This window comes from Monodelphis domestica, chromosome 6 (assembly GCF_027887165.1).
Source record: "Monodelphis domestica isolate mMonDom1 chromosome 6, mMonDom1.pri, whole genome shotgun sequence".
NCBI lineage: Eukaryota > Metazoa > Chordata > Mammalia > Didelphimorphia > Didelphidae > Monodelphis > Monodelphis domestica.
The window spans coordinates 217,243,714-217,387,892 of NC_077232.1; the positions used below are offsets into that span (position 1 = coordinate 217,243,714).

Below are 144,179 nucleotides of genomic sequence, written 5' to 3' on the forward strand. Positions count from 1 at the left end.
ACCCAAATTTTACAATAAAATACTGTAAACACCCTATAAAAGAAAAAAATCAGACTTCTCTGGTATGAAGGGAGAGCCAAAAATTTTTATGTGGATTTTCCAGATCTCTGGGTTATTGTACCCCTAACATCTGAGATGTGGAAGGGATATCTGTATTTGCATTGCAGTGATTCCTTGAAGTCTTCTGACTTAAAATATAAGCCAACTATTTTAGAAGAGTCCCTGACTTGATGCATCTTTTTTTTTTTGAAAGATCCATATTGTCCTTTGTCTTACCCCTCTCACTTCAACCGTTACCACTTAAGTTTGTTTGTCTGACTTGACTTGACTAGCCATTACATCTGATCTCCTAACCAGCAAGAGCAAAAACCAATATTTCAAGGCATTGTCAACTTCTTCTTCCTCTTCTTTTTCTTTCTCCCATGATACCTAAATAGAAAGTTGTAAATCTTGCCCCTGGTCTGTGACTTGAAATGCGTTTTCTTATAACAAACAGAGAAATCCCACTCTTGTTCCAGACAGCTGTTCTGTGTTGAAATGATTTAGGTTTGGAAGGTGTTCATCCTTCTGGACACTTCTGGAAACAAATATGTTAGCCTGATTTATGGTGCTGAAAAAAAATGATTGTTATTTTATGGAGTCAACATATTTCTATTGGAAAAGTGGCGTTTGGAAGACATCCTCCAATCATCTGGTGGTCATTCACCAAGTTGAATTATTTCCATTTAATTAAACTTTAGGGTACTTTGCGTCAATGGATATTAGATAGTGTTTCTCAAGGCCCTTCAAGGTGAAAAGTGCAATTCTAAAAAGAGCACATTTTACTGATTCGATGCCATTAGTCCAAGTGTTTTGAAGTGATTTATAAGTAAATTCTGTATAGCCTTGATGCTTTTATGTAGATCTAGTCACGGTTTCTAGGCATAATCTGGAAAGTGCGTTCTAGTTATATCATCCTGAGGTCATGAAATCCTATTGTGAATTATTGGGGGAGGGGGGAGGAAGGAGAAAAGCTGTTGCTTTCTGGTTCAGTTATCCCATCCCACTCTCAGTGAGATTTGCTCCTCAGTTGCTGGATAAGGAGGCAACTTTGTCAGAGAGGACAGTCACATCCCTTGGTCCTTGTACATTTTCTTAGAGCCTCCTCTTTTCTTATTGGTTAGTGGTAGTGGAATGGAGGAGTTAGATTGTGGGTAAATACCAAAGAGTACCTCTAAGTCCATTTTGATTCAGTTTAAGGGAAACATTCTTGTGGAATTTTATTTGATTAGTTTGTTGTTTCAAGGCTTATTGTGAGTCTCCCAAGACTATGACAGTGGAGTCAGAACTCTGAAAGGTGTTACCAAATTAGAAAGACTTTTCTTATCTATTGTTCCAAGGCCAGGGAAGTTCATCATCAGATTGGCTGAAGATTGATGAATTTGACGGCTGCGAAACTATTCAAGGACTATATATTAAGGTATCTCCAGCTTAGAGAGGCCACAATCTGCATGGCTAGAGGGAATACCTACCTTGAGGAATCATAGATCACTGAATGATTTCAGAATGCTTGAGAGGAGAAAAACATGGTAGGTTAGATTCTAGTGTGGAAAAGTTTCCCTAGGTATAAATTAGGCTTTTAATGAACTTCACTAACTTTTTCAGGTTACTGTTTTATCAGTCAAGAAGTGTGATGGTTTGATGTTAGTGTTTTTGTTCTCTCTCAGTACCTAAAATTGTGTGCTATAGGATTTAAGGTGGGGTCAGGACAGAAAGAGAGGTATTTGGCATAGCAGAGAAAAAGCTGGACTTTGAGTCCCTAAGAGCTGATTTCACGTTTTACCTCTGATACAGAGTGATTTTGTGATCCTGGGGAAATCACTGAACCTCTTGGTCTTCATAATGGACACTCTAGGACTGTAAGTTGCAGAGCAGGCACTGGCATGCATTGATAGATAGAATTTCCCTATCCAGAAATTTCCTATAATGATGACATACAAGTCTAGTTCCTTCCCCTATCTTCGACCACAGTAATTTTGTGGCAATAAAAGGCTGTCAAGTTGAAGGCCTTTTCTTTGCCTGCTTTAATTCCCACATAACACAGTAGTTGGAAGGGTTAAAAGACCAACTCACTTGCCATAAGTGGCAATTTGGAAAGATTAATTCCTCTCTCCAAGTGCTCTGTTTGCAGCTACACAATAAATTATTTGCCTGGATTACCACAGTACTGGGGGACTTGTGAATTGTTCCAATAATGATGCAAAACCATTTGGCATTACAAAAAGTTGTTAAACTACTTATTTTGTTTGACTCAGCATGGATACTACTGAACATATACCTTAAGGATGTCAGTGACAGAGAGGTAACATATGTGACAAAAATATTCATAGTAGCAGTTGTGGTAGCAAGAATTGGAAACAAAGTAGATGTCAATCAATTGGGGAACTGCTCAAACAAATTATGACACATTAATTTAATAGAAAATTGTACCATAAAATATGATGACTCATTTGGTCTATGTGATGCTAGGCAAGTCTCTCCATGCTCTAGGTAACTTTCTAATACTCTAAATTGCAGAAAAGATGCTGACCTTTGAAGAGAATTTCTTCACCCAGAAAGTTCTGTATACCAAGGAAATCATAGTTCAAGTTCTCATCCCCAACTCAAAGAAATGGAGAATACGAAGAATTCTGAGGAACTTAGGAAGAATTATATTAACTGATATAGAGCAAAATAAACAGAACCAAGAGAAAAGTACAAAATGTGATCACATTAGAAAGGAAAACAAAACAACAGAAAAAAATGTCAGGAGAACTTAGTTACAATGACTATTTTTGATCTTTAGAGAACTGAGAGTGAAACAAAATTTCTAATGTTTCATTAATATTTAAACTCTTTGAGAGTGGGTATTTTTTTTTATTCTTTGAAATTGTATCCTTAGCACTTACTCAGCTCTGTGCTTAGCACAAAGTAGGCACTGAATAAGTGCTAATTGATTGATTACTTTAATTTTAATTTCTCTTATTAATAGGGAAGCTAGGGGGCGAAGTGGATGGAGCATGAGGTTTGGAGTCAGGACGACCCGAGTTCTAATCTGGATCCAGATGTCGGGGTGGTCTTGGGCAAGTCACTTAACCCTGTTTGCTTCATTTTTCTCATATGTAAAATGAGCTGGGGAAGGAAATGGCAAATCTTTCTATAGTATCTTTGCCAGGAAAGTCCCAAATGAGGTCACAGACTCAGACATGACAGAAACTACTGAACAACAATAAAAGCAATGTTTAATAATTTGGAACATTTATCATATGATTATTAATAGCTAGACTTATTCCTTTAAAATATGTTAATATTTGATTGACCTACAGTAGAATGGCTCTTGTTTTTATATGTTGAATCAGCACCTTATACACCTTTGACATCAAACCTTTAACAGAAAACTTATTGCAAATAATTTTCAAGTTAGTTACTTTTTCTTCTAATCACAACTGTATTAATTTTGTTGTGTAAAAATGTTTAAATTTTATATAACCCAAATTGTCCATATTATTTTCTGGGATCCTTTCTATTTCTTCTGTATTTGAACTTTTTTCCAAACCATGTTGTTAAGGGTATTTCCTTGTTTTTCTTTTAATTTGTTAATGATGTGACCTTTTATATCTAAATTACATATTCATTTGGAGCTCATTTTAATATATGATGTGAGATCTAAATATGATATGATGTTGATCCTAACCTAATTTTTGACAAGTGCTTTCTGTTTTCCCCAGCAATTTTTATAAAACAGTGAGTCCTTATTGCAAATTTTAGGTCTTTGGGTTAATGGAACACTCTGCTACTATATTCAACCAATTTTATTATGTTGTATGCCTAATCTGTTCTGCTGATTGACTTTAAAATTTTTGTTAAACAGGATAAAATAGTGTTACTTTTCCAGAATGTAGTTGTATATCTGATAATTCTTAGACTCTTTCCTTCTTTATTTTTTATTATTTCACTTGAAGTTCTTGATTTTTTGTTCCTTTAGATGAATTTCATTATTTTTTTCCATCATCAAAAAAGTAATTTTTTGATACTTGGATTGAAATGATATTAAATATGTAAATTTGTTTAACTAGTAATGTCATTTTAATCATATTGGCATGTTCAAATTTTGAACAATTAATATTGTCCCAAACATTAAGACCTATCTTTATTTCTGTAAAAAATGTCTTAAATTTTTTTCATATAGTTCCTATGTATGTCTTGGTATTATATATATATATTCCATAATCATTTGGAATGGAATTTTTCTGTCTCCTCCTGCTGTTTTTAGTGGTAATACACAAAGAATTTGGTGATTTCTGTATGTTTGTTTTATATCCTGCAACTTTGCTGAAGTTATTGTTTCACTCAGTTTTTTAGTTTTAGGGATCTCTAAATAGATCATCACATCACTTGAAAAATGGCATGGTTTTGTTTCTTCTTTGTCTGTACTCATTCCTTCAAGTTCTTTTTCTTTTTTTGTTATGGCTAGTATTTCTAGCACCAGAGTGGACAACTTTGTTTTGTAACAGATCTTTTTGGAAAGGCCCCTAGCCTTTCTATATTATGTATGATATTAGTTCTTGATAGACACTATTTTTCATACTAAAAGAAAGTTCACTTATTCCTATTCTTTTCAGCATTTAAAAATAGAAATAGATGTAAATGGTCAAAGTCTATTTAGGGTTATTGACAAAATATAATGTTTTATATATTATTTTTGTTGTTAATATGTTTGATTATATATGGTTTTTCTAATACTAAACCATCCTGAGTTCTGGGTTTAAGTCCAAGTTTCTCAATCACATGTAATCCTTTTAATATGTTATAACCTATTTGCTGACATTTTATTTAATATATTTTTGTTAATATGCATTAGAGATGCCTTACTTGGCCTTACTCTTACTCTATGTTGTCCCTACTGTAGTAGTCCCTACTACAAATATCAAGACCATATTTGCAACTTAGTAGGAATTTTATAGGGTACCTTCTTTTTTTATTTTTTAAATAGTTTACATAATAGTGGAATTAACTGTCCTTTGAGTAATTGATAAAATTTACTTATAAATCCTTCTCAGCCTAATAGTTGTTTTTTCCCCTTTGAGGATTCACTTATGGTTTGCTCAATTTCTCTTGCTGAAATTGAGCTATTTAAAGGTTTTTTTTCTTGTATTAACCTGAATATATATCTTTGTAAATTACTCATCCATTTAATGTCATTTTTATCGGCATATAAATGGTCAAAGTACCTTCTGATAGTTTCCTTTACTTCATCTTTAACTCTTCCTTTTTCTGTTGTGATAGATTGGTTTCCCCCTTTCTTTTAAAAAATCAGATTAGCTAATTGTTGCTCTGTTTTGTAGATTAAAAAACAACTAGTTTTATTTGTCAATTTGCTGGGGTTTTTTTGGCTTTCAACTTTGATTTTTAGAATTTTTAATTTGATGTTTAGTTTCTAATTTTTTTAGTTGCCTACTCAATCAATCTGTTCTTTAACTTTAATTGAGAAAACTATTTAGAGATATACATTTCTGTCCTTAAGGACTATTTTAGTTGCACCCTCAAAGTTTGGTATGATCCTTTCACTTTGTCATTTCTTTGATGAAATTTTCTATTATTTCTATGATTTGTTCTTCAACCTATCACTTTTTAGGATTCAATTGTTTAGTTTCTTTTAAAAAATCAAATTTTTTATATGTTGATACAATTTTAAATAATCATTTTCTGACATCTTGTGATTCATATCCTTTTTCTCCCTTCTCCCCTCCCCAAGAGGGCAGGTAACATGATATATGTCCTACATGTGTCATCATATAATACACATAATACACAATATCACAGAATACATAATTACAACATACACAATTAATATATTATCATATAATACATGTTCATCATGCGAAAGACATATATGACTTAGAGAAAAATTCATGGAGGGAATAAAGTGAATAGTGGTATACGTCGATCTGCGTTTAGACTCCATCAATTCCTTCTATGGTGGTGAGTAATTGCCTTGCTGGAAATAGATAATTCATTCATGGTTGATCACTGTCCATTATGGCTGGTACTATATATAACATTCTCCTGATTCTGCTCACTTCATTTTACATCATTTCATGCATATGTCTTTATAGTTTTTTTGTGATTATCTTGTTTGCAATTTTTTATGGCACAGTATTATTCCATTATAATCATATATACCACAACTTATTCACCCATTCCCCAGTTGATGGACTTTCAGTTTCCATTCCTTGGCCACCACAAGAGCCATTATAAATATTTTTTTAATAAGGAGGTCCTTTTCCAGAATCTTTGATCTTTTTTAATTATTTAGATTCTAATTAATTTTTAATCCTTTCTTTAAAGGTTGCTAATTTATATTGCACCGTAGTCAGTAAGAACAATTTCTGCTTTTCTGAATTTGTGAGATTTTTATACTTTAACACATGGTTAATTTTTGTAAAATCAGTCAATAAACATTTAGTAAACACCTACTGTGTGTCAACTAGTTAGTAAACATTTAAATCCCTATTATATGCTAGAACTGGGGATGCAAAGAAAGGCAAAAGCCAGCTACTTTTGAAGTCTAATGAGGGAGATAATATGAAAACAAACGCTATCTCAGACACACTGGAAAGAATCACCTGAGTGAAGGCATTAGGTTAAGGGACATTGTGAAAGGCTTTTTATAGAAGGTGGGATTTTATTTGGGGTTTGAAGGAAGCTGGGAAACATAGGAGGTGGAGAAGAGTATTCCAGTCATTGGATATGGATAGTGAAAATATCCAGAGTCAAGATGGTCAAGATGGAGTGTCTCATTCAAGGAACAGCAAGGATGAGGCTAGTGCCACTACATCAAAGAGCGAGGGAGGAAGGAACAAAGTGTAACAAGACTAGAAATGTGTGTGTGAGGTCTCAAGTTATGAATGCCAAATAGAGGATTTTATATTTGGTTCTTAAGGTGATAGGGAGCCAATGGAGTTTATGGAGTAAAGGCATGATACGCACTTTAGAGAGTTTTAAATACCATCACAAGTGTGAAATATGTATTCTTTATTTTATTGCTTCTTGATTGATTTCTCTAATTTCCTGGTAGAGGTATTAGACTATAACTGAAGTGTGTACTATTAGTTATCATTAATGGGTTAGTTTGTTGAACTTAACTGTGTTTCTTTGTTACAAGGGAGATTTTTGGTCTTTTTAGGTGGGAAAGGCATGCTATTGGGAGATGATAGCAAGGTTCAAAAGCATAAAAAACCAAACCTGCCTGACTGATACAGCACATTGATTCATAGTTTAGTAATAAGAACAATTCCAGGGAAGTTGTTGGGAATTGGAAAAATGGATTAGTAAGCATAAAATAGCCACTCTTATTCCTTGCACACTGTTAGTTTATTTGCACATCCACACCTTTATTACCATACCTTAGAATGTCTTGCTTCCTCTTTTTTGCTTTCCTAAATAATTCAGCTCAAGTACAACTCCTTCCTTTCCCTTTTGTTGCTACCCGGGAATTCTCCTTCACATTCATTTCTCCCTCCTCTTACCTCTTATATCAGTGGTGGCAAACCTATAGCATGGGTGCCAAATATAGCACGTAGCTCACTCTCTGTGGGCACTCTGGCCACCCTCCTCCCTCTTCCCCCCAGTTTGTTACTAGAAAGGCAGAGCTACTCCCCTCCCCCTCTCCACCATGCCTGATGACATTTTTTCACATCCCTACCCCTCTGCCCAGCAGCCCAAGGGGAGCTCACAGGGGGTAAGGTGGGCAGCTCATAGGCAGCAGAGCTGGAGGGGAGCAGAGCTCTCAGGCCACTCCTCTTCCCCTCTTTACACTCACTTCTCATCACTTTCCCCTTTGCCCAGCAGTCCAATGGGAGCATTTTCTTGTCTGGGGTAAGGATGGGGTGGGGAAAGGCACTCAGTCTCTGGGGGCAGGGCTGGTATGGTACTTGGTTTAGGGGGTAAGAGTGGGGCCTAGCACTCTACCTTTAAAAGGTCTGCCATTACTATCCTATATTCTCTCATATCTCTGTTGATTCTAGCTTAGGGTATTATTAGCTCTCTGTTCTCTGTCATCTTGTTCTCACATTGTTTCCTGTGTGCATTTCTTGTTCCCCAATAAGACTGCAAGGTCCTTGAGGGCAGGGATCATGTTTTATACTAATTTTGTATCCATTGCAGTGCTAAATACCTAGTAGCTATTCAATAAATACTTGTTAATTGATTGAGCTGTCAGAATGTGAGAGAGAGCAAGGCAGCATGAAGGAATGTGACCAGTTAAGTACCACAACAGTGATATAACTGGCAGCTGTTTCTAGCTTGTCAAATTCCATCCAATGGAGGAGCAGAATTCTTGGGCAAAGAATGTGAATGAGTTTTTTTATGATCTCATATCTTAAAGTGCCAGGATTCCTCAGATAACTCCAGTTTCTCTGGACTAATATTACTGTGGATTTATTCATCCTTTTCTTGGCTCAATCATGGCCTTGCAATTAAAGAATACTTACTTATACAGGCAAATGAAATGAGAGATGGATGTGTATGTTTGTGTGGATTAGGTGGCAGGGATACTGAAGGCAAAATCCTGAGGTGCTGTGAGATAAAGGACTATTTCTTGCCTTCCTTTGAAATGTTTACTGATTGACAGTGAATATTAGCCAAGTATAGATATGTTACTCATAGATTGATAAAAAATGACTAAATACTTACTATGTTCCTACACTATGCTTGGCTCTGGGGATATAAATATATTTTTAGTTGTTGATTGAAGAAATGAATAAATTTTGTCCATTTGGGTCAGTTGTTTTCTTATTCTATTTTCTCATTGAACAGAGCTGTATATAAGCAAAAAAAAAAACCCTTTGATACCCAAATAAAGTTGACCTAAAAGCATTTATATTTAATTCAAATCAGTTTATGAGCATTTACTTAAGACCTAGTGTGTTCAAGGTACTTTTCTAGATATCAAAGATAAAGAGAAAATAAGAGATGTAGTTTCTTTTTTCAAGGAGTATGATGGGAAACTAGGGGAAAGGGATCTAGAATACAACATGTACACAGATAAAGAAATATACAGCAATTTCAGGAGTGTGAAAATACCAACTGACAGAATCCAGAAAAGTTTCTTGTAAGAACTAGGCCTCAGCTAAGGCTTGATAAAAGCTAGAAATTCTAAAAGGTGAGAATAAGGAGGGAATGCATTTCAGATAGAAGGGTCCTAGGGTTCTCAGACATGGGGACTGGAGATAAAATATTGAGTATAGGTTGGTTTGACTTGAATGCAGAGAAAGAAAAGAGGAGTAATATGAAATGTGTCTGGAAAAGTAGGTGGGAACCAGGGAGTGGAGAGCCTTTAATACTAGGCTGAGGAGTTTATATTTGATGCTAGAGACAATGGAGATCCAGTGGTAATTTTTGATCAGGGGAGTGGCACTGTCAGAACTATATTTAAAAATATAGGAGAATAGTCAATGGAGAAGGACTGGAAGCAGGGAAACCACTTAGGAGATTATTGTAAGAGTCTAAGTAAGAGGCAATAAGAGTTTTAACTAGGGCAGTCTCCACAAGAATAGCTAGCTAGCTGGTTGGTGAAGTAGATATAATGCTGGATCTGGAGCCAAGAAAATGAATCTTCCTGAGTTCAAATCTAGCCTCATACACTTATTAGCTCTGTAGTAGTAGTAGTCTCTTGGTAACCGGGGATGAGAATTGTCTTTGTGCATTTTTGTGCACAAAGACACTTGTGCATGAAGATTTAAGTGGAAGAGTCAATGCACAGAGACAGTCCCACTCTCTCGGCGTTGGAAGCCTGGGTCCAGTGGCACGAAAAGTCGTTACACCTGGAGACTTCCTCAGCTGCATTGGATGGCCATGTTGTCCTTTGTGCTCCAACACGCCTTGAGCACTCCACAGTGCCTTGCTGCATCGCCCTCTCAGCCGTTGAACCTTCTTGTTGGTTTCTTCCGCCTGTTCCGCCGAAACAGTCTTCACATGCTGGGTGAACAAAGCCCTAGATCACCAGTCACACTTGGAATACCACTTAGCCCTGTTTGCCTCAATTTTGTCATCTCTAAGACGATCTGGAGAAGGAAATGGCAAATAACTCTAGTATCTTTGCCAAGAAAATCTCAAATGGGCTCATGAAGAATTAGACTGAAAAATGATGACACAAAAATCACAAAGGGAGAGACAGAGAGACAGAGAGAGAGAGAGACAGAGAGACAGAGAGAGAGCTGGGGGGGGGAAGGACATGGAATTAACAAAATTTATATCTGATTGATTATGAGGAGAAATGTAGAGGGAATAGGTAAGTATGAATCTGAGAGTGTGAACTGATATGCTCAATAGAGAGGAACATTTGCAGAATGATTGCTTGTGTACAGGCAGATCTTGTATCTTTGTTTTATTTTGTTGATTTGCTATCTGTAAAATTTTTTACCTTTATGTACTACTTTGGTTAAAAAAATGGAAATCATATCACTTTATCTTTTATAGATATGTTTTAAAATAATTTATTTTTCTATAGCTACTGCTTAATTAGGAAAGATCACTTCAGGAATTTAAATAATACCTCATTTAATTTTGAAATTAGTCAATTCAAATTAAATTTGAAATTAGAAGTCAAATAAAAGTCATACTCACTAAACTTAAATTTGGGTGTTATATTTGAGTGAAATGTTAAAAAATGCCAATCAGTCAATCAAAAAGCATTTATTACACACCCAATTAACATTTTTCTTCTTCCCTTTTTGAAGAAAGTTGTATCGTTGCATTTTGTTTTTACATTGTAAACATTAACAGACTACCCTCACTCTGTAAAAGGTCTCCCAAAACAAGGTAAAACAACTGATCTCATGTGAAAGTACACGCACCTTGCCATATCAGTAGCACTCTTTCAACTTCTCTCAAAAACAAAAAAGATTTTTTGGAGGGCAGCTGGGTAGCTCAGTGGATTGAGAACCAGGCCTAGAGATGGGAGGTCCTAGGTTCAAATCTGGCCTCAGCCACTTCCTAGCTGTGTGACCCTGGGCAAGTCACTTGACCCCCATTGCTTAGCCCTTACCACTCTTTTGCCTTTGAGCCAATAAACAGTATTGACTTCAAGATGGAAGGTAAGGGTTAAAAAAAAAAAAAGACTTTTAATGAACTTTTAATGAATAGATTCTTTCTTTCTCCTACCTCTACTCTATTGAAATGAAGAGAAAAACACATTTCTTCTAACAAATATGCAGTCAAGCAAAACAAATTCCCTCATTGGCTGTGTACCCACACATACACATGCATAATTATCTGTCCCATTCTGTATCCTTGATATGTCCCTTTCTATGAGGAGATGGAGATAGTATGTTTCACCTCAAGAATCGTGGATGGTCATTGTACAGTCGTCATAGTTTTTCCAGTTTTCAAAGTGGTTTGCCCTTCCAGTGTTGTTGCTGTATAAATCTTTCTCCTGGTTGTGCTCCCTTCATTCTTCATCAGTTTTTAAAAGCCTTCTAAATTGTTTTTATAATATTGACATTGGAGTACAAACCCCTCAGGTTCTGTTTACTTTGCTTAATATCAATTCATAGAAGTAATTCCATGTCTCTATTTTTTCTTCTTTTCTTTTTCTCTTCCTCTTCTATTTTTACTTCCACCAGAAACAATTTGATTGAATTTAATATCAAGTTTTATTCAAGCCATTTCTACATAGGAGAGTGAGAGAGGCATTCAAACTGGCATAGTTCCCCATGCTTCATCCCATTTCCTCATGTTTTACAGCACACACAGCACAATAGTAATCTATCCTCACCTTATTCAGCTAGTTTTCAATTTGATGGACATCCCTTTAATTTCAATTTTTTTTTACAACTGAAAAATAATTATTAGAAATAATTTTTGTAGGGGAAAATAGGGTAGCATAGTAGATAGACCATCAGGCCTGGAGTCAGGAGGTCGTGGGTTCAAATTTGGCCTTAAACACTTTATAGCTTTGTGTGACCCTGGTTAAATCACTTACTGCTTTTCTGCCATAAGACAGAAGGTAAGGGTTTTTTTTTTTACAAGAAAAAATTTTTTTTTATACATGGAGGACTTTTTCTTCTCTCTTTGATTTCTTTAGGGTGTAGGTCTAACTGTGGTATATCCAGGTAAAATGCCACTCACTATTTAGTGCATAGTTCCAAATAACTTTCCAGAATGAATGCACCCATTCACAGGTCAGCTAAAAATGGATCAATATGCCTGTTTTCCCACAACTCCTCTATTGTTGTCAATCTGATGGATACGAAGTAGAATCTTAAAATTGCTTTAATTTGTACATCTCTAATTAGTAGTGATTTGAGTTTTTAAAAATATGACTATAGCTAGCTTGGGTTTCTTTTCTTGAGAACTGCTTGTTCATTTTATTTAAATAGATTCTTTGTTAATTGGGAAAGGATCTTATTGTAATAACTTAAATGAGCTCCTTGTATTTCTTAGAAACGAGACCTTTTTCAGAGAAACTTGTTGCAAATAATTTTACCAGCTGACCATTTCCTTTCTAATTTTATCTGTATTGCTTTTGTTTGTGCAAACCCCTACATTTTACATAATCAAATCATTCCTAGTAAGTGTCAATTTTCAGTTATTGAATATGTGCTTGCATCTATGTATTAGTTTGAAAAACAACCACTTTTAGTCAAATATAAACTGATAATTTTGAAAGTGACTAGAGAGTAGTCACTATTTTTTCCTACTAAAAAATAATGCCTTCCACAGTGCCCTGTGCTGAGAACGTTGCCAGGCACATGGCAGATTCTTTACAAATGTTTTTTTGAATGAAATTGAATTGAAATTGATTGTGCTGCATCAGTATAGCCTCAAAGACAGGTAATAGTTTGGACTAAAATTTTCAGAATCTTCAGTTTAACTCAAATTGTAGATAATCTTTTAAATTCTTATGTCCATGTTTTTATTAGGTTAGAGACAAACAGTGGGTTTCTGCCTGGAAATAGTAAGCTGTAATTAAAGACAATTAAAAAGACTCCCACAGTGCAGGCTCTCCAAGGTACCAAAAGGTAGGGAAGATTCTTGGAGATGGAGGCAACCTTTCCTATGAGCTGGGGCACTCACCATGGGAGTGGGAGACATGACTTCTCTAGACTGGCCTGGGCTGATTAGGAATGGACTAGAGAAAGCAGTTCAATTTTACATCACTTCTCAAGCCCCTGAGGAAAAATAAACTATTTTCTAAACTTCTTATTCTTTGTAAGCTTTCCAAAGAAAAGGCAGATGACTGCCATAATACTTTATAAAATACACTAATGGCTGAACTTGAGTTTCCTGCTAACTCATCATATTTTTGCTTACCTTTAAGATATCTCCATCATCAAGTATGAAAAATGAAATTATAAATTCAAAGACTAACAGTTTCTTTGTCAAGTCATGGGAAGGTGATTGGTTGTTTTTCCAAGGAGGCCTGATGGGGGTAAGTTACATTTATGTGATCTAAATCCACCCGTGAGATGCAAGGGGATTAACATCTGTTAAAGGAATTGTATTTGGCATGCAGGTGTTTCAATATTTGCATTTAGTATGTGTTTCAGAAACAGTCTCTGAGAAAAACATTTATGTAACAATCTGGTGGTTTTATTGTTTAAATCTGTCAGGACAGTCATTTTGTTACTCAAACTTTGTGACCCCCTTGCAAGCTGTAAACTATTTAACGAAGTGAGTATATTGAGAAAGATGACAGACTTTCCAACTGTGAGGGGGAGAGTATTATATGAGAGGCATCAGTGTTTTCTCCCGAGACAGAGCCTAATATGTGAACAGCAAAAATAATTGCACTAGTGACTTCAGGAAGTCCAATAAATTCCATTGTACAGCTTAACTTCTGAAATATTACCTCACTCAGCACAAGCTTAGGCTCAAATGTGGGCTGAAATGAACCAATCATGAATTCATTATTAATACAACCTCGGAGAATGATCATAGTCATAGATGCCAGAGGTGAGGTTCTGTTTTCATCTCTTCTTTGGCATGCTACCTGATGGTATGTCAAGTTATGGTGGATTTCAGCTAGTTTAATAATAATAATAATAACCAATAATCAGGTGGCCCTCATGATCTGCAAAATGATGAATATATATTGCCTCATTTGAGATTCATGATAACCTAATGAAATAAAACCTATAGGTATTATTATCATATTCATTTATAGGGACAAGAAGTAGAGATCCAATAAGTATAGTGACCTGCCCAGGGTGATGCAGGTAGGGTCATACAGGCTTTAAATGTCAGTGATGGAATTTTTGAACTCCTATTTTCTTTCTTTCTTTTTAAAAAGATAAACAAATTTATTTATTTATTTAATTTAGAATATTTTTCCATGGTTATATGATTGGTGTTCTTTCCCTCCCTTCCTCCCTCTCCCCTCCCAAAGGCAATGAACATTTACACTGAGTTTTACAACCATTATTCAAAACCCATTTCTGAATTATTACTATTTGTAATCGATTGATCATTTAAAGTCAACATCCCCAATTATATCCCCATTGAACCATGTGATCGAGCAATTGTTTTTCTTCTGTGTTTCCATTCCCACAGTTATTTCTCTGGATATGTATAGTGTTCTTTCTCATAAGTCCCTCAGAATTGTCCTGGATCATTGCATTGCTACTAGTACAGAAGTTCATTACATTCTATTGTACCACAGTGTATCAGTCTCTGTGTATAATGTCCTCCTGGTTCTGCTTGTTTTGGTCTGCATCACTTCCTGGAGGTCATTCCAGTTCACATGGAATTCCTCCAGTTCATTATTCCTTTGAGCACAATAGTATTCTATCACCAACATATACCACAATTTGTTCAGCCATTCCCTAATTGATGGACACCCCCCCATTTTCCAATTTTTTGCCACCACAAAGAGTGAAGCTATAATATTTTTGTATAAGTATTTTTCCTTATTATCTCGTTGGGGTATAAACCCAGCAGTGCTATGACTGGATCAAAGGGCCAGCAGTCTTTTAAAGCCCTTTGTGCATAGTTCCAAATTGTTTTCCAGAATGGTTGGATCAATTCATAACTCCACCAGCAGAATATTAGTCTCCCAACTTTGTCACACCCCCTCCAACATTTATTACTTTCCTTTGCTGTCATATTTGCCAATCTGTTAGGTGTGAAGTGGTACCTCAGACTTATTTTGATTTGCATTCCTCTAATTATGAGAGATTTTGAACACTTTTTCATGTGCTTATTGATAGTTTTGATTTCTTTATCTGAAAACTGCCTATTTATGACCCTTGACTTTTTGTACAATTGATTTAGCTCCTTATAGATTTGAGAAATTTGACTTTTGTCAAAAGTTTTTGTAATAAAGATTTTTTCCTAATTTGTTGCTTCCCTTCTAATTTTAGTTGCATTGGTTTTGTTTGTACAAAACCTTTTAAATTTAATGTAATCAAAATAATTCATTTTGTACATTGTAATATTCTCTATCTTTTGCTTGGTCTTAAATTCTATCCTTTCCCATAGATCTGACAGGTATACTATTCTATGTTCACCTAATTTACTTATAGTTTCCTTCTTTATATTTAAGTCATTTATCCATTCTGAATTTGTCTTAGTATAGGATGTGAGGTGTGGATCTAAACCTAATTTCTCCCATACTGTTTTCCAATTTTCCCAGCAGATTTTGTCAAATAGTGGGGTTTTGTCTCTAAAGCTGGGATCTTTGGGCTTGTAATAGATTGTCTTACTGAGGTCACTTACCCCAAGTCTATTCCACTGATCCTCCTTTCTGTCTCTTATCTAGTGCCAAATTGTTTTGTTGACCACTGCTTTATAGTATAGTTTGAGATCTGGTACTGCAAGGCCCCCTTCCTTGGCATTTTTTTCATTATTTCCCTGGATATCCTTGATATTTTGTTCTTCCAAATGAACTTTATTATAATTTTTAAAAAATCTGGAACACTTCACGAATTTGCATGTCATCTTTGGGACACTAATGCATTGCTGGTGGAGTTGTCAACTGATCCAGCCATTCTGGATGGCAATTTGGAAATATGCAGAAAGGGCTATAAAAGAATGCATACTCTGATCCAGTAATACCACTACTAGGTCTGTATTAGGTTAAAAAGAGATTAAAAATGGGAAAGGACATGCTTGTATAAAATATTTATAGCTGTTCTCTTTGTGATGACAAAGAACTGGAGACTTTTAAAGGGGTGTCCCTCAATTGGGGAATGACAACAAATTGTGTTATGTGATAGTGATTAAATGCTATTGTGCTATAAGAAATGATGAACAGGATGATTTCAGAAAGAGCTGGAAAGACTTACATGAAAGCATGCAGAAAGAAGCAGAATCAGGAAAACACAGTGCTATGGAATAAAACACAGTATTATGGAATGATCAATGTTACTACTAGTAAAATAATGATCCAGAACAATCCTGAGGGACTCGTGAAAAAGAATGTTATCTACCTCCAGAGAAAGAACTATTTGAGCAGAAATGCAGATGAAAATATATGATTCATCACTTGTTTATTTGGATATATTATTAAGGGTTTTGGTTTCACAAGAGTATTCCTTTTTATTATAAAATTATTATACCTTTTGCTTATTATAACAAAAATATGAAACATGTTTTGCATGATAATATATGTATAACCCAGATTGAATTGCTTGACAGTTCTGGGAGAGGGAGGGAAGAAGTGAGGGAGACAATTTGGATTTATATAACTTTGGATATCTCATGTGGAAATTTATTATTAAAACAAAAAATTAAATTGAAATAAACAATTGAAATGAAATTGAAATAAAACTGAAACAAAAAATTTTAAAAATATAGAATGCCATTAAAAGATAAACCAAAGAGGTTTGGAAGAGGAGCAGATACAGAATAAAAGGACCTTAGCTATTAGCTACCATGTATTAAGATGCATAAGCAGAATAAGTACTTGGAACAACTTGGAATATATTGTCAGAAATGTTAAGGTATATATGAAAATATACATCTTTAGTTGTCTTTTAAAAGAAGCTTTCATCTTCAACATTCAATCACTAATTTCAATATTGCAATCACCAATAAACTAATTGTTCTCTTTAAGTCATGACCTTTTCTTTCTGGAGAGCCTTAGAGAGCCAACTGAGAGCACTAAGGACTTAAGTGACTTGGCCATGCTGACATAACAATAGCTAACATTTCTAAATTTCCTACTATGTCCCGGGTACTGTGCCATGTGCTTCATAATTTTTATCTCATTTGATCCTCATAATAACCCTGGGATAAAGGTACTGTTATCATTTCCACTCTACAGATGAGGAAACTGAGGTAAACAAAAAGTTAAGTGACTTTTCCAGGGTCACACAGCTAGTAGGTATCTGAGGCTGGGTTTGAACTTACCCCAGTGCTCTATCTATTGTATCATCTAGCTCCTACTACATAGGTAGGATCAGAGAACCTTTCTGTCCATTATTATCTCTCTCAATCAACTATATTTAAGAAAATGAAAACCATATGAAGTATCTCAAGCAGTCAAGTTAATCTGCATCAATGTCACATGTAGTTATGATACAATGGGAGAACTAATTTTCCTTGAATCATTTTTAAATGCTTATTCTATTTATCTAGGATAATTATAATTATAATTTAGTCAAAGGTGAGGTTTGTATCATTTTTTGAATGCATTTTGATGTGACATTAAATCTTTTTTAAACCCTTACCTTCTGTCTTAGAATCAATACTGTGTAAGTGGTAAGGACTAGGCAGTGGGGGTTAAGTGACTTGTCTAGGATCACACAGCTAGGAAGTGTCTGAGGCTAGATTTAAATACAGGACCTTCTGTCTCCATGGTCTGACTCTCATCTACTGAGCCACCTAGTTTCCCCCAACATTAAATTTTGATATCAATATATATTGTTATATGATACTTCTAAACTTCAAAAAAAATCTGACTTCATCAATTGTGAGTATTCCTTCTATATATACAGATATATTCTATCTGTATACAGATACTTCTACTCCTAGGAGATGCTTTCCTTGTGTTGATATGGCAACACAATTATTCATTCAATGGGCAACTTTTTACTTTCTGGATTTAGTAAGGCTGGCCTTCTGATGGCAAACACACCCAGGCATAGTTGGAGTCAATTTGTTCTAGCTTGCCAGAGCCAATTATTAAATTTTCAGTATGAAAATTTACACCTTGGAAGCCAGAAAAAGCCAAAAAGTTTGATTTGTTGTTTTGTTGATTTTTGAGACAAGAAAGTGATGGAGAAAATTTTAATAATACAAATTAAATTATAAGTATGTTGGAACATTAATTCTTTCCTTAAAGAGCTGGTTGTTAGTCATTTACCAAAGGAAATACTGCCTATCATTTGCTGAATCACACTTGTAGCATTTCCAATTTTGTAAAATTGGGATTACTCTTTCTTGAGGAACCCAACATTAGGATGAAGCATTGGAGTCTTATTTCAGTGGGAGGAGGGGGTTGGCACAATTTGGTCATTTAGGTTTCTTTGCTCTCCAAAGTATCCCAGATCACTTTTATCTTGAATAACTCTGGAAACCTACCCAGAAGATACAGCATTTGCAAAATTCAGTAAACCTGTGCTTAAGGGCAAGAGCTACTTGAATTATAGCGTAGCCATGTTGGCATTGTCAGAGAAGGACATCTAAGCCTTTCATATCAAGTGAGATAATCTTTGTAAAAGACATTTAGCACAGTGCCTGTCATACAGTAGGCTCCATATAAATGCTTATTTCCTTCTCTCCCACCCTCCTTCATATTCCAATATTTAAATAGATCCCTGATCCTATAGACGTAAGCATTCCTTCTAATGGAACTGATTGCAATCCACTCTTTTTGTTGATAGTATGAGAGGATAGTCCAAATCTGCCCATAAATTCATTCCTGGAGGTCTATCCAATTTTCTCAAGGCTTTCCCTGCATTCTCCTGATGGCCTTACAGATGCCAGTGGAGCACGGGGGTTCTGGTCCATTGGTTTTTCCTCCACTTTGTATAAGACTGGACCTTCCCTCTCTTTCAGATAGACAATGCTTTGGTGATATCCTTGATTCTACCTACCCTATGTAATTTTGGTTTGTAGTGTGTTGCAGTCTGCTCATATCCATTACATTCCCTTGTGGTTAAATGATCCCAAGTTTTGTTCTGCAGAGACAGTTGTGTCTATGACTCAGTCATGTTGGTTTTATAGTGAATATAATAGAAATGTATATAATTACATATTATAAAATATAATATTATATTACTATCACTGCTAGGAAGACCTATTGGGGTAACAAAAACTATTTTGATGTTTTTCAGAGAGGGCAGTAGCTGTCTTCTGAGATTTTCCTTATTCTGTTCTTTTTTTTCCTAAGATCAGTACAAAGGCTATCATTAATATGCATAATTCCCATTCCATGGAAAATTCAACACTTAAGTATTCTTCCATTTGGTAATTTGGATAAGTTGATGGATAGAGAAGGCTTGACACTTCCTGTGCCCCAAAGTACTAGTCTTTTTAATTAATTGCTTCAGTGGATAATATAAGCTTGCCATTTTAGACTAGAGAACCTTACATTGTTTGGGTCCCAAATATCTAGTTATAGGACCTTCTTTCCCTTTTGACAAACCAAAGCAGCAACTATCAGATATTTTGCACCTTTATTACAAACAAGAACTGTTTCAAGAAGGTGCTGAATTTAAATTCCAATTCTCTGGCTTTTGATCCATATGCCATACAACAATCATTAATCTGATCTGATATTAAAGATATTTAAATTATAACTAATGTATATAACAAAAGGGAAGCAAATATTAGATTCATTCTCTTCTCTATTTGCAGATAGATGCCATATCCTTTACCTTACAATGTGTTGATGGATGGAGAAGAAATCTCTTGGGGGAAAACTTACAAAGAAATGAGGAAAATTTCCCTTAGCATTTGGGCAGATGGAGTGAGGAAACTTTTAGTTATTCTCTCTCACCAAGAGGCCAGCATGGAAAGCTACTACTTAGTCCATTGGATCTGGATTTGTTTGGGCTCTGATTCTTGGCTTTGAGCATTCCATGGCACAAAACTCATCCACAGGGTTCCTGTCCTCTGAGAATAGCTTTAGTGACTGCTTTTTTATTCATTCATGCAGTATACCACATCCTGCAACATCTGTTTGCTAGAGTTTAGTCCTCTGTTCAGTAATAACACCCCAGGACACTTCCTTCTATGTACCTGCTCTTTCTTTTCTAAGTCCACTTTGCAGAGAAAAATCCCGTGGGCTTTTGTCCCTTTGGAGTTTGCCTCACCATTATGGACAATTGAAACCAAGCAGAAGAGCTACCTTGGATGGAATTGCTGCTATTACAATTACTTTTAAATGACCAAAATTGCTACTTTTAATGCTAGAAAATTCTGCTGATCTTGGAATATAGAAACTTTTTACTGTAGGATAAGCTAAGATAATGAATTAGAGGCTAAAAATACACTCAGAGAAATATATGATAGGAAGAATATACAGACTCATCACATGGCAGAGGGAAAGAATAATGCAATGTGTTCCATTGGAATACTTTAGGATAAAGTATGAAGGACCTATAGCTTCTTAGATGGTCATGGAAAAGGGTCACACAGGATGGGTGGGTATGGATGGGTTGTGATCAGCATTGTTGGAAAGACCATCCAAATCAGTGAGACCATTGAGCCCTTCAAGTACTGTCAAGATAAAGTACATGAGAAGACTCAGATCTTCTAAATACAGTAAGAGTAGCACTTGTTACAATTTTCAAATTTTACCTAGGACCAGATGATTTGCTATGGTTGTCTCCAGATGTGGAGTGAGCACACCATGGTGATGCCCTTGGTTATCTTTTGTCTCTTACAAGGTACTTATAAGAATCTGGCAATTGAAAAGGAAAATTTTGGATCTTATAGTGGGATTCTTGGGATGACACCAAATTCAAGCCTGGTTAGATGCTGGCCAAATTATGCAAGTTCAAGTAGAAGCTCATTCTTTCTAGGACAAGTGCAGGCAAAGTCGTTGTCATTATCTCCTTCCTTGTCCTCATCCTCCTCCTTTCTTTTCCTTCTCTTTCTTCCTCCTTCAAAGATATGTATAGTAAAGCAAAACAAACCCCCACATTTTACTATTGTTTCTTAACTTCTGTAACAGTTAAAATTTAGGGGAGACTGAGGCAGGTAGAAATTAGTTTCTCTCTGCAAGGAGTATTCTATTTTATGAGGTTTATTAAAGATTAAAGAAAATACAGAATAAGAAAAAACACATGCCTAGGCCAGAGGCCTAGACAAGATAACCTCACATCATGGAAGAGATGCGTTTGCTCCAAAACGGAAGTCCAAAAGAGAGCCCAAAGCCTTTGCAATCAGCTTAAATCCCTTCTCGATCTCGGCCCAGGTGAGATTACAAAGCATTCTGGGGAAGTGGAGCAAAGGCTTGTGGGAGTTGAAGTCCAGAGTTCAAGTCCAATTTTACACTTCATATGTAAAAGTACAAGAGGTATAGGTTAGCCCAGTAAAGTTTGTAACAGTTCTGGAATTATAAGACCTAGATTGTAGTCCTGCCCCTTAATATCAGTGCAAACTTGGGAAGGGTGATTCACCTCTCTGAGCTTCATATTTCTCATCTATAAAATGATTGACAATACTTGTACTATCTCCCCCACAGGATTGTTTGAGGACAAGTGAGTTGATGCTGGTTAAATTATTTTACAAGCATAAGGTATTATTATATATGGTTTTTATTAGAGAAGAGTTGGATTACATGGTACTAGAGTACCAGCAAGGACATTCTGCGGTTTTACAATGTTAATATATCTTCCCAAACAAAATTTCTAACTCACTACCACTTGGTGAGACAGGTTCTGGAAAGAAGAGAATATGGTATTAAGACGTTGCCTTTATATGAACTCTCAAGCTTCACTTGACATAGACCCTCCTTCCTGTAATGATTTGACTAAATCAGAATGAAACTAGATGTAATTCTTCTATCAACTGTGAATTCTATGACAGATGAGACAGTGCTTGCCATATTGTAGTACAGGATCAATACAAATCTCCTGAGCGTTGGTCACTCAACAAATGTTTATTTCTTGTACACATCTCTTTTTTCTGCTTACCTAACTCTTCTGTCTTTTACCCAGAACACTTTTTTTCTTTCCTTTTTTCAAAAAGTGGTCAATTTCAGTTTCTCCCTCAAATCTCTTTGCTTCAAAGGCATATGATTCAGACAAATCACTTGGGTTGTTGAACACTGACTGACACATAGACTTGACATAGTTGCACTTCTGAGAAAGGGCTGCAGACTTTTTTCTTTTTTTGTTATTTGACTCTTAACTTCACTGTGTTTCAAAAGCATATAACAAGCATAATTGGAGTGCTGAAAAAGTACTTATCTAGTAACAAGTTGGACTGTCAACAAAGTATAACCCGTTTTCTTAGAGCATTTCTAAAAATATCCAGCAGGCAGTTTGAGTTATAAATGCTCACTGCTATTAGTCTAGCATCCTAAGTATATATTGACTTTAGCCCTGACTATCCCTAAGACATTCTGCTTATGTTACTTTTTATGCATATGGTTTAACAAGAAATAATACTTTATTCACCCGGTGCCCAGTTCATTTCCTGTGTGTGTTGCTCTAGTGGTCTGAGTTAATACTCTTTCCCTCTCTCCCTCATGTGCTAATTTATATAATTAGGGAGTGATAGATGCCAGAATATTGAGACTCATGAAAGGGGAGGGAGAAAACTGCTTATGGCTATCCACCAAACTAGATACCTTAGCTACAATGTAGAGAGAAGCAAAGCAGAAGAAGGTCCCAGAAATCCTCAGGAAGCAAAATCCAAAAAAGGAGTTATGGCTATTTGGTTTTGGTTCAGACCTGTGTGTTCCAGTGGTATAGGGAGCCCACGTGAGGAAATTCCCCCTACTATCAAATATCAGCAACCGTTTTGTAGTTATGAAAAGAGCTGGGAGGTTAAATGAGTTGTCTTGAGCCACACAGCTGGTATGTGTCAAAGGTGTCTTGAACCCAGGTCTTCCTGTCTCTAAGGTAAGTCTATTATACTATACTGCTTCTCATGGCTTCATGATACTTGCTATTCTAAGTAAATTATTTTCAGTATTATTAATCAGATGAAGTTCAAGTGATTTATTATTGTGGTTGAATTTAAGAGGAAATGGGGAATGTCTAGTGGAATAGGGGAAACAAGCTAATGAGAATACCTAGAGTTTGGGAGTCAGAGAAAGCAAATCTCCCCAGTAAGGATTACAAATGACTTCCCATTATCCTATAAATAAGTTCAAGGTGTCAAAGAAATCTAAGGACAGCAGAGAAAAGAGATGTGTGTGTGTGTGTGTGTGTGTGTGTGTGTGTGTGTGTGTGTGTGTGTGTGTGTGTGTATTTTAAAATAACTTAGAGGGAGAGGGGATAATTAAAGAATAAGATTACTATTTGGAATGATTGGGATGATGATAACAAAGTTGAGAGAAGTCGGAGCTGTTCAGCTCTTATTTCTGTTTTTATTTAATGCTTTATTGATTTTCTTTTTTTTAAAATTACTGTTCACTTCTCAATATTCCTGCTCCACAAAAGAACCCATTTTTTGGGGTATCAAGTAAGTAAAATCAGTTAAGACATATTAATACATTGGCCATGTCTAAAAATGTATGACTTGTTCCTAACCTGGTATGTGCTGCCTTACCATTTCCCTCCCTCCCCCCGCCCCCCCTCTCTGTCTGTCTCTCTTTCTCTCTGTCTCATAACAGCCCATCTTATTTAGGTTCCTTCCTTCTTTCCATGTATACCCTTTTATTGTTATAATAGTGATAAAGTTCTTAAGAACTTGAGGTATCTGGCATACTTTAAGTTCCTTAAGTATTTAATATATCATAAACATCTTAATTATTTCAATCATCACATTCCCAAGTATGAAAGTATTCAATTTAACCTTATCAGAACCATATATTTTAACTTTATCTTTTTATACTTCTCTTGAGTGTCGAATTTACTCATCAAATTTTCTTTTCAGCTCTGGTTTTTTGGTCATAGAAGTCTGAAATTCATCTATTTCATTAAACATAATCCCCCTCTCCTGCAGAGGATTATGCTCAGTTTTGGTGGCCATGTAATTTTTGGTTGTAGTCCTAAATCTTTTGTCTTTTGGAATAACATATTCTGTGCCTTCCAGTACTTTAATGTAGAAGCTTCTAGGTTCTCTGTTATCCTAACTGTAGTTCCATGATATTTGTATTGTTTTCCTTCTTGATGCTTAAAATACTTTTTCCTTGGCCTGGGAGCTCTGGAATTTGGCAATAATAGTCCTGGTGTATTTTTGGAGTCTCTTTCACGAGGTGATTGGCACATTCTCTCTTTTTCTATTTTTCTGTCTTGTTCAACAATATCAGGTTAGTTTCCCCCTTATGATTTCTTGTCATATGGTGTCCAGGTTCTTTTTAAAGTCATGGCTTTCAAGTTTTCTGATGATTCTTAGATTATCTATCCTGGATCTATTTTCCAGGTAGTTTATTTTTCCAGGGTAGTATTTCAGATCTTCTTACATCTTTTTCTTTAAATTTTATTTTCTCATTGTTTCTTGATGTCTTATGGATTATTTTATTTGTCCAATTCTAATTTTAGGATAGTTATTTTCTTTCTTGAGTTTTTATGTTTCCTTTTTGAGCTGGTAAATCTTAATCTTTAAAGAGTTTTCTTCAGTATCCACCCCTCCCCCTACATTTGATCTATTCTATTCTTTAGGGAGTTGTTTTTTTCCAATGTATTTTTGTGCCTCCATTTTATTTTGTCCTATTCCAGTTTTTAAGGAATTGATTTCTTCAGTGAATTTCCCCCCCAGCTGTCAAGTTTTTCTGCCAATTCTCTTATTTGGTTTTTTAACTTCTTTTCAAGTTCTTCTAAGAGTCTCTTTGAGGCTTCACATGTTTCCCTTTTGTCATTTTTGTCCTCTTCTGTGTTTGTATTTTGGTCTTCCCTGTCTCTAAAGTAGCTTTCTAAGATTAGGTGTTTTTCCCCCTGGCTGTTTTGTCTTTTACTCATTTTTCTAATTATTTCCCCCCGTTACTTTATTTATCTGTTGAGGTTCTTTTCTGTTCCTGGTATAGAGGGATCACTGTTTCCACATTTGTAGAGGACCTTTCTCTGGTACTTGGTGCAGGCACAGCTCCCCCCCCCCCACCCCATGGTGTATTTAGGGCATGTCCTTGCTGACTTACTCTAGTCTAGTGGGTTCATGTAACTATTTTGTCCAGCTAGATTCAGCACCCCATGTTATAAGTTATTCTGCTATTTCATGGGCTGGTCTGATTCTTGCTCTGTTGCTTCCCTGCCCTTGCCAAGTGGCTTGAGCTGGACAGATCCCTGCTCTGGGCTTTGCTGCCTCAGGCACTCTGGGAGTGAGGAGATTCCTTCAGTTCACCTATCCCCCATTTTGCTCCCTTCCTGCCTCAGATGCTTTGTTGCCACAAGAGAATTTGTAGGTTTTATACCCTCTCTAACATTATTGCCCATGCTGAATGGTTTAGGCTGGGCAAGTCCCTTATTCTATCCTCTCTGCCTTCTATACCTGAGTTGAGTGGTTGGAGCTGGGTTCATTATTGTTCTGCAGGTTTCTTGCCTCTGGCCAAGTTGAAACATATCAGGCTGCTCAGAGTTCTTCCTGTTCTCATAGATACTATGCTACCTGGGTTACTCTCTCTTCTTATCCCAGTGAGAGTATTCCTTCTCCTTTTCTTTCTTTTGAGGCAATTCCTTTTCTTTTGTGTTTGTGTGTGTGTGTGCATGCATGTGCATGTAGGGATGAAAGGAGCAAAGCATTCTTTATATCAGTGTCTTAGCATCTACCCTTTATCTTTTGAAAGGTAAACACAGGGTAGAGCCAAGATGGTGGAGAAAGTACACAGACCTACCTAATCTCTATCAAATATCCCTCCAAAAACTAAGGCACAATTTCTCAAAACTAATTCTGGAATAGCATAACCTACAAAAAGAGATGATGAAATAATTTTTCAGCCCAAAACAATTTAGAAGGCTGGCCCAAAAAAATGTAGTGCATTAGGGGAAATTGCAGTACAAAACACCACACTAAGTAAGGCCCTATCATGGTAACAGTTCTGGAGGGCAACTAAATAAGCCACAAAGGCTTCTGGAGCTCTCAGGCACAGATTGTAAGAGTAGGGTCAGACAACTGCTCAGAAGGAGATTATAGGAGTCCTTTTGCTGGTTCTGGGTGCAAGACTCTTGGCACATTACCATATGCAGAACTAGGTTGTATTCTGAGTATATAATCTTAGGGTAAAGAGGAGTACTAGCTTTCACCAATACTTGGAGCCACAGGGGAACAGGAAACTCTGGTTATGGTTCCAAGGCAGAAAACAGTGCTTGTGATTACTCATCAACCAGAGCAAAGGCCTGGAGAGTATTAAAAACACCTGTCCTTAAATAATACCACCTTGGAAGAATTGAAAACTTATATATACCCAGAGCTAGATCTGAAGGGAAATGGCATAAAGAACCTGAAACTTAAAATAATGTTGCCTTTACCATAGGTACAGAGTCCAGCATTAACAGTTTTTATTATAACAAAACCAGAAAATGAGCAAACAAAAGAAAAGAAACTCAACATAGAAAATTATTTCAGTGACAGGGAAGAGGAAATATCAAATTCAGAGGAAGATAAGGAAGTCAGTATTGTTATAGTCAAAGCCACCATGAAAAATATGAATTGCCCTGAAGGCCAAAAAAAATTAGTGGAGGAGCTCAAAAATGGATTTAAAAATCAAATAAAATAGGTAGAAGAAAAATTAGAAAAAGAAATGAAAGTGATACAAGAAAATAATAAAAAAAGAACCAACTGCTTGATAAAGGAGGTAAAAAATATTGAAGAAATTAACTTAAAAACAGAGTTCAGTGGTTAAAAGAGGGACAAAGATCTAATTAAGGGAACTCCATAAAAGCAGAATTGGTCAAATGGAAAAAGATATATAAAAAAATTCATTAAAGAGAAGAATTTCTTAAGTCAGAAATGCCCATATGGAAGAAGAGGTACAAAAATTCACTGAGGAAAAAACTTTTACAAAGTAGAATTGACCAAAAATGGAAAAGGTGATACAAAAGCCCAATCAAGAAAAGTGGGCAAATGAAAGGTAAAGACTCCAGGAGACATCAAGAAATGATCAAAGTCAAAAGAATGGGAAAATATGAAATGTCACATTAGAAAAACAAATGATGTGGAAAATAAATCCAGGAGAGGTAGACTAAGAATTATTGGACTACCTGAAAGCCATGATTAAAAAAAAGAACTTAGATATCATCTTTCAAGAAATTATTGAGGAAAACTGCCCTAATATTTTAGAACCAGAAGGTAAAATAGAAATAGGAAGAGTTTATTGATGACCTCCTGAAAGAAATCCCAAAAGGATACCCCCCCTAGGAATATTATAGCCAAATTATAGAACTCCCAAGTTAAGGAGAAGCTATTGCAAACAGCCAAAAATAAACCATTCAAATATCATGGATCCACAGTCAGGATTACACACAATTTAGCAGCTTCAACCAAGAATCATTTATCCAGAAAAACTCCCTTCAGGGGAAAAATGGTTATTCAATGAAATAGAGAGTTTCAAATATTCCTGATGAAAAGACCAGAGGTGAATATAAAATTTGATTCTTAAATGCAAGATTCAAGAGAATCACAAAAAGGAGGAATACACATAGATGGAGGACAAGGGTGTGAGTTGAATATGATGGGTCAATATTAAAAAAATAAAATTAAGGCATAAAAAGAGGAATGTATTGGCAGGAGAAGGAAGGGAAGAATAGAATGGGGTAAGTTATCACACATAAAAGAGGCATGAAATAACTTTTCTGGTGGAGGGGAAGATGGGAGAGTGGGGAAGGAAGCGCATGAAGTTTATTCTCTTTGGAATTGGCTCAGTGAGATAAGACCATATGCAATCATTTGAAAATCAACATTAGTTTTACTCCTAGAAAGTAGAAGGGGGGGAGCTAGGTGGCTCAGTGGATTGAGAGCCAGGCCTAGAGATGGGAGGTCCTAGGTTCAAATCTGGCCTCAGACACTTCATAGCTGTGTGACCCTAGGCAAGTCACTTGACTCCCCATTGCCTAGCCCTCACCACTCTTCTGCCTTGGAACTAATACTCAGTATTGATTCCAAGATTGAAGGTAAGGATTTAAAAATTAAACAAATAAAAAGAAAGTAGGAGGGGAAGGGAATAAGAGTGGAGGAGTGGGACTGATAGAAAAGAGGGAAAATTGGAGGAGATGGTAGTTGGAAACTAAACTAAATAGCATGGAGAATAACACACAATAATAATGGTGCAAACATATTTACCAGAGTCTCAAATAAAGGCCTTATTTCCTAATTATTTCCTCATTAAGATATGAGTTGAATATATAAGAACACTAGTCATTCCAAAATTGGTTCATGGTCAAAGGATATGAATAGACAGTTTTCAGAGGAATAAAACCCTATAGTCATATTAAAATGCTTTAAATCACTATTAATTAGAGAAATGAAGATTAGAATAACTCAGAGGTACCACTTCATGCCTATCAGATTAACTATTATGACAGAAAAGGAAAATGGCAAAACTTGGAGGGTATTTGGGAAAATTGAGAAATTAATGCACTGTTTGGAGGGTTGTGAACTGATTCAACCATTCTGGAGAGCAATTTGGACCCATGCCCAAAGGACTGTAAAACAGTACATACCTTTTGACTCAGTAATACCATTACTATTTGTATACCAAAGAGATGAAAAAAAATCATAAAGAGGAAGGACCTATTTAAAGCAGCTCTTTTTGTTTGGGTGGGAGGGGGCAAAGAATTAGAAAGTGAGGGGATGCCATTCATTGAGGAGTAGCTGAGTAAGTTATATTATAGGATTGTAATGAAATGCCATGAAATGATGAGAAGAAGGAAGTCAGAAAAACCTGGAAAAACTTTCATGAACTGAAGCAGATGAAATAAGTAGAACCAAGAAAACTGTATAATGAACAACTATGAAGGACTTAGCTATTCTCAGCAATACAATGTTTCAAAACAATCCCAAAGGACTCATGATAAAAGATGCTATCTGCTTTCAGAGAAGGAACTGATTATGTCTGAATTTAGACCAAAGCAAACTTTTTTTTTTTACTTTCTTAATTTTTTTTTCTTCAAGCTTCTTCCCCAAAAGGATTAATATGGAAAAATGTTTAACAATATTTCATATGTAAAATCTATATGTGAGACTGCCTACTGCCTTGATGGGTTGGGGGAGGGAAGAAATAATTTGAGCCTTGAAATTATTTTTAAAATGTTGGAAATGGTTTTTACATGCAATTGGGGAAAAATAAAAAAAAATAAAAATAAAAATAAAAGGTAAGCACACCAGTTGGGGCTTATGAACTATAGGATTAGCAGTGAAGATCCACAAAGTACCATGAATTTTGGGCAGTTGTTCTCTGGAAGACCAAACTCATTCGCACAAGTATATGTGTGAACACAATATGGGTATTTGGAGTGGATGGGAACTGGGAATGGAAGTTACCGGAGAGTTATATACTAAGATATAGTCGGGTTGTGTGGCAAAGTTCTATAAAGGCACAAAGGAGAAAGTGAATATTTGGTGACTAGAACACATTGAAGAATTGGCTTCTGGGGTGCAATTTGAAGGACCAGGTGGATTCCAGTAACGGAAATTTTTAAATAGAGAAAAGTAGCGTGTAAATGGGGAAAAGTGGGATATCTTTAGGCCAGATGAGTAGCCCAATCTGGCTGGGACATAGACTCTGTGAAGGGTACAATATGAGGCAAGCTTGGAAAGGCAGAGGGGAACTGCATTTCAGAGGGTCTTAAGAGCTAGTCTGTGGAGTTTGGACTTTATCTAATAAAGACAATGGGAAGTGATTGGAGGCTTTTCAGCTGGGTTCTGATGCAGTAAGGCTGGTACACTTTGAAGCTTAATCTATATGTCAGAGGTGAGGAACTTTTGAGAAAGACGGTATCTCCCCATGATCAATAGCACATGATTAACTTGGAATGGCTCGCATAGCTTCTCCAACTCTTCTTTTACAAGTTTAGATATTAGAAGAAAAAGTCAGTGGTGTGCTATGGAGGAAGAAGTGCTGACTGACATCAGAGGATCTGGGTTCAAATTCCACCTCTAATACTTACTATTTGACTTTGGACAGGTAGCTTAAACTCCCTAGTTTTCAGTTTTCTTATGTGTAAGATGAGAAAGTTAAAAAAGATTAAATAAAATGAAATAAATAAAGTTAAATAAGGCTTCTGAAGTCATATCTAGTTGTAGGTTCGTGATCTTCTGTTCTTGGCTCTCTGTGAGTCTAAAGCTCAGCTTTCTTAACGTGATATCTGGATGAAGGCTAAGTTTTCATTACAGATAAAAATGTTTCCTTTTCTTTTTTTTGAAATTGCGTTATTCATGTCTTTATTAAAGTTTCCTAAAAGACTGTAGAATACATTCTTCCAACTTTTGTTTTTCCCCTTTTGGGAGTCCAAATACTACTGATTTGGGAGAGCATTTACCTTCCTGAGGTGTTGCTCTGGTTAGGGTTCCCCTCTACCAATCTCTCCATAACAAGAGCATCAAAGTACCTCAACCAGGTCACCCATATGTATTTTATTAAATTGTGTGAATTCTAGTTTCCTTAGATCCATTTTAGCTAAGCTGCCCAGGAGGAATAGCCCTTTTACACGCATTCCTTGGAAAATGCCATTAGTACAGACCTTGTAGGTTCCGCGTTGGCCCCACCTGCTCTCCAATAATTCCTATACGGTGTTGACCTACCACATGCTGCTTTTGCAGATTTACACCTTCTGTGGGTACTTGCTTTCTGTAGCCCTTGTATTACTGCCTCAGCAATGGACTTGTCCTCTCTGTGGCAGCTTGAATAGGACAGGTGTCTTGAACATATTAACATTTGAGTTCATGGCATTTAATTTTGAGCCTGACATAGCAAGATTATCAGAAAGAGAAAGGTGAAAGGGAGCCATTGGTCACAGGTATGCCATCCCAGCGATAGGGTTTGTCATAGTAGTAAACCATTCAGAATTGCATATGGACTTTGATCACTTCACTCCTGGTGATATATGCGCAGCCTATAGAATAGAAGCTCATGAAGAGGAATCTAGAAAGGAGGAAAAAATAAAGTAATTGTCAAAGTCATGGGGGGGGGGTACAGGGTGGTGGGGGCATTATTGATTTTATAATAGAAATAATGACTTCTACCCAGGTTTTCTAGGAGAATTAAATACTGGCTAAGGTTAATGGCCTTCAGCCAATGTCCTGGTCAGTCATTAATCCCCAGGAAATGCCCAGGGCTGTAGTCAATTATTGCTCAAATAATACAAAAGTGGGCATAGTTCTCTTGTCAGAGTAGAAACATACTATTCTTATCCTCTCTTGGACCCATTTTTTGACATAAGAATAAATTTATCAGGGGAAAAAACCCACAACAATTTCACTACCAATGTGAAAGAATGGGCTAATTTGAACAGACCCTAAAAGAAGGTATCGATCAACTTTGATCATGAATGATTTAGTAAAAACCACTAAAGATTAGGTCGCCAGAACTCACATACGGCTCCAGTTAAAACTCTGAGGAAGTAGCATGTTTGGCCAAATATCATATTGAGGACAGTGGGCAATTACTGTCATATTAGGTCTTTCAAGTTAAAATCAGGGTTAAATAAACATTATACTTGGTGGGGAGGATAACTGCAAACAAATGAGGACAATTCAGAGAACCGGAAAAATGAGCCATTTTTGTATTTGAGCAAAACAAAGTCACAAGTAATTGGATAAAAACTTTATTTTAGAAAGTTGAAAAAATCTGTGAGGGGAAATATAAAGAGAATAATGATATTTTCATGAGCCTTTTTGTGGGCAGGGTGCCAAAATATCTTTAAAAATATTTATGCATGGGTTCATTTATCAATTAATCAATTAAACATAAACATTTATCAAGTATGATAAATGATCCAAGCATTGGGAATACAAAGAAAAAAGTGAACGGGGTCTTGCTCTCAAGGAGCTTACATTCTATTAGAGAATTATTAGAGAAGACAGCATACACAGATAATAGAGTATAAAATTAAATACAATGTTTTTTTTGGAGAAAGAATTTAATGAGATAACAAGGGTAAAGTGCTTTGTAAATCTTAAAACTCTATATGAATTTTAGCAATTACTTTGACCATTTTGCACTGGAAATTATAAAGATTACTCTTTTTGTCAGAGAAAACAGAATCTATGCATGAGCTGAGTAGTTTTTGTCATTTCTCAGTTGTCTGTTATCTTCTTATCCATCCTTGTTGTCCTTAAGATTCTTTGCTAGTCTCTATATTCTTAGTTTTAGTAGTTCTGATGTAATCCGTACAGGACTGTGCTCTGCTTTTGACTTAATCTTACATCATTTGCTTTTGGTTCTGTTTTCTGTGTATGCCTTAAAAATCTATTTTGTTCCTCAGCAAGACAGTATACAATAAACCCAAAGATCCCAGCTTTTGGGACAAAAATCCACTATTCAATAAAAACGGCTGGGAAAATTGGAAGACAGTGTGGGACAGATTAGGAATTGATCAACACCTCACACCCTACACCAAGATAAATTCAAAATGGGTGAATGACTTAAACATAAAGAAGGAAACCATAAATAAATTGGGTAAACACAGAATAGTATACATGTCAGACCTTTGGGAGGGGAAAGACTTTAAAACCAAGCAAGACATAGAAAGAATCACAAAACGTAAAATAAATAATTTCGACTACATCAAATTAAAAAGCTTTTGTACAAACAAAACCAATGTAACTAAAATCAGAAGGGAAACAACAAATTGGGAAAAAATCTTCATAGAAACCTCTGACAAAGGTTTAATTACTCAAATTTATAAAGAGCTAAATCAATTGTACAAAAAATCAAGCCATTCTCCAATTGATAAATGGGCAAGGGAAATGGATAGGCAATTTTCAGATAAAGAAATCAAAACTATTAATAAGCACATGACAAAGTGTTCTACATCTCTTATAATCAGAGAGATGCAAATCAAAACAACTCTGAGGTATCACCTCACACCTAGCAGATTGGCTAACATAACAGCAAAGGAAAGTAATGAATGCTGGAGGGGATGTGGCAAAGTAGGGACATTAATTCATTGCTGGTGGAGTTGTGAACTGACCCAACCATTCTGGAGGACAATTTGGAACTATGCCCAAAGGGCGATAAAAGAATGTCTACCCTTTGATCCAGCCATAGTACTGCTGGGTTTGTACCCCAAAGAGATAATAAGGAAAAAGACTTGTTCAAGAATATTCATAGCTGCGCTCTTTGTGGTGGCCAAAAATTGGAAAATGAGGGGATGCCCTTCAATTGGGGAATGGCTGAGCAAATTGTGGTATATGTTGGTCATGGAATACTATTGTGCAAAAAGGAATAATAAAGTGGAGGAATTCCATGGAGACTGGAACGACCTCCAGGAAGTGATGCAGAGCGAGAGGAGCAGAACCAGGAGAACATTGTACACAGAGACTAATACACTGTGATATAATCAAACGTAATGGACTTCTCCATTAGTGGCGGTATAATATCCCTGAACAATCTGCAGGATCTAGGACATAAGCAGAGGACAAACTGTGGGAGTAGAAACACTGAGGAAAAGCAACTGCCTTACTACAGCGGTTGAGGGGATATGATGAGGAGAGACTAAAAAACACTGTAATGCAAATACTAACAACATGGCAATGGGTTCGAATCAAGAACACATGTGATACCCAGTGGAATCACATGTCAGCTATTGGGGGTGGGGGGGAGGAAAAGAAAATGATCTTTGTCTTTAATGAATAATGCTTGGAAATAATCAAATAAAATATTATTTAAAAATCTATTTTGTTAATGAGTTCTGTGCATTTACTTAGTCTCTCTATGTCTCTCTCTCTCGCATCTCTTAAGATACCTCCCCTTTTCCTCTTTACTGGAATTATTCCTTTTTGTGTTTTCAGAATCCCATTCTTCATAGCTCACTATCTCTCCAGAGCCCATTGATTTGGTATTATTTTGGTCTATGAGATTCAGGAGTATGCTGATAAATCTTTAACAATTGGCTTCCCAGTGGGAAAATGTACCCAGGACACACTTTTAAATTTAGGCTGCCTTATTTATATTTTCTTTACCACTTCTTCTGGATAATTACTATATAATAATAATAGCAATAACATAATAAACATAATAATAACATATGATAAAAACAATAAACTAAAAATTGATCTGTAACATGTGTTGATTTCTGAAAAGTAAATGCCTGAAAATTTGATAAAGTGCTTTCCAAAACTACCTTTCACATACCCCTAATGGGATCCTACCCATTCTCTCCCTGAATCCTCTAAACCTATTCTTTAGAAATCTAGGGCACATATTGGACAATGTCCTGTTTTCCTCTCTTACTTTACAAACAATTCCAGGGAGGATTAGTCATTTCTTCCAATGATCTAGTTATTTTTGTCTCAGTGACTGCTTCTTTCTTGAAGAGAATTAAATCCAAAACATAATTTTCCCCAGTTGGTTAGTGTACCTATAGAAATGGGAACTTATTAGGCAAATCAAGAAATTATAAGCTACTCTGTTTTGGTAAGGAGGAGTACCCTAGCAACTCTCTGTATAATTTAAGTCCCCTATCATTTTATGATCTATTTGTTAAACTAACTTATTTCCTTTTTCTATTCAAGTGGCCTACATTATATTCCATTATCAAGTCTTTTTCTGCCTCCATTGCTCTTCTCCCAAGTGAACTCTATCATGCTTACCCTCTCCATTTCCTGGGTCTCTTCTTATAAGTTTATCTTCTAACTATACAATGTTATTGCCTTCTCAGCATCCTTTCATCCTGTTCCTTTTGAATAAGCTTTTCTATTCCTGAGAGAAATTCAAATATTAGAAGGTCGAATTTACTATCTTCAATTAGGATTATTTTCTAGTTGGCCTGCTTCAACTGAATTAAATTCTACTTTTGCCTTTCATTGGGGAAGATTGTGAGAGGAGGAAGAGGAAATAAAAGCATTTGAGTTAAATAAGAAGAAAGTCAAGTGGGTGACTTTGGATAAGTGAAGTGGAACAGTGGTGTAAGATGAGCAGAGAAATTTAGAAAAATTGAGGAAAATTTGAAGAACAATCTCTAGGCCAAGATACTGATATAGATCCTTCTTCCTGTTTACAGGGAAAACAGTATGAAGGACAACTAAGGAGTATAAAAAAGCATTAAAGAAGATTAAGGACAATTAATGATTAAATAATGATTAAAACTTGAAGAGGTAGATGCAAGGATAAAGGAGACTTGGGTGGCAGACAAAATAATTAAAGAAATGACCAATAGTGGGTGGAGCAAATTTATAGAGTTGGACCAATGGGTGCACCAAATTGGTGAAACAGACAGGAAAATGGTGCAAGGCAGAAAAGGAAGAACAAATTGGTAAAACAAACAGGAATCTAGTTCAAGACAAAGACTACTATAAGATGGAAGTGGAGGCTGACATGGTTGTGACTGTTGAGCTGTTATTGAGATAAAGGGAAAAGAACAGGATGATGAAACATTCTTAAGATTTTAAGATGTGGTACCTGGTTGTAAAATGTTTTACCAGATGCTTCTGATTGAGGAGTTTCTTTTCTTTTTCTTTAACAAGGAGTTGCTTTTCTTTTTTTTTCCTTATTTGAAAAATATTTTATTAACTTTTAAAGTTTTTTTTAATTACATATAGGAAAAAATTTTGACAATTTTTTTTGACATTTTACAATTTAGACTCTCTTCTTCCCTCATAACCCCCTCTCCCTGAGGTTGTAAGTAGTATGATTTAGATTACATTAGAGCTTTGATGTAATATGTATTTCTAGATTTTTCATGATGTGACAGAAGACCCAATATCACAATACAATAAAAAGCTCATGAAAGAAATAAAGTGAAAGATGACATGCTTTGATTTGTGATCATACTCCAACAGTTCTTTCCTTAGCTGTGGATAGCATTTTTTATCATGAGTTCCATGGGGTTATCTTGAAATCTCATTTTGCTAATGATAGTTCAGTACTTCACAGTTGATCATCAGACAATATTTCTTTGACTGCATATAGTGTTCTATTGGTTCTACTCACTTCACTTCTTTTCAGTTCATAGAAGTCCTTCAAAGTTTTCTTGAACTCATCCTGTTTGTCATTTCTTATGGTGCAGCAGTATTCTATTACAACCATAGACTACAACTTGTTCAGCTATTCCCCAATTGATAAATATCACCTCAGTTTCCAATTTTTTTCCACTACAATTTTTTTTGGGGTACAAGTAGGTCCTTTCCCCTTATATCTGATCTCTTTTAGATTCAGACTTAGTGGTATCATTGGGTTAAAGAATATGCATAGTTTTATGTTCCTTTGGGTATGGTTTCATATTGCTCTCTAGAATGGTTATATAAATTTACAGTTCCACCAAAAGTGAATTGGTGTTCCAATTTTCCCATCCTCCCCATATTGATAATTTCCTTTTTTAGTTATATTAACCAATCTGATAGACATGAAATGGCATCTTAGAGTTGTTTAATTTGAATTTCTTTGATCTAAAGTGTTTTGGAGCATTTTTTATATGAATATAGACAATTTTACATGATTATTGCCTATTTATATACTTTGACCATTTATCAATTAAGGATTGCTTTGTGTTCTTATAAAATTGACTCAGCTGTCTATATATTTAAGGTATAAGGCCTTTGCCAGAGATACGTGCTATACCCTTCCCCACCAATTTGTTGTTTTCCTTCTAATCTTAGTTGCATTGATTTTGTTTGCATACAACCCTTTAAATTTAATATAGTTAATTTTCTATTTCATTTTGTTGTAATGCTCTCTGTATATTGTTTGGTCATAAATCCTTCCATTATCCATAAGTCTGACAGATAAACTTTTTTATATTCCCCTAATTTGTGGGTGGTATCATCATTTGTTTCTAGACCAAGGATCCATTTTGACTTTATCTTTGTGTATGGTATGAGATGTTGGTCTAGGCAACATGTTTCCTCCCCCCCCCACTTCTCCTAGAATCTTTTGTCAAATAGCTATACCACATATCACTTTCTCTTTGAACTTTTAAAAAATTTATCTCAAAAAGTCTTTTTTCATATATACATATTAGAATTGTATATTAAAATAATGTTTTTTTCTACTCATATTAAGATTGAAATTTTCATTGTTAATATTGGCAATATCTTCCATCATTTGATGGAGTGAATCTCTTTACATGAAAACTTTTTTCTTCCCTTTTTATCATTAACTACTATCTAAGAAAGGAGCAACTAGATGATACAATGGATAGCAAGCCAGCTCTAGAGTCAGGAAGAACAATTTTAAATCTGACCTCTGACTCTTACTAGTTGTGTGACTGTGGGCAAGTCACTTAACTGTATTTTCCTCAGTTTCATTACCTATAAAATAAGCTGGAGAAAGAAATGTCAGGCCATTCTAGGATCTTTGCCAAGAAAATCCCAAATGGAGTCACAAAGAGTTGGACACAACTGAATAATAACAACAATAGACTCCTTAAGAAAAGGACCTTAAAGTACATTATATAGGATCAGTGAGCTAATAAAGATCAGAGTTGGGAAAGTGCCAGATGAAGTGTCAGAATACTCTTCATCTGGTACTTTCCCTGAGTGGTATATCATGGAAAGAAATTTAATTGTAGCCTGATCCCTTCCTGATCGAACTAAATTACTAAAAAGCACAGATTCTCTCTAATCCTATGACCATTCCTTGTATTAAATTAAATTTCCTTATTCTTTCGGGTGGAATGGAAGATAATATCTTAACTGCTATAGAGAAAGAAGAGAATAAGGCAGAGTTTATACAGTTAGAGTGAATTCTCAGTCATTTGTTGATAAAACAGATACTTTTTTGTGGTTATAGATTTCTACAATATTGGCTTGTATATATACAGGTATATATTGGTAGAATTTCAATTTATCTTGACAACAGTAACTATATAATGACATGTACTTTTCCACATCGCATTTCTACTTATACACTGTCATTCAGATTTTATCACCATGTGGTATATTGCTAGCCATGCATTTGATCCTATTCCCAATAATAACCAGGTTCTAGGAAGTCATGTACACTTTTTAGCAGTTGTTTATTCCCCCCAGCACCAGAAGATGCTTTATTATTATCAGAGAATGGAAGAGTTCCTTCATTCAGCTTTATCACTTTCTGGGTAACTGTGCTTACCTTGGTCTCTTAAGTCTAGGTTTGGTCAACCAGAAAAATTCTGAGACTCCATCTCAATGGGAAAACTTATCATCTCCCTGTAACAAATTAAAAGTGGTAAGGAGGTTCAGCACTAGATCTATAAGCATTTATTAATAAAAAGAGAGGAAGCAAAAGAGAGAAGAGCTTTTGAGAGATTTCAGCCCAATTATAACAGTTCTTAATTTCACTGGCTCAGGCAGTGAGGCTCACTATAAATCAAAGGCCAAGATAGATAAGTCAGTGCCTGGACAGCTCAGAGAGTCAAAAATCCAGTGGCTTCCCTCCCACCTGAGCTTAAGAACCCTCTTTGCCAACTAGCTTGCAAATGTCATGCCACCTGCCCTTCTAGGGCAACATTTCACTGGCTCTTCCCTGTCTGCTAGGGATGCCCATGGTGACAATGGCTCTGCCATGTTGTCACTCAGGCTGATGCTGATGCCAGGAGATGCCAGCTTATGACACATTATTCTGTGACAACCACCATTCCTTGGAATTGAGGTATTTTACTTCACAAATCCCTGAATCTCCTATATTCTTCCAATCATGTGACTACACCATAATGATATCTACTATCCATGCAAATAGACATGTTTAACTGTGTATATTTTTTATTCTTTAGCATGTAATCAGCAAAAGGAATAAAACAAATAATATTAAATCATGTATGATGTATCTAAAGCTTCTTCCAGACATAGACATTCCTTAAGCAGTATATAGCAAGGATCCTAAGGAAATTTAGAACCCATTTAACACACAGACTTTAATGACTAATAATTTACTCCTGCCCTCCTAGAGGAGGAGGGTGGTTAGCCTCCAGATTGGGGGAAAGTCTTAGTATATGATGCTACTGCTTTTCTGTGAAGCCAACAACCTCCAGTCCATTCTCCAACTTTATTCTGGGACATAGTTCTTTAGCTGAATTATATGATTCTGCCTTTTGACTATTCTGTTCCTCTATGTCCTTCAAATGCCCTTTCTCCAAGTATTTAAGTTTGACCTAGCCAAGAAAGAAATCTCTTTTGTCCTTGTCAATGTTAGCTTGACCATTGGCTGCTGAGTAGCAGGGGCTAAAGAACGAGAGAGAGATTTTACATGTGCATTTAATTATATAGCACATTTATCCTAGTTTTTCTGGATAATGAACTAATGAGCAAGATTCAATTGGAAAAAATCTCAAAACAGCAGGCAGAATTTATTAAACTAGTTACAGCATTACCTTTCTTAGTAGTACGTACCTAACTGAACCATTTCCCATGAAGCCTCAGCCTAATGAATCCCCACTAAATTTGTCTGAGCAGAAGATCTGTATGTTTAGTCATATCTCAATGATCACAATTTGTCCTGAGTTTTCAATTTTGAGGCCTCAATATTTGCCTGGGGGGGGGTCTTGCTTCCCAAATATCAAGATTTATTTCTCGTATGTGTTTTGTTCATTTTGCCACCTTGACCTTTTGGTTGTGTACCACCAGAAACTAATCAGGGAAATGGAATAGTTAGCATGTTCTTTCTGATATTTGCCTTCTGGTGCTATCTGTTAGTAACTGTTGACTAAACTTGTAATAGGTTGCCTTCTGCCCTTTATGATGTATTAGTGAACATTGTCTGTCAATCTGTCTGTCTGTCTATCTATCTATCTATCTATCTATCTATCTATCTATCTATCTATCTATCTATCTATCTATCTATCTATCTATCTGCCTGTCTGCATATCTATCTATATCTGTCTATCTCTTATCTATTTATGTATCTTTCTCTTACCTGAATGTCTCTCTACCTACTTTTCTTTTTCTGTGGTCCATCATTTAATATTGCAGTAAGTAGAGAATTCACATAAGAAAATACTAATCATTTTAAATAAAAAGCAATCTTCTTAGGCTATGTTTCTTACTAAAATCTTATGTATGGTGTACTAAAATGTGTGTATGGCTTTGCTTTGGCAGAGCCCTCAATACCATTCTTGTAAACCCAGTGGTCTTGATATCATTCATTGGTAGAGAAGGTAAAGTCCAGAGCACAAAATACATCACTCAAGATACAGTTCCCATTGTGTCAGAAATATGGATGGTTTCATTGATAAAGCTCTCAGAGCTATACACAACCAAATTATTCTTCCTTTGCGTAGTAGTTTCTATAAGTCCAGAGGTTAATTTATTACAGAGAAATGCATCTATAAAAGGGGGTTTGTTTTACATGGACTAAGTGGATCTGGAAACTAGTTATCAGAGATATTTCTGACAGAAAGCCATAAAGTGTAAGTGTAACACATTAATGCAGTAGGCTAAGTTTCCTAATGATCTATAAATAAAAAGAAAAACATGTCTTATGGGCATTGGTGAGTTATAGTTGCCATTACAGATGATAGCACAAAATGGGAGGAAAGGGAGTATTTCTCCTTTAAAAAGTTTTGAAAAAGGAAAAGTGACTCCCTTTCTTATGTAGACATTTTCCTTATGAGGAATATGAAAAAAAGATGGAATTTGAACAAAACTTTCACCCTCACAAACTTTAATATCCATTTTTTTGCTCATGAGTCTCTTCACAGGAAAAATATTCAAGTTCTAATTTTCAAATCTGGGTGGATAAGCTATTACAATGTCACGCATTATAATGCAAAGGATTTTTACTCTTTTAATTTGCACTATTTCACACTTTATGACTATGTCTACACATGGTTCCATTAGCTAGTTGAATAGCAAAAACTGTCAATCTATTGTTTGCTTTGTTCCTCCAGTGTATGCTAATTTTTGCTCCAAGTACTTGCATGAGTGCAAAAAAAAAATGATCTACACAATAGATACATTCAAAAGCCCTTTTATAGTGGAAAGAGTGCTGAGGTGGCATTGAAAGATCTGAGTTTCAAGCCTGACTCTCCCACTTCTTATCACTCTAGTTATGGACAAGTCATAACCTCTATGGGTCTCAGTTTCCTCAATAGTAAAATGAAAGGGTTGAACTAAGTGATCTCTAAAGATTTTTCAAGTTTTTTTTTTTTTTAGAAAAAATTTTAGAAAATTTTTTATCAGTAAAACTAACCTTCTCTCCCTCTCACTCCAAATAGCCAATTAAAGATAATTACCCATTGGCCACAGCCAAAAAGATATTTATCTTATTCTGCATTGTTAGTTCTTTATCCTTATATTGGGAGGTGTGTAGCATACTTTATGTATCATTAGTCCTCTTGGATTGTGATTTGTCATTTTGCTAATAAGTCAGCATAATATTATCCCATCATATTTATATAGTATTATTTGATCAGCAATCCCCCAAATTATGGGCATCCTTCCAAATTTAAATTCTCTGATACATCAGAAAAGGTATAAATATTTTGTACATCTTTAGACTTTATTTTGCTTTTGACTAATCCTTTCTTTAATCTGCTCTCCTTCAAATTCTCCCTTCTCTCCTTTCCTTGTTATATTCCTGTTGAGTGAAGTGTACCCAACTGTACTCAGCTGTGTGTACACTTCATTCTTTCTCTTGACCATTTCAGATGAGAGTGAAGTTCAAGTGCCAGGAATTTCCCCCACCTCATCCTCCTAGTTTGTATATTTGGACACCTTGTTGATATAAGGCCATTTCCCCAAAACTTCTTTCCTTTTTCAACCTTCTAAATGTATTTGTCTTCTCTTCTCTTTTCATTCTTCTCTTGAGATTATCAAGATATTGCAGAACCACTCCCAGAGTCTAATCAGACTCCTTATATGATTCCCTCTGATGAGAAAGTTCACATGAATCATCTCTCCACATTTGAATGTAAATAGTTTATCTTCGTTTTGTTCTTTATTATTGTTTATTCATGTTTAGCATTTGTTTCTCTTTACTCTTGTGTTTGTACTTTAAAGTTTTTACACAATTCTGATCTTTTCATCAGGAATTCTTGGAGGTTTAATGTTTTATTAAAGATCCATTGCTCATCCTCTCTCCCTCTCTTGTAACATTATATTCTATTTTACTAGTTAAGTATTCTTGACTGGTTGCTTGCCGTATTTTTCTTTTATTTGGAAACTGGATTTTCACTATGATGCTCCTGGGAGTTTTCATTTTGAGGTTTCTTTCAGGAGATGACTGGTGGATTCTTTCTATTTCTACTTTGCCCTCTGATTCTAAGAGATGTGGGGAGTTAAAAAATTTCTTGAAATAGGATGTCTAGATTTTTTTGTGATGCCATTCAGATAGTTCATTGATTTTTACATTTTGTTTTTCTTTTTGAGACTTTCCAGGCCAGTTGTTTTGTTGTAAGATACCTTACATTTTCTTCCATATTTTCAGTCTTTTGACTTTTTATCTTAATATTTCTTATTGCCTCATGGAGTCATTAGCTTCTATTTGGTACATTCTTATTTTTGGAGAGTTTGCTGTTTGGACAATGTTTTGCTTTTGGGCTAAAATATTAGTTCCCTTTCTAATTCTTTTTTCCTTAGCTTTTATTTTTATTTCAATTGTTTTTTTTTATGTATTCTCACTTCATTCACAAAAAAAATACTATTAAAGAAAAAAACCTCTGGCTTATTCTCTTCCAGGAATTCTAGTTGAATTTTTGCTCAAATTTTATTATTTTTTTAAGGTTATACCTATAATCATTTTGGATTTATTCTCTTTTTCTTGGATTTGAGTCTTGAGCTTTTCAGTCTCCAAAAGAATTCTTTATGGTAGGAGTACTGCACTCCTCCCCATACCTACCCCCTGCCCTTTCTTCTAGTTTACTTCCTGACTTCAGTTTTGATATCTATGGCACTTCTTAATGGAAGGTCTGAATTGATCCCGAGTTGCTGCATTTTTGGGAGTATTTATTAAATATTATGTTATTCCAGGTTATCAAAGATAATATGGATATCAGTAAGCTTTCAGTGCTCCCTATGTAGTTTGATCTATGGCAAAGTCTAATTGATCAGAGCTTTGCAAGTTTGGGCTTAGGTCTGAGCAAGAGTAGCTTGGCACTATACTTAGCCCCTATCAGTAAGCTCTAATCCTATGATCCTTTGATCTTACTTTTTATAGCCTATTAAAAATAAACAATGAGGGGCAGCTGGGTGGCTCAGTGGATTGAGAGCCAGGCCTAGAGATGGGAGGTCCTAGGTTCAAATCTGGCCTTAGATACTTCCCAGCTGTGTGACCCTGGGCAAGTCACTTGGCACCCATTGCCTAGCCCTTACCACTCTTCTGCGTTGGAGCCAATACACAGTATTTACTCCAAGGCGGAAGGTGAGGGTGTAAAAAAAATAAATAATGCTTCTATCTCTCACCTCTTGATTCTTTATTCTCCCTAGTTCCTACAATTTTCCCCATAAGCCATTGAAAGCACCAAAGGTGTGGTTCTGGAGGACAAAGTGATCCATTGAAAAGAATTTTTAAAAAAGAGTTTACTCATTCATTATACCATTTGGATTGATAGAAACTTGTCTGCATCAGAGTTCTGTAAAACTCCAGAGTGCAACTTGAACCAGATTAAAATTGAGATTTGGATGAATTGAGAACTATTTAGTCAAATAAATACAACATATATAATGTTAATTTGTGGTATTTTAAGTCAATTCCCAGTGCAGGAATTCATTTCTATTTGAGTTTAATATCACATGTCTATATAACAAATGACTTCTTGGTATATTAAAAATATTATTTTGACTTGTTTATTTATGTGATATCCCTTTAACATATCATTTGTCCCAATTATATAGGAAGTGGTCATTACTAATGTGATGAAGGCCTATACCATTCAGTTGACAAATTTGTGTTATCTTTTTTAAAAATAGAATTTTTCTTACTCTTATTTTCCCAGGTGATTAGCATAGGAATGATTAATTAAACAACTATTTTTATTTATACAATGACAAATAAAATTTCCCATTGGATTACTGAGAAGAATGTGAGCCCCAAAAGTTTTAGATGGAGTCAGCTAAAGATTGAAGGAAGAAAGTAATGAGCAGATCTTTTAATTTGAAGATAAGAATTTTTCTTTTAATATTTTTAGTTTTCCCAATTATATGTAAAATTTTTCCCAATATTAGCTTTCTAAATATTTGATTTATAAATAGTCTTCCATTTTCTTTTTCCTTTCTCCTCTCCCTTCATGAGATGGTAAACAATTTGATATAGATTATACATGTTCAGTCATGCAAAAATATTTTCATATTAGTCATGTTGTGGAAGAAGACACATATAAAAACCCAGTGAGAAAATACAGTGAGAAATACTATGCATCAAGATGTATTAAAGCTCCATAAGTTCTTTCTCTCTAGATGCATAGCATTTTTCATCATAAGTCCTTCAGCATTGACCTGGATCATTGGATTCCTGAGAATAGCTAAAGCATTTGCAGCCAATCATTGTACAATAGTGCTGTTATTGTGTACAATGTTCTTGTTCTGCTCACTTTACTCTTCAACAATCAGTTCATGTAAATTTTTTCCAAGTTTTTCTGCAATTATCCTGCTTATCACTTCTTATAGCTTAATAGTATTCCATTACAATTCCATTCAACAACTTATTCATCCATTTCACAGCTGATGGACATACTCTAACTTTACCATCATACAAAAGAATTCCTATAAATATTTTTATATAAAGAGCCCTTTTCATTTGTAGAAAATATCTCTGGGATACAGACCTAGTACTGATATTGCTGGATCAAAGGGTGTACACAGGTTGATAGCCCTTCAGCCATGATTCTAAATTGCTCTTCAGAATGGTAGGATCAGTGAAGGAAGATTTTTTTTTTAAATAAAGGTATCAATTTGCAGAGGGCAAATATTGGAGTCCTAAGTCACAAACCCCATTCTTCCTAATTCTATAATCCTGGGCACTTAGTCACATCCATTTTTAGGTCATCAGAATATCTTTAGATACCTTTCAAATGTGCTTATTATTGCAGTTGGTTCTTTCACACCTTGGTGCTTTGAGGATTCCATGTTCCCAGTGTAATCACCTTCTCTCTCAATGCTTTCTCAGTATCTCAGCTTACTGTATGATTTCTATTCATGTCCAGCACTGTAGAGTAAAAAGGACACTAAATCTGGAGGATCTTAGATCCCTTCTAGAGTCTGCTACTACTACAAGAAGTCATTTCATTTTGGGAAGCTTTATTTTCTTCATCTAAATTCAGAGGTTAGACTAGATGATCTAGATGATTTCTAAAGTTTCTTCCAGCTTCATATCCTATGTAAAGAGTCCACCTGATATAAGCCTTCCTCTGGTTTTCTTTATATAGTGCTTGGGCTGTCTATCTGCTAACCATCTTTTGCCCACTAAGGCATAAAAAGGTTGTGATCTCTGTACCTAGGATGGTGGAAACATGTATCTTTTTAAATAAATGCTATCCACATTAAATTTCATTTTCTCAATCTATGTATCTTTTTTAACCAGCACATTTGTGAACTACAAAACACTTAAGTGGTTCTATTTAAGTCATCTTCAACTTTTATGTTGAGTTTTTATGGCAAAATATGTGGTTTATTTTCAGATTTACAGAATCACATGTGAATGGAAACGTCTCCTCCACAGTTTCTATGTCTTCAATGAAATAGAAGTAAAGTGAATGCCAATTCAAGTACCAATATTGTGGTGAACACATTTTTATTTAGTCATACTGCATTTCTTTTAAATCCTTAGTGGTTTATAGTTAATCACATAAATGATATGGGTGTTATGGTTTTTTTTAATTAAAATATATACACAGTTGCAGTCAGTGATTGAGAAAGATTGAGAAAGAAATTATGAAATGAAATGGACTGTTCTTGTGGTATACACTTAAACAGGGCAAACAAGTTTAGCTCTCCATAAAGGAACTGCATTTATAAATTTCAGCATTAAATTCACCACTGCTTTGCTGACTAATAAAATGGAGAATGTGTGCTTTTATTGGTTTATAAAAAAGGCAAGCCATAGTTTCATGAAAAATATCTTTCACTGACTGAGTACAGGTGGCTACTTGTTTAGACTTTGAAGATGGAAAGGCTTAGTATAGATGACTGAAAAAGGTAATATGGCACAATAAAAAAATCTTCCTTTCTTTGCTCATCAATCCTTTGGGTATTCCATGTCAAATAAATGCTACAACAATTTACAGGAAAAGTACACAGTGGGAGTGCCAACATTAACACTTCTTAGGCTTGGATGCCAGCCAGATGTTTCACACCAATATTTAACGTGAACTAAAATGCCTTTTCCATTGGAAGTGTGAGCTGGAGCTCACTTTCCTATATTTGGCAACATGCTTATGTGAAGTATGAAGTCAAATGCCCATGATGCTCTCTTTATTTCAACCATGATAAATTGTGTTCATTTGTTTAAGTGCATGTGGCAGCTTTAGTGTTCCTACTATAAATTTTGGTTAACGTCTATTGACATGCTGTATTAAACTTAAGAAAAACAAATTACACTTCACCCATTTTAATTGACTAAATGTGTCAAAAACACAGTAAGTCTAACATGAAGGGTCAGAGCCTCAGACTACACTGTAATGGGTGTCATGGCAGGGATCCAGCTTCTCTTCTACATTTCATTTTTCACCAAGTTTTAGGAGAAGGCATACGTTGAACATTCACTTCCCCTTCACATTTGTACTTCAAAGTTGATTGTCTGCTAGGTTACGATTGTGTGTGAGTTTCTCCTGAGCTATTTAAAGTTTCCTTCAGATGAAGGTGGCTCTCCTGGTGAACGCTGATGGTCTTCTATAAACATGGCCTTGGAAATGGACTTTGGCATCCGGAGGAATGAATCACTGATTTATGGCGCATGCATAGATCACTGTAGTACTCCCTGGCAAAGACCAGCTTCAGAAATCTTGTCTCCACTTCTATGAATAGATGAGCTATGATGTGGTTAGGTGCCAGATTAAACTTGGCACACTCTATACCCCTGGGACTTGATTTGAACTTGCCAGTTTTAATTCATGAGCTCTAAGTTAAAGGCTTTAGATGGATTTTTTTTCTTTCTCAAAATAATGAGCTTGATTCTTGAGCATTAACTAGTGACAATCATACTGCACTATCTCTCCTCTTGCCTTCTGTAACCACCCACATTCTTCAATTACTCTATTTCAGAGTTATCTCTATTGATGCCTTTCCTCAAAATTAGTCCCATTTAGGGTTTGAGAATTGGTTTACAGTCCAAATTTATGTCTGGAAAAACTCTGAGCTCAGCAGGTGCTTGTGAAGGTTTATGTTTAGTATTGAGGGAAAGGATCCCATGAATTCTAAGCCTAAAAGTTTATTCAATTTTCATTGCTACCCTGACCAGTCATTTCTTCGGATTTAGTGTACAAATAAGAACCCAGGAGTTTTACATGGCAGTAACTTATAACTGCCAATATTTATTCCTTTTTAATGAGTGTAGATGAGTAATTGAGATTTTTTTAAAAGCATAAAGTGTATGAGATAGCTGAGGAATCCCTTGCCTGAGCCTGAGTTTTTATTCCTATTATTCTAATGTTTCAGTATAACGGTTTTCTTATTGACACAGGCACCCTCTTCTATGATGCTGATCACTGACCATCCTCTACATCTTTATGTCCATGGCATCCCATTAATCCATTCTAGGGAGTTTATTATATTAGGTTACAACTATACCTTTGCATTCTTTGGACATCATGTGGATGCGTGCAATCTGCTGGATAGCCATCTGATAGCCCTTATGCCTGTAATGCAACTAATCCCCCTTTTTCCTTTGTCATATTTTCCCAACATCTTTGATATTGGTTCTTTTGCATCATTCCTCTTTTGTAATGTTCCATAGTCTGATTACATTACACATAGCTCAACTGTTTTTTGCATGATCTTCAACTTTCATTCTTTAAAGCCCATTCAACATCATCAATCATATAACATCAATAGAAGAATATTGTTTAAAAAAGTTGAACTCTTTCAAGGAGAAGCTTAGTGTGATTAAAAAAAGTGCGGGAAACTAGGTAGCACAGTAGATAGCCCTGGAGTTGGGAGGATCTCCATTAAAATCTGGCCTCAGACACTTCCTACCTGTGTGATCCTGTACAAGTCACCTAACCCCAGTTGCCTAGATCTTATTGCTCTTCTGCCTTAGAATCAATACTTTGTATCAATTCCAGAAAAAAAAGGTAAGGTTTAAAAAAAATCAGCAATTTCTCCAAGGCCTTTTCTCATCTTTTTTTTCTCAAAAGCCTCCTTTTCTCTTCCTCTTCGATTCTGGTCTCATCTCCTTGCCAATTTGCAGTATACAGAGACATATATAAATACATAGATTCACAGGAGAGGAGGAGGAAGAAGAAGGAGAAGGAAGAGAAGAAAAAGGAGGAAGAATATCTATGTATATATGCAATGATGTGGTAAGATACCTATGTATATTTATTAGACACATGATATATAGGTATATGTGTATTTGTGTGTGTGTGTGTGTGTGTGTGTGTGTGTGTGTGTGAAAAGTGAATACTAAGTTGTTCTTTTGGTCCCCACAAAACCCTTTTTATTTGAAAACTCAAAAATTTGATTACAGAGCTGAAATTTTTCTCTTCCCCAGGCTATGTTGGATCCTTCCTTCTTTTGTCTAGATGTAAAAACTGTCAGGGTGGGTAATTGCTCCTTGTTTATCTGTAAGTAAGAACTCTCTTGGGTAATGAAGTAAGCAATCAGCTAGGTAGCTACCATGTTGGAAGCCTCATGAAGTCATGTGTTAGAGTGACTTGGAGTCCCAAAGATCCAACACTTCCTGGGAGGAAGCCTCTTATTCCTTTACTGTGTGGCTATTGTCCAATGAGAAAATTTTTAGAATGTGCCTGGAAGGGACTGGATGATGACATCATGTTAGCTTATGGGACAAGAAGTGAGGCTTTTTCCTCCTTTTTCTCCCCAAGGCTGGCAGCTCAGATGCTTGCACTTGGGTCTCTCTTGCTTAGGTTATTTTAGCATCCATTTAAACTGTGTAGGGAGTCCACTTGCTAGTTTAGAAATCTTGAGTGATCTTAATAAAATAATATTAAAAAACTAAAAATACAGCCTCCAGAAAATTTAATTGATCACATATGTGTGTAAATAATATTTGTTTTAAAAAGCACTTAATGTGTCCAACACATTATAGGTGCTATTTAAATGCTGATTTCCTTCATTTTCCCTCCCAAGAGTGTGCTTCTGGGAGAAGTCACAGAGACCTGGTAATGAATCTTATTCCATATGAATGTGATATTGATCTCTAATTAGAGAAACACAAGATGATAGTAGGTTTGGAACTAGCAAAGAGCTTACAGCCATCTAGCCTAACCTCTTCATTTTGCATATAGTACACACAAACTTTGAAGCCTCTACTTGCATTAGCAGATCAGCATGAGAGACTAGGTTGCATTTCCTCTAATTATTTTCTTCTATAATATCATTTTCCCGGTTACTATGTCTATAATATTCTTTGCTGTTTTATATCTCCCCAGTATAATTTAATCTATTGATATTGCTCCATATCAATTAGCCAATTAACATAAATTAGCTTCTTGCAAAAGGATATTTACTGAGAGAGTAGAAAAAAAATCCCAAAATACACTCTGTTCTAGTCATTCACTACACCCTTGGGAGAATGGGCTCAAACTTAAAGTGGCTCCTACAAAGCATTCCCTCTACCACTAAGTTCACTTTTAAAGTTTGGCATAATCAATAGATTGACTTTCAGGGCTTCTTGTTTTAGCTTCTATGCCAATTCCCTGCTAGATTAGGTCCAGAAGATCTCTTTTTCAGAGCTGACTCTTTGCTGGGTCCTACAGAATCTGCTCTGAGCTCTAAGAATTGCTGAATCTCTGGTGGTCCTTTGGAAGTGTACCAGGTTAGAATCCAGTTAATTTCAAAGTTGTTCCTCCAAGACCAGGAAAGAACAAGTATAACAAGGATAGAGGAAACATGACATGAAGCCCATGGGAGATAAGGTTGTCATAGCCACACTCAATGCCATCACCATAGAAGCTATTTCTCTCCCCAATTGAAACTATAATTTCTTCCTCCTCACTCAAACATCTCCAAACAGACAAGAAACCTTCTATTAGTTTAAGCTTTATGTATGCACACAGTTCCTGTGTAGTAATCAATTAGAAAGGCTTTATGGAGCTATTAAGTTGATAGGAAATAATCAGAGAACCTGTGCATGCTTTAAATCGGAAAAAGGGTCCTTGCATCTCCATCATGCATCTCTACAAAGAAGTTCAATGAGACTCCATGGGAGCAGGTACTAGAAGAATCCTACTTTGCATACTCTAGAGTCTGGGTCACATTGACCTGTCTCCTATTAGGGGCAGATGAAAAACTGAGGACTTCAAAGTTGTGATGACTTGTCCAGGTTCTCACAGGTAATGTGATTCAAGGGCAGGTCATCTCTTCTATATAGGAAATTAGAGCATACATGTTGTATAGAAAAATGAATCTCCTTCCAGGTCAGATTGTTCTACTTCTCTGTTCTACTTGATATTTCTGATTATTACACAAATACTTCATTGGCTTTTAGAAACTGGTTCTGCAGAATAGTAATGTTGTATATGCTACATGAGGAAATGCTACAAATGCTGTGGGAAACATACGTATAATGGAAGTGTTTATATATTTGTTTGCTTCTCTACTAGATTATACCTTTTCAAGGACAATCTTTTCTCTCTCTCCTTTCCTCTCTTCCTCACTGCCTCCTCCCCTGAGTTCCTTGACATTTTTAAAACAAATGTTAAATGTCTTATTCTCCCTTTGTTTCTGTATAGAGCTAGCAACTTGCTTTGTTGGAGAGAAAACAGTCTTCCACTCCTCCTCTTCCTCTTTTTTCTCCTCCTCCTTCTCTTTTCTCCCTTCCCTTTGGCTGTTGAGGAGATGCTAGACTTGCTTTCCATTCATTGATCTCTTTTGTGACTGCCAATAGAGGAACATTACAATGCTATTTTGGAAATATTGTGGTCCCTCCTGCCAGGTCATACTGGTGTTCCCTGCACTAGGATACAGTCTTGGAGCCCAAATGAAAAGAAATATTCTCTGATTTCTCTCAGTTCACTCTTCTGTAACTACCAGAAACTCTATGAGGTGTAAATTTGCAGAAGGATATCTCTTCAGTAATTCATTCTCCTCATAAGAAAGGGGACAACTGAGTAATAAAAATGACACAGCCTTCTTGAACCAGTTCCTGAGCTCATTTTCACCCTGAAGATCTGTTTTCTGGTTTCCTAGATCTTAGAGAATTGTATCATTTTGAAAACTGGATGGGGCCTTAGAAATCATCTAGTTTAATCCTTTTATTTTCCAGATGAAGAAATGGAGACCAAGACTAGCGAAGTTACTTTCTCAAGGTCAAACAATGAGAAAACAACAAATAGAATCCATGTCTCCTAATCTCAAGGTCTCCTAGAGTATAGATCTGACTGTGTTGTTCTTATTCCCTACTTGATACATTTTCAGTGGCTTTATTATCTCTAGGAGAAGTTATGAACTCTTCTGTTTGGCATTAAAAGCTTTTTATAGTTCAAATTCTTTCTGTTTTTCAAAAATAGAATACTTCTTTCCATATACTTTATGGTCTAGTTCTATTCTTCTTCTTACTCTTCCTTGTGCCTAACTCTATCGCCTATCTCCATTTCTTTGTACCAGCTATCCTCTATGTTATTCTGGCTGAAGTAGCAGTGTATTCTGGGAGAGAATTGAGAGACAGTATGTCCCAAGCAGCTTAGACCACCCCCACAACAGCGACAACCATTTTCTTTTAGATCCTGGTGGGCATAGACCAAGTCCCCTGCATCTGGGGAGCCTTGGAAATAGCAGTGCCCCTCAGGACACCCAAACTCCTTTCTGTCCAATCCTTTCAGGCACCATTGAGGGGAAAATCATTGGGGAAAGGGGTCTACTTTCCTTGTCACCATCAGCAACAATTGTTGAACAACTGCCATCAATAGTCAAACAGACACAAGTGGTGGCTCCCCCAAGACCACTGGTCCTGCTTCTAGTTCAGCTTTCATCGTAATCACCTGGGGAAGCAATTCCCTTGGAGAAATAGCTAGACCCCCTCCCCCCAACTGCCAACCAACTGCCCCTTGCAGGCAAGGTAAGTCTGTCTAGCTAAAGCAGCAAGGCACCCTCTAAGAGACATAAGGTAGCACATATTAGGAGGTGGTAGTGGATCCTCACTAAAGAATTTTTCTTTCTGGACTTTCAGTGGCTGTGGCTATAGCACCTGCAGGAGTAGTTGTCAGGCTGCATCTCCCCAGTAATTGTTTCTAAGAATAATGACTTAGGTCACTAGGCACAGTGAAGTCATTCCCAAGGTCCTTGGATTCAGGAATCTGGGCAGTCTCTATTCCAAGTCTCAGGAATAATAAAGCCTTTTCCACCTGTTCAGCTGCTTCCTGTTTGTATTCTATCTGGGTCATTAGGTTCAAATCTATATGCCTGCCTTTTCTACTTTTCCCATAAGGAAGATGGATGCAATTAAACCTTCTTAAGTTGAAGGTTTCCTTGGGAAAAGAGTACCAAGTGACTAAATGCAAAGGACAGAGACTAGGATCCTTTTTATAGTAGCAGAGAGGAAGGTCATGTAAGGACCTGAGAATGGAAGACTTAGATGATTAGAATTCTGTTTAACAAATGCCAGAGTGATCAGATGAAATGGCAAAGTCAAAGGGCTTTATCTACATGCTGTCATATGAATAACATGACTGATATTTTTTCAGTGGAATGAGATATATTTGAATGACTTTATTCAAGGCAGCCATACCCTTCACATTTACAGGTTTAAAAAAGGGGAGTGGAGAATGAAGTGGATTGAAGACTGTAAGAGGATATATTGTTTTATTGGGGGTTGGGGAATGTATGCAGTTATAGACCATTTCAACTGTACTAATTTATAGGATTATGCGATTTTTAGAGTTGGAAGGGGACTTATGAACCATCTTCTCTAATTCAGTTCAAAACAACAAGCTCATATTAAGTTCCTAAAACATGCAAAACACTGTGTAAATGTTGGTTATGAAAAGATTAAAACAATAGTCCCTACCCTCCAGAATCAACCAACATAAGTTTATTGAAGTGCGTAGTAGAGTGTCTGGCATATGGTAGGCATTTAATAAATACTTTTCCCTTACCCTTGCCTTGCCATCCCTTCCCTCAGGAAGTTTACATTCTACTGAGGAGAACAGAGGAGTATGGGGATTCATTATGTTTCACTGAGTCAGATTTAGTATCAAAATAGTATGGTTAAAAGGTCTTTTTTCCTATTTTTTAAAAAATACTTTAATGATATAACTGATAAAGCAAATAAAAAGTGATGCAATTTATCTAAATCTGTCTAGAGATAAATAATTGTCCCTAAGTATATGAATTGCCAAAAGAGGGCTAATGAAGATATAATTAAAGATATGCAAAATTAACAAATCAATAATTCCCCCCAAAAGTACAAAATAGGACAATTGAAAAATCAATAAAACAAACAAAAAAAAGCTTTAAAAAAGTACAATCTAACTGGTAAACAGTTTTAAAAGACCACCAAAGTATATTGACTATTAGATAGTTTAGAAGAGACAGTCTGAATTAATAAAACAATCTACAGAAATTAACATGTTCAACCATAAGGCATACATTTTAAATTTAACAAGACAAAAATAGAATACATTTTAATATAAGTTTAATCTTATTTTAAAAAATATTTTCCATGGTTACATTATTCCTGTTCTCTCCCTCCACTCTTCCATCCCCCTCCCAGAGCTGACAAGCAATTCCACTGGGTTATATATGTATCATTGTTCAAAACCTATTTTCCATATTATTCATTTTTTGTAATAGAGTCATCTTTTAAAACCCAAACCCCCCAATCATATACTGATGCAAACAAATGATAAATCATATGTTTTTCTTCTGCATTTCTTCTCCAAACTGTTATTTCTCTTTATGTAGAAAACATTCTTTTTCATAAGTCCCTTGGGGTTGTCCTGGATCATTTTATTACAATTAGTAGCAGAGTCTATGCCATTTGATCATCCCATAGTGTTTCAGTCACCATGTACAATGTTCTCCTGGTTCTGTTCATTTCACTCTGCATCAGTTCATGGAGGTCTTCTCAGTTCTCATAGAAATAAAATAAAAGGTCTCTTTTTGATGAATCCAATGTTTCCAGACAGAAAGGACAAAGCTGTTTTCTATGTAGATGAGTATGTACAGTAGCACATTGTGACATTGTGGTTTATTTCAATTTAACATTTTTGCCTCCCTTAGTTCCATTTTACTGATGAGGAAAATTAATATCAGAGATTTGTGACCTGCCAAGACTACTACTACTAATAAATGATCTCAATAATACTGTATAAAAATAATACTATGCTATATTACATAATAATAATAATAATAGTGCCTAGCATTAATATAGCACTTTAAAGAGTGCAAAATGCATTATCTCATTTGATGAACCTTGTGAAACAAAAGCTTAGAAAATGACTTGTACAGGGTCACTCAGTCAGTAACTCTAAAGCACACTTTTGAACCCAAGTCTTCTTAACTTCACACATAGGACTCTAGTCATATTCCATATTGCCTCTCAGTAAATCAGAGATGAGGTAGGATTTGAACTGTGATCCAGTTCAATTTTTCTGCTTTTAGATATATAACATCAAGATTTGCAAAGGAAGCAACAGAGGTATTAATAGATTTAAAGGATTCTGAATATTAGACTCTAGTGCTTCCACACTGTCCTACTCTCGTGCCTCATTGCATCAAGGACATGACCCTGGATTTCCCAAGGTTATGTCCCCTTTGTATATTCTAATATACCAGAAAGTTTCCTTAAGAACAGATTCAGCGATAAAATTATTCTTACAAATAGATTGGCAGCAACAGCCTGGCCACTTGGTGATGAATTCTTTGGCTTTGGCAACTAATGAAACATAGAAAACACCAAATGGTCCTCAGCCTAGGCTACCCCCTTTCACTAAGGCAGCTACTGTGGCAGAATAGTGGGAAGGATCAGAATGTCAATAACAGTTTTTGTCATTTAGAAGCATTAACTTGGTTGTCATTCTAAATGTGGTATCCTTGTCTAGTAATCAATGAGTGGATATGCCTCTAGAAGAAATGAATCATAACAATATTGTTGCTGTTGCTATAAAGATACCAAAAGATAGAAGGAAGATAACATTTATTGGAAAGATGTCCACTGATTCCCTTGGGAGAAGCAGATAAAGGGGCTGATTTCATCACTCGTTCTATGGCAACAAGAGCTATCATTTCTTGGAACATGGCTTTTTCATATTGCAGTGTTCCTAATAAATATTTGCCAAATAAAGAACCCATGAAGATAACTGAAACAAATTTACCACCATTTGTTATGGAGAAGGGCGAGATTTACTACAAGGGTGTGCTGGACCCAAAGCAACCAACTCTCAAGAGGTAATTGTTCAATTTTCTTTGTGAGCCTTTACTCCTCAGAAATCAGCCAATACCACACATCAGGATTAGATTTATTGTTCTGTTGATTTCTATACTTAAGAAAGTGATAGAGAAAATGTTAAAAATGCAAATTAAACTGAAAATGGTATTGTGCATGTATCATTATCATTATTATTTTTTGGAGAATTGGTTATTAAATATTTTCCAGTATACCCAAAGGGTTGAGTGGTAGTATGGAATTAAAGTTGTCAGGGATGGACAAGTCATGGAGAGGATCATGGCGGATATGTGTATCTTGCAGTGTATTACCAAGAAAGAATTTTACTGGAAAAGATGTATAAAAGATATCACCACAGAGATACAGGGCTAGAAAAAGAAGGGAATATGGTCATATTGGAAAGGCAAGGAATAATAGTGGATACTTTGCATACTCCAATATCCAGAGGTCTAGATGAGGGCTTCAGCACATTAAGTTGGACCAGCTCATGGAGAGTATGCAAGAATACATCGACAAGACTTGCTCAAGATAAGAAGGTGTTGCTTGAGTTGTTGTTGGCATGATTGGAGGGAGTACCAACCTCTACGAGTACACCAGAATATTAAAGCCTACACAGGAATACCTTTATGATGTTGAATAGGAAATTTAACATGGGGATTTAGTGAAACTGAGAAAGATATAGTCAATGAAAAAGATCATTCTAGAATCTCCTACAAAAATAACCAATAAAGCATGAAGTCTTACATTTAAATGTCTTTGTGTTTATTTTCATCTCTCATTTATTATTATCATAGACGTGAACTGAAGTAGCTTAATATCTTATTTTGGACAACTAATTGACTCAGGAGATAGAATGCTAGACCTGGAATCAGGAAGATCTGACTTCAAGTGTAGTCTCAGACTCTTGTTAGCTGTGTGATCCTGGACAAGTCACTTTACCCTGCTTGCTTCAGTTTCCTCATCTGAAAAATGAGCTAGAGAAGGAAATAGTAAACCACTCTAGTATCTTTGTCCAGAAAAGTCCAAATAGAGTCATGAAGTCAGATAAAAGTGATCAAAACAAATATCTTATTTCATGAGAAGTAAAGAATATCTAGAATGGAGAAACTCTTAAAGTGCCATGGACTCATTTATACATGAATTTGTTCTCTGTGGTGTATTGTGAGTCTCTTTCAATAAAACATGGAAAAATATGATAGTAATAGTTACTACTTATGTAATGGTTAGAAACGTGCAAAAATATATGCCTTTTAGTTTGGTCGTGTGCCCTAATTGGTGCCAGGAACTCTGAATAAAAAAAGTCTAACAAGAAATAGACATCTGCAACTATTCTGCAACTAATTAATAATTTTAGAAAATTGTCTAGGACACCAAGAAGTCAGGTGATTTCCCAGAGTCACAGAGCCAGTAATTGTCAGAAGCAAAAATTCTGGCCTTCCTAACTGACTCCTAAACTCCTAAGGCTTGTTATCCTTACCACACTGTCTCCCTTATTTTACAGACAAGGAAACTGGGTTTTAGCAAGGTTAAGTGACTTGTCCCTGGTTATACAGGGTGGTCCAAAAGTGTTAGCACAGTTTTAAACTTTAATAATTAAAGTCTTTGGAGACAATGTGTAGAGCTTGTTAATATCAGCAACAACATTTAAAGCTAGACATTTTCAGCTCCAAATTCAGGACTCTGTCTACACCACCCCACTGCCTCTCTTACACTAAAGGTATGATTTCTATGTTAAAATTTGGATCTATTTTATTCATTTCAAATCAATCCACCTTGTTGGAAAATTGACAAATTGGCCAAATGGGCAGCCCTTGTAGAATTAACTTCAGTACTGGATAGTGCTACTGTTAATATCTTAACACAGTAAAGTAGCCAAACAGGATGCCTGAGGACTCGATTCCCAAGGGCCATTTGCAATAAATACCCTGCATAATGCCTGTCTTCGTCATGCTATAAGGGAGTTTCTGTTTTCCCCATGGTTTTTTTGGATTATCCCTCACTTTATTTAAGTCTTCCAAAGGACACACTGATGTCTATCACTGTCCACTACTCCCCAGTGTTCTTACAAGAACAACAATAATAATAGTTAGCATTAACATAGCACTTTAAGGTTTGCACAGTGTGCGTCCATTTATGAGTGTTATCTCATTTGATCCTGTTATCCATCACTGCCCATCACACTTCATCATTCCTTGGGATTCTCAACTGCACTTCATCATATATCATCACTTTTTAGCCTGCTCTGGTCACTCCATCTCACACTTCATCACTCCTTGCATTCTTTGGGGGCTTTCAACTCTGCTACAGAATTCTCCTGTCCACTACTCTATCATTCCCAAATGCAAATGTACACATATCGAACTCTGTTACATTCCTCATTCTCCATATTTCTTGTTCCCAAGCAATTTCTATGTCTAGTGAGTCTGGAGCCACATCTATTTAATTGCTCAGTACCAAAAATACATGTTTTTAGAGTGCATAAACCTTCGTTGAAGAAACACAAGATTGTATTTCTATTTCATGCCTTGACTTACTAGTACTGAGAATGTGGCTATATCTCTGAAATGTTAAGAAGGCTCATATTTGATCATTTAAAAGAAAGTAACAAAAGTTGCCACATGTTCTGCCCACATAATAGATTCTTTTTGGGAAAAATCCATTTTTTCTTTAAAACCCTTTCCCTTCTGTCTTAGAAATGATACTAAGTATTAATTCCAAAGCAGAAGAATGGTGATAAGGACTAGACAATTGGATTGAAGTGACTTACCCAGGATCAGCTAGCTAGGAAGGGTCTGAATCCAGATTTGAACTCAGATACTTCCAATTCTGGACCTGGTACTCTCTCCATTGTGCTGCCCAGCTATCCTTCCATTTGGTAGATTCTAAGCCGATAGTGTAAGATTTAAATTAATGTGCAATACTTCAAGTATTTTCTATAAAGTTTATTATCTGACAAAATAGAACCATGTGACTAAGTTTTTCTGCCTGCTCAAAAATCCCTGCTCCACCAAAGCTGGGACAGGAAGGAAAAAGCTCGAGAGATGGAACTATACCCAATTTATATCCTGTCTTCATCAGCACGTAATGACAGAAAGTGAGTAGGGTGCTGGGAATCATAGTTTTGCTGGGGATTGTAGTTTTTAGGGTAACAGATTCTAGTTACACAATAATGAATACTACTCTTACATCATTGATGAATGGATTGCTTCCATTTGAATTTGGAGGTAGGAACTACCAGAGTGGGAGATAAAAACTGGATTTTAGTTCCAGCCTCTAAGCAAAGTCTCTCCAGGTCTTAGTTTTCACTTCTGTTTAATGAGAATATTAGTAGATGGTACTCTTTTAAAAGGAGTACCGTTTTTGAGTTTGTTAAAATGTAACATCATATTTCAGATATAGTTAAAATGCCAGAAATCATATACAAATCATCTGAGCTGGTTTTTGTTATTTAATGCACACAATTTAACATACTTGAATAGAAGAACCATCTAATAACTATCCATTTTCTCCAGAATGCCTTTTTGTAATGCTCATGTGACTTAGGAACTGAAAGGAGATCTCTGGGCCATTCCTATAACTTTCTCATTAGTTTAAATCAGATTAGTGACTTGCCACTTTGGAATAAAGAGACTATCTTCCAAGTAAGAAATATGGAACAAGAGAAATCAGAGGCTGAAGAGGAGGAAAATATTATGGTAGGCAGCCTTAAGGGATCAGTGATCTAAGTGGGACATCCCAGAGAGAGTTTTCTGCTTTGCACATTGCAAGGGTCAGGGGCTGGGTAAGGAGTCAGGGGCATAGAAGCATTCTGGCCATCGATTTGGTCTTATATTAAAAGGAAGAGGGACTAGATGGTGTCTGAGGACTCTTCAAATTTTAAGTCTATGATCTGCCAGAGTGTGGACCCCTTGAGCAAATTTAGGATATCTTTAATGACTCACAGTGGGGCACTAAAGCAGGACTTCAGCAGAAGATTATTGGAATGCAAAATGATAACTCTAAACTTTCTAAATATTGCATGTATCCCAGTAGTGCTATATACATACCAGGAACTTAATAATGAGCTCACATTTATGTTGTGTTTTACAATTTTAAAGTTCTTCCACAAATAAACTAATTTGTCCCTCATAGCAAGCTTATGAGATGGATAGGATTTAAGTATCATGATGTCCCTTTTACAGATGAGGAAACCGAGTTACAGAGAGCTGTGGTGATTTTTTCTGGGGTCTCACAGCTAGCAAGTGGCAAAACTAAGACTTGATTATTAATGATTGTAAAGCACAAATATCATCTTTGTACATTTCTCCTAAACTAAAAAACAAGTTGTCACAGACTTCAAACTCTTTGCATTCACTCAAGTCTTTCGGAGTACCTTTTTCCCCCCAAAGTACTAAATCTTGCTATTAATCACATATGTTTTGGTTAAACAGGCAGGTGTGTGTGGTCAATTTTTAATTTTGTTTTTATTTTACTCTTTGGTCTGTGGAATTTAAGACTTTGTTTATTCCAAGGATGATGAGAGAGCCCTGCCTTTGGAGTACTCTATAAAAATTTACAGAGACAATGCTTTTTTCTTCAGTCAAAACAATGTATTTAATCTATTTTAATGGTAGCATAAAGCTGTAATAGGTTTGAAAGTTCAAGAACTTTGGTATTTGTTGGTAGTGGTTTCTATCTTTAGCCAGAGGCATGAGGATAAAAATACATATGGTTCACTATACCATAATCCTTGACTGGTTTGAGAAACTGAGGTCTTAAAAAGTAGGTTTCAGAGAACAAATGCTGAGGAGTAGAGAGTAAGAGCCCCAAGAGAATGTAGTCATTTGGTATCCAACCAAACCCATACATAATTCTGTTAAATAATAAGATGGCATGAACTGTCATTAAGGAAATGAAATCCAAAGAAAAATTCACCATATAGTGTCAGGATCTAAATGCTGAGAAGAGACCCCAGAGATGGTTGAGTTCATGTTCTAATTTTAAGAATGGGGAAACTGAGGCCGGGGCAGCAAAGTAAAGTGATTTGCCCAAGGTTACACAACAATGATTGAGGCTAAGATGAGGAAAATTTTTGATTTGGACCTGGAAAATATTTTTGATCTGGACCTGGGATTTCATCATTGTAGGGAACTCTTGATGTGAACACTACATTTTGCCCACCAAAGCAGAAACAGCAATTTATCAATAATTTTTCATTTTAGAGTGTTATCTATGGGCACCAAGAAGTTTAATGACTTTCCCAGAATCAGGAACTGACCTTAGGTCTTTCTTCTTTAGGAAAATATATAAAGCTCTTTTGAGATCTGAGATGTATGAAGTCATACTCATGTTCAGCTTTTCAAAAAACAAACCGCAGACCTATGATTTTCTTGTGGAGGGTGTACCAAGTGAGGAAATTCCTTATTCCAGAGTAGATCAATGACTATTCTGAAGAATATTATATAGATCAATAGCTATTCTAATAACTAAACTTAGATGTTTCCCAATTAGACTTGCTCAAATCATGAATCATATGTGTATTAGATGCCAAACTCAAATCCAGGCTGCCCTGACTCTATCCACTGAATTATGTTGCCTCTCTTCCTTTCTATTAGCAATTGATAAATTGTAAAGCTTATCAGTTCTCCAGATGATCTTATCTTACCAGAGGTCACTGGCAGATTTTCAATGTGAGAAATATAAGTTGCCCTAGATATTCATGTAGTCAACTCATGGGATGATTATAAAATATTCTGTAAGCTAGGAAGCTCTTTCCAATCCAAATAACTCATGTGATTTGGAAAACAAGACAAAAACCAATATCAAAGCTGAAGGAATTATTTGGCTTACCTTCCTTTTTTAGGAGGGCCAGGGTAGAATAGGGGAGAGTGAGCGAGCTATAATTTAACTCAGGAATTTCTGGGTTCAAATCTCAGCATGGGGAAGCTATTTGAGTCTAGAGGCAATTCTCTAAGATCATGTTATTAGGAAATTACTCTCAATTTAAAATCAATTGCAATGGTCACTTTTTAAAAAACATGTGGACTTTCAGGTAAAGATCTAGAGCAAGTCTAGGCATTTCTTTCATTTAGAATTTAGGCCATCAAATTATAGAAACATTTACCACAACTGCATGGAGTTATAGGTGGAAAGTTGTTTAAAAAGATTTCTTTCCCATTTTTAATGGGAGAAACTCTTTACCTTTCCTACTGATGTCCAAATTTGGGTTCCTTCTACTCAGTGATAATCCATATGCTAAAGCATCCACCCATATGAAGCATCTATTACCTTTGTTAACCTTTTGAAATTCTATATGACGGATGGTCTTGAATAGTAAAAATAATGCAAAAATCAATATTTGGAACGGAGTTCATGTGTGAATGAAATGAAAGATCTTTCAGCTTCAAGGTCACGCATTTCTCATTCCAGGGTCACCAATAATAAGAAATCTTAGTTAAATTCTGCCTTGGTGAGAGATCCCCAAATATTCTTGTCAAGAAAGGAGGCTACATATGTTATGATTTCACTTTACTTTCAGCCTCTCTGGCTCAGATTCAGTGATATAAAGTTGTCCTTTGTCCTAAACTTTGATAGATCTGACAGACCAAGACAAATGGTTTCCTCCAAATCTGAGTTTGAACTCTCTTGTTGACTTTGAAAATTTAATGAAATGCAATTTCATTTCAAATCACTACAAACTTATAAGCTGTTCTACATTGAAGAAATGTTCTCTTGGGGAATGAGCACAAACCTATAACACTGTCAATAACTCTTTTCGCCATTTACTTCATAATCAGGATTTACTGTTGGAGGACTTGATGATATTTTAATATAAAATTTCAGCAAAGTATTTAAAAGCACTATGTAATTTCCCAAAGGCAATCTATTCTGCCTTCCCCCCTTCTTAACCTTCAGTATTCACTCTGGATTTAGTTCTTCATCTTCTGTGTCTGGCTGGATTGAAGAACCAACTTTATGGGGTATTCATACAACTATATATGACAGTAATAAGCATTCTTCCTCTGATTGAGTTTTCCTGTGTGAAGAGTTAAGCCAAATACTTTGAAGTGATTATGGGTCATGTTCAGAGACTACAGCGTTCTGGGATTTTATGCACGCATCCCCTTAAACAAGGGTACCCTAGGTTTCTGCTAAAAGAAATCTCACTTGATCCTTCCATCCCACCCCATTTTAGGATGAGTTGTCCTTCTAGCCTAACCTTACCCCTGCTAATTTAAAGCATCCTGCTGCTTACCATTTAATGCACTTTTGTAATGTACTAGAGAGAAAATAGGGCTATAAGCTAGTAGGTCAATTGCTTAGAACATGTCGCTAATGAAGTTAGGGTCATAGTTTGATTCCCCAAATAGATCAGTTTAACAGAGAAAATTCTCTGCTTCATGACTAGAGACTTGCCAATGACTATGCCTTGCCAATATTAAAAAATGTTGGCCAAGATTCACTAGGGATAATGGTAGCTGGATATAGATGGACCAATTCGACTTAGTAGATACTGATGCTTTGTCAGAAGCACAGGGTCATTTTCTTATGTAAAAGCTGGCACATCATGGAATTTAAATTGCCTTTGAAATCTTCTATTTGAAATAAAAGAAAATTTCTTCTAATGCTACTGCTTCTCCCTTTTCCTTTAACCTATAATCGTGAATTAGTTTAGATGCTAGAGAGACTATAACTATTTCAAAAGTTAAGTAAAAAAAGATGGCATTTATTGATGGCATAGAATTGTAAGTGCTATTCATGAGATATGGGGTGATAGAAATCTCCCTTCTTCTGACTTTTAAACATAAATAACCCTGAGAATTCATTTGACCCTTTTGGTTATCAAATTTGGAGGAGTTATATGATATAATTATATCCAGAAAAAAATGTCAGAGTATTTTTCTGCCCTCCTTCCTGGATATCTATCTCTTCCTTGCCTCCTATGTTAGGGTTACTCCTGGGACGTGGAAAGGAGAGGAGTAAGTCAGAGCTGGAGGTCATTGCTACCTTTTCCTATTCTGGGAAAACTGCTTAGAACTGTGGGATTGGGAGTGAATGAGTCAGCCCAAAGGAGAAGAATGGAAACAGGATGCCATGTTGGGCATAGACATAGATTATATTGTCCATGCGAATGGTCTGGTGAAATGCCCAGGCTACAACAGTAACAGATTATATTTATTTTTCATTTTAGCTTTTTTCCAATACTTTCCTCCAAACACCTCATATGAGCCAGAATGCAAGTAATTTTAGCTTTATTTAACAAATGTGAAAATAAAGAGGTCAAGTGGGTATTCCATAGCCCAGTTGCTATTAAGTTTCAGTCCTGAGGTTTAAACTTGGGTCTTCTGAGTTCAAATGCAGCACTCTCAATATCATTCCACTTTTCTTTTGACAAAATCCTTCCTTTCTGTCCTAGTAACAATTCTAAGACAGAAGGGCAAGGATTAAGAGTTAAGTGTCTTGCTTGGGATCATATATCTAGGAAGCATCTGAAGTAAAATTTGAACCCAGGTCCTCCAAACTCTAGATCTGGTGCTCACTGAGCTGCCTAGCTGCCCCATCATGCCCCATTTCTGCTCTGCATGCCTTAGAATGAGGGAAATGGGGGGCAGCTGGGTAGCTCAGTGGATTGAGAGCCAGTCCTAGAGACGGGAGGTCCTAGGTTCAAATCTGGCCTCAGCCACTTTCCAGCTGTGTGACCCTGGGCAAGTCACTTGACCCCCATTGCCTAGCCGTTACCACTCTTCTGCCTTGGAGCCAATACACAGTATTGACTCCAAGACGGAAGGTAAGGGTTTAAAAAAAAGAAAAAAAGAATGAGGGAAATGGACAAATATATGGAATATACTGTATATGCAACTTCAACCAAAAAAAAATTACCCCAAGTAGTATGAAAGGAAAAGACCTCTGTGGCTTTTTGACATACTTTAACCTTCTTTTAGTATGTGAATTGCTCTAGAAATTCCAAAGTAATGAGGAAAGCCACGAATATTCACTCAAAACTCTCATCCGCATGCCATGGCTATGGCATTCCAAACAGCATGTACTTTTTCAATTTATAGAAACTCTTTACTTTCTGTTGGACCCTGCAAGATCATTTCATAGAATGTAAACTCCTTGAGTTCAGGTACTGTTTTCCTCTTGTCTTTCTCAGAGTTTGACACAGGTCCTGGTATATAATAAGTGCTTAATAAATGCTTGTGGGGTTGGGCAGTTAAATGGCTCAGTGGATTGAGAGCCAGGCTTGGAGATGGGAGGTCCTGGGTCCAAATCTAGCCTCAGACACTTCCCAACTATGTGACCTTGGGCAAGTCACTTAACCCTAATTGCGTACCCCTTACCATTCTTCTGCTTTGGAATCCATATTCAATATAAATTCTCAGACAGAAGGTAAGAGTCTTTAAAAATACTGGTGGATTAATTAGTTGAATTTTTGCACCAAAAAATGATAAAAGTAGAGAAACCTTCAGTTGAATTTCTTTTTCCTCCTCTCTCCCCCCATGTTACAAAGTGAAAAGTGGGTCTAAGACAGTAGATTCTAACAAGTTCCAGGATAAAAAGCTTGTGTTCACTGGGCAACAAGTACTGAAATTACACCTATTTGTGTCTGTTGCCTGTAGGCGTGGGGGGCTTACAGAGTAACATTTGAGACCTAATTTGCTATAGACCTACATATAGACCTATAGGCTGTAGAAAGGGAAATATCTTCACATTAAAATACATGTATTTATGAGAAACTGAAGAACTACTCTGTTCTAGCTTGAAATCAGTGATGCTGTTATGATCCAAGACTTCACTCTATGTCATACCAGGTCAGTCATCTTTCCCCATCTTGCCTCATCCATCCAACTTATCTTTGCTCACTAACAGCCAAGGAGGGAAGAGAGCGGACACCATCTTTAAGCACACATGACACGAGCAGCTTTGGAGACGTTGGCTTTGACCTGTCTGAAAAGGGAATGGATCATCGTCAGTGTTGCTTAGATATTTAGTTGCCCCACAAAGGAAGAACACCAAGGTTTCCCAAGACCCCCATTGCCATTCAAAGGTACTTTGTATCTTTAGCATGAAAAAGACTGAAAAGTGCTGTAGAGATAGAAAACCTAGGGGGAAAAAGCTTTCCTCCAGCGGGAGTTACTCCAGTGTTACTAGTCATCATTTACCTTTAATCTTTTTGATAATGACCTTGTGTGTAACAGCCAGGGAACAAAAGGGGGATAAAGGTCTTAGGAGTTATATTGATAAACTATGTGTGGTTCTCAGGACTGGCACAGGATATCTTGTTTAAGCTGTAAAAATATATTAGCATGTCATGTTATCATCATAAATTGTTCTCACACGTAAGGCGGGCCGGGTTCCCGAATCCCAGGGCACATTAGCATTTCTGTTGGCTCTCGCCATCCATCACTGGCTTTGTCACGAAATGCAGGCACACAGTCGGGGCTGCTGAGGTATTATGATTCTGGAGGTTTTGATACCTGGTGAGTTATTAGCTGTGGGAGACGGACTCGTTGCCAGGCTCTCCTGCGGAGGTCTTTGACAAAGGAAAGCCGTGATTTGGATGGCTTTTGCTACCTCAGGCTCGACTAACAGAGATTCAGAATGCAGCTTGTGCTTTCAACCCTCCAAACTTTCAGTTCAGGATTGAGAGGACTGGTTGAGACTTTTTGAAGTTGACCACAAAGTCCAGACTCTGGACATTTTGTCCTGATGGAGCAGCCCTCTAAATTCTTGGGCAGGTGTGCTGACATTTAGGTATGATTAGACACTGGGCTAATGGGAGGGAACTTAGAAGGCATGTAGCCCAACTCCCTGATTTTACAGAGGAAGAAAACGAAACCCAGAGATGTATAATGATTTATTTAAGGCTACTTAGGCGGCAAGTGGCAAAGCCAGTTTTGAATGCAGCATATCACATCATATTTCATCCTGTCATATCTTATCTCATATCAAATTATACTTTACCATATCATATCATATCATATCATATCATATCATATCATATCATATCATATCATATCATATCATATCATATCATGTCATTGTATCATCTTTATCTAAAGTCTTAGTGCAATTTTAAGCGATTAATAACTTAAAATTGCACCAAGACTTTTCGATCCATCTTGCATTTAGAGCTAGAAGGGTCCCTTCATGTTATCAAATTGACCGCCCTCATTCTCATTTTACAGATAAGGGTACTAAGTGACCTGGTAAGCAGATAGATGTCTGAGGTGGGATTTAAACCCAGGTCTTCCTGACTCCAGTTTTAGCTATCTCCCTACTATGTATGCCACATGGTCTCAAGTCTCAAAATTAAGACTTCTTTCAACTCTACCAGTCTAACTTTTCTGTTGTGCCAGTGTATGTCCTGTGAGAAATTTAAGAGCATTCATTTTTTTGTGTGTGTGTATGTTCACTATTTTAACATAAATGTATACTGTTTTTAAACTGTAAATCATGTTATAATTTGAATAGCTAACAATTATATAGCACTTACTATGTGCCATGCCCTGTGCTAAGCATTTTACAATTGTTATCTCATTGGGTCCTTGTAACAACCCTCTCTATTACTCTTTCCATTTTACAGATGAGGGAACTGAGGCAAATAGGATTAAGCGACTTGCTCAGGGTCTCACAGTTAGTCAGTGTCTGAGTCTTGATTTGAACTCAGGTCTTGTAGGTGCAGCCCTCTTTCCATTGCATCATCCAATTGCTCACAGATCCAAAAATTGGGAGGCATTTCTGAAGTCATCTAGTCTAGCCTCTTCATTTTATAGATGCACAAAATGATGTCCAGGGAGTTAAGTGACTCATTTGATATCATACGTGTCATAAATGTCTAAGATGGGTTTTGAATCCAGACCCTCTGGCTTAACACCCAATGCTTTTCCTTTGGTTCTAGTACTTCCTTTCCCAATCCATTGGAAAATAGCAGAAAACATTCAATATTGGGGCCTTTTCAAAAGATTGTCTTGAAATGTTTGGTCCTAGGTCCTCCAAGTAAAATTAAAACAAAAGAGCAAGCATATCTATCAGAAATACAATAAGTAAATTATTTTTAGGTAGCCAACTTTATTTACTCCAGTGTTACTAATCATTAATTATCTTTAGTCTTTTTGATAATGATCTTGTGTGTAACAGCCAGGGAAAGAAGGATGGCTAAAAGTCTTAGGAGTTATATTGATAAACTGTGTACTCCAGTTTTTTCAAGCAACGCCCACTGTTTTATTAATAAAAATGACAATCATAATAGCCCCCATTTGAGTATCACTTTAAAGTTTGATAAATCATAAAATAAATCAATCCCTATACCCCAATGCTTCTTTGAGGGTTTGGATGGTAATTAATTCAAGGGAATATACAAATGGTGTCTAAAATTTATTTAAAAATTGTTAAAATCATCTCAGTCTTTTCTGACTTATCATGACCCCATTTGGGGTTTTCTTGGCAAAGATACCGAAGTGGTTTGCCATTCCCTTCTCCAGCTCATTTTACAAATGAGGAAACTGAGGTAAACAGGATTAAGTGACTTAACCAAGATCATAGAGTAACTGTCTGAGGCTACTTAACCAAGATCATAGAGTAACTGTCTGAGGCCAGATTTGGACCTAGGAAGATATCTGGGTCTTCTGACTCCAGGACTGGCATTCTATCCACTCTGACTAGAAGAACTTGATGAAAAATACACTTAGGTAATACACTAGATTTCAAACCCGAATCCCATTTCCTATCTGGCTCAACCCAATGGGCAGAAGAGAATATTTATGTATCCAGGATTCTGGTCTAGACCCAAGTCTTTCTTAGTGTAGCACCCGAGTCAGCCCCTACCACATGTGGGATCCCCATAGGCTGTCCCATATTCAAGGTACTCTTTCGGTCATCACACTATCAAAACCACTAAAAAGATGTTTATGAACTTAAATGGCACATTATTTCAAAACAACCAATTGAATCAAACAATATAGAAAGTAAAAACATTAAAAACATTCTTTATACATATGTAGAGGTACATTCTGCCATAGCCTGCCACACCACAAGTGGGGGACAGCATGCGAATACTCACATAACATTTGTGATAGGGCATGTGTGAAATATGTGGTCACGAGACACATATGAAGGGGAACATGACAAGAACCTAGAAGATGAAATATGGATGTCTATGGTGTAGGCATGGTATTACAAATATGCCTCTTATTCTACAGAGCTTCCAATATTCTCTAATAAGATTACCCTATGGCTTTCTGTTGGTCATCTCTGTGCTCTTCCAAGAAGAGTATCTCTGTGATAAACTTTCCTTGATTTCTCTATATTTCTAGTCATGGAGCTATTCTCTAGTAACATTTTATGGATTTCAATCTATTGACTCTCTACTCTTAGCTCTCAAAGTGTTGTGGCTAGAAAGCCTCTCCCTGAGGAAGACCTAATCTCTTTTAGTTCATAGCGTTTGGGGTATCTGTCACCATAAATATCCAGATAGTTAACCAGAAAGACTAATTAATTCATTTAATGGCCAATATCTGCTCCAGTTTGGATGTCTACGGTTCCAACTATTCAGCTTAGAACAAATTCCTCACAACTCTTGTTTCACCTCTTAAGAAGTCCTTGCACTCTTAAAACCCATTTCAGGAATTCTGTTATTCTCTCCCCAAATCAATGGGAGCTGGGACTATAAAGTCCATACCCACTTTCTTCTGCAAAATGCGCTTGAGTAAGAATAAAAGCTATATCAAGAAGACAAGGCCATTATTGCTCTCTAACACCTGGTTCATATTCCTATTGATTATGCATATTTGGCAACAGCAAAACAAACAAAAACCCAAAACAAAACCCCCCAAACTCTGACCTTTGCACTGTATCTTAATCAGAACAAAACTCCACCACCCCATACTAAGCCACAGGCTCTCTAACAAGGCAGAGAAGATATAGGACTTCAGCTGAGATCCTAGGAGTCTTCTCCATGTTATATGTGTGAAGGGAGAAAAGAAAGATGGTAATATAACTTACATGGCTGTTCTACCTCAGTCTACTTCCATATTTGAAGCTTATGAACGTTTTCACTTATCCTTAAGAATAACTTCTCCTTTTTCTGATAAACACTTAGTTTCACTAAATTTTAAAGAGAAAGCCCAAACCTAGTCTGTCTATTAAAATATGATTTTGTTTTTGTGGTCCACGTTTAGAAGCATGAAAGATAAAATGTAATTAAGCAAAATGTTAAGCCTATTCCAATTGATGGTCGAGCATACCTAGCCATCTTCTTTGTCACACATGAGATTCCTCCTTTCCCCCCTTCACTTCATGTCTTTGTAGTGTCTGTCTCTAATGTCTAGAATGCATTCTTCCTTATCCTCACCTCCAACTCTTAGAATACCCTTTCAAAACTCTTCTCAGGTGACACCAAGAGACATGTAGGTAATAAAGAGATAGAGCACTGTGCCTGGAATATGGAAAGCCTAAATTCAAATCTAGCCTCTGACACTTAATAGCTGTGTGACCTTGGACTCTGTCTGCCTCAGTTCCCTCAAATGTAAAATGGGAATGATCATAGCACCTACCTCCCAGAGTTGTGGGAGGATAAAATGAGAGCATATTTGTAAAGCTCTCAGCATAGTCCTTGGCACATACAATTACTTCTTTTCTTCCTTCTAGGTGACCTTTTTCCCGTGTGCTCTAGCCCACTACCTGCAACCACCTTATATTTATTCTGTGTATATTCTGCCTAGACTTGCCTATGTACATGTTGTCTCCCCCAGGATAATATAAATAGAATTTATAGAGCACTTTAAGATTGGCAAAGAGCTTCTCTCATTTGATCCTTATGGCAACCTGATGAATCAGTGCTCTTAGTATTCCCAGAAGCTCCTTGAAGGCAGATACTGTTTTTGTTTTTGTACCTCTAGCACCTAGCACAGTATTGGGATGAAGTAGAGGCTTAATAAATGCTTGTTGATGGATTGGGCACTTGCCTCTATTGAAGTAATGAGCTATGCACTTTAAATTATGGGTCATAGGCCCCTTTTGCTTGGGGCCCAATGCTGACAAAATAAGTTTTTCAGGCTTTTTCCACGCTATTTTCTCCTCCTCTGACTAGCTAGACTGATCAGAAATGGCCTCTACAATTTCCTGAGTGGAGGAGGGGAAGTGTCTCGACTTGGGGAGAAATTAAGAAAGGTTCCTTGTGGCAGATGAACTCACAGGAGGCAGTTAACAGCTGTAGTAAATGTATTTAATTTAATTTAATTTGACTGCCACAGTCCAATTAAAACATTATAAAACAATTTTATTTTGCTTGCTATGAACTGTTAGGAGGAGGACAAGGTCTAAGTTGGACAAGATGGCCTTAGAGGTGCCTTCCATCTCATATTCTGTGGTTCAGAGAATCACAGGTTTCATGAAAGAAAAACAAGACATCCTTTACAAATGTGTAGTCAAGAAAACAAATGTCCGCACTGACCATGTCCTATATGTGTATGCGTGTATACACATTCACACACATATATATTATATTTGTATTTTATGTATGAGTACGTATATGTACATACACATGTCTCATTTTACACTGAAGCTTTCACTTATCTATCAGAAGCAGGGAACAGATCATCTTTAATCCTATAGAATCATGTTTGGTCATTACACTAATCAGAGTTCAAAATTTTTTCAAAGTTGTTAACTTCACAACATAGTCTTTGTATAAATTCTCTTATAGTTGTGCTTATTACTTCATAGAAATCTTCCCCAATTTCTCTGAAACCATTCTCTTTATCATTTAAAAAAACACTTTACCCCCTGTCTTAATATCAATTCTGACAGAAGAGTGGCAAGGGTTAGGCAGTGAGGGTTAAGTGACTTGCCCAGGGTCATACAGCTAGGAAGTGTCTACCTACCTGCCAACTCTTTATCACCTTTTACAACACAGTAGTATTCTATTACATTTATATGCCACAACTTTTCTCTTGTTTAGTGTGCACCTCTTCAGATTTTCATTCTTTCACACATCAAAGACCTTTAAGTATTTTTTGTACATCCTTAAGAATTTATTTTGTGGATTACTAATCTTTACCTTAATCTATCATTCTGCTAATTCTCTTTTCTATTTTTCTCCTTCACTCCTATTTCTCTGTTGAGCAAACTATGTTTTTATGCTTAAATGTGAGTGTTTGTGAATGTTTTCTTCCCATTTTTAACAAGTTCAGATGAGAGGGACATTCAAGTGTTAGCCTCTATACTCCATTTCCTCCTTGTTTGTATAGATTTCTACTTGCACATCCCAATTATGTAAGATAATTTCCCTTAATCTTCCTTTCCCCTCCCCTCCTACAATATATCCCTCTTCTCTTTTTCTGTTCTTATTTTAAGATCATTTAACATATAATTAGACCTTTTCCAGGCCTTCTATCTAGATTCCCATGATCCTTTGTGTTACAAAGGATTCCATGTTTAGTCCCTTATGATTATTCATTAGCATTTGCCTTTTTCTATTTCTTTTAGCTATTGCATTTGACCTTCAAAGTTTATATGCAGCTCTAGTCTTTTTCGCAGGAATCCTTGGAAGTCCTCTACTTCATTAAATTTTTTGATTTTTTTCTTTGGATAATTATACCTACTTTTGTTGGCATAATATGCCTCCATGCTGATATCTCTCCACTTTCAACAGCTTCCTAGCTTCCTCTTGTCTGTTGTCTTCTCCCATTAGATGTGAGGTCTTTGAGGACAAGGACTGTCTTTCTTTTTCCTACTTGAATCTCAGTTCTTAGCACAGTGCCTGGCACTTAGAAGGTGCTTAATAAATGTTTAATGAGTTGGATTGAATTCATTGAAATTGTCAAGGGATATTAGAGTTCTGAAAAGGGGATCATGGAGATCTAATTTTCTAGTCCAGTCTGCATGACCCCTGAGAGAGTGAGCAGATGCCAGTCTAGACAATAATTGGAGGAACTAAGACTTCATCTGAGGGGAGAAGGTTATTGGTAGTTAGTGATTTTGTTCCCTTCTAACCAAATAGAACAAGAAGAAGCCAAAGGTAGGGGAAAAAAAGAATCTACAAGGGCTGGAGGTTTCTACTTCTCTGGAATGTGTTTGGAGGGTCAGTAAAGGAAGGCCAATAAAGGAAGTCTATTTTTCATCTATGGAGCCAGATGCGAGGGCAAGATTTCCATGGAACAGAATTGTAGTCAGTGAGGCTAAGGGCAAGGGAGGTAACCATCAGCTTCTTGCAGGGATGAAACTCTAAGGGAGATTTGCTTTTGTTTTTGTTTATGGAGCAGGCTTGGAAGTTTCTGCCACAAGCCTGGTACTCCTATACTCAGAGCTAAGGGGGAGGGAATACATTCTGTCCAGATGGAGTTCGCGAAACTAAATTCCTGGGCTGAAAATTCCAAGTTTAAGAGTATGAAATCATATTGTTGTAGAACCATGTTTTAGTACTTCGAGTACAATGACAGTGAAGCAGTTCTTGTCTTGGAGAATTTACATTCAGGAAAATTATGTACATGAGATTCTACATTCTGAGGGGAACTGACAGATAGAGTCAAACTCTCAGTAAATAAAATAGTAGTGCCTACTATGTGCTAGGCTCTGTACTAAGCACTAGAGATACAGAAAAGGGCAAAAGACCATCCCTGCCCTCAAGGAGCTCATGATCTAATGAGGAAACAAACCTATAGAAAACAAGCTATATTCAGGATAATTAGGAAATAATAAAAAGTAGTATTCCCCTGGAACTAAGAGGGCTTAGGGAAGATTTCCTATAGAGAGTGGGGTTTTAGTTAGGACTTAAAGGAAGCCAAGGAGGTCAGTACTCAGAACAGAGAAGGGAAAGTGTTCTAGGCATGTGTGCCTGCATGTCCGTTTGCACATATACCTATGTGTGTGTGTCTAGGTGTATGTCTGTGTTTTTGTATCACTTCTGCTGAATTCCTGTCCAAACTTGTACCCACATTTTCAGGTTGGTTTATCAGGGGGTGACTGTGGAGAGAAATGACAGAGGGAAGTTCAGTTGAGTGACCAAATGAGGCATTAGGATGCATTGTGTTACTGAACTAATAAAACTAGCTCATGAGAGAGCTTCTCGATAGTCAGGAGATAGATAGTTCAAAGCCAAGAACTAAAATGAAATAATAATAAAAATATTATTATCAATAAGGTCAAAACATTTCCCACAGAAACTTGGGGTTTCCTTTTCCAATGGTAATATGGTATGCATAGGGAAAAACATGTGGATAGGACGGCAGTGCTTCAGTGTTCTTTCTCTTGCCAACTTCAGATACTTCATGAATGTTATCTATAGGAAAAAGAAAATGTGGATTTTGATGGCGGTCTGGGTGACTGCTGCTTCCTTGACATAAGGTCATTGGTCGTGTATGTTTTTACTGTGGGGAATTGTGCTTCATCCAAGCAATTCTTCTGTTTCTACTTTCTTATGCTTCTCATCTCCACTCAATGCAGCTTTTTTCCTTTCTAAATCGAGGCTACGCCTATCTGGATATGTTGCATGTGACAGCAATGTCATGCGGGGCGCAATGTGCCAGGAATATTTGACAACTGAGCAATGTACCACCAGATTTATCCAGGCCTCCAAATCACATTTTTGGAATGCCACCCTCCTTTGCAATGATTGCTCTGGTATTTCGGAGGTGGCTTTATAGTTTTCTTCTCAGCCAGGCTGGGGATGTTGAAATGAAAAGAGCCAGAAACTCCTGTAATGTGTTGGTAATATGACATGACATTGGACTGCCAGAGATCATTGTCAGAAGGAAGGAATGGCTGTATTTACCTAGGAGTTCAAACCCCCCTTTCCTCCGTAGTTGCAAATCCTGAAGAAAAGAAGACAGCTCTGTGAATTTATGACCTCTGTGAATAGAGCTAGGAGCTCAAACTTGCTCTTCATTATTTAGCTGCAGGTTAAGCAGTGGGGACCCAAGGGTGAGGGGTCACCTGATGTCTGGAGGGCTAGACTTTTTGTCAATTTCATAAGAAAATTCATCTTCTGGAGAGGGAGTGATCAAGAGCTGAGTCCTCAGGGTCATTCATTAAGCAGTATGCTCTAGTTCCCCAGTGAAAAAGCCAAGACCATGGGGTCAGATCAATCTCTTGAGTTCTCTTCCCCTCCTCCCCCAACTAGGGAAGTGATTTTTGCTTTACTGGGCATTTACATGAGCCAATTCTTAATAAAAGAAAACTTAGCCTAGGAAGGAAGAAAGAGCAAGATATTTTAAAAATAAAAACTTGTCTAAAGTAAGCTCCCAAACCATAGTTAACGGGAGCCAGAATGAGAGGGATGGGAGACACTTTTCCATTCTAAATTTCCAGAGCACTAAATCTCTACTTAGAACTATGTGTGTGTATGCATGACACACACACATATATCTACGTATACATATACAGATAGACATATGTATATGTGTATGCATTTGTGTATATATGTATTCTGTTTATCATTTAACAATCATCTTTTAAAAGGTGGTAGATTGGACCTCAACTTATCTTTTCATTAATCGCTCATATGGAAACTCTTCAGTGATGTCAATAGAGAACTCTGTATTTACAATCTTAAAGAGTTGTGTAAAGGAGAGTTCAAGGCACAGTTAGTACATGACAGAATCAGAGCTTGAATCCAGGTCTTCCTGATTCCAAGGTCAGACCTTTACTATGCCACATGTTTACAACATACCTATATGTGTGTGTGTACATTTACATAGATATATACTACTTTCTCTCCAAGTCCTTTGAGAGCAAAAATACCATTTTGGTCCCTGAAATCTAGCAGAGTGGCTTATACATAATAGAAATTTAATGATGTTTGGTTAATAATGAGAAAGATATCATCAAAATTTTTCTAAAAAGATTGTAACGTTGAATGCCAGATTACTAAGAAAAGGCAACTATTTTTTGGTGGGATGGGGAAGAAATGGGGTGGGGGGGAACCTCTTGTCATATTTAGAGCATTTGTCTTTAGACATTAGATTTTTTATTTTAGACATTTTATTTAGAAGAATTACTATTCTGCTATATCTTAAAACATTCCTATAATCCCAACTTTCCTCACTTGGTGACCAGTCTTCTGGCCATGGGCATTTCTGAATTTAGTTGCATACTCCATGGGCAACAGACACACTTCTTTTATGCTGGTCTCATATTCAAAAGTCTTCCAGGTTGGTAAGACCTATTGGAGTATTTCTACCTCATTTAATTTCATATCAATTTAATAAATATCTATTGAGTGAGTGCTATGTGACGGGCACTATGTAGCCACTAATGGTTACAAAGACAAGAACAAAATAATCCTACTCTCTAAAGACTTACCTTCTACTGGGTAATTCAACATGTGCATAAATAAGGAAACACCAAATATATATACAAAGTAATTTCACAGGGATAGAAAACTAATAACTGAGGGGACAGCTAGAAACACCTCTCTTAGGAGATGAGCTCCTGAGCTCTGCTCAGAAGGAATGTATGAGAGCCTCAGAAGACTTCAATAGACATAAAGGAATCATTAATAGAGGATATTAATGGACTTTTAGGACACCAGAAATAACTAGGTGATCACTGGATTCTTTATTATCTAAGACAGGTGTATGCCTTAAGGAAGGTAGGTGACTCAAAGGAAAGAGAGATGGGTCTGGACCCAATCTCTTGGTGAACTCCAATTTAAGGTATATATAGAAGTATCTCTTCTACATCCCGACTTTCCCCATCATGGTTTCAATATCTTCAGGGTTAGCATAAGAAGTTAAATGAGGATTTTTTGAGTGTTTTGCAGAAGTCACAGACAATATGTAAAAGGCAGCAGATGACCTAGAAAAAGTTTAGAAACTCAGAAATGCAGAAGTATATGTATAATTGTATAATTATCATATAATATTGACATATGATATTGACACCATAAATAAGCACAATTTCTTTTTTAAAAACTAAACAACTAAAAAGTTAAAGTTTGCAAAAAGAATGTGAGAGCCAAAAGACAACACACAAAGGCTAGAAATGTAGATATATCTTAAAAAAGTTTAGTAACTCATAAATTCATATAAGGTATTATAAACACCCCACAAAAGACAGCAAAAAATTTAGACTTTTCTGGTACAAAGGGAAGGCCAAAATTTTTTTATGTGGATTTTCTAGATCATGGAGAAATGACACCCCTAACACCCTTGATAGGGAAGGGATGCCTGTATTTTGGTTGAGTATAGGAGCTTCTTGAGTGCAGCCAATGTCTTTGCCTTTCTTCGTATCTTCCCCACTTAACAGAATGCCTGGACATAGTAGGTGCTTATTCACTGACTTACTATTGAATTAGATTAAAGGAGTTTGGGACTATATATGTATTCCACAAGATCCAGAATTGAAATATTTTAAGATAATTTCACAAAAATCTCAGGGAGTATTCATTTAATACCTGTTGTGATTTGCCTTTACTACCATTTTCTCAATTATATTGACATCTCCAAGTTAATTCTTTATTTTCCTTTTTTTAAAAGCTTTGTTCTTGTCTTTATACAGTATTACAATCATTCTCTTTCTTCCCAGACCCCGGATTCATTTTGGGGGGGTTAAGTCTGTACAAAAACCTTTCAGTGGTTCAAAAGTCAAAACAAGTACTTTGGAGGAATTAGTGATTCACTATTACTTTGGCTGGACCATTGGCCTAACCTGTTATGGTAGTTCCTGTGTTTTTAATTAGTAGCAGTGACTCATCATCCTGAAAACTGTTTAACAAGGAAAGAAACTGTTTCTCTTACGAGTTGAATTGGAACATTTAGGACGTTAGACTGATGCTAGAAAGTCTAGGGGTGAATTTGGTTTTCAACAAAAAGGTAAGAGTTTGGAGAATTTATTTAGAAATATTCTAAATCCCTAAATTATATACTTAGTGAGTATGTAATCATTTGATCAAAAATAGAATTGTTTCCTTTTTAGAAGACTAAAGCTAAAATGTGGGGCACCTTGATTGACACAGTGCCTAGAGTTCTGACCTGGAAGTCAAGAAGATGTAGACTTAAGCCCCATCTCTGACAAATACCGGCTGTGTGACCTTGGAGAAATGACTTAACCTGCCAGGGCCCCAGGCAACCCTAGAGCATCAGGAGCTGTAGAACAGTTGCCAATGTACTTGGCAGAGGTAATTTTTTCTCCAGGAATTACATACTCTAATGAAATTGTAACTTAGCTGAAAAGAAAAAGCTCAAATAAACCTTTGACTAACTTAATGTCGAAAGTAGCTTATGGGAGATGATAAACTAGTAGAAAAACTGGCTTGGGAGCTTAGCAATTTGCTTCGCCACTGCTGAACTTTAATAACTGATGAGTCTCTTGAGTTGACCATATAGCTCCATTTCTAGAGCGCTAAGGTTACAAAGCCATCTGTAATACAATCTTCCTGTATGATAAGTCACAGGAATATTTTCCCCCACTTTACAAAGGAATAAAATGAAGATTTTACAAGCTAAATGACTTAGCCTTAAACTAAGTTTAAGAGTGACAATTTGAATCTAGATTTTTCTGCCTTTCAGTTTAGCTCCTTTCCCATTATATCAGACTGTTTGTCTGTATCCAATCCATCACTTCATCAAAGTATACAGTAATATGAAGATGAGATGAACTGATATGCATGGAATATAAACTGATGTGTATTTTCTAGGGAAAAGTGAGACCAAAGAGTATTTGCTGCATATGGATTACTACTGAGGGAAAAAGGGACTAGCAATTCAGTGGTTAAAATAGTCCAAATAAGGGGGCAGCTGGGTACCTCAGTGGATTAAGAGTCAGCCCTAGAGAAGGGAGGTCCTAGGTTCAAATCTGGCCTCAGACACTTCCTAGCTGTGTGACCCTGGGCAAGTCACTTGACCCCTATTGCCTAGCCCTTACCACTCTTCTGCCTTGGAGCCAATACACAGTATTGACTCCAAGACGGAAGGTAAGGGTTTAAAAAAAATAGTCCAAATAATCAGTTTGAGGGCAGAGTCAAATTTACTGACTTCACCTCTTCTTCCCTTAAAAATTCATTCATCCAATTAAAGATTCACTGAGAATAAGCCAGTCAAGAAAACCAGCTGGAAAGTGAGGGGATACCCATCAATTGGGGAACGGCTGAGTAAGTTATAGTATATAATTTTAACGGAATGCTATTGTACTTACTGCAAGAAATGATGAGCACGAGGCTCAGTGGATTGAGAGCCAGGCCTAGAGACAGGAAGTTCTGGGTTCAGGTCTGGCCTCAGACAGTTCCTTGCTATGTGACCCTGGGCCAGTCACTTAACCCCCATTGCCTAGCCCTTACTGCTCTCCTGCCTTGGAACCTATAGACATTATTGATTCTAAGAGGGAAGTAAGTTGTTTTTTTTTTTAAAGAAATGATGAGCAGGAGGAGTTCAGAAAAACCTAGAGAGATTTAAATGAACTAAGGCAGAGTGAAGTAGGCAGAACCAGGAGAATATTGTGTACCGTGCCAGCAGTACTGTACAATGAACAATTATGAGTAACTTAGCTATTCTCATTAATACAATGATCCAAAACAGACCCCAAGGATTCATGATAAAACTGCCATCTACTTTAAAAGAAAGAATTGATGGAGTCTTAATCCAGACCAAAGCAAACTTCCTCTTTTAAAAAATTTTTTTTTGTTCAAGTTTCTTTGAAAGGATTAATATTGAAAAATGGTCACATAATTGCACATTGCTTAGCATCTTAGTGGGAGGGAAAGGGAAGGTACAGGAGGAGGAAGGAAGGATGGGAGAGAATTTGAGACACAAAATTCTTTTTACAATGTTGGAAACTGTTTTTACATATAATTGGAGAAAATTAAATTAAAAATACACAAAAAGAAAACTATCAAAATGCTATTTTCAGAGTCAGAGGGACTTGGGTTCAAGTCTTGCCTGTGATACATTTTAGTTTTGTGATCCTGAGCACATCACCTTCTCAGTGCCTTACACACTCTCTAAATCTCCAAGTTACAGTTGAGTCACTATTTGATATCAGTAAAAACTGTCAGCTAGCACTGGTGGAGGAAGTTTCCTTCCCAGAGATTTTCCACACAAATGAAAGTGTAGAGCCCATCCCCCCTTCAAAGATAAACCACTTCCCCCACTCAGGATGAGGTTCCAATGTTTTCATTGACTGTCTCAGGACTTGGATCTGATTGATATGTATGGCCAGGGAGGTGCCAATATCATTCAGATTTCAGAAGTTTCCTCTAAATGAAATTAATGGCTTTGCAAATACAGTTCCTAAAAAACTTTCTACCTTAAGAAAACTCAACTCCTCCTATAGCTTCCTTTCAGGGAGATGGAGGTTAAAATTTTAGAGTGTAGGAGGGACTGTACTGCCATTTGTCAGTGATATCATTTATAATTCCCCCTCCCTAAGATGATTTTCACTAAAAAGTTGGATTCAGTACAACTATGGAAAAACTTTCTTAAATTCCTACTTAAATTGCTTGTTTCACTTTCTTAGTTTCAAAACATCAAAATGTGAAAAAAATCTATAGCTGTCTAGCCAGATGTGAACAGCATATTTGCACAATGCTATGGATTACTTTTTTTTTAATGTACTGGTGTTTTGAGAGTAAGAAAGTGAAACTCTCTGAAGGCTTAATTTTTTCTATTGAAAAAAATATTTTTCTTGATTGTTTTTCTTTTAACATTACTTAGATTTGCTCTTATATTCAGCCCCCTTGTTCCCAAAGATTCATTTCCTACAACAAATACTTAGAAAAAAGGAATAAGAATAAAAATAAAACAGAAAAAACTTATCAATGCACCAAAAAATTCCCAACATTATATGTGTAACTGAGCTTCCAATCAAGCCCAGGAGTTTTGTGTGGCTGCAAAAAGATATACCAATCATTCTCTCAGTCACTTCTGTATAAACAAGCACATATAAAATGCCCCAAGACTATTTGGAAACTATATTGCATATGCAATATTCCATATCAGTGAATCCTCACCTCTGCAAAAAAGTAGAAGGGCATGTCTTCTCAACTCTTTTCTTTAGAGCTACTTTTATTCTTTATAATTTTGATATATTCATTTTCTGTAGTTTTGGAGTTGCTTTTTCTAATTACATTCTTGTCCACATTATATATATATATATATATATATATATATATATATATTTTCCCCCTAGCTCTATTCATTTTTCCAGATGCTTGCTTTGCATAATTTCATAGAAATCTTTCCCTGCATTTCTACATTCATCATGTTTTTCTGGTACACTAATATTAAATCACATTTGTGTATCTCAACTTGTTTAGCCATTTTCTGATAGGTATTTGTTTTGTTTCGGGTTCTTTGCTACTAAAAAAACTTGTTTGATATAAAAGATAACTTTTTTGTTGTTTGAGGCGACTTTATTTTTGTCAATGACCTTCTTAGGCACACATGTCTAGCAAATCTCAGGGTCAAAGGGGATGACCATTTCAGGTACTTTAAAACAACAACAACACATTTTCAAATTGCTTTCAAAAATCACTGCACTAGTTCATAATCTCATTAACAGTTCATTAGTGTGTCTCTTTGGAACCTGATCATGACCATCTTTTGTCATCTTTTCCAGTTTCCTGGGTATGTGATGGATTGAAGTTGAACTCATCTTGCTTCATTTATTTGACCATTAGCTCATCCTGCTCAGAATTTAGTTTCATTCTTTAAAAGGTAGTGTGGTGCTGTAGTGTATTGATTGGAAAGAGCACTGGGTTTGGATTCAGAAGATGTGTTCAAATCCCACCTTTGCCACATACTAGCTATATAACCTTCTCTCAGTTATCTATAAAATGAAGAAGATAATTCTTATATAAGTTAAAATTATTTCAAGGATGAGATAATGCATATAAAATACTATGTAAATGTGAGCTATTATTATATTTCCATTACCAATTAGTTTTTTTAATGTTTAAAATTTAGAATATTTTCCCATGCTTACATGATTCATGATTCTGTGCCCCCACCCCCTTTCCTCTCCCCTCCAGAATCCAACAAGCAGTTGGATATCCACTGGGTTATCAATGTATCATTGTTCAAAACCCATTTCCATGTTATTCATATCTGCAGTAGCATGATCCTTTAACATCAAAACCCAATCATACCCCTATTACATTACGTGATCAATCACATATTTTTCTAATGCATTTCTGTTTCCACAGGTCTTTCTCCGGATGTGGACAGCATTCTTTCTCACAAGTTCCTCTGAATTGTCCTGGGTTATTGCATTGCTGCTAGTAGAAAAGTCCATTACATTCAATTATGCCATAATGTATCCATCCCTCTGTACAATGTTCTCCTGGTTCTGCTTCTTTTACTCTGCATTTATTCCTGGAGGTTGTTCCAGTTCACATAGAATTCCTCCAGTTCATTATTCCTTTCAGTGCAATAGTATTCCATCACCAATAGATAGCACAAGTTGTTCAGTCATTCCCCAATCGATGGACTTCCCCTCATTTTCCAATTTTTTGCTACCACAAAAAGTGCGACTATAAATATTTTTGTACAAGCCTTTTTCTTTATTATCTCTTTGGGGCACAAACCCAGTGGTGGTGTGGCTGGGTCAAAGGGTAGCCATTCTTTTAAAACCCTTTGCACATAATTCAAAATTGTCCTCCAGAATGGTTGGATCAATTCACAACTCCACCAGCAGTATATTAGTATCCCAATTTTGCCACACCCCCTCCAACATTTATCACTTTCCTTTGCTGCTATATTGGCCAGTCTGCTACGTGTAAGGTGGTACCTCAGAGTTGTTTTAATTTGCAACCAATTAGTTTTGATATATTAAATGATATCAAAATGTAAGAAAGTAAAATATTTTTCAAAAATACAGGTCTGGCAATGTCTTACTCAATAAATCCAGTGGCTCCCTATTACTCCTAGGATCAAATATAACTTCTTTGTTTAGCATTTAAGCTCTTTACCATGAGGTCTGTTCCAAGATTTTGATACATGACTATGGTCCAGTCATACTGGTCTTTTTTGCTCTTTCTCAGATACAATATCCCGTCTCTTCTCTTTGTGCCTTCACAAAAGGCTATGGCATTTCCTGTAAATATACTTCCTTCTCATCTCTGTTGCTTAGAATTCCTTACTCTCTTTCATCACCATCTTCCCAGTCACCCAGGCTTGAAACATAGGTATCATCTTCAACTCCTCAATATCTCTTACCATCCCTCTCCCCCAATACAATCCGATGCCAAGGCCTTTGAGACATCTCTTGAATATGTCTTCTTCTCTCCTCAGATACTGTCACCATCCTGGGATAGTCCTTATCTCTTCATGCATGGACTGGCTCAGTAAATTGCTGGTAGACCAGCCTGCCACAAATCTTTCCCCATTCCAGGCTATCCTTCATTCAGTTGTCAGAGATTTTAATTAGGTAACTTGCAAAGGTCATACAACTTTTAAGAAACTGAGGCAGACTTTGGACCAAGTCCTGTACTATATTTACTACACTACGCTTATTCTCTTCTTGCTAGGGAGTTAGATCCTTTTTAGTTTTTGCTTCTTCTTTCTTCATATCCCAAATACCTAGCGCATTGTCATATAGAAAGCAGTTAATTGATTGATTCTTCAATTCTATGATTTGCCTTCAGGTTTGTTTTGAGGATATTACATAGATATATGTAAAACCTTTTAAACACATCAAAAGAGGCATTAAGTTGTATGATACAGAGCTTAAAGGATATTTTGGCAAAAGTACTGGCTGGTAATTCTATCCAACATCTATGTTTTCAATGTGGAAAACTTAACAGTTTAAAAAAGGAACAGACATGGAATTTTGGTGAAGCCTCCAAGTAGGAAACATGATTTCATATGCATATTATATGCAAGTTTATGAATCTAGTCATAATGTCTGGAATGTAGGTAGGAAACTCTGATGAAAAGTAATGAAGCAAAAAAAAAAAAAGCCATGTGTGACAAATCCTAGTGGGTACCAGTCCTAAAACTTTCAAGGAAGCCATTTAAAAATATTAGACGTGCTCCCCAGGGGACTGAAGGATGTTGAGTTTTCCCAGTGCTGCTCTTGAGTCACATAGCAAATGTGATTGGCAACAAGTTGAATGCATACATACCACCTCAAAGATGTTGCCTGCTGTGATTTCCTGAATTGATGGTTATGGAGTACATAGTACATAGACTATGTGGTTGTTTGAACTAAGAATGAAGAGAATTTATATTCTCAATTTTTCCTAAGTACTTGTTTGGAACAAAGATTTAATAGTAAATTCTCAGCTTAGAAATCTGTTTGACTTCAATGAATGAGGTTCACTAGAGAAGTGAGATAGTAGGTATGTTACAAATTCATCTCTCATGAAACAGATTTCAGTTCAATGAGCAAGCAATTTAAACATCTACTAGGTGCAAGAGATTACATGAGGTGCTTGGAAACCAAGTCAAAATGAAAGGAGCTTAACTGAGGGGAATCAGCATGTAAACAGACAAATACATGGTAATTTGAGGAGATAGAGAGTATTGATATTGTAGAGTGCAGGCTTTTTTCTAAGCATGAAAGAACTTAATCCAGATTGAGGCAAATTTGTGACACTTGGAGTTTCCCCTTTTAAGGAAGGGAGGCTTTGAAAACATTTTAATTCTTTGAATAAAACAATTTCTAAAAAATTGGAATACAAAGAATGCCGGTTCCATTTGTCCATTTGATAGAACAAATAACAAATCTCCTTGTTATAATAGTCAAAAGTTAGCAAAAAGATTTTTGAGAAGCTTTTAAAACTCTCTATTCTATAAATTTAAAATCTTAATGCCAAGAAAATATTTACAAAATAGATTTTGGAAAGTGTCCCACACCACTTTGTGTTCTATTATTCAGAACAAGTTTGAGGAGTGCTTTTCTTAATTGAAAATTTTTATTTAATTAATTAATTTAGAATATTTTCCATGGTCACATGATTCATGTTCTTTCCCTCCCCTCTGCCTCCTCCCTCTCTCCCCCATAGCTGACACGCAGTTCCACTAGGTTTTACTTGTGTCACTGATCAAGACCTATTTTCATATTATTGATGATTGCACGAGGGTGATCCTTTAGAGTATACATCCCCAATCATATCCCCACCAACCCATGTGATCAAGCAGTTGTTTTTCTTCTGTGTTTCTATTCCCACTGTTCCTCTGAATGTGGATAGTGTTCTTTCTCATAAGTTGGGGAGTGTTTATACATATGTCTCTCTCCATTGATTTAAGTGCCAACTATTTGTCTATATCAGGTCCATATCTCATATCTTCACTTATGATTCTTTAGAATCTTTGGAAGTATGTTTCAGGGATTTTCCATGAAGCATTTTCTTTCTTTTGGATAAAAGGGGCTCCATGTTTCTTTTGGATATCCACTTATACTTAATTTGATAATTTTTTAAAAATTCTAAATTATTATTGTTTCAATTGAGGCATTAATATGTTTAAAATGATTTAAAATCCTGTAGTTGAAGTATAAAAAGTAATAGCTTCTAAATAATTTAATTTAATACACATATCATATAAGTTACCCCTAATGATGTTTGTTTAATTTATTTAAAAAAATCTAAGGATAGAGGAAATGAATGAGTCAGAAGTACAGCTGTTATATTAAAAAGGAGCCCACACGACAAATGCCAAGTGCCCTAGAGCAAGGCATTCAATAGAACAAATAGAAAAAGCACCAGGATGCTTTTTATTGCATTATTACAATGAGTCATAAAGTCCCCCAAATTATAACATGAAGTGAACTAAAACACTGATCCTGCATTATAGGATTACCCATAAATAATAGTGATGACTTGTTAAACATAAATAAACAAGTAGCAAATATGAGGATCATATAAAAGAGTCGATATGTGCCCAAAAGACATTAATGGTTTCCTGGAATAATAACCTGGGAGAAAAAACAGGAAAAAATATATCTGATACTTACTTTGGGAACAACGAGTTGGATTGCTTATGACATACATCTGCCTGTCCACTGGTCGGAGTGATGGCTTTTAAATGTTTTATATTTCATTTTTATTTTCAGTTCCAGATTTTCTCTTTTCCCCCACTTCTTCCCATAACCATTGAGAAGGTAAGAAATATGATATTCATTATACATATGAAGTCATGCAAAACATATTTCCATATTAGCCATGCTCTGGGGGTGGGCAAGAAAAACAAGACAAAGAAGGGAAAAAAAACCAAACTATGTTTCAGCCTGCACTCTGAGTCCCTCAGTTCTCTATGTAGAGGTGGAAGCATATTTCACAAGATCTTTGTAATTGGGATTCATGTCTTCAGAGTCTTTCACAGTTGATTCATTTTTATACTATTACTGTTACTGTGTGCATTGTTCTGACTACTCATTTTGCTTTGCATCAGTTCATGTGAATCTCTATGGGTTCTGCTGAAACTGTCTTCATCTATTCTTATAGCACAATAGTATTCTATCACATTCACATACCATAACTTGTTTAGCCATTTCCCCAACCTCCCCCATTGATAGATATTCTATAAATTTCCAATGTTTTGTCAACACTAAAAGAGCTACTATAAAATATGTTTGTAGATATGAGTTCTCTTGGTTTTTTCATTGAATCTCTTGTGATATAGGCCTAGTAGTGGTATTGCTGTGTCAAAAGCTATGCACAATTTTATAACCCTTTCTACATGATTCTAAACTATTTTCCAGAATGAATGGGCTACTTTACAGCTCCACCAAGAGTGCAGACATGTACCTATTTTTCCCACATCCCTTCCAACATTTGTCCTTTACTTTTCTGTCATCTTTGCCAATCTTATGGGTATGGTACCTCAGAATTATTTTGATTTTCATTTCTCTAAATATTAGGATTTGAACATTTTATATCTTTGATTTCTTCCTCTGAAAACTGCCTTTCTTATTCTTTGACCATTTATCAATTGGGGGATGGCTCTTATTTTTATAAATTTGATTCAGTTTCCTGTATGTTTTGAAAAATGAGACCTTTATCAGAAAAATTTGCTATAAGCCAATCCTCTCCAGTTTCTTGCTTTCCTTTTGACTATTTTGTTTGTGAAAAATCTTTTTTAACTTCATGTAATCAAATTTATCCATTTTACCTCTTTTCTACATTTTCTATCTTTTTTTGCTTTTAAACTCTGCTCCATTCATAAACATGACAGGTAGATTTTTCCATACTTTCCTAATTTTTTATGATATTACTCTTTATGTATAAATAATTTGTTTATTTTGACCTTATTTTGGTATATGATGTGAGATGTTGGATAATGTCCAATTTCTGCTAAATTGCTTTCTAGTTTTCCCAACAGTTTTTGTCAAATGGTGTTTTTTTTTCTCCCAAAGCTTGGATCTTTGGATTTGTCATACACTAGATTGATATTTTCATTTACTACTGTGTATTGTGTGCCTAATTTATTCCACTGATCTTCACTTTATTTCTTAGTCAGTACTAAATTGTTTTCATGAGTTTATCTTTGTAGTATGGTTTGAGATATAGTATTTCTAGGCTTCCTTCCTTTGCTTTTTTTCTTTTATTCCCTTGATATATTGACCTTTGGTTCCTGAATTTTGTTATAATTAGCTCTATAAAGTCATTCTTTGGTAATTTGATTGATATAGGACTGAATAAACAAATAAACTTAGGTAATATTGTCATTTTTATTATACAGTCTTGGCCAAGCCATGAGTAATTAATATTTCCTTAAAATCTGTCTTTATTTGTTTGAAGAATATTTTGTGATTGTGTTTATATTGTTCCTGTGTTTTTCTTATCAGGTAGACTCCCAAGTATCTTATATTGTCTGCAGTTTTATTTTTAACCTGGAAATTCTCTTTATATTTCTTGCTGGGTTTTGTTGGTAATATATAGAAATGCTGATAATTTTTGTGGGTTTATTCTATATTCTATAACTTTGCTAAAGGACTATGTCTCTGAGTGTTTATTCATTTTAAGTTAATGAAAACATGCCCTTGTGATGACAGTGAATAACTTACTATTTAATAACATTTAGTCACCTACTAGCTATGTGTAAAGTTAGGTTACTGTAAAGGTTAAAATGAATGGTTGGACAATAATTATATGAAATTGGGTGGTTGCCAGTATTTATTATATCTTGAGTCAGAAATTTATTTACAAATATATACAAAGAGAGAAGAAACAAAGAGAGAAGAAAAAGAAATGTAAGGGGGTTAGAAAGGTTATCTACCCTATCAACCTAAATATTTATTTCCAGGCTATTTAATCTAGGCAGAGATTAATTAGCTTTCAACCAGGAAGACTGGTGATAAGTAATCACATAGCATCCTCCAAGATGGAAGCTAGTCTCTTAGGAAACTAGGAAAGGAGTTAACCTTTTACTCACCCAATGAAGTAGTCCAGGAGTCAAAGTCCAAGCTGAATCTGAGCTCTAAGCCCAGGTTCCAAGCCACAGTCTCCAGGGAAGCTCCTTTGAAGACTCTCTCTAATCAAAAGATTATCTCCAGAAGACAATCTCTTCAGACTATCTTCTCAAAGACAATCTGATCTGAGGGAGTTCAGGGCTTGCTTTTATGGTGACTTCTTGTCTCTGCCCCTATTCATAGGGGCCAATCACAGTTTCCAAATTGTCTAGCACTGGCCTGGGGCAGTGTCTGTGGGGTTCACACCTCTTATCCTCTGAAAGTGTCAACTCTGATCATAGGATTCACAAGTTTGGGATACATACCTCACATCCTTTGAAGGTATAAACTCTTATCAAAGGATTCACAAGTTTCTGACTGAGTTAAAAGGGTGGAGTTCTTCACATAAGTGATTGTGAACTCCTTTACTTAGTGTTAAGTAGGGGTGTTTTTAAGTTTTTGGTTGATTAACATAGACAAGGAGAATGAAGAATTCTCTTTCATATTAATCTGTGATAAAGCTTTCAGTTGGAGTACAAGATGTCGGTTTATCTTTGAACAATATTTTCATCACCCCCCCCATGCTCCCTTATTTAATAAAATTCAGTTGGCTCTCAATTAGATTCAGAAACAAATATATTTCTAAGTTATGAGGCAGGATTAAAATCCAGGTCTCCTGACTTTGAGTACATTATAGTATACTGATTTTGATTTCTTTTTTTGAATTAAATATTTTTCCAGATTAAATGTTGATACAATTTTTAATATTTCTTTCCTGATGTTTTCAATCTTTGTCCTCTTCCTCTTTCCCCCTCATTCCTCCTCAAGAAAGCAAGTAATATGATGTTGTACATATATTACCATGTAATAAATATTAGCCTATTCATCATGTTGTGAAACAAGACATATATTGCTTACACTAGAGAAAAATTCATAGAGGAAGTAAAGTGGTATTGCTACTGTGTATGATGTTCTCTTGGTTTTGCTCATTTCATTTTGAATCAGTTCACATAAGTTCAGGTTTTTTGTGATCATCTTGTTTGTCATTTCTTATGGCACAATAGTATTCCATTACAAGCCTATGCCACAACTTGTTTAGCCATTCCTCAGTTGATGGACATCCCTTCAGTTTCCCACTACAGAAAGAGCTGCTATAAATATTTTTGTATAGGTAGGTCCCTTCTCCCATCTTTAATTTCTTTGTGATACAAATCTAGTAATGGTAGTATTAAGTCAAAGGGTGTGCGTAGTTTTGAGTATGGTTCTAGAATACTCTCCAGAATGATTTTCTAAAATAATGATGCTAACTCCTTCTCTGCTAATGGTGTTTCAAGTAGCGAAGTAAATAAGGTCTGTTGAGTCCTAGACAATAAAATTCAAGATTATGAACAAATACAATTCCAAAATTTACTTCTTAAGCACATTTTATTTGATGTTTGATGTTTAATGTAGTCTTCAATTAATTTTAATAAATTATCTACATGAACAATCAATCTTTTCCTTTAGAATGGGATCCCAAAGTTCTTGCTATAATCCAGAGCCTTAAAAATCAATTGGCTTAAAATTCAAGCTATAAAGGAGAATATAGCATAATATGTTTGAATTTATTTAGATTTGTTATTTAAAAGGTTGAGAAAAAATTTATAACCTTTTTTATAACCTTTATTTTTATATAACAGGTTCATTTTCCTATACTCTCTCTGCATTATTTCAGAGAGGGGAGGGAAAATGTGCTCACATTGGGCTGCTGGACACAGGGTCAGGGCATGTGAAAAATGTCCTTGGGTGCTGTGGAGAGGGGAAATGGAGCAGCCCCCTCTGGCACATGGGGGCATCTCCTTCCTTCATAGAAGAAAAGTTCCTAGGTGTTGGAGACAGGTACTTTTGGAGCTAAATATGCAGTGGTTCAGCACTGGTTTCACATAGTTTGTGGGATTTACTTTTCTTGTGGCACTGCTTTATCTCCTCATAATGGTCACATTTGTTTTCTCAACTACTTTAGCTACTTGGATTAATATCATTCTAACTTTATTTCCAATTCTTCCATAGCAGCTTTTCTAATAGTAACTTGAATCAGGGCATTAGAATTACGTCCTTTACTAACATGCTCCAAAATTCCTGGATACCATAGGATGTGAGGATAGTGCCACAGGTCTCTAGAAAGACCCAAGTAGGAGACAGGACCAGGAAAGGTCTGAGAGTAAAAGACAACCCTTCTGTCAAAATGCAAGTAGCATACCACTTGTGTGTCTTACTGGTCAGGAGGTCAGTGTCCTTATCAATTAGTTCACCAGGACCACAACGTCCATCATAGTTCATCAAAATTCAACTGTTTGTGTGTTATTATCATCTACATCATTGTTGTCACTGAGGTATATATTTTTTCCTTGTTCTATTTCTTAATTCTGTATCACTTCATCTTTCTCCTTTCTCTGAATTAATTGTATTTGCTATTTTTTACAAGTATGATTTTTTAAAGTTAAGATGCAGTGAATAAGGCATTGTTATTAAAGAGTAGTCAGTATATTTTTTTCACTCTGTCCCAGCAGGCCAAAGCTATTGTGTGTATGTGCAAAGTTTATCCATGACAGTGCAAACACTGAACAACCAACATTTTTTAGAATTGAAATTATCACATAAACTTAAATTCAAAATGATTTCCCATATTTATTAAGGACCTACTGCTTATTTTATTAATATTTGTTTCTTTTAAGCCCTTACTTTCTGTCTTCAACTTGAAACTAAGTATAGAATCTGAGGCAGAAGAGTGGTAAGGGCTAGGGAACTCTGTATAGCAATGCAGATTGCAATCTTTTCTGCAACTTCTAGAATTAAAGCTCAGGTTCTAATTAGACCTCTGACCCTTACTACCTGGACAAGCTACTTCTCTCAACCTCAGTTTTTTCATCTGTAAAATGGAGATAGTAATAGCATCTATCTCCTAGGATTGTTGTGAGGATAAAATGAATTAATGCTTATGAAATATTTTGTAAATCTTTAAGCATTAAATAAATGTTATCATCATCATCATAATCATCATTATCATTATTATTCCTGGGTCCAAGACAAGCTCTCTATTCATTTTGCCATCTTGCCTCTGTCTAACAAAGAATCATGTCTTATAACAAAGAAAAATAGTTAAGCAAAAACATTGATGCAGTGACTCATTTGCTGTTTAAAGGACACATCTCTATAGTAACCAAAAGGAGGGGATTCACCTGAATTTGACCCAAAATTCTAAAATCATTAAGAATAAACCATGGCACAAAGAACATGATTGGACCCATAGTCTGCTCATTCGTAGCACTAAGTACCAGGACCCTTTTCCCTCTTGCAAATGACTGTCACATTGACTCATCCTCAGATTAACTGTCAGGACACATTGTTACCTCCTTTCCTTTTTGTATCTCTTTGCCTCTCTGTGTCTCTTTCATTCCTCTCTGTCTCTATCTCTGTCTGTCTCTCTCGTAAATTATCATACCTTGAGTCTGGTGGCTTAGCAAGCTATCATGGGTATGAGCCAGCTATCAAAGGACCAAGTCATCAATCATTACCCATAGTGGTATCTAGATGCCACTCCTCCTATCATGACTTTCCTCAGTGATCGTCAATACCTTACATACAATGTACAAAGTGCTTTAGCATCCATTATTTCATCTGACTCTCAAGCCAAAGCCCTGTGAAGTAGTCAGGGCATGCCTTAGTGCTGTAAGTAATTGGGCAGAACTACTGGGAGTTGCCTCAGCCCAGTGAAATTTAAAGGGCATTGATAGCATTTGTAGTCGTTCGGGTACTTGGGAACAACTGAGCTCAGCACCTAGTTAGCAAGAATAATTAGTTAACAGTGAACTACCAGTGGGCTCATTCCCTCTTCCTCAATGCCTACCCTCCATCCCATCCTTCCACTCCAATTAAACTTGACTTCAAAAGTTGATTTGATCTATATCAGATTGTTTACCCTCTGAGGAAGAAGGGAGGAGTGGGAAGCAGAGTGGGAGGGAGAGATAGTAGGAAGAAAGGAGAGAATTTGGAATTAAAAATAAGAAAGAATGTTTAAATTGTTTTTACATGTAATTGGGGGAAAGAACATATTATTACAAATAAAATATAAGGTTTAAGAAACGTTGCTTTAAGGGTGTGGTTCATTCTACTTGTCCCAGATGAATTTTGATGCTAATTGTTCCAAGGGCAGAAATGATCTGGCATGATTATTATCTTGGTTTGAAGATGAGAAAATTTATGCTCATAAAAGGGGGAATAACTACCCAAGGTCAAGTAGCTAGCTAGTAAGTAGTAAAAGTGGGACTAGATTTTAAATCTTCATCTTCTAGTTCTTTTTAGGTACTAAGCTACTTCCCTTAAAGAGATAATTTTTCCTTTCACTCAGTTATAATTTTTTACCTCAAACCCCCTTTCCTCAGTTATAATTTTTACCCCCCACACTTTACCCCATAATTTTACCCAAATAATTTTTTATTTTCCTAGGTGCGGTCATCTCACTCTCATTCTATTGGCTACAGGTAACAAGTCAAGCCAATAAGCATTAAGCTAACTTTGTGCCAGACATTGTGCCAAATGCTAGATATAAATACAAATGAAGAAAATATTGTATTTATTCTTGAGGAACTTATTTTGTAGTGGGGACGGCAATATAGAAAAGGAAGCTGAAATGGGTAGAAACTAGGTAGAATATATTCCTATTACTGCCTAGATTTTCCTTTCAATAATGTCTAAGAAACCTTGTTGACTGTGAGTAGTCCATATCTTCTTTTTATTCAAGAAAGTTGAATAAACGCTAACTCAGTTTGTACACTGATTGAAACAGATATCTGGTCTTACATCAATATTTCATATTTCCAGGAATAACAGGTTGATTTAAACTACCAATCCACCAAGGATCCTTAAGTGGAAGGCCTGAAACTTGTAGTCTCAGTGCCAAGAAACTCTGGCTTTGAATGAAAAAACAAACAAATAAACAAGACCTCTGTATCTGACCACCCTTTACTTTTTCTTTCCTTTCCCAAACACTTTGACATTATTGAGAGCAAAGGGATCACCTTATCATGGAAGATAACCATTTGTCACTTTCCCTCAAAAGTTTCATGAATTTCACATTTCCTGGGGCTCTAAAAGAAGGGGCCTTAGAAATCACCTAACCAAGACCTTCCATTTGATGAGTGGTTGATAAAATGGATTCTAGAAAAACAAATGTATTCTGATGATCAGTATAGAGAAATGGAAAGAGCATTGGACATGAAAGAAAACTCAAGTTTTAGTCCTGGCTCTGTCATTCTTAATTGTGTGGTCTTGGGCAAGACATTTATTCTCTCTGAGCTTCAGGCTCCTTGTCTGTTGAATAAGTAGAAATATATTATCCTTATTGGTCTCACACAGGCATGTGGATAAAAAAAAATGGGCTAACATATGAAGAGAGGGATTGAATTTGTGATTTCACTGGTATAAGGAAAGAGCCCTGGTAAAAAAAAAAATCTCACTTGACCTTCTCTTTAATTGAGTCTTAAAGACCAGCACTAAGACTTTAAAGGAATTGCTCAGAATCACAGTGTGTATGCACTTGAGGGGAGACTTGAATCCTTGTCTTGTTGGTTTCAAGACCAGCCAATGCAATTCACTCTGCCAATGCAAGAAAAGATCCTTTGAAAAATATGAAATGAAATAGTTGTAAACTGACAACAATCAGCAACCAGCCTTGCTATTACCATTCAAACAACATCTCTAGTTATGGCTGCTGGTGAATGGAAGCTATATTCCATTGATCTCACCTCTTTTTAGACCTTCCCTGATTTGATGCTATACCGCAAAACCAAATCCATATCTCTATTTTGGCTAAACCCACTTCACTTAGCCAGGCTTTCCTTGATGAAAAACCAACCAAATCGAGCACTGTATTTTCTGCTACTGGCTTCCGGTGAAAGAAGGGAGAAGAATTAATGCAGAACCATATTGGATAATCAGGAGGGTATCATAATCCAGACATATTAAACTTAACAATTTATTGTAATGAAGGCTATGCCTTTATATTTAAGCAGTTAGTGAATTTCTTTTATGCCAAAGCTATTAAAAATAACAAAGGCCTATTATGTTAAATGTGGGAAACCAAATCATTTAAAGAAATGTGATTAATTGTGTAAGCCTGGACCTTTTAAGTCCATGTGGTGAGCCTGATAGCATGGGAATGGCACTTATTGCCCTCTCAGCATGTGTCCAACGATGTAAACAAAAAGCTAAAATACAGCTTACAGTCTCCCTGGCATTCATTAACGGAGCATAGAAAGCAGGAACTAACCACACTCTACATAAAAAGACTTCAGAAATCTGCATCTGCTTACATTAACATTATTTGATCCATGGGTGCCAACTATACGCGTAGAACGCTTTATTTATAGGTCTATGGAAGTCAAAAACCTTCGATCACTGAAATGTGTTATTCATTAATTCATATTTTTCTCAGCCTTGCATTACTTTTTGAACCCATCCAGGTGTTTTTAAAATGCTGGGGGTAATTTAATACAGAGCAGAATTCACATGCACCCTATTTTTCAGTGCTTAATGGTAATTGAACTGTTAAGGAAAACTCCTTACCACTCATTTGATAGTTCGTCAATTTGTTTACCTTTGGTTAACCTGAAGGGTAGAGTACCATAGATGGAATCTTGGTGGGGTTTATGGAGCTAAAATACACATGGGAGAAGGGAAAATTCTGAAGAAAGGATTTAAAATGGTTTTCCTCTCAAAATTCATGCTGAAAGTCAAAAGGTAACTTTAGATTATTTTACCAATACAGTACAGGGGAAATTTATTCTGTGTAACATTTCCAGAAATATCGCGTTCATTAAAATAAAAAAAGTCTCAGCCAAAGGCCCATAAAGTGACGTTTCCGCTATATAATATTTTCCTGTGTAAAAATGTTCAAAAAGCCCAGCCCTTTGGAAAACATTACAAAGGAGTTTCCTTGTAGATCCATATTTGTTGTAAAATTTATTTCGGGTTGTTCTTTTGGTCAGTGTTCCATAGCTTTTCACAACTTCAATTTGCTTATGGGAAGAGAGCCATTGGCTGGTTTTTAATAGCCATCAATTCAAAGCTGAAGTTTTTTAAAAAGCTGATTAATATGGATTCTAGTCATTGTAGGGCTATCAATGGCCATGGTGGGGTACTTTTGGTCTGTTCCTTACTTCTTTCCTGAATTCAATAAAATCCATCCCCATTTCCACAGTGGAAGGAACATGGAAAGTCTTCCATAGGAGTTCAAGAGGTACAGTGTGATATGACAGAAGGAGTTCTGCATGTGGTATCAGGAGACTCGCGTTTGAGTTCCAATACTGACTCTTGCACAACCACGATTAAGACACTGACTTTCTTTGAGGCTCGGTTTTCTCATCTGTAAACTGGAGATAAGAATTGTTGTATAATGTGCAAAGGCAGATGTAAGGACAGCATTCAATAAACCTTAAAACCCTACAGCAGTTTTCCTACTAGTCTTATTTAATACTCTTGGGCTGTTAGTACTAGTTTCCTGGTATTAGATTTCTGTTTTTTTTTTCCACACCATTTGCTGATGACCATTGTTTGCTGCTTTTACTTTAACAAAGAAATCAAGTTTGTGAAATCCTAATGATTAACCAATTTCCCAAAATGTCAACTCTTGAATTAAAAAAATTACCAGTAAAAATTCCAAACACTAGTGCACATATATATTCTCACACATGTGCAAATGGGGACAAGCACAGAAAAGCTCTTTTCTATTACTTGCATTTTGATTTTTCAAAAGCCATTCCTTTAAACACCACTATTTTCCCAGTGATGCGAAGTGGCTTGGAAGTTGTGGAACACCAAGATTGTAGAAGAATCAACATTGTCAGTAACCTAAAGGCAATGTATAGTGATACAAGATGCATGATGGATATCGGTAGGAGGTATCTAATGATCAATGAAGTCATTATCATGTATATGACCAGAAGAGGAGGTGATCAGTCATGTAGTAAGAGTGAGGCATAGCAATGAAGAGTTGAAGCTTACCACTGCTACTCATGAAATATTAGTAGACATCAAGTTCCATCAAGTTACCTAGATCCCCTATGGAGGGTACATGAAAGGGCATGTATAGGAACTGTCCAAAACAAGAAAGGATAGTGAAATCTCCCTCAGTGGAGAAATTACTTAAATTAGTGAAATCAGATCCGTCAGAGCAGTAAAGCAAGATTCTTTAGAGTAAATTTTGAATTCGCAAATGACTTTACCATCACCTGGTATGCTTCTGGGGAATTTCCCATATGCCTCAGGGGATCTGATACTTTCATATCACAGTATTACATATTACAACTAAAGTGAGGCACAGTAAAGGGAAGAGCAGGAGAGGTATGATGAGAGTTGGTTCATTGCTTATGCAACACATAAAGAGAAGGCAAGCCTGCTGAAAAGTCATCATAGAATGAATTTGAAAGCCAAGAAGAAATAAATTTGGGATTTTCTTTGCCAATTCTCTTCTGGAATAATTCAGAACTAAACAATTAGACTAATAAGACCTGGGTTCAAATTTTGACTCCACCACTTACCAGATGTTTGAACTTGGGCATGTCATTTGCCCTTTCTGAGATTCAGTTTCCTCATTTGTGAAATGAGGGTATGGACTAGATAACCTCTGAAGCCCCTTCTAGCTATAAATTAAATATCTTATGATTTGAATTTACCAAAGTAAGTAACATTTTCCTTATAATGTTTAAACAAAGCCTAAATATTCTTACCTGGACATCATTTTCCTGATCTGTGTCATCTTCCTATTAGAATATAAGGATCTTGGGGGTGTGAAGTATTTCACTTTTATATTGGTATCTTCAAATTTGAAACACAATAAGAATTTAATGAATATTTTTAGAATGTATTCTTCCATTTAAAGGCAATTTACAATTAGTATGATTTTAAAATGTATTTGAATATGTTTTTTCTTTGAAATGTATTTCATTTTAGGAATATAGCCCATATTTGGACTTATGTTGAATATGTAGGGATAATTTTATGAAAATGGCCTGCATAGAATAAAGAGTTCCTCAAGTACTGCCTCCTTTTTCCAAGGTTTCTTATCATTACCTCTTAATGTCTGAAATTGCTATTAAAGCTTCACTTCTTAGGGCCTTGAATATTTACCCTTTTTGAGGATAAAAATAAGATGATATTAGTATGCTCATTGCAAACCTTAAAACAACACACATACACAAGTATCATCATCATCATCATTGTTTTTACTGTAGAATTTCTGGAGCAGCAGTGGGCGCTGAATTCTCTTTTGTTGAATCAAGTGACAAATATAATGAAGGAAGAGGATATAGGTATTCCAGTGTTCTTTTCCGTCCCTCCACTGGATGGCTGAGCTAGCAATTAGCACTAGTCCAACAATATAAGTACCACCATATTGATGAACAATTAAAATTCAGAAACCCCTGACACTGTTTTATGTAATCACTATTTCTGAGGCTTCATTAGTGAATTCAGAGACAGACAGAAACTGACATAGCAAAGGGGGAAGTAAAGGAGAAAGACTGAGATTATATGATATGTGGTATTTATTGAAGATGCAAGTATTAAGAAAAAAGGTACTCAGAGTCCATTTTCATTTCATTGAGAAATACAGAGACACAGAGAGAGAGAGAGAGAGAGAGAGAGAGAGAGAGAGAGAGAGAGAGAGAAAGAGAGGGAGAGAAAGAGAGAGAGAGAGAAGAGAGAGAGAGAGAGAGAGAGAGAGAGAGAGAGAGAGAGAGAGAGAGAGAGAGAGAGAGAGAGAGAGAGAGAGAGAGAGAGAGAGAGTTTCTGTTGGAGGGAAAGAAGAGGTATGATAAAATAGTTAGTGGAGTAGAGTAGAGACCAAATTTAAACCTTTCCAATCTTTTGATTTGACCTGTATCTAGAAGATCAGGTCTATGAAATTCCTGGTTATATGTTACCATCTAATCTATTTTATTTAGCAGGAGCCCAAGTTACACTAAATTTTACTGTTATTTTTATGATCTTGTTCATTACAATGAATGATCCTTCCAGAACATCATTAGTTTTGTAAGTTCCATACAATCTAACCATGAAAAACACTGGCCATTGTAAATACTTAGCATATTTTCATTTTCCTTCCAAACTCTTTGTCTCCCATTACTAGTAAAAAGAAAACTCATTCTGACATTTAGAGAAATAGTAACATTACCCATGTGGAAATCACATACCATTACAAAATAACTTAGTCATTGGAATAAGCAAACTTCTCCTGAATCTTTCTCTTTATTTATTTATTTTTTTTAGTTTTAGTGTTGCTTTTGTTTTTTGTATCATAATCATTGCCTTTAGCCTCAAAATTTTATCCATCCCCTTAAAAAAAGAAAAGTACTTAAGCAAAGCTAACAGTCACAATGATTTCTGACCTTGTATACCATATTCTATACACATAATTTCCCATCTCTCTATTAAAAGGAGGGAGGTATGTTTCATCATATGTTATCCTGGATCAAGATTGGTCATTACAATTCAGCAGAGTTTAAATATCTCTTAGTGTTGTTTTTATTTACAGGATTATTTTTTTCTCTTGTTGCCTTGCTTATTTTAGAAGCAAAAATCAGCCTGTTGCCTTTGTATCCAAGTTCAATGCTCTTTCCACTGCCCTAATTTCTCTGTCTTTGACTATCTATTTCTGTCTTTTTTTCCTCTTCTCCCATTTTCCCTGTCTCTGCCTATCTCTGTCTGTCTGTCTGTCTCTTAGTGGGCAGACCTTTGATTTCATTAATTTAGGGAATTCCTATTTTGGAAACTTCTTGAATCAATATAAATGAGCAATTCACAAAAACAATTTAAAGACTAAAAGAGCTGTCTGAGGGAAGGGAGAGGTTCCATGAATTTTCCATGGTTCTATAATCACCATGTGTCTAAGGCAGGGCTTGAATCCAATTCTCCCTGACTCCTGGACTAGCCCTTTTGTCACTGTGCCATATCTCATATATATGGAAAAGAGAATAATATATAAATGTATATATACATACATATCACCTCATTTAAATTATGCTTAATCTCTGATATTGTCATCTGCATTAGATTAATTTATATAGTGCTTTGCAATTTAAAATTAACTACAAATTCATCATCTCATTTGAGTTATCTTTGAGGTAGATAATCTAAGCATTGTTATTAGAACACTTAAAAAAATCTCAGGTACCCTTATTATAATCTTTATTTTAAAGCTCTAGATTTGGAGGCACAAGGTACTGTGTTCTAATTTGTCCTCACACAGTTATTAGTGATGGGATCCTGACAAAGTCACTTAACTTTTCTGGGTCTATTTTATTCTTATCAAAATTGATGACCTCTAAGGTCTCACTCATCCAATTCTGAAGTTATAATCCTAGGATCCTTTAAATCTAGTAGGACAAACCAGGAGGTAAGTGGAGTGTCTTTATTTTCTTATGGAATGTAAAGCTCTCCTGAATACATTTCCTTTGCATCACAGCCCAAAATGGGGTAAAAATAAATTTTCACAATTCTGTTAAATGTGCATTCTGCCATATGTTTCCTCTTATGAGGTTGACTTAGCTTTTGCGTACCCAAGTATATTTCTCCAATGTCTCCAGAGGAAAGGAAAGACTAATTTTGAGATGTTCACTGGGCGGGAATGTTTACTGAGCCTTAAGACAATCAAAGAGGTATTTGTGAGCTTAGATTATAGTCATTAATTCCACGTTGGAGAGATAGCAATTGTTGAAAATAAGGTGGTATGGAGACTCATGAATTTAATTCCTGAAAATGTTGTGGGATATGTTCTGATTTTAGAAAAAAAAAACAGACTGTTCCAAAAAGAATGGTGTTATACCAAGTCGACTCAAGAAGCATTTATTACATACCTACAAAGAAAGACAAAAATAAGAGCTCCAATCCTCAAGGAGATAGAAGCATGAAATGATGTTGCATGAGATACAGGATATTAGTCAACAGAACCTTTGACCTGTCTGTTGACTTCTGCTTGCATTAAACACTTTAAATAGCATTAAATACCACTTAGTTCCTACCACCTAACTTGTTCTAACCAACCATGTGCAATCTCTGCTCTTTAAAAATCTGAAAAACAGTGACAACCTTTAAACTGCTCCCAGAATCATCTGATCTTCAGTACACCAACTTTTCAGCAACCCATTTACTGTGTGGAGACATGGATATTTCATCCATTCTTATAGCTGAGAAAGACCGATTACCTAGTGGGGTTGAAACAGCCCTTGGCACCCGGAGCTTTTCCACTGAACTGTGCTTATCAGAATTCCATACCTACAATGCACTGATGATTTGAGGCATGCTTTAAAATCTCAAATGATGCCTTGATTTGTGCACCACCACCACAGAACATAGGGTTTCCATTAGGACCACATGATTGCCACCATTATGCTTTCTGTTAAGTACCACTAATGTTACTGTGCCAAAGCTATGTATTCTTCTTCCCTCAAGCAGGAGTTAGATACAACACCTAAAGAGAACTCATTTCTAGTGGAATATCAATGAACTAAAATGTTATTTTAATTTAATAACATGAGAGTACTACAGAATTTTCCATTCTGGGTCCAGGAGACCCAGTAAAAAATATTCTCATTCAGGTTGCTAAAACAAACTAAAAGGAGGAGAGTTATTCGGTGGCCATGGTATTGTGCCAAACCAAGATCACATTTTCTGTGCTGTACCTTTATCATAGTCACATTTCCTTACTAGCCTGAAATTAACTTGGGGGAACAAGCTTCAGTTTGTAGAAAATGGATGTGATTTTTCTAAGGAAATGTTATGTGCCAACAACATGCATTCCCCTAACAGTGAACACTGTCTACATCTCAATGAATGTGTTCCTAGTTTATTCTCAATTGTCCAGGACTAGGTTATTGATTGTGAATATTAATGCTGCCCTCAACTTTTTTCCTTTTTTCTGTTTTCCTCTTTTACTCAATGCACATATACCCTGTTCTCTCATCAAGGTCACAGAAAGGAAGTGGATGGAGCTTTCTGCCTCTCATGAGCAACTCTTATAAAGATCAGGTAGAGAAAAGCTTTAAACTGAAATTGGGCCCACTTGGGTGGTATAAAATTATTTAATTTAATTTTTTCAATTAAAAACATTTAACTTTACTCATATTTCCTATCTTCAGCTGAAAAAAAAAAGGTAAAATAAAAATAAGACACTTGTAACAAACATGCCCAAACAAGGAAAATGGACTCCCTTATTGGCCATGTCCAAAAAGGTATGTCTCATTCTGCATCCCAATTCTATTACTTCTTGCCCATTTATATTTTCCATTCTTCTGTTCTCTGTCACTCTTTCCTTGTCTTGAGTAATTAAGATGCTGGAATCCCCCCCTCCCCCCATTGGTTGCTGTTGTTGCTTTGGATTGAGGAATGGAAAGTGGACACTTACATTCTTGGCTAAAGTTAAATCCTGTAAAAGGTTCTATTAAATCCATCTTCTGATTCCTCACTGTAGTAACGGCTTTGAAAGCAATAATAGAGGGCAAACTCTGGCAGTTCTAACTGGCCTGCATGTCAACTGACCACCAGTTAGCCTAGATAAAATTCAGAGAGCTCATTGCTAGAAGACTTGCTACCTTGTTATTAACATTTCATAAAACCTTTTTAATTATGAAATGAAGTTGTGACCTACATCACAGAGTGATTAACCACACCAATGTAATCATGTATTTTTTGATGGATAGGAAAAGCAATATAGGATTATAAGAACATTGGTTTTAGAATATTGGAATCATAAATAAAAAAAACCCCACTTATCTTTCATCTTAGAATCAATACTATATATTGGTTCCAAGGCAGAAGAGCAGTAAGGGCTAGGCATTGGGAGTTAAATGACTTGTCCAGGGTCACAAAGGAAGTGTTTGAGGTCATATTTGAACCCAGAACCTCCCATTTCTAGGCCTGGTCTCTATCTACCACTGTATTTGCTACCTCTGGGATCATGGATCATGAGCCAGAAGGGAGCTCAGAGGTCATCCAGTTTAAATTCTCCAGATTATACAGTCAACAAAACTGCATCCAAGGAGATTAAATGACTTTTCTAAATGTCCACAGTCAGTAAATGTCAGAGACAGAATTTAAACTCAGTTCTTTTGTGATGAAATGCCAAAGAAATAATATAGACAGTAAGTTTGAGGAGATCATGGGGGGGGGTGGGGAATCCTTGTGGACTCAGGTGGGATGGCTCAGAACTGGATAAAACAGTGAGGAAAGGAGCAAGAAATTCTAGGTGAAGAGAATGTTATGAACAAGCACACAGAGCCAAGGAACATGTCTGGTGGGTAGGAAGGGCTTTTTAGGAGATGGCAGGAAGACATGGCTTCCAACTTGATTAGTGAAACATATTTTCTGTGTGATGTAGGGTAGGTCACTAAATGTCCTAGTACCCAGTCAATTCTCTAAGATTATCTGTCGTAGAATATATATCAGTTTATATCTAAGGAGAAAGTTCTGCAACAGGAAATCTCTAACCTGGTATAATAAAAGATCTGGTAAAACATCAGTCTCTCTGTCTCTTCTAAATATGTCTCTGTCTGTCTGTCTGTTTGCCTGTCTCTATGCGTGTGGTGTGGTAGTATATATATGTGTATGCATCTATTTTACAGTTTAATCTGCACATTACCATTTTATCTATCACTCTTTTAAGCCTCGACAATAAACAATACAATAAATCAAGTCCTCATTTGTAACTTTTGCTCATTTCCAAGATGTAAATGCTCATAAACAGTTGAGTGTTTTTGAGACAGCATAAACTGGCTCCATTTCACTTTGTGTTTATTTTTACACATACAATTCACTCAGATGAGGACTCATGTGAAATATATATACATATACACATGTAATACATATATACATGTAAATGTATGACATGCAACATATGGCAACAAAGGTGAGTTTAGGGTAATTTATTTATAATTTTAGGTAGGAGAATTTCTGTTCCCGCTACAAAATATTATGGGTTATTCAGAGAAGATTGTAAAAAATTATTCACTCCTTTCAGCAGGCTTGGAGATGTCCAGATGTTTTAATTGCTTAAGTCTCATTTCTCCTTCTGAGTAGTAGGCAAGGAGTTAGCAGAGTGACCACTGTAGTCTTTAATTTGAGCCTTTAGAACAAAGAAATGACAGGAAAATATCTTCCTGGAATGAATACTTATAAGGAGTGAAGATGAAGCCTGTCAGACAGACTGATCAATTGTGAGTGAATAGAATGGATCAAAGACCAAAATTGCAATGATAGACAGAGACCAGATGATATCCATTTGATAACTGTGAAGGAATGGCTCCTCCCTATTTTGCTCCTAGTTGCACCAAGAATTTGAATATTAAAGAAGCAGATAGACTAGGCTAACTCTATTTTGAAAAAGAATCTGTAGTCTTCCAAAGACTTAAATTTTCTTGGCTGCTCTAAGTCAGGCATTTATGACATTGCCAAGTTGAATCATTCATCCTCTGGCTTGTTGAACCATATTTTGATTAAGGAATAGCTTCAGAGGTCCTGACCCTCAATTCCCTTTCTTGTTTGGCTCAGGATTTTCGTCCTTGCCTTGCCTTTCTGCCAAGCATAATGAGCTCTGGATCTGAACTCCACCCCACCCCTGTAGTAGATTGGTGCATTAGCTATCGTCTTTCTATAGAATGCTGGAAAGTATAGCCATTGCTGCTGAGATTGAGTGTAATAAAAAAATATATTTTTAAAAAGCTATTCTTCTGCAGTTCAGTAGAAGGTGTTACATGAACTACACTGCTAAAAATGTTTTATGGAAGGCTTGCTTTCAATTCAACTCTTTCTTACCTATTAACCCTATTCCCATAATTCTCCCTGATAACTAGTGAAAACATTTGAGCCAAGTCCATTGATATGGTGACTGCATCTAATAGCAAAGGCGACATTCCATGATTTAGCTATATCACCTTTCTTTTTAGAGGGGAAAGATATATTTGAATATTACTTCTTTGGGACCAAAATTGGCTGTTGCACATAATCTGTGATCACCTGTCTTTTAGTTTTGTTTTTTTATTGCCATCACTTATACTGCATGTTATTCTCTAGTCTTCCATGTTTTACTGAATTTGTCATATTTATTATTTATTATGTTTCAGCAATGTTCTATTATGTTTACAACATTAACTGCTCAGCCATTCCTGGTATATATAGTAGTGAGATAATTGTGTCAAAGGGTATAAAAAGCTTGGTGATTATTTTTCTAAAAACTATAAATTATTTTTAGAATGATTGAGTAAGTTCACAGATCTACCAATATCATTGTAATCGTCATTATTATTTTGGTCCCTGTCTTCCATAGTTCTTCCAACACTATTTAACATTTTTATCACCTTTCTCATTTTGAGGGTGTGAGGTAATAATTTCAGAGTTGCCTTGATTTTAGCCTTTTGGAACAATTTCTATTGAGGAATCATACTTGGTTTTATGTGTTTGTATTAATTCTTAATATATCACATTGTATTCTAGATATTAAAATAAAAACATTTTACCAGTCTATTATAACATTCTAACTTTATTCATGTAAAAGCTTTTTAATTATCATATGATAAGAAATTATCCAAGATAACTGCCTGGAGATTCTTGAACACAAAGACAAAACATTGAAAGAATCCAAAGATCATCTCCTGCAATAAATCCCCAAATGACAGCTCCCAGGAATGTTATAGTCAAGTTCAAGAGTTCCCAGGCAAAGGATAAAATACCTCAAGCAGCTAGAAAGAAATAATTCAGATATCATGGACCACCAGTTAGGATTACACAGGATCTGGCAACTTCCACATTGAAGGACTGGAAGGCTTGGAATATGATATTCCAGAAGGCAAGGGAACTGGGTTTAGAACCAAGAATCACATAGCCACCAAAACTGACTATATTCTTTCAGGGGAAGTATTGTAATTTAATAAAATAGAAGATTTCCAAGCATTCCTGAAGAAAAGACCAGACTTAAACAGAACACTTGAATGTCCAAATACAAAAGTCAAGACAAGCATAAAGAGGTAAATAAAAAAGAGAAAAAAGTAAGGGCTTCAATAAGGATAAATTGTTTATATTCCTATAAGGAAAGATGATATCTATAACTTAAAATTGTTATCATTATTATAGTAGTTAGAAATATACATAGAGGGTGTTGTAGTAAACTATTTAGGTAGATATGTAAAAAATACAAAACTAGGATAATACAAAAGAGGCTAGTACTAAGAGAAATGGAAAAGACAAGTAAAGTGGGATAAATTATATCACATAAAGAGGCACAGGTGTGGGGAGAAGATTTAGACTTTTGGTTTTAAAAGATTACTCTATTACAAAAATGAATAATATGGAAATAGGTTTTGAGTGACAATACATGTATAACCCAGTGCAATTGTTTGTCAACTCTGGGAGGGGGGAGGGAAGAAGGGAAAGAGACAATATGAATCATGTAACAATGGAAAACATTTAGTAAACAAATTTTTAAAAATAAATTTTTAAACATGCTATGACATCCATTTGGAGCTGATTTTGCTTATTGGAATGTAAGATGTTATTCTAAATCTGATTTATGCTATATAACTTTTGACTTTTCCTCAGGATTCTATCCAACTGAGAGTACTCCCTATAGTAGTTTGTATTCCTGGGTTTATATGTTATTAGGCTGATGTATTCTCTTATTTCTGATTCTGTTCATCCAGGCTATTTCAACTTCTATTTTGTAATTAATGAAGTAATATAATATTGCCTTGAATTGGATCAGTATTAAACAAAGGACAGGGAAAATTCTTGTGTCATTCAAATATCCTTTATTTTGTATTTGAAGTTCTTTATGGTTACTTGAAGAACCTTTTCCTTTTGAATTGAATTTTAAATTTTGCCACTGTATATCTTGGGGGTAAGCTGTGAATTTTTCTCAATTGGAATTTCATTTTCTATGTTCAGAAGTTCTGGACAGTTTTGTTCTCTTTTTCCTTCATTATAGTGTTGAGGTATTTTGTCTTGTTTTCTTTTGGGAAGCGTAAGCTCCATAATTCTCTTTGTATCCTGTCTTCAAAGTCAGTATATTTTGCTTCCACAGTGAGCAGCTTTTCTTTTAATTTTTTTTGCTTATATTCTTTTAGATTTCCTTTACTTCTGTGTATTTCCATTTCCAATAGATTTAATCTCTTTTGTTTCTTTACTTGCTATAGTAGATTCCAGTTTTTTTCTTCTTTCCTTTAGTTTTGCTGTGCAGGTCATAATTCTCATATCTCCTTTGACTCACTTAGGAACAGCATGTTTCACATTTTCAAATTCTATAGGGTCATCTATCATTCCATCAAGTGTTGGATTATTTTCTTACTTTTTAGAAAATATTTATTCATGACTGCCTGAACTCATTTACTAGATCTGGAAGCCATGGTTCTTTCTGTTATTATTGTTTTGCCCATTGATTTATCTGTTTTCAAAGTGTTTGACTTTTTTCTTCTTGTAATCTTTGGTAATTTTGGTTTTTCCCCTCCCTTTATTTTCCCTATCACTTACTTTTTGAAACTCTCCCTTTTGATTGTGGTTTCCTTGGGGACTGGATTTCAAAATGTCCTAACCTCCTTACATACTGGGCAATTTGTGATTAATTCACTAACCTAGGTCTTGGTCTGAAATAAGTGGCCCCAGATGGATTCCATACTCTTTCCCTCAGATTTTACCTAGACTTTTGTAATATTGTCCTAATATCTCTCTCTGTTTCCAGTCTTTCCCCTTTCCAATCCATTCCCCACAAAATTGCCCAAATAAGCTTCCTAAGACATAAATGTTACCATGACATTCTCCTTCCCAAAAGCCTCCAGGAGCTCCTTCTTGATTCAGGTTAAAGTACATACAAGCACTTCAGCTTGATTTTTAACAGCTTTCCACAATCTGATTTTAGTCACCTTCTCCATCCTTAATTCACATTCTTCCTAATCATGCTCTCACAAATAAATGCTTGTTGAATTGAAAGGGAAGGAGAAAGGCGATTAGAGAATAGATATATTTTCATGATATAAGGTAGAATGTGGTTAGTGTTCAAAGGTGAGAACCAGGAAAAATGGGAGGAGAAATTCAAGGAAATGGAGATCCTTTCTGGAAGACAGAAGCAATAGTTGCTCCCTGTGTGCAGTCACCTCCAACCCAGCTTTACTGAACAAAAAAAGTCTCCCATCTTTTTAAGGAAGACTTCCTCTTTCTTTTAGTCTCCTTGTGCTACCAAAAATTCAGGTTTTTTTTTTCCATCAACAAGTTTTTTAATAGTATAACCAACCCAAGATCAAATGTGTATCCCTAGGTGGAATGTAGCTAATTATCAGGGGATTTGTAGTACACCATCATAGAGAAAGATTGAGATTCCTCATGGCTGCTGAATGGTGGGGTATCACAGCAGGGGATTTTAAAAGGATTGTACTTTGATAGATGTGGAAGAGATATAGAATAGAGCAGAGAAATAATATCAAGAGAGACTGGGATGTGAATTGTGTCCCTAACAAAGTTTTGTGGTATATCTCTTGAGACAGCAGACCGAGAATGGAAGGTAGATCGGTCTTAGAGGAAACTTCTACTTTATAGGTTGAAGAATTCAAACTGAACCTATTTGATGATGTCCATTTGAAAACAGAGGAAACTGTAGATAAAAGTTTTCTTTCTTTGACATACCTTTTCTTCCTATTCTGGAGTGCTGTCAGGAGTTTATCTATATGATTTGTTTTGGTATTTTCCTTTAAGTTGTATTTTATTCTGATTGTGAACTTACATAAAATCTATGGTTGATATTGAGAGGCTATGTATAGTATGTTCTGCCTTGCTAGGTTGTAATAGGAGAACCAGTGGCTATTCAGTATTTAATTAGCTTTTTTTCCAACTTGATAGCTAAAGGCTGTCTGGGAGCTTTACAAGCTGTTATGATTTTATTAATAATTTGTACATTTGGATAAACCACCCAAAGGCAGACTTTTAAACTGAACTTGGGGCTTTCCTTTTGTCCCCAGACAAAGCTAAAGGTGTCTTTTTGAAATAAAGTCTACCTTACTAAGTTTTCACCTGCTAAGGTTACAGTGAGAAATAGGAAGAGCAAAGAGGTAAAAAGCTTATGTTCTGTAGACAAGATCTTCCTTCTCTGAGGAAGGAGAGGAGAAGAAATGAGGGTGAGAGAAAGTCAATTCAGCCTTTCAGTTGTCTGTAGAAGGAAATAGGCATAATTTTGGAGGATTCAGCTCTACCCTTTTCCATGAAGTTTGGAGGGAATAAAAGAAAGGGAGGACCAGACAATCAACTTTGCTCTTTACAGCTAATCCTACTGATGGTAATTGAAATAATTTAGAAATGAAATTAAACGTTTAGGCAGAAACAAAACTTCTAAACCCAGGTGCTAATCAAAAAAACCTCAAAAAGACAAGATAGGAATTAAATGGATTGACTAGTGAACAGGAAAATTCACTATCTTCTTAGATGGAAATGGGGAGGGTAGAAGGAGCCACCATTTTGTCCTTCTGGCTCAAGCTTGTCAATCAGTAAGCATTTATTAATTACCTGCCATATATTAGGCATAAGCTTAGCAACATGAGTGTACAACGAAAGGCAAAAGATAGGGGAAGAGAATGCTAACAACTAGGGAAATCAAGAAGCCCATTTTGTAGGTATTTGGTACATAGACTGTGTTTTGAATGAAGATAGGTATTAAGTGAAGTAAAGACAAGAAGGTTGAACATGTTGGACATGGGGAGCTATTTGTGCAAAGTGTGGAGTTGGAATGCCATGGCTAGTAGGCAGGGGTTGTTTGGAGCAAATTGGAGCAGAAAAAAAAGAGATTATAAAGGTAGGTGGAAGTCAGGTTATAGAAGGTTTAAGAAATCCAACTGAATTTGCATTATTTTTTCTATTTTAAAATGTGCCTTAAAAAGAAGGAAAATAATCTGCATCAAAATGATACCATCCTCATGTCTCCATGATGTTACAAGGGAGGAAGCCAATCATTACAAAAGAGAGGCAAGTCTTTAAAGTCTTATAGCCCTTTAAACATAGTATAGTGAATTTTCCTGGGAAGCAGGTTGGAGTAGGTTTGGTGTGGTACACCCTAATGAAGTTTATTACTAGTCTTGAGTTCACCAGAACACACACGCAGGTGCCTCTTGGCTCTCATCAGAGCAAGATGCTGTGGATTGCCTTCATTTGGTTTCTGATTGTTTACAATCTCCTGCTGAGGCTGTAATATGCCAGAATTGTATTTAAAACACATAAATTTGCCTTCAAAGGTGGTTTGGGAGGTTGAAGTGGGGCTAGAGAATTTTAAACAGAGAAGACATGCTTGCAAGGTCTTCCCATGTTAGTGGTAGGTGTTGCCATTTGTTCTAATTTCAACATATTCATGCTAAGCTGGTAAAAGGAAAAAGCAAAAGCCAGTATCAAATGAGTACTTTTGTCATTATCAGACAAGCCCCCTTCTCCTACAGGGTTAACCTGGAAGATGCTGCTTAGGGAGAAAGGTTTGCAAAAAAAAAAGAAGAAGAAAAAGAAAAATTGGGTGATTTCCTACTCACTCTGACTGGCTACTTAGTGGTTCCTTTGGTGGCTTCATTTTGGAAATGATTGATATTTCATGAGATTAGCAAGAGATATCATTCACTGGAAACAGCCATTCGTGACCTGGGTAGGAACTCCAACTCTTTCTTATGATGGAAATCCAACAGGAATGGTCCCAAGTCTTCACATTCCCCATATTTCCCTAATGTGTCATTAACATCACAAAACTGCACACTTGGCATTCTTCATCACAATTTATAGTTCGTATAAATGAAGCCAGCAACAAACCAGAGTGAGTTCCATACCTTGCACTTGGCTAGGGAGCATTTTCTCAGATTTGGAGTAAAGTGCACTTTAGGAGGTCTCCTAGTACTTTGATTGTCTGGCCATGTGTGGTTTGTTTCTGCCTTTTCCAGAAAATAGCTTTGTATCCTTTTATTTTATTCATGTTGCCGCTTAATCACTGCAGGCTTCCCTGTACTTGGAAGTTTATTTTCTTTTAGTCTCTCCTGCCAAACAGATCATTTTCCACTTTCCGACGTCGTCATCTTTATTATTTCTACTTGGGAGAAGTATATATCTGCACACTGTGAATCAAAACACTGCTTTTGTCCTAAAACTTGTCCGGTAATGCCTAACAACAAGGTTAATTTCTCCAATAAGCATTAAGCACTAGTTACTCAAGTGGAGAAAATTTCTGCATTTCTTGTATGCTTAGTATATTATGAAACTGTGACATAATTTAATTGTTAACATCTGCACTTTCATCATTTCAAAAATAATTTGACTTCAAGTTGTGCTTTGGTGACTTGTCATTAGTTATTGTTTCTTGAGGACCAATGACACTTTGCACTCAACAATATTGTCATGGCTAATGTCTGGGGACCTGGCTAATTTCCACCCATGACTGGCAAATTGGTAGACTGTTGACACTTCCTTTTTCAGTTGAATGGTTTGTATATTTAGCAGAGGGTTCTCCTAATAAGTGTGTCCCAGTGATATCAAGCTGATGAATCAGAGTTATCTTCATAGTATGGGTTGCAAGTAAAGATGAATCAAAGTCGGCTCTGTTTCTCAACTTTGTAAATTGTTTTTAGAAGGCTAGAATACATTCTGTTTTCACCAGTGTGGTTGGTGGAGCTTCTGGAATGGAAGCTCCCTCCACTGCTGCAGATTGAGGTTTGGTAAATAGTACAGCACAGGATCTAGAGTCAGGAAGGCCTGAGTTCAAATCTAGCCTCTGACATTTTCTAGCTTTGCCATCTCAGGCAAGTCACTTAACCTTTGTTTGCCTCAGTTTCCTCAACTGTAAAATGGAACTAATGCTTTAACACTTACCTCTCAGGATTGTTATGAGGATCAGATAAGACAAAAATGGCAAAACTCTTAGCACAGTGCCTATCTAGCACATAGCAAGCACTATTTAAGTGTTAGTTATTATTATTTAAGAGTTTAGAGAGTGACTTAGAATACTGAGAAATTAAATGACTCTCCCCCAGTCACAAACATTTTATGTCAGAGTCAGGATTTGGAATTCAGATCTTTCTGACACTATGTCTTCTACCCACAGTGCCATGGTCCCTATCATAGAATAAATATATTGCAAAAGAAATTGTCCTGGGAGATGAACAAATTAGAGGAATGAGTGGAGATGGGAGTGGTTATGTTAAGGTAGAGGAATTTTAGGAAAGCAATATGGGAATGGAGGAAGATAGGATGAAAAATTATATGTTTATATTAGTATTATTATTGTGAATATTATATATATATATATATACATATATTTATATCCCAGAGACAAGGCATACAACCTTATGTAGAGTTTTCCTAGTCATCATGTCCTAGGGGCTTATTGAAAGACTGTGTAGATGGTATTTCGTGTACGACCAATGTGGTGAGGCATTTATATGACAAGAACATACATCACTGACTGTAATAGAGTGGCAAGTTTACTGCATTCAGAGTCAGAACATCTTGGTTCTAATTCTGGATATGCTAGTTACTAACTATGTAACCAGGAACAATTTTTAATCTTTTGGATTCTTAGTTTCCTCATCTGTTAAATGAGGGGATTAGACAAGATGGTCTTAGATCCCTTCCAGGTTTAATTCTCTGAGTATATGAGCAAAAATGATACTTTTCTTGCCCCTAGTATTTTGGGTTTTTTCCATATTATAGAATACATAAAAATTCTCAGAGTAAGCAAATAGTTTGCATGGATGACCTTGTTTCCATCATGGTCAAAATGATCCACATATCCAGGCTAGGTCCATCCCTCTTCCTGATCTTGGCAAGAATTGACTTGGTTAATTTATTGCTTTGCAAGTGCTGCACCATTTTATTTGTGTGTATTCTGTCATTTAAACTAGACTGTAAACCCCTTAATGACACAGACCATACCCCTTGGATCTTTCTTCTTTTCCATAGTGCCAAGCAGTATAGTTTATACACTGTGCATACTCAATAAATGCTACTGACTGACTGACATGCCAGGCTTTGAAATTAAGACCTCAGCACTTGAATCTCTTACCTTTGTCTCCACTTTTTCTGCTTATCTTCCCTAGTATTACTAATATATTTCTGTGTAGGATTTCAATCGACTCTAGATTTATCTATTTGGCCCTTCCTACATTCTATCATTCTATTTCTCTATCTTGATTAAAGAAAGATCCTAGTGGATGATTCCCAGTTTTTCAAATGATGCTCAAAATGTTTTGGAGAACTATTGTTGTTTGGAGTGGAGCAGTAGCAGCTTTCTAAGTATAAGAAGTCAGGCAAGAAGCCTTGAGAAAGATAAGGATCAGTTGTAGTCAAAAGGGGTTGCCCAGGAAGATCTGGGAAACATGACAACTTTCTTCTCCCGATGGTAAGTCAATACTTTCAAGATCTACCTGGACTTAGTGGATTTAGAACTGCTAGAGTTTCAGTGACCGTCTGGTTCTCATATAGAAAAGTCCACAAAAGTCCTCCAAAGTTGGACAAGTTTCCTCAGCAGCTTTGATCAAGTATAAATATGACAATCATTTGGCAATAGTACTGGTAGTATTTTTATGACATTCATTCCCTCTTTTGGTCTAGATATTCTGTTTTTCAAATCTATTTGCTTTGTTCTATTGGAAAATTAATTGCAGGCTGCAAAAGAAGTATTGGTGGGAGCTAACAAACTCCCTCAGTGTCCGTAGGCAACTTTTTAAGATTATCAACTTGTATTGTTACCGATCAATCAGCATGAGTTTTTTAAGCACCTATCATGTGCTGGTCACTAAATGAGGTGCTGAGGACACATATATAAAGACTTAAATAATACCTTCTCTCAAAGAAAAAATGTTTCTTTCCCTCATATTTTAGTACTCATTAGTCTTTAGGAAATGTAGGTGAAAAATCAGTATCCTTGGGCTTTTTATCACTTCCAGGACCTCAGATATCATCAAGTATAATCCCTTCTCCCTTCTTGCAAATGGGAACCTTAGGACTAGGGAGGTTAGTGACTTGTTCAAAAAAGCTTAAAACACACACACACACACACACACAGAGTCACAATTATTCACAGTCAATATTCCATAGAGTTGAAAAATTGAATTAAATATACAGAGTACACAAGAATATAGGATTTCACTATGCGTATTGTTTGTTGCTTACAAAAAGAAATTGTAGTTGGAGTTTGCTCACTACTAATTCCTTACTCCAATTAAATCATAGTTCTGGATTGGATGTGCTGTTAATGGAAGGAATGACATGAGGAAGAGAAAAAACCAAGGAAAGCAATGACTAGGACAAAGACCTTACATGGCATTGGTATTAGTAATAGACCTTCACCTCGAGTAAACGTATAATACAGAAAAGTAGCATAAAGTATTATAGAAACCCAAAGCATAGATAACACAAAGGAATTCAAGGGAAATGGTTAATTTTAATTCAACAAATATTTATTCATCACTATTTGCCAGTTACTCTATTGGGCACTGAGAATACAAAGATAAAAACTAAATGGTTCCAGTTGTCAAGGGGCTTAAATGTTATGGAGAGTGACAATATTTTCATACATTACACCAAAGCTCCCTTCTAGCATAGATAAACAGCACACCTCCACAGCATAATCTATCAATTTTACTTTTTATCCAACTAAGTAAGATACACTCATCAGCCAGGTTATCAACATGTTCTGGGCGATATTCATATAATAATTATCTCAATTTCAGCTATTGTAGTGGTCCAAGAAAAATGTTTCTTTCATTCATATTTTAGACCTAATTCTTCAAACCATGTTTTCTTGGCATCATTTTTCATAAGAGCAGGTGACTTTGTAAGTTATACTTAATTGCCTGACATGCTACCTTCCTTTATAGTCTATTTAACTGTTGAAGCCAATTGAGTGCCCTTGCAGTCTCATCGTTTCAATTTACCATTAAGCTTTAGTATAGGAACCATTGGCATAATTCATTCCTGTGATAGGAGTAGGATCTCCTGCTTTTCTCCCCAATATGAGTTAAGCCCATACCTTCCCCTTCCCTCTATACCTTCCCTATATTGATTAATTTCCTCTAAAGAGTAATAAGGCTTCCCTCATGACTTGTTTAGCCACTTCCTCCCTTAGCATAGCTTTCTAGTAGCCACTGGCTTTATTGAAGTGACTTCTTGGTCATCTGAAGTTATAAAAAAAATCCCGTTCACATGGAGTTCAGCCCCGTTGGCCTTGCTGAATGTCTGAACACCACTAGAGTCACCACAACTAGCCCTACTGACCAGACCTATTTTGATATGGAGCCCTGAATCCTTATTCCTTACCATTGATACGTTAGGGCTATACAAACCTTTTGTTAACTGTTTAATAATTTATTAGTGAAACATTTTATAACAACGTTGAACCTAAATTGCAAGTGTCAGGCTTTCCCCAAATAACTGTGTATATGTAGCTATTTCAAGGATGTCTTCTTGAATTAGATGGCCAAAATTATCTTCAATTTTTCCTATTAGAGGAAAAGGCTTTTTAAAACTCCTATAGTGATGTGGAATCCAGGGCTCTTGATGGCTATGTCTCCAGAGTGCACATTATGGTAAATTTTAGCAAATTGGAACTGTTTCTGAAGAACAGCCTGGCTAAATACCAACAAACTCATTTTCAAAGGTCCTTGAATCAAAACACTCATAGAGGAATGAAACCATATCCATATAGACATGATTGGATTAATGAAATTAGAAGACATTTTGAATTTGGAGCCTAATGGAAGGATGGCGCATGGGTTCTTCATAAAGGAATGAATTCTGTAAAGAATTTGATGTATTATTAAGCTGGATCAACATATATTTACTTTACTGTAAAGATCAACAAGGAAAGGATTGAAAAAAAAAGAGAAAATAGGGCTCAGGATTAAGAAATGAAAGAGACTAGAGATTTGAGGTATATTCAAAGACCTCTTCAACCTATATGTAATGAATGCTTTCTTCAAGGAGAGAATGGAAAAGCTCTGTGAAGAGTTAGCATTACTAAAATGAAATGGATTATTTATTGGTGATCAGAAAAGTATTTGTTACTGATGTGAGTCATTTTAGAATCATTGGCAAGGTGACTGACTGGTTAGAACAATTGGAAGAAAGTTTAAAGACAAGAATACATTAAGTATAGCTGCAACAGTTCTATATCTATATAAATAAGTTTTGGGATTTGAAAAATGTTTATACAGAAAGATATTAATTCTGATTGATGCTACTTATTAGATAATTTGTAACTGTATAAAATAAATTCCACAATTTAATACCTGAAATTGCCTACAAAATTATCTCAGTCAGCAAACACTCAATCACCTTTTCAAGTAGGGAAGTATGGCAACCAAGGAAAACAATAATTTATAGTAATAGTTCATTTTTAAACTATTACCAGGAATATAATTGAAGCTTATGAACATCAGCATTATGATGTAGAATTTGTGGTTTGCAAAGTACTTTAGGTATTATGTTTTTTGATCCTCACAACAACCATATAAAGTAGGTGTTATTTTTATCATCATCTATAAGCTGGAGAAACTGAGGCTAATAAGGGTTAAGTAACTTTCCAAGTGTCACATTTAAATATCTGAACCTAACATTATTTATTATCTTCTTGACCTTGAATAAGTAAGTTTTTCTGAGCTTCAATATGAAATAGATGAGCTCTAAAATCCCTTCTAGCTGTAAACTCATGATAAAAACTTTCCCAGGGTGTAATTTCATGCATTTCATGTTTATATCAAATGGGACTGCTCTCTGTTCCTTAATCTTGTTTTATTCTTTCTAATTTCTTTTCTTTCCTGAATATGGTGGAATAGAATGGTATTTCTCCACATTTCTTCCTGTTCAAATATTTCCTTTTTTTTAAGACTCAGCTCAGATGAATACTTTTTAAAACTTTAAAAATTACATTTTTAACAATTAAATTTTAAAAAATTCATGTTTTTTCAATCAACAAGCACATCTTCACCATAGTCATTCCTCTTCTAAAAAAAGTTCACAAAATCAGTGGCTCCCTATTGCCTAGCAAATAGAGTTCAAATTTCATAACTTGGACTTAGAGGCTCTGCACAATTTCATCCTTTCTTTCTAGCTTATCCTTTTCATTCATTCCACTATTCGGTTTGTATATGAATATGTAGAAAATTCACTCTACTGCTAAACTGGAACCATTCACATAACCCTTCTCTTCCTTGAAACTTCTCATCACTAGCTGTCTACTCCTTGAATCTTCCATGACACTGTACTCAGAGCTCTTGGACACAAATACTATTGAAACTTGCTTTACAGTTACCTGTGTACTTGTGTTTCCCTTGATGATTTGTAAGTTCTCTGAGGGCAGAGACTGTTGGTGTCACCAGGGCTAGGCACAGTACTTTGCCCACAGAAGGTGTTTGTCCTCTATTTTAATTTATTCAATTCACTTTCCTTTAGTCTGATATCATGTTCTGAAAGCTTTTTTTATATTTAATCGTTATTAATTTTTGATGAGTATGATCATTCATTCTTTCATCTTGATGTATTAAGCATTTGCTATGTACAAAATAATTATGTTAAGCACTAAGGAAGATATAGAGTTTAGACACAGTCCTAGCCCTACTGGAGATAATAGTCTACTTGGAGGACATGACTACAAACAGTGATAATTCTAAACCACAACACTTCATAGTATAAAAAAGTACAATATGAAGTGTAAGGGAGAAAGATGGAGAGGGCAATCAGGTAAAGATTTGTTGAGAAGGTGATTTTAAAGGACTCTAAATGGTCAGGTGCCAATTCAATAGCCAATGAGGAGAGGAAGGACATTGGGAGTATAAGAAGCAACATGAGCAAAAGCATAGACCCGGAAGAGCACACATAGGGTGGATATGAGTGGTTCCACTTTGGCAATAGGGCAGAATTTTTTATTTATTCACTTACAAAATAAATGGTGGAATGTATGGAAAAGATAAGTTGGAAAGGTAGGATGAACTAAAATTGTGTAGGGTCTCTACCTTGGGGGCTATGGAGTTTAAACTGTCAACCACTAGGGAACCATTCCATTGATTTTTATTTGATTTGTTATCTTTTCGTGGCATTACTCTACTGGAGATGAGTTTGTTAATTGAAAGAAAATAACATTTAATTTTAAAGAGTATAATCTGGCAATGACACATATTAGACAGGAGGTTGGGAAAGAGTGGAAGCAAAAAGCCCTATTAAGAGGTTAGTTCAACTGAGGGTTTGTTAATAACAAACGTTAAAGGATTATGGAAACAACTACAAGGAGGAAAATATGGATATCAGGTACCAGGGCGGCAGAATCAGTAGGGCTTAATAGTCAGTGAGATATGAAAAGAGAGGAAGAGAAATTAAATAATAAGCCAAGGTTTCAAATATAGGAAAATGAGGGAATGATAGTGCCACTGACATAAAATAGGCTGATAATAGATAACATATTTAAACCTATATTCATGCTAAGAAACAAAGAATTGAATTAAATTATTCTCATATCAGATACTGATCTACTAGTAACTCACTGATCTGACTATCTATTCATAAATAGGGATAGGCAGAAGAGAGCCTGCAATCAGGAAGATCTGAATTCAGATTTGGTCTCAGACATTTATTATCTGTGTGACTCTGGGCAAGTCACTGGACCTCAATTTGCCTCAGTTTCCTTAATTATAAAATGGGGATACTAAAAACACCTACCTCACAGGATTGTTTTGAGGATCAAATGATATAATAATAGTAAAGTTCTTAGCACAGTGCCTGATTCATAGTAAACAGTATAAAACAATACTATTATATGTAACTATTATATCTCTATTTGTATATGTAATAAACACCTTATATCTCCTCATCTTCACAGTCCATTCATACATATGTATAAATGCTGTTCCCTCTTGACATGAGCAGTAATAACTATCATTTTTACAGTATATTTAAGTTCACATATCCCTTTACATATGTAAACTTAATTGATCCTCACAATAATCATGTGAGATAGGTGCTAGTATTATCCTTATTTTACTGTTGAGGCAACTGAGGCTTATAGAGGTTAAGTGACTTTAACTTTGCCCAGGGTCATACAACTATTCAATGTCTGAGGCAAAATTCAAACTCAAGTCCTTCTGATTTCAAGTTCTGTCGTCTCTGTCAATATACCTTATAACTGCCTCTCTTCCACTTTATCCTTTCCAATTTCCTAGTAAAATCCTGACAAAGGAACATGTATGAGGAAATCCTGATTGTAAGAATACATCAGTGATTTCTTTTTCTTAATTTAATTAATTAATTTTAAATTACATTAAAATATTTTTCATGGTTACATGATTCATTTTCCCTTTCCCCCACCCCTTTCTCAGAGCTGATAAGCAATTCCACTGGGTTATACATGTGTTATCATTTGCTATCTATTTCCATATTATTCCTTTTTGTAATAGAGTGACCTTTAAAAACCCCAAACCCCAATCCTATATTCATATAACCAAGTGATAAATCATATGTTTTTCTTCAGCATTTCCACTCCCATAGTTCTTTCTCTTGATGTGGATAGTATTCTTTCTCATATGTCCTTTGGGATTCTCCTAGATCACTGCATTGCTCCTAGTAGCAAAGTCAATTACATTTGATTGTCCCATAATGTTTCAGTTACTGTGTAAAATCTTCCTTTGGTTCTGCTCATTTCACTCTGTATTGGTTTATGGAAGTCTTTTCAGTTCATATAGAAATCAAGCAGTTCATCATTCCTTATAGCACAATAGTATTCCATCACCATCATATACCCACAATTTGTTCAGCCATTCCCCAATCATGGGACACCCCCTCATTTTCCAATTTTTTTTTGCCACCACAAAGACTGTGGCTATGAATATTTTTGTAAAACCCTTTTTATTACCTCTTTGGGGGTACAAACCTAGTAGTGGTATTGCTGGATCTAAGGACATACATTTTTTTAAAGCCCTTTGGGCATAATTCCAAGTTGCTTTCCAGAATGGTTGGATCAATTCACAACTCCACCACCAATGCATGTGTCCTAATTTTGCTACCTCGCCTCCAACATTTATTATGTTCCTTTACTGTCATATTGGCCAATTTGCTAGGTGTGAGGTGGCACCTCAGAGTTGTTTTAATTTGCATTTTTCTAATCAAGAGGGATTTAGAACATGTTTTCATGTGATTATTTATAGTTTTGATTTCTTCATCTGAAAACTGCCTATTCATGTCCCTTGACCATTTGTCAACTGGGGAATTGCTTGATTGCTTGTACATTTGACTTAGTTACTTATAAATTTGAGAAATTAGACCTTTTTCAGAGATTTTTTAATAAACATTTTCCCCCAGTTTGTTGCTTCCCTTCTAATTTTGGTTACATTGGCTTTGTTTGTACAAATCCTTTTAAATTTAATATTATCAAAATTATTCATATTACATCTTGTAATGTTCTTTCTCTTTGGCTGGGTCTTAACAACGATTTCCTTATGATGCACAGGCTACAAGATAAATTTATTGTTTTTTATTCTCAGTGATAATTTTTCCTAAGAACACAAACACAAATAAAGATGATTTCTATACACACAGGAAGAAGAAATGCAGAACATGAGGGGAAGCAAGTCCTGGGAAAACCAAGACACAAAATGTAATATAAGAAGATAGGGATAAGGCAGGACAATACTTCCCTGAAACATGATTGAAGTTGGATGTTCTGGATTTCAATAGGTCTTTATAGTCCATATTCAACCACATAAACCTATTTCTCCTGGGTCATCGGGGATCATCCCTTGGTAATAACTTTAATTATTAGACCTAGGCTTATGTTGGGTAATTCAGGTTTTGAAATAAAAAGCATCATTTCCTCCCTCAATTAATTTCCTGGAACAACTTCATCATGCATCTACTTCTAATTTCAGAGAAATTTATTCTGGGAATGAAATTTTAATGCATAATACATTTATAAAATATGAAGAAAAACAGTCATTGAAATTTGTAAAATTAATAAATTGAGTTTTGCAGAAAAGTTACACATAACAAATATTATTTTAAGATATTTTTATTTCTGTATGTTTGAACTTACATCATGGTGAGGTAAGTTGTAACTTGTCACTATTGTATCCCAACCCCCTGGAGTTTCTTTCCCTTCTATCGACAAGGATAATATTACTGTTGCATGCATTAATGGATATTCAATACATGGCTCTGGTTTAGGTAAATTGTTAAGAAAAAGAAAGTGTCACTATTTTCCCTCTCATTTTCCTCTATACCTCTGGCTCCTCTGGGAGGGTCTCTGAGCAGGGGTTTCTGGGTATTTGGCTTGAGAATCTATGATTTAAAGACTTCAGCATCCCAACTGAAGGTAAAATTGATGGGCTGCTGAGTGTGCTAGGTCATTTTGCCTGCCTTTCATTTTTAGATCATTAAATTGTTATTACCAATTCTCTCCCGCCTCTCCATTATGGTTATTCAAATGGTTCTTAGTACTAAAATTACACCATGCCATCATCAGATGTCTAACACCAGATCCTTATTAGGCTAATAAAAGATCCGTTAGAGATTAAAGGGGGTCAGTTTGCCCTTTTGGCGTGGCTCACACACAACTGCACTGTACTTTGGTGGAAAAACAAAATCATTAAAATAACGTTCTGCATGAGCTGCCATTAAACCGTGATATAAGCCCTTGGCTCATTTAGCTCATATTTGCGGTTTGTGTGTATCTGCTCATCAAGTTACCCTGATACTTTAGAAAAATGGCAAAGAATTTTGGGGGGGTCTTTTTACAATCTCTATTAATGTAAACAGTGTTTTCTAGGACTTTCTGAAATACAGTAGAAAGGAAATCAACAATAAAGAAAAAGTCATAAAACAGTAGAGCTAGATTAATAGGTTAGAGCAAGGCACAATTGTTAACACATGAAATTCTGTTGCTTCTTCCTTTCAACACTGAAAAGAGATCTGAATAACAGAGAATGAGAATTATTGATTATATGGAAAAAAGAACGGATATATGTACAAACATTTATTATGTTTATATATTACATATATCATACATAGTACATATATTTAACAGTTCACTAATAAGAAACCATTGTCAATACTTTTAAAGACATTTATTTTTTTATTTTATTTTTTATTTTTTTAAAATATATTTTATTTGATCATTTCCAAGCATTATTCGTTAAAGACATAGATCATTTTCTTTTCCTCCCCCCCCACCCCCCATAGCCGACGCGTAAGTCCACTGGGCATTAGATGTTTTCTTGATTTGAACCCATTGCTTTGTTGATAGTATTTGCATTAGAGTGTTCATTTAGAGTCTATCCTCTGTCATGTCCCCTCAACCTCTGTATTCAGGCAGTTGCTTTTTCTCGGTGTTTCCACTCCCATAGTTTATCCTTTGCTTATGAATGGTGTTTTTTTTCTCCTGGATCCCTGCAAGTTGTTCAGGGACATTACACCGCCACTAATGGAGAAGTCCATTACGTTCGATTATACCACAGTGTATTAGTCTCTGTGTACAATGTTCTCCTGGTTCTGCTCCTCTCACTCTGCATCACTTCCTGGAGGTTGTTCCAGTCTCCATGGAACTTCTCCACTTTATTATTCCTTTTAGCACAATAGTATTCCATCACCAACATATACCACAATTTGTTCAGCCATTCCCCAATTGATGGGCATCCCCTCGTTTTCCAGTTTTTGGCCACCACAAAGAGCGCAGCTATGAATATTTTTGTACAAGTCTTTGTGTCCATTATCTCTTTGGGGTACAGACCCAGCAGTGCTATGGCTGGGTCAAAGGGTAGATATTCTTTTGTCGCCCTTTGGGCATAGTTCCAAATTGCCCTCCAGAATGGTTGGATCAGTTCACAGCTCCACCAGCAATGAATTAATGTCCCTACTTTGCCACATCCCTTCCAGCATTCATTACTTTCCTTTGCTGTTATGTTAGCCAATCTGCTAGGTGTGAGGTGATACCTCAAAGTTGTTTTGATTTGCATCTCTCTGATTATAAGAGATTTAGAACACTTCTTCATGTGCTTGTTAATAGTTTTGATTTCTTTATCTGAGAACTGCCTATCCATTTCCCTTGCCCATTTGTCAATTGGAGAATGGCTTGATTTTTTTGTACAATTGATTTAGCTCATTATAAATATGAGTAATTAAACCTTTGCCAGAGGTTTCTATGATTAAAGACATTTATTTTCAGTAGTCTTTATTTTATTTTTGGTCACTTAAAAAATTGAATCAATACATGTCATAAGCTTCTTGAGGCCAATGATTGGGTCATTTCCCCTGAGCATTTGCCCAGAGACTTTCATATGGTGACAATAAATGTTGAATTGACTTTTTAAAGGGTATGTGTTTCTTGAGGACAGATGTATCTGTTCTATTTTTGGTGAAAGCAAGTATGGCTTCCTTCTGTCTAGGGGACAGCAATAGTAATAACAACTGAAATGGATATACTTTAAAGACCACCAAGTCTTTAGATACAGTAATATAGTTTATCTCATTTGAACTTTACAAATATTGGAAGACATGCAAAATATGGTTACTAGAAGGCTGAGGGGCATGAAATCATGTCAAATGTCAGATGGTTGAAAGAATATTCAATATTTATTCTGGAGAAGGTGGATTGTGGGACATGATTTTTCTTTTCAAAAAGTTGGAAGTTGTCATGAAGAAGACAATGTTTACTGCATACTCTTTGGAGTAAAAACTCAAGCTAGTTACTGGGAGCTATAGAGGGAAAGATTTTAGTTCAAAACATTGTAAAATCCCCTAACAATTAGAAATCTGCTAAAAGTGCTCCTTTGGAAGTCTTTGATCAAATGCTGGAAGTTTTCAGGCAGAAAATGGATATAGTAGGGTCAAAGAGATGACTCATGCTTCTTTGTATTCTTGAGCCTGAAAGGTCCTATCTAATGTTGATATTTTATTATTTTACTGAAATTATGACAGCAAAGGAAAGCCCAAGACCATTAACTACTGATTGGCTCTTTAAAAAAAAGCAATATGCATTGATTGCTTTCTAATTGGCTTTGCTTTTGATATAGAATATCTCTGGAATAGAGCAAAATGCATGTCAACAAGGCCATGATAGACAGATTTTTCTGGTGCCATTTTTGTGTTTAAAGTATTTTTTCTGGAAACAAAAATATGTTTTTCTTTTGCAAAGGCAAACCACTTCAGTGGAACATGGCTAGCAGCCACATAGTTTTATGTTAATCCAACAATCATTGCAGTATAGATGACTACATTTTATAAGTCTTAAGTATAATATCCTAAATAATGTTATTGTGAAGAATGAGAAGAATGAGACAATGAAATAAAACAATAAAAGATGAAAAAAGGAGGGGGAATTATGGTCTCCTTGGTTTCTGGATGACAGAAAATATAATGATAATTTTTTACTACTGTAAAATATCATGTCTGTGGCATCACACAATATATTTATGTATTACAGAACTTTTATAGGGAAGTGTAGAGAATTTTTATAGGAAGTTGGCCCTCAAGGAACTTATAATCTAGTAAACTTTTGAATGAAGGCTTATATGTTCTTATCTAAATTTCTTTGGTCTAGACGTTTGGCTGGCAAGACTTACGAGAATTGGCTTAATGACAGTATTCCATTACTTCTGCTTCCAGCCAAAACTAATAAGTGTGGAGGTATTCAAACACTGGGAGAAGGGAAAAAAAGTTAACTAAACACATTAGGATCTTATGAAAAGGTTTGCTAACATTTGGGGAAATAACTCCTGTCACTTTTTGGTTTCTCTACCAAGACTAGACCAATCTGCTATGACTTCTCTAACTGCAGTCTGCAGGATGAAAGTCAGAAACTATCTATTGTCTTGTGTCCCCTTATATGGAGAGAGCCCATATGGTTTGTAGTTAAGGTCCTAGTCTCTTGGAATACCTAAGCATCATGATAGAATGAAAGGAGGAACATAAACATGACTTGGGAGGATTTTTTTTTGATGGGGAAGGGAGTTTAAAGTTTTATCAGCCTTTTCCTGAAAGAATGAAATACTATCCTTTGGCCATTTATAAGAACATGAGTCCAATGTTTACTGTTTCATGAACACTGCCATGAAAGTTATCTCTGAAGAAACCGTTAGAGTGTATTTTCTTCATCTCGTGTGATCAGCTATTTCCAGATATATCACTCCTTAATTTCATGGTTTCACTGTACCATCAAGATATAGATTGGCTGCATTTTTTCAGGTTCAACCTGTGGTCAGATTCCGAGGTTGTTATGAAATTCAAATTAATAAGACATTGTAAATATTATGACTAGTAGCAAAGCTATCCGCAGTGTACCAGTGTGTTTGACTTCTGAAGGAAGATATAAATGCTTCCTCAAGATATTTTATGAGGAGGGCTAAAAAGGAGTCCTTTTTCCTCTCTGTTCTGCAAGGAGGGTAGAGTTAGTTCATTCCCACATTCAGTTAGCCTGAAGGGTTTTTGGCTGTGAGCAGGATAAAATGAATCATAGAAACTGATAGATAAAGCCATTGAATGTCTTAATGAATGAGGGATGACAGGAGAAACTGTTTGCAGCCAAGGGAACTGTGTAATCGTGAGGTAAGCTGGCGGAGGAAACAAAGTATGCAGCAATAATTCAAAAGCTTTAACACACTGGGGCTTTTTTTTCCTTCTCAGAGGTATTTCTTCTCCAATGTTCAAGGAATGCAAAGAAGTCCAGAGACTCAGAAAGAGTTAATGAAAGGGGCTACCATTTCCCCAAAGCTGTGTTCCATGAATCTCTCGCCTTTCAAACAGTTTGGCATGGTGTGACTCTTTCAATATGTAGGAGTCATGACATGGTCCAGGAAGTTTACTGAAACATTTTCACTGTTTGGTTTACCATGGCATCCCATATTCTAGGGCATTTAAAAAAACAGAATTCATTCCTTATAGCAGACCAAGAATGGACTGTGTACACATGAGGAGAGAAGAACCAAGAGACTTGGTTAACTCAGAAAAACCACTGAGACATGCAGCAAACATTTGTCTTAATCCTGCCTCACAAACATTACTTTTATGAGTGAGTTCATCTAACTTTGAATTATGATTCAGACTTGCTTTCAGAAGGAAAGAATTTAGGGATTTTTTTTCAAAATGGAATGATTTCTCTTGAATACAATAGGCTGGTTATTGAAATAGAATATCTTTCTGATCTTGAAGACAGAGAAAGATGCAAACTGTATAAGAACAAATTAACTCTGGTCTTGCTGTGAGTCAGGAAACTGAGACTCAGGTTTTGGCTCTGTCACTGATTTGTATTGTGACCTGTAGCAAAATCACTTAATCTCTTTTGTGTCTCTCTTTCTTCATTTGTAAAATGGAGATAATACTGCCCCAAGACAATTTCATAAAGATTAAGGAATTGAAAAAGGGAAAAATCAGTGAAGAAGACCAACATTTCCTTTGGGACACTGCTAGATGTATCATCAATACAGCATCTATCTGAAGTAGAAATTAGCTTTATAAAAGCATGACAGAATCTAATATTTTACATAATGTCCAGTTTTGAGAAATTCTGAACAGGTGGACATAGAGCAATATGTTAACAAAGTAGGCTGTCAAGAGTTGGAGAAGCTTAAATAATCTCTGAATACTATGTAAAGATACCATAAGTAATTGTTTCTAATTTCTATTTTGAATTTAACAGCATTGCAGTCAGAGAAACCAAGTTGGAAGGGATTTAAGAGGTCATCTATCCTAATCTGCCCATGCTCAAGAAATTCTGTTACATATCCCCACAAGTGGCTGTCCAATCTCTGCTCAAAGAACTATTAAAAAACCTTAACCTTTCATTTTAGAATCAATACTCTGTGTTGTATTGGTTCCAAAGCAGAAGAACCATGAGGATTAGGCAAATGGGTGGGGTAAGTTTTCCAGGGTCACACAGCTAGAAGTGTCTGAGGCCAGCAAAAAACTCCAATGAAGCCACTTCATTCTGAGGCAGCCAATTCCAATTCTGGGTGAATCCCTTCTATCTTCTCTACTACTAAGAATAATTTTTGAGAGTTAAAGGTATTTTCTTTCCATGTAGACATATAATCATTTTAATCTTGATGAGTCCCTTAAATTTTCTCTTTCTTATTTACCTTTTTGGACTTCTCTTGTATCTCATGTTTGGATTTCAATTTTTTTGTTTGGTTCTGGCTTATTTCTAGGAAATGCTTGGAAATCTTTGATCATATTGAATGTCCATTTTTTCCCTCTGAAATAATATACTCAGTTTTTTTGGATAGGTGACTTTGGGTTGTAAACCTAAATCTTTTGCTTTTCTGAATATCATATGTCATGCCTTTCAATCCTTTAATGCAGAAGTTGCTAGGTCTTGGGTAATCTTGATGTAGCTCTTTGGTATTTGAATGGTTTCTTTCTGGCTGCTTAAAGGATTTTCTCCTTAGCTCAGTGGTTCTTGAATTTAGCTAATATATTCCTGGAAGGTGTCACTTGAGGATTTCTTTTGGGAGGTGATCTGTGAATTCTTTCAATTTCTATTTTATTTTCTTGTTCCAGGATCTCTGGGCAGTTTCCTTTGATAATTTCTTGTAGTGTAATGTCAAAGTAGTGAAGAAAATATCATCCATGGCTTAATTTTTGGGTATTTCTTTTGTTTTCTTTTTTTGCCTAGGACTTCATAATCCTTAGCAAAGCTTTATTAAGTTTCTTCTTGTGGTACCATTTGTTTTCTTTTTTAAAAATGCTTATCTTCTGTTTTATAATCAATACCAAATATTGGTTCTAGGGCAGAATAGCAATAAAGGCAAGGCAATTGGGATCAAGTGGCTTTCCCAAGGCCACATAGCTAGAAGTGTCTGAAGCCATATTTGAACATAGGACATTTTGTCTCCAGGCCTAGCTCTCTATCCATTGAGTCATTTAGCTGTCCCTTATCATTTATTTTCCACACAAACAATTAAAGCAATTTATATGTAATTACTTTTGATCCTCACAATAACTTTATGAGCAAAGTAGGTATTATTAAAATTCTCATTTAACAGATGAGTAACCTGGAGAGAGGTTAAAAATTACTTTCTCAGAACTCATAGATAGTAAATATCTGATGCCTGACATGAATTCTGCTCTTATTATTTCAAAATATAGCACTATATTTCACTAGTTAGCTGCCTTCAAATCTCTGATAATTTTTCTTCCTTGAAGTATTATTTTCTGTTTTCTTAAAAGATAACAAGGATGAACACAGAATAGTATACATGCCAGACCTGTGGGAAGGGAAAGACTTTAAAACCAAGCAAGACATAAAAAGAGTCACAAAATGTAAAATAAACAATTTGATTACATAAAATTAAAAAGTTTTTGTACAAACAAAACCAATGTAACCAAAATGAGAAGGGAAGCAACAAATTGGGAAATAATCTTCATAACAAAAACCTCTGAAAAAGGTCTAATTACTCAAATCTATAAAGAGCTAAATCAGTTGTACAAAAAATCAAGCCATTCTCCAATCGATAAATGGGCAAGGGACACGAATAGGCAGTTTTCAGCCAAAGAAATCAAAACTATTAATAAGCACATGAAAAAGTGTTCTAAATCTCTGATAATCAGAGAGATGCAAATCAAAACAACTCTGAGGTATCACCTCACACCTAGCAGATTGGTCAACATGACAGCTATGGAAAGTAATGAATGCTGGAGGGGATGTGGCAAAGTAGGGACATTAATGCATTGCTAGTGGAGTTGTGAATTGATCCAACCATTCTGGAGGGCAATTTGGAACTATGTCCAAAGGGCGATAAAAGACTGTCTGCCCTTTGATCCAGCCATAGCACTGCTGGGTTTGTACTCCAAAGAGATAATAAGGAAAAAGACTTGTACAAGAATATTCATACCTGTGCTCTTTGTGGTGGCCAGAAATTGGAAAATGAGGGGATGCCCTTCAATTGGAGAATGGCTGAACAAATTGTGGTATCTGTTGGTGATGGAATACTATTGTGCTCAAAGAAATAATAAAATGGAGGAATTCCATGGAGACTGGAACAACCTCCAGGAAGTGATGCATAGTGAAAGGAGCAGAACCAGGAAAGCACTATACATAGAGACTGAAACACTGTGGTTCAATTGAACGTAATGGACTTCTCCATTAGGGTCAATGCAATATCTCTGAACATTCTTCAGGGATCCTGGAGAAAAAACCACTATCCACAAACAGAGGACAAACTGTGGGAGTAAAAACACCTAGGAAAAGCAACTGCTTGACTACAGGGGTGGAAGGGATATGACTGAGGAGAGACTCTAAATGAACACCCTAATGTAAATACCAACAACATGGAAATGGGTTCGAATCAAGGACACATGTGACACCCAGTAGAAACTCATGTCAGCTATGGGAGGGGTGGTGAGAGGAGGTGGAGGAAAAGAAAATGATTTTTTCCCAATGAATAATGTTTGAAAATGACCAAATAAAAATGTTTAAAAGGGAATAAAAAATAAAAAGGAATTGTAACCCTTAAAAAAAACAATAAAATAACCAATTCATGAAAAAAAAAAGATAACAAGGAGAGGTAGAAATAGAGCCCTTCAGGCCTTTACATTTCTCCTCCAAGAGAGAAATTAGTTTATATTATCTATCTGCCTAACTACCTATCTAAATACCTAATTATCTATCTGTCTCTCTCTGTCTCTGTCTGTCTGTCTGTCTGTCTCTCATATGAATTAAATATTTAGGGAACCTGAATCTGGTGAGACTTACCACATTAAGTAGGATGCCATATATTCACATATTTTAATTTGCCAGTGTGACAGGAGAGATTTCTGATTGGCAGAAGTGTGTGTGTGTGTGTGTGTGTGTGTGAAAGAGAGAGACAGAGAGAGAGAGAGAGAGAGAGAGAGAGAGAGAGAGGGATGTGATGTGTGAGGCCTGGAGTGAAATCCTGGCCAATTAGGAAATCTTAGGGGAAGGGTTTAGACTAAGCTTTAAAAAGCCAGTTCATGAAGGGGGTTGGAGGACTCTCTACCGTTATTTGTGTGTGTGTGTGTGTGTTTAAGAAGCTTTCTCACTGGTAAGTAGTCTGAGTGCTTATCTATATAAGCCATCCTTGGCAAGTGGTGCAGCACTGGGCCAGTGGGGATCATGCAGGCAGGGAATCTGGGAACTAAAAACTTACAATGTGGCCTGAGACTTTGGGTAGTTAGGCTGATAACCTCCTTCTCTTTTTCTTTCTTTCTTTTTACTAATAAATAATTATAAATTTAGCATAAAGTCTTCAAGATTAAAATTTAAATATTATACTACTATATACCTACCCACCTCTCTCTCTCTCTCTCTCTCTCTCTCTCTCTCTCTCTCTCTCTCTCTCTCTCTCTCTCTCTCTCTCTCTAATTGTATATCTGTCTGTCTTCTATCTATCTGTCATCAGTTGTTACAACTCTGGCAGAAAAACCAACATAGGCTCTGTAGATCACTGCAACTGCAAAATTCTCCTTGCCCTTTATACTTGCTAAAGCAAGATAAGAGGGTTTTGGTAGATAAAGTGCTAGATTTGAAAACAGGAAGTCCTGGTTTTAAATCTTGACTCAAATACTTATTAGAGATAACTATGAAACCTAGAATATAATAGGAATTTAATGAATTTTTTTAACTGGTTAAGTGGATCTTTGGAAAATCATAATCTCCTTAAACTCCAGTTTCCTCATAAATAAAATGGAGACAATAATAAAACCTATTTCATGAGGCTGTTGTGCAGATTAAATGAGATGATACTAAAGTGCTATATAAACGTGTTATCATTATTAACATCATCAGCACTGTCATCATCATCACCATAATCATCGTCATCCTTTTTGGTTGCTTTCTTGGACAACCCTTTTGTCTAACTACTGTAGCAAAATACTTGCAAGACAAGTATCAAATGAGATCTATCACCTTTGTTTCCCTTTTCTGGCACTCTATTCTTAAATTTATTAAATTAGATGCTAGGCTCTCTGTGACTTTTATGATCAGGGTGAATGAAAACAGTTAACCAACACAATGGGCCAATTTGTGCCTTTCTGGAGCTGTCCAGGGTTTACTAATTTTTAGGCATTCTTTTCACGTTTAAATCATGGGATTTTAGAGCTATTAAAAAAAAGAGTGACTTCAGAGATGATCTATTTTAACTCTCTCATTTAAAAAAAAGTAAACTTACTCTCTATTATAAAGTTAGTGGCATTCAATACAAATGTCCATTTCCTTTATGCATTCAATAGGACCATGAATTCAGAGTCAAAGTTATCTTTCATTCATCTTTCTCTTCAACCCTTATATCTAATCAGCCAACAAGCCCTACTGATTTTCCTTTAAAACTCTATTCTTTTTGGCTTATTCCTATGGAATCATCCTTGTCCAAGTGCTTGCCACTTCAATGACTTCCTATTTGGTCACCTTGTCTTTAATTTCTATCCTTTTGATCCATATGTACTGTCAGACTATACTTTTCTGTAAGTATACCTTTATTATGTTATTCCTCTGCTGAAGAACCTACACAAGCTTCTAATTGCCTATCAAATTATGTCTGATGTTTTTGTCCAGCTATTCCATGTTCCAGCCTAAATGTACGTATTTATTCTAATTCCATACTGCCATTTATTTTATTCAAGTCAATTTTCCTCTTTGTCACTACCTACAATATGCTTACTTATGTATCTTTGCTCTGGTTTTTCTACCATCCATAATACCTTCTTTTCTCTTCTCAGAAAGTCCATATTCAATCTGTTCTTCAAGTCCCATTTATTCCATCAAGTCCTTATTGACTGTTTCAACTCTCACTTATTCCCCTTTCTACTATTGAAATTGTGTGTCTAAACTTCACAACTAAGAATATAGTGACATATTGTTTCATATGTGTTAGTTGTCTCTTTCCATCTAGATTGTAAATTCCTTTAGGGGAAAAAGAAAGCCATATGTTTCTTTTGTATGTAGATCCTGTATGGTATGGAACATATGTCAACCATTCAATAAATACTCATTTGATTAATTGGTGATACAAGAAAATATCTATTTGAGTTCTAGCAAAGTACTTGGATCCCACTGTGTCAATCTCTGTGAGACCACACAGAGTTCTGAAACTTATGCCACATGAAGTGGGACAGCAGGAATGAGAATACTTAATATAAACAAAAGAATATTTAAGATTGACATGATATCTATTTTTCAGATATTCAGAGGGCTACACAAACCATCATTCCAGATAAAAATAACTAAGAAAAATGGTCAAAGGTGCACAGAAGCTTATTTTGGCTCAGCTGAATCAGAACTTTTTGAACATTTAAGGTTGTCCATCTCTAGAACAGAGTGTGCAGAGAGAAATCCATTTTCCATCATGGAAATATTCAAACAGAGATAGTTAATAACTTGATAAGAATATTGTGGAAGGCATTCTTTCATTGAATAGGAAGTTAGACGATCAGAAGTAAGCAGTTATTGGCAGATTAAATACCTATAGATGACTATTAGTTAGTCAGCAAGCATTGATGAAGTGCTTGCCAAGCTTTGGGATACAAAGAAGGTAAATAACAGTTCTTCCTCTCAAGGATCTTACACTTTAATGGGAGAAAAACATGCAAACAAATATATACAAACAAGATTTGTATGTATGTATTTATGGTTCAATTGGATATCATCTGGGAGGGAAAGCACTAAAGAGGAATGGGAAAGACTTCTTGCAGAAAGGGAGGCATTTGCTGAGACTTGAGAGAAGCCAGGAGGTGGAAATGAAGAGGGAGTATTCTAGAAATGAAGAACAACCAGTGGAAATGCCTGGAATTTGTGGTCAAGGAGAAGTAAGGAGGCCAGTGTCATTGGAGGTGAATAGTGTAAGAATACTGAAAAAGGCAGTAAGGGTCCAAGTTATGAAGGATTTTAAAAGCCAAATGTATGATTTAATTTTTGATTCTGGTACTACATAATAGAGTCACTGGAGTTTATTGAGAAGGGCCAAGAGTGACATTGTTAGGTCCTTGGTTAAGAAGATAAATTTAACAGCTTAGTGGAGAATGGATGGGCGTGGGGACACCTGAGGCAGAAAGAATGATTGGCAGGCCATTGTAATAGTCCAGACAGGGTCTGCAACAAGGTAGTAGCAATGTTCGAGGTAAGATGAGGATGACTATAAGGGGATTATGAAAGTAGAATTGAGAAGTCGTGTGATCTATGACTGGAGAATCTGAGAGAATGGGAAGATGGTGATACCTCAAACAGGAACAGGAGTGTTAGGAAAGGGTAAGGACTCAGGTGGAGAGAGAGAATGAGTTCAGTTTTGGACATGCTTAAAATGTTCACATAAATCCAGTTCAAGAACTCTAAAATGTCGTTGAAGATGGGATACTGAGAGTAGAGAGTTTAGAGCTCAATAAACAGGCTCAAGAATCAGCCCCAAAGAGACAATGATTGAATCCACGGGAGTGTTCATACGCATGTGCTATCTCATCTCATTAATCCACAAATATGTCCTGTTTTCTAAATCGTTAACATTGCCAGAATTCTCACGATCCCTTTATCTGAAGAATGGAGTCCTTACTGTGGGACACCACTTGGGCATCCTCTTAGTTATCTTCATTTGGAAGCTACTACTCTTTCCACACCAGGCTTGGAACTGCTATCATTTACTACTCCTCTAACTTCTGAAGGCTCCCATTTCTGCCTCATCCCCTCAGGTCCAGGCTCTCCCTGCTTTCCAAAGTGGCAATTAGCAAATCTGAGGAACATGTTATATTGCTATGTGAACTGAAGAAAGCCTCGTTCTCTAGGGACCTTCCTTTGGTTCCTGGATAACACATATGAATGATCAGAAGGGACTTACATAGCCAAAAAAGTTAGAATTTTGTATTTTAATGGTATTGTGTTCACTTGAATAAGTGAAATCAATAATTTAAAAGTAATATTCTATGACTTATTGTCAAAGAAGATTATAATGGGCACAAGTACCCTGGCACACATTACAAATAAAGAATTATTGTTGACCTCAGAGGAGAGTTAATAAAATCTCTCCCTCTCTCTTCCTGGCATAGGAGGGGAATTATCGACATAGAATGCTGCATATACTGTTAGTCATAATTTATATAGCAATGAACTGCCTTTTAGCCCTTTCAAAGCCATGTATCACACAACATGAAATGACTGGCTTTTATCATGCAATTTGAGAAACTAATGCTACACAGTACACCTATATCATGAAATGACACATAATAACACACATGCCATGCAATGACAGCATGTCACAAACATGCCCATTCCATGCATGGCATACTCATACCACACAACATACAACAGCACACCTATGTCACATGATAAAAGCCTAGAGCACAAAACAACACTGTTGTCATGTAAGAACATGTCTGAGTCATGCAATGACACAGTCAGGTCATACAATAAATATAACAAACCTACTTCATGCAGCTACACTTCCACATCATGCAATGAAACCCAGCAGTACATACCATGAATCACCTATTGCTTAGACTAGAGAAAAATTCATGGAAGACATAAAATGAAGAATGGTGTGCTTCAATCTGCATCTTTACTTCATCAGTTCCTTCCATGGTAGCAGTCTGCTTTTTTGTCATAAGTCTTTTGCAGTTGTCCTGGATACCTGCGTTGATGATAGTTGTTAAGCCATTCACAGTTGATCATCATGCATTAGTGCTATTTCTGTGTACAGCATTCTCCTGGTTCTGCTCATTTAACTTTGCATCATTTCATATAAGTCTTTCCAGATTTTTTGTGATTGTCTTGTTTATTATTTCTTATGCACAATGGTATTCCACTACAATCATATGCAACTCGCTTCGTCATTCCCCAATGGATGGATTGATGGATATTTCTTTAATTTCTAAATTTTGCCTCCACAAAATGAACTGTTATAAATATTTTTGTAAAGTAGATTTGTTTCCCTTATCTTTGATCTCTTTGGTATCTAGACATAGTAGTGGTATTGCCTAGTTAAAGGATATGTACAGATTTATGAACCTTTGGGCATAGCTCTAAACGGCTCTCCAGAATGGCTGATACAAAATAGATAACTTTGACTATATTAAATGAAATGTCTTTGCACAAATAAAATCAATGCAACCAAGATTAGAAGGGAAAAAAATGGAAAAATATTTTAGAGCAAATGTCACTGAAAAAAAGGCTTATTTCTCAAAAAACTGAATCAAATTTAGAAGAATGAACACAAATCATTCCCCAATTGATAGGAATTCTCCATTTGTCATAGGATATGGGCAGAGTTCTCAGATGAAATTAAAACTATTTTTAATCATATGAAAAAAGTTCCAAATCACTTTTAATTAAAGAAATGAAAATTAAAACAAATTTGAGACACTGCATCACTTTTATCAGACTAGCTAATATGCCAGAAAAGGAAAATAAAAAAATATTTGAGGGGATGTGGGAAAATTAAGACACTTATAAGCTGTTGGTAGAATTGTGAACAGATATAACCAAGTTCATGTTTAAAGTGACAGAGGCAGATTTTGACAGTGGTCTTTTGAGTCCACTCTTTCTATGTTTTTCTGTGCAAAATACAGACTTTGGTCTAGCATGGTTCAATTAGAAGAATACTAGATTTGGATGGAGGACCTATATTCTAATCCCAGTTCTATCATTTACAAAATGCTATTTTTGTTTCCCAAGGCATTGTAGTGTTAAAAAAGCAAAACTCTATCAACTCTTCTCTTGAAAATAGCATAAACACATATGCTTTCTTATAGCCAGGGGTATGCTGGTTAATATTAAACAATTGGTCTTTGGGGTAGAGTGAGAGAATGAACATACATTTTAAAGTTTAATCTGCTTTATTACCACTTTCTTAAATCTTGACAATCAACAAAACAATAAATCAAGTCCTGACATAGTAATTGCCAGTTTCTGAGATATAAACGCTTACACTAAAAATTCAACAATTCCTTTCTCCCTCCCTCTCTCCCTCCTTTCCTTCCTTCCTTCCTTCCTTCCTTCCTTCCTTCCTTCCTTCCTTCCTTCCTTCCTTCCTTCCTTCCTTCCTTCCTTCCTTCCTTCCTTCCTTCCTTCCTTCCTTCCTTCCTTCCTTCCTTCCTTCCTTCCTTCCTTCCTTCCTTCCTTCCTTCCTTCCTTCCTTCCTTCCTTCCTTCCTTCCTTCCTTCCTTCCTTCCTTCCTTCCTTCCTTCCTTCCTTCCTTCCTTCCTTCTTGCCTTCCTTCCTTCCTTCCTTCCTTCCTTCTTGCCTTCCTTCCTTCCTTCCTTCCTTCCTTCCTTCCTTCCTTCCTTCCTTCCTTCCTTCCTTCCTTCCTTCCTTCCTTCCTTCCTTCCTTCCTTCCTTCCTTCCTTCCTTCCTTCCTTCCTTCCTTCCTTCTTGCCTTCCTTCCTTCCTTCCTTCCTTCCTTCCTTCCTTCCTTCCTTCCTTCCTTCCTTCCTTCCTTCCTTCCTTCCTTCCTTCCTTCCTTCCTTCCTTCCTTCCTTCCTTCCTTCCTTCCTACCTCCCTTCCTCCCTTCCTCCCTCCCTCTCTCCCTTCCTACCTTCCTTCCTCCCTCCCTCTCTCCCTCCCTCCCTCCCTCCCTCCCTCCCTCCCTCCCTCCCTCTCTCCCTCTCTCCCTCTCTTCCTCCCTCCCTCCCTCCCTCCCTCCCTCCCTCCAATACAGACTTATGTCTTGAAGAGCCCTTGGGAATACCCTAATCCAATTTCAATCTGTATATAAGGCAGTCAAGGTCTAATGAGAGACTCATCTAGCCTTGGGTTATACAATGTGACTCCAAGGCTTTTGCCTCTGAAGTTCTTTCTATAACTCCCATCCTTCCTCTAGGTCAGGACCACAACTTTAGAGCTAGAGGGGATTTTAAAAGTCATCTAGTACAAACTCCTCATTTTATAGATGATGAAATTGTGGCCCAGAAAGGTCCTATGATAAGCTCAAGGTCACACAGGTAGGAAGTGGAAGAGTTGGTATGTGAACAAACACTGTCTTCTTACTCTTACCATAGTTACTTTCCCCTATAAAAGGCCAGTTTTTGGCCTCATCTACTATAGTGGGGGGAAATGCTAGATTTGAAGGTTCAAGGATCTGAATTCAAATCATAGCTTTGTTCCTTACAGTCTGGGTGATCTCAGACAAGTCATTCATTTAATAACCATTTATTACACTCCTACTGTGTTCATTTTTTTAGGTCTCCTTTTGCTCAACTATAAAATTACTACATAGACTTGATGACCTCTGAGGTCCTGTCAGACTCTCTATCCATGATTCCATGATAGTAGGTCATCTTTAAGGATCCTTTCAGTTTTGACATTCCAAGAACTATTTTATGTAAAATTGATGATAGAGATTTATTTGGCTCTGGAGGAAATTCCAAGGGTAGTAAAAGGTGATTGAAATGCAGGAAGGCTTATGGGTTAGTTTTTTCATAATGGTTCTCACTTTGGGAGAAACAATATGGTCTTGTGAAAAGAGAACCAATTTCAGAGCCAGGTATACCTGAGTTCAAATCTTACTTCTGACATTTACTTGCCGTTTGACCCTGGCCAACTCACTTAAGCAGCACAGTTGTGTCAGTCATGGAGCCTGCAGATAATGCTCTTAATTATAAATCATCTCCAATTAAAATGTAAGCAGTAAATACTTAACAAAATAAGTAAAAATAGGTAACAAAGAGAATGTTAATATGTGTTTTTCTAAGTCAGTACATAGTGGAGGGTTCATTATATGTGGTCTAGTGGCCGCCATTTTTATTTGAGTCTGACATCCTGCTCTAGGAAAGTCTCTAAAAAGCAGAGAAGATATTGAGCTACATTGGTATATAAAAGATACATACACCTAATGTATATCTTGTTTTGAAAGGTTTCTGTGGGATCTGACTTGTTTTGGACTAGGAATAAGGCATTTTTAGGGTATCACTCATATTTTATGGGTTGGCTCAAATATGAGTCAAATGAATTCTGGATCTTACGGTCACACTGCAAGGTGCTTTGTGGGCTGGTGGGAAAGGGAGGTGATGATTTGAAGGAATGATATCTGGCATATGAAAGGAGCTAGTTGATTTGCAAAAGTGTTCCTTATTTGCCATCTTATTTTAATTTTCGTTATTTTGAAAAATCTTGCCTATGTACTAGAGAACATGACACCAAAAAGAAAAATAAACACAAAAGTAAACAAAACAGGGTATGCTGGCCATCAGTTTGGACAGAAAATCAGAGTGAGGACTTTAACAACGTGAAGGGAATAATTATTGAAGAAAACATCTTTCTTGGATTCTTCAATGAAACAATTAGCTAAATTAGTGGAATGGATAAAAGTGCCAAAGCCCTAAAAGACTAACTACATATGAGATTTGCTCTATATTAAGCAAATTTATGGAATATTTTATTATTATAGATCTGTTCCCTAGTTGCATAGCAGACAAAAAAAAAGATGACTCATGTACATTTTAAACCATCCTTCTTTTAACCTTTTTCAAAGCTATTTCCCATGAGAGGGATACATTGATAGATTTTGTTTAAGAATGTTATCGTTTTGCTATTACCCACAGGGCCATTGACTGCAATTTGGCACAGCAGGATGTTTCAACAGCGGCCCCCAAGTAACTGTGGATGAATAACCCTTCCTGATGGGCCAAGGTTATTTTTAAACCTGAATTCAGATAACGGGAGAGAAGTAGGCTGCGTGATAATTACAGCCACATTTATCATCTAAGACTTTTTGCATACCATTATTCTGGGTTTAGGGTAAACTCATTTCAACATGAAGCCATTTAAAACAGGAACCTCGCTGCAGAGAGGGACACATGCTTCATTAATTAGAGAGATCCACACGTCTTCCATTCAGGAATTTTCAGCCTTTTTAAGGGGAAATTCATATAATTTTTTTTTTTGGCTAACAGCAACTCAGCATCTGTAAAGTTTTAATGGAATTAACTACCTCAACTTCTTCTTTTTCTCTCTTCGTTATCAATGAAGCCAATGCCCGTGTGAGTTTTTGGTGAAATCCCTGGGAGGACGCCGTATTGGTTAACTCGGTGACAAAAGAGCAGCCAGCTAAATAATGTGATTAAAGTTGTTAAAAGCCAAAATAAACACTTATAATTATCTCAAGAAAAACTGAGCAAAGCTCTATAAAATGAAACTCTGCATCCATATTTCAGGTTGGGCTACACAATAGATCATAGTTAAGGATCTGTTAACAGACCTCTGACTGCTGAGCTGGGCAGCTTGTGGTTTTCTTCGAAACTTATTGGCATAATGTGGATTTATGTGAGAGGTGCAAATTGGAAGTTGTCCGCTATTGGTGCCCGTGGCGGAACAGAAATCATACTGTAGGCCTAGCAGCGTGAAGTACATTGCTTTGAAATTACCCGGCAGGGTTTCCCTCTTTTCTTGCTGCTCCACTTGCTTCGGAGATGGAGGCCTTATATTGTCTGGCCGTGATTAAAATCAAAGTGTAGGCCTCTTTGCTGGGTGCCAGTAAACCGAGGTGAAAAACAGAAACAAGCTGGATTTTTAATTATTTTAAAATGTGATGGAGGCAAGGAACGAAGATGAAAGCATTTTTTTGCTAATCTATCCCAATTATTTCACATAAACGTATTCGCTAAAAAGGGACCCAGAGAGAGGTTGCCTTTATGAGTGTCCACGTAGCGTATCTTTTATCCGTAAAATATCGCCGGCCCCATATGCCGGACTCCTGAAACTCACACCAGAAAACTTTTAAACACTCTGGTACTGACTGGGGTGTGGGAGAAGCCAGATGTGATCTTACCTTGCTCCAATTTAAAAATGATTTAATATTTGAAATGTGTCAAAACCCAAAGCAGATTTTATTAGGTAATTACTTCCTGACTTCAAATTATCTATCAGGAAGACCGTAGCTTTGTGTTGTAGCCTGGTCTGGGCTCCCTTCCCAGCACAGTATGGTTGAATGGCACCCGTGACCCCAAATCAGAATTTTCATGGAAAGGTCTTCTCAGCCTGGCTCCAGCCTGTCTTTTTGGTCTTATTATTCTACATCATCATCATCATCATCATCATCATCATCATCATCATCATCATTTTATTTTATTTTTTATTTTTATTATTATACTTTTATTATTAATATATTATATATAATAATATTATTATTTTAAACCCTTACCTTCCATCTTGGAATCAATATTAATCATCATCATCATTATCATTTTATTTATTATCATTTTATTTTTATATGATTATTAATATATTATATAGAATTTTATATTACTATTACTATTATTATTATTATTATTATTATTTTAAACCCTTACCTTCCATCTTGGAATTAATACTCATCATCATCATTTTATTTTTAAATTATTAGTATTTAATTTTTATATTATTATTAATATATTATGTATATAATAATATATTATTATTATTTAAATCCTTACCTTCCATCTTGGAATCAATATTCATCATCATCATTATAATTTTATTTATTATAATTTTATTTTTATATGATTATTAATATATTATATAGATTTTATATTATTATTATTATTATTTCAAACCCTTACCTTCCATCTTGGAATTAATACTCATCATCATCATCATCATCATTTTATTTTTAAATTATTATTATTTAATTTTTATATTATTATTAATATATTATGTATATAATAATATATTATTATTATTATTTTAAACCCTTACCTTCCATCTTGGAATCAATATTCATCATCATCATCATTATAATTTTATTTATTATCATTTTAATATTATTATTAATATATAATTTATTATTATTATTATTATTATTATTATTATTATTATTATTATTATTAACCCGTACCTTCCATCTTGGAATTAATACTCATCATTATCATCATCATTTTATTTTTAAATTATTATTATTTAATTTTTATATTATTATTATTATTATTATTATTATTATTATTATTATTATTATTATTATTATTATTTTAAATCCTTACCTTCCATCTTGGAATCAATATTCATCATCATCATCATTATCATTTTATTTATTATCATTTTATTTTTATATTATTATTAATATATAATTTATTATTATTATTATTATTTTAAACCCTTACCTTCCATCTTGGAATTAATACTCATCATCATCATCATCATTTTATTTTTAAATTATTATTATTATTTAATTTTAATATTATTATTAATATATTATGTATATAATAATAGATTATTATTATTATTTTAAACCCTTACCTTCCATCTTGTAATCAATACTGTGTATTGGTTCCAAGGCAGAAGAGTGGTAAGGGCTAGGCAATGGGGGTTAAGAGATTTGCTTAGGGTCACACAGCTGGGAAGTGACTGAGGTCAATTTGAACCCAGGACCTCCCATCTCTGGCCTGGATCTCCATCCACTGAGCCACCCAGTTGCCCCCATTATTCTACATTATTAACCTTCACATACTCTAGTTCCAGACAAATTGACTTCTTTGTCATTCCTCACCCATTTCTGTGCTTGGGCACCCCTTCTTTTTTTTTTTTTAAACCCTTACCTTCTGTCTTGGAACCAATACAAGGTTCCAAGGCAAAAGAGTGGTAAGGGCTAGGCAATGGGGCTTAAGTGACTTGCCCAGAGTCACACAGCTGGGAAGTGTCTGAGGTCAGATTTGAACCCAGGACCTCCTGACTCTAGGTCTGGCTCTCAATCCACTGAACTACCCAGCTGCCTCCTTGAGCACCCCTTCTACAAGAAGCCTATCCTTATTCCTTCTCCCTCCATCCCACCCTGCAGCAAGTGCCTTCTCTGCCTACAAATTACCTTGTGATTTGTATATTTTGTACATATTTTATAATGTAAATATATGCATATATGCATGTATATAAATGTATCTATGTGAGTATTTCTATAAATTCATGTGTTATATGTGTATATATTTCACATGGACATTTATAAAAACACATCCAAATGCCAAGTTTCAAGAAAAAAGATGATATCCTTTTCATGCTGTTTTCAAAGCTGTACTGTTTTCACACTGTTTCAGCTATTAAAAGTGGTCAATATTTTCTGTCAAATGAAATTATAGTGAAAAATAGTCACTGTAAAAAAAACAAAACCAAAATAAAAATACAGAAGTTCACATTTTTGTTCCCTTGATAGAATAAAAGATCCTTAAGGGCAGTGACCATGACCAGAATATAGTAGGTGCTAAATAAATGTTGTTGGGTCAAACACCATCATAGTTCTAGCCCTTAACACTGTGCCGGCACATAGGTGATACTTAATAAACATTTGTTCATTGATTTAGGGTGATAGGCTCTCGTGGATGCTTGCGGAATTCTAGCCTCTTTTCACCCTCCATTTCTTAATGAAAAGCACAAAAGTGGAAGTTGGACATTATTCAAAGAGCATTGGTATTTGTTGGCCAATAGGGCTATTCTAATTCTGCATTTATTCTAGTCAAAGCTGGCTCAAGGTACTTTTAGTGTTTCCTCTGTGGTATGCTTCCCTCTACCCCCCTCATCCCCCACTCCAAAAAACTCTTCCATTTTGCCTGCTACAACTCTGAGTGGCTCACTCACCAGAAGGCTTGCTTTGTCTAGAAAATGGCTTTGTCCAAAACCAGCACTCATCCTCACTACTCTTCTGCCCCAGCACTGTCTCCCCTGCCAAGCCTGTAGTGGATTCCATTTTTTGCTCTAAATGGGAAGAATTGAATTTGCCTAAATTTAATATTATTCTGACACCCCTTCTAGGGGGAATTGAAAAGATGGAGCCCACATTTCATATCTTCCATGTGAATTTAAATATGAGCAAAAGGAAAATCCAATTAAATTAGAAAGGCTGGCCACCATTACTATTAGTAGTTAGCTAGAATTTGCACCCCGTAGCTAAAATACTATTTCACTTAATAGGGTATAATCCAACAAGACTCAGGCAACCACCGGTTTTTAGAGGCTATTGTGGCAATTAGAAGGTCTAAATTAAAACCTGCTGCTGAAATATCACGCCCACTTTTGGAAAGTCCTTGTGTTTTTTGGTTCAAGGTCATAGACCTTTAGTTTGCTTGAATCCTTTTTTTTTTGTCGTCTGACAGTTCTTCCAACTTCACTTCAACAGTGTTCCTAAACTACAATTTAATTTGACGTGCAAAATAAATTGGTTCAAGCAAAATTTCGTGTAGCAACTTTTTGAACCCAATATGCACATTAGTTTATTCTGTATGCTATCCCAGTAGCACCACCTATTGTTGTCAGACAGTTTTTTCATTAAATTTTGTCAATCCACTTATTTCTTTGAGTATCATAATGGATTAACAAATATTAACCACTTTGTGTCCATTCCATGAGTCAGGAAAGTAAGGTTTAAAACCTTTAAATTATTTGATTAAATGTGGATCATTATTTAGAAATGACTCCAATTTGAATTATTTCTTTTCTTTCATTGAAAATTTGAATCATTGAAGGAAAAAAAAAGGGAGATACATCTGAATAATGATTTAAGGGTATGTAGAGATTATGTGACAAATATGACTTCATTTATGTGGAAAAATCACTATAAGTTACACCTCAATAGTTCCCAAGAGTCCAAGAACAGGGTCAGTATTAAGTAAACATAATAGCACCAGCAACACCAATTTGTACCTATTGTTTCTTTGGTATTAATAATGCACATTTGTGTTTTCCTGATATGAGATGATAATTTTATCAATTTTTCTACTGTACAAACCTGTGCTGGAGACAAATATTTCCCTAATTCTTTTATAGCTTGAGAAACTGATGGAGAAAATGTCATTAGCATCCACTACTGAATTTTTCTTCAGAATTTTCAGAGGAACGAATAAGAAGACTAATAATGATGCTGTCACTATACTCTAGAACTCTCTTATTCCAATGGTTATGTCTGTGATTCAATTAATATGGATGTTTCTACTAAGAGTACCCATTGCAGTTGATCACCTTAAGTTGAGCATATTTTTATTTTCCCGTAATTTCACCTTAGACAACCCACCTAATATACTGGATGCATTCCTCAAAATCTCTTGTTGTTGAAGGGATATCAATTCCACACTACCTATCAGTAGTCCCCTCTTTTGCTATGTGATCAATTCAATTTTTTTCTGGGAATTAAAAAAAATCCTTACCTTCTATTTCACAGACAATACTAAGAATCAATTCCAAGGTAGAAGAGTGGTAAACTCTGGGGAAAGTGACTGAGGCCACATTTGAACCCAGGACCTCCCGTCTCCAGATCTGGCTCTCTATCCACTGAGGCACCTACCTGCAGCCTGGTAATTTTAAAAATTACCATATTTTAAACAACATATGCATAATTTTTCTTTTAAAAAATAATCAATTGCCTGGAAAAAATTTTCACAAATTTTCCCTAAATTATATGATTGAAATTACCTCCTATTCCTTCCTTTTCTTTTTTTTCCCTTCCTTCCTTCCCCTCCCATGCTGACAGGAAGTTTGATCTGGGTATTATTATGCAAAACATATTTCCATAGTGTTCATCCCCAAAACATAATAAACAATTGAAAAATCACATGCTTTCATCTGTATTTCCACTCCCACAGTTCTTTCTCTGGAGGTGGAGAGCATTCTTTGTCCCAAGGCTCTCAGAATTGTCCCAGATCATTGTATTGCTGAGAGTAGCTGAGTGTCACATTTGATCATTCCATATTTCAGTCACTGTGTACAATGCTCTCCTGCTCTGCTTATCTCACTCTGCATCACTTCATGAAGGTCTTTCCAGCTCTTTCTGAAATCATCCCATTCTTCATTCCTTATAGCACAATCCCATCTCCATCATATACCACCATTTGTTCAGCCATTCCCCAATTGAGGGATATCATTTTAATTTCCAATTCTTTGCCACCACAAAGAGAGCAGCTATAAATATTTTTGTACAAGTAGGTCACTTTCCTCTTTTTTTAAATCTCTCTGGGATACAGACCTAGTAGTGGTATTACTGGATCACAGGGTGTGAATTGTTTTATAGCCCTTTGGGCACAATTCCAAGTTATCCTCCAGAATGGCTGGACCAGTTCTCAGCTCCACCAGAAATTCTGCACAATTTTTCAATGGTTATTTCTACCCCGAGTTTCTCTGTTTCTCTTTGTGTGGTCCACAGCTTCAGTTCTTTAAGGATAATGGTGGACAGTAGGATGTCTCTGTCAAAATTCTGGTGCTGGAGACAATCCTCATTTTGGGAAAAGCTAAAGTTCCATTGCTATGTTTACTTAATAAATCTCTTCAAAACCCTTCTTATGTGCAGGGTG

General features: G+C 35.9%; 1 long non-coding RNA gene across 2 annotated transcripts; it reads left to right on the forward strand.

Moving 5' to 3' along the window:
- The first annotated feature begins 22,527 nt into the window (after positions 1-22,527).
- LOC107649309 (uncharacterized) lies at positions 22,528-85,800 on the forward strand. Of its 2 annotated transcripts, none has more exons than XR_008912966.1 (3): positions 22,528-23,039; positions 41,957-42,058; positions 85,613-85,800. It is a non-coding gene; the product is annotated as an uncharacterized LOC107649309 (long non-coding RNA). The 2 variants fall into 2 exon arrangements; XR_001622869.2 differs by lacking the exon at positions 85,613-85,800 and adding an exon at positions 45,762-46,558.
- The last annotated feature ends 58,379 nt before the right edge of the window (positions 85,801-144,179 follow it).